This window comes from Ursus arctos, unplaced genomic scaffold (genome assembly GCF_023065955.2).
Source record: "Ursus arctos isolate Adak ecotype North America unplaced genomic scaffold, UrsArc2.0 scaffold_7, whole genome shotgun sequence".
Taxonomy (NCBI): domain Eukaryota; kingdom Metazoa; phylum Chordata; class Mammalia; order Carnivora; family Ursidae; genus Ursus; species Ursus arctos.
The window spans coordinates 10,991,116-11,113,011 of record NW_026623089.1 but is presented as its reverse complement, the minus strand read 5'-3'; the positions used below and the strand labels follow the sequence as shown (position 1 = coordinate 11,113,011).

General features: G+C 42.5%; 1 protein-coding gene across 4 annotated transcripts; it reads left to right on the top strand.

The window, feature by feature from the left end:
- The first annotated feature begins 221 nt into the window (after positions 1-221).
- Positions 222-42,710, top strand: SEC23IP (SEC23 interacting protein). 4 transcript variants are annotated; one of them, XM_026494270.4, is made up of 19 exons: positions 222-481; positions 4,251-4,783; positions 7,426-7,648; positions 8,874-9,067; positions 14,231-14,320; positions 15,865-15,985; positions 17,299-17,388; positions 18,461-18,602; positions 19,693-19,901; positions 20,242-20,360; positions 20,899-21,051; positions 22,074-22,169; positions 26,821-27,018; positions 31,693-31,848; positions 32,251-32,353; positions 33,829-34,014; positions 34,690-34,852; positions 35,349-35,450; positions 41,599-42,710. In XM_026494270.4, the coding sequence occupies exons 1-18, from the start codon at positions 319-321 to the stop codon at positions 35,428-35,430; spliced, it is 3,021 nt and encodes a 1,006-aa protein (XP_026350055.1). In that variant the 5' UTR covers positions 222-318; the 3' UTR covers positions 35,431-35,450; positions 41,599-42,710. The 4 variants fall into 4 exon arrangements, with proteins under 4 accessions (XP_026350055.1, XP_026350058.1, XP_026350057.1 ...); XM_026494273.4 differs by having other exon boundaries at positions 226-481; positions 34,693-34,852; XM_026494272.4 differs by having other exon boundaries at positions 226-481; positions 41,603-42,710.
- The last annotated feature ends 79,186 nt before the right edge of the window (positions 42,711-121,896 follow it).

Here is a 121,896-nt window from a genome sequence, read left to right as displayed (position 1 = left end):
GCAATCGGTGACCCCTCAGCGTGAGCTAGTGTCTAGATTCAGAACCGGCCGCGCGGCCACTCCCACGCTCCAGCCGCAGCCTCGGCCCCGGCACCACCCGGGAGTGTCACGTGCTAGGACTCGGGCTTGAAGCCAGCGCCGCCATGTTGGTTTCTGGCGGCGCTTTCCAGGGGAAAGGGAAAGCGGCTGACCAGCCTCCCAGAGTTCCGGGCCTTGTGCGCAAGTGCGGAAGTGTGTTGGCCCCGAGTGTGACCGGTTTCCGGCCGGTGGTGCTGCACCGGCTGCCAGGAGACGTGTAACGGACGGTGGGCCTCAGCCATGGCCGAGAGGAAACCTAACGGTGGCGGCGGTGCCGCCAACACCTCCTCATCGGGCACCAACTTACTCTTTTCCTCCTCGGCCACGGAATTCAGCTTCAACGTGCCCTTCATCCCAGTCACCCAAGCCGCCGCTGCCTCGGCCTCCTTGCTCTTGCCCGGAGGTAGTGGGGGGGGGGGGGTCCGGAGGGACGAGTGTGTGTGGGGAGGCGGGAAGGGGGCGTGAGGCGACGAGGGTCGGATGGGAGGTTTTCCTTCTGTGTCGATCCGACTCTCTGGGTAGCTTGCCAGGGCCATCAGTGGCCAGGTTTGAGTGGCTCGGGGGCTTTGAGATATCGGAAGCAGGGGCCAGATCAGGAGACTTGCTCTTCGTCCAAGGAGCCCTCTGCTCCGAGGGCTGGGCGCTCCACACTGACGCTGACATTACCCAGATTTTTGTTGAACACCTATTAGTGTGCTAGGGAATGCAAAAAATGTAGTGCTTCTCAACTAGGATATCTCCTAGGAGAGACAGATTTCCTTCCTGGGGTAGACATGAAGTATTTGGAAAGTAGAGGTACAGAATGCAGTACTCCTCTTTCAAGACAGTGCTTCACTTTGTCTAAGAAGCTTTTTCTTGTTCTCCTTGCCCCCCACTCCTATGCTCACCCTAGCTCTTTCATTTCTTTATTACTATTTAGGGGTATTGCTTTTTAATGATTGCGTGGCATAACCCAGAGCATGGCATTTAGGGGCACAGACTGTGTTCCAGCCCCGGCTCTGCCAGTAACTTGCTGTATGACCTCAGTCATGTTACTTTACCTCTTTGTGCTTCACTTCCCATATTTGTACAGCCTCATAAGGCTGTAAGGAGAAGCGAATTGATTTTTGTAAGGCACTGAGTGTAGTTTCTGGCACCTAGTATTATAGAAATGTTTGTGAAGTCAACATATCTGCCTCTTTGTTTGGACTGTGGGCTTCTTGACGTCTGTGGCTATTGTTAGAGTGTGTGCTAGAGGAGTGGCTCAGGTGGTACTACTAGAAGGGCCTCACATCTCCTATACTGTACTGAGGAGTTTGTAGTTCATCCTATAGCGTATGAGAGAGCTTTGAAGCATTTTAAATTAACAAGGCAGTGAAATTAGAGGCATGTTTCAGAAAGACTGGAGTTTTCTGAAATTGCATCAGAGGAAAGCTGACCGTAGCAAGAGCGGTCAATCTGGTGGCCACTGGGAGTCAGGTACGAGTGGATGGCACTCTAGCCCTACCCAGCCACATTGGGTATGAAAAGCAGGGATGAGAGGTGAGAGATTTTTTTCGTTTATAAATTGTTGTGACTTAGGGACTCACTGGAGGCCATACTGTCAGCTCTGTCAGCACACTTCTCTTCATTCAGTTTTAGCCCAAAGACCTAGCTCCCTAACTGGCGTATAATGGATACTGTGTACATGTTTTTTTTTTCTTTTTTTTTTCTTTTAAAGCTTTTATTTATTTATTTGACAGAGAGAGAGACAGCCAGCGAGAGAGGGAACACAAGCAGGGTGAGTGGGAGAGGAAGAAGCAGGCTCATAGCAGAGGAGCCTGATGTGGGCCTCGATCTCATAACGCCGGGATCATGCCCTGAGCCGAAGGCAGACGCTTAACCGCTGTGCCACGCAGGTGCCCCTCTTGAATGAGTATCTGAATGATTAAATGAAGGGATTGAGAAATGACGGGGGCGGGGGGAAGTCTAAGAGATGATGCTTTGATTTGAGTGTCTGGATGGATGTTGACAAACATCTGCCGAGCTAGTGTAGTGTAGTAAAAGGAGCACGTGAAGGGAGACTGTTAAGGTGATAAATGCATTTTCAGGCTTACTGAATTTGAGGTGTATGTGGCTGAGTCTGCCAAAAGCGTTGAGGAAGCAGTTGGGTAATAGGTTCTGGAACACATGAGAACAGTCTCGGTTTGAGACAGAGTTGGGAGTGTCACAAGTGTACGAGTGCTCATTAAAGTTGTGGGTGTCTTTACCAAATGTGTCCATGTGTAATTAGAAAGTGCCCCTGAGGTGAGCTGGCTTCACGTTGACATGAGCATTCATTTACAATTGATGCTAATCAGAAAAAAGTTTCTTGGATCAGGTTGATCCCAAGTTGTCTTAAAGGACGAAGGATACCACACAGGTTTTCCGCATTCTATGTTTCTAGTTGTTGAGAGATGAACTGAGAAATACAAGACAGGTGAGGTCCAGGCCGCTGAAAAGAGAGAGTGGGAATGGGAAATATATCCGAAAAGGAGAATAGAACCAGCAGACAAGGGGCTTTGTGCAGGAGGTGATATTTTATTTTTAGTTACAAAGAAACAACTGAGAGGAGTATTTTGAATAGTGGAGTATCTTAAACTGATGTGTGAGAAATATAATGGGAGCAACCTAGAAGCTCAAGCCAGACTCTGTGAGCGCAGGGGCCTCCTTCAGCAGAGGTCGAGAAGGATCCTGGAGCTTGAAGGCCACTCGGGCAAGGATCACAGCGTGCTGTCTGCTGGGTGTGGGTTCTCTGTTGGGCTCCAAGCCTCCAGCAGAAGGAGATAAGAGGGAACGAGACTGGAGAAGGAAAAGATTAGGGAGAGGAAAGTTTCTACAAGCTAAGGGTTTATAAAATCTTAGTAAGGAAGAGTAGGCTGAACTTCTGAAGCTGTGTAGAGGGAACATGCTTTTTTCTTTCTTTCTTTCGTTCTTTTTTTTTTTTTTTTTATTAAGATTTAATTTATTTAGTTGTCAGAGAGAGAGAGAGCACACACAAGCAGGGGGAGCAGCAGGCAGAAGCAGAGGGAGAAGCAGACTCCCTGCTGAGCAGGGAGCCCAATGCAGGACTTGATTCCAGGACCCTGGGATCATGACCTGAGCTGAAGGCAGACGCTTAACCAACTGAGCCACCCAGGCGTCCCAGGGAACATGCTTTTATTGTACAGTTGGTCTCAGAAGAGAAAATAATACCTGGGGTTGATAATACCTGCAGTGAAGATCATTTTGGCAAGGGGAAGTGAAGAGAACTTCCTTTGGTTAGAAAATGATTTTTCTCATGATTTGACATTCTCTAATGACTAGTTATCTGGATGTGATACTATGTGATTTTAGGGATGGCAATTAATGGTTGACCTACTTTGCCTTGGGAATACAAATACCACATGTTCATTTGTACAATGAATGCTTTGTAGGTAAGAGCCCTGACACACCCCTTCTTGTCAACAGAGTCATATCTGTACTTAAGTTTCTTATTACTGTAGAAATAAAATTATGTGTAATTTGGTAGTGGAATAATATTTGAATTATTTTTTACCAGGAAAAAATTCAAAATGAGATATAAAAATAGTAGGTACAAATTTTGTTTCTATTTTTGAAAACATCCTTATACAAATAGGTGTAATTATATATGTAAATATATATACTTTTTTTTTTTTTTTAAGATTTTATTTGTTTATCTGACAGAGACACAGCCAGTGAGAGAGGGAACACAAGCAGGGGGAGTGGGAGAGGAAGAAGCAGGCTCCGTGGAGCAGGGAGCCCGATGCGGGGCTCGATCCCAGAACCCTGGGATCACGCCCTGGGCGGAAGGCAGAGGCTTAACAACTGAGCCACTCAGGGGTCCCAGGTGTAATCTATATATATTTACAAAATAAATACTTAGCTATTTATATTAAAAAAATTAAAAGGTTGTGTACCAAAATGTTAACAGTGATTGTCTCTGGGAGGTGGGCTTATGAATGAATTCCAATTTTCCCCTCCTTTTGTTGTTTCTTATTCATATTTTCTGGTTTTTCATTTCAAAGAAAAAAGAAAAAGGTTTTCATCATTTTTTCTGTAATGCAGAAACAACAACAAAACAAGAGGTACAATCGATAGATCTGCCGCATAGGATCCTGTCTGCAGAGCAGTAGACCATCCTTTAAACCGTTTGCTCTCCTTTTCCTTTTCAGAGGATTCCACAGATGTTGGTGAGGAGGACAGCTTCCTCGGTCAGACTTCTGCTCACACATCTACCCCTCAGACATTTAGTTACTTCTCTCAGGTATCAAGCAGTAGTGATCCTTTTGGAAATATTGGACAGTCACCGTTAACAACTGTGGCAACATCAGCTGGACACTCAGCGTTCTCCAAGTCCCCGGCTGCTTTCCCTTTTACAACCGGATCCCAAGATGTGTTGAATGCATGTCCACCGCCCATTTCGAAGGCTCAGTATGGTGCTCCACCTTCTTCACAGATGGGAATGAATACTTACCTGCCTTCTCAGCCGAGTAGTCTCCCTCCTTCCAATTTCGGGAGCCCACCACCGGGAACACTGCAACAAGGACACAATCCATATCGTCATACCCCTGTGAGCAGCAGGGCCAATCCTTATATCGCACCGCCGCAGCTGCAGCAGTGCCAAACACCAGGCCATCCCGCCCATCCTCCACCCCCTGGACCCCCTGTTCAGATGTACCAGATGCCTGGAGGATCTTTGCCACCGGTATGAGACATGTTTTTATATCCACCTATTCATTCTGATTTTCTCTCTCTCTCATCTTAGGCTATGTTTTTAAAAACATTGCACTTTTTATAATCATTGTGATGATAAATTATTTTCAAAGGCCATTCTTTGTAAGCTACATGCTTTGAAGTAAACATTCTTTCAAAGGTAGCTCACCAAATGGTTCATCTATTAGTTTATATTATCAGTTTATGGAAGTAGTACTTGAGTTTAACGAGTTAACTATATGTCAATGTTTCCATATTTTAGTGTAAGATATCAATAATAAATGTCACCTGGGGATATGTGAGAGTTGAGGCAATTATTAACAGACTGCCAGCTTCTCATTTTTTAATTATCCTATTCAATCAAAACATTCAATTACAGGGACTAAAATTGATTACTCCAATAATTTATTGACATTATGAAGTTTGGGTCTAGACAGTCAAACCCTGTTTCAGGAGGGTGATGGAACAACATTTTATGAAATTCCCTTCTGCTCTTTTCCCAGCCAGTTGTTCAGCTGACTTCCATGGGGAAATCAGCTGAATCAAAAAAAAGGGAAATTATTAAAAGGAAGAATTAAGAACCCCAGCCAGTGTGGTAGGGATAGTGGTATTATAGTCAGAGTATAACCTCACTTCTTTCTTAGGGATAGAGAATGGGCTCTGTTTTATTGTTTAATTTAAATCCTGTCAACTACAAACTCTCGATAACGTTAGATTTCAGCATACTTGACGGCAACCAGAATCACAGTGTGCAGTACAGTTAACATACTAGTTTGCCAATTAAATTTTTGGAAAGTTTCTAATTAAGAATTTTAAAAGTGGTAATTTCAGACTTAAAATTGCAGGGGTGCCTGGGTGGCTTAGTTAGTTAAGCGTCCAACTCTTGATCTCAGCTAAGGTCTTGATCTCAGCGTCGTGAGTTCGAGCCTGCCACTGGGCTCTCTGCTGGGCGTGGAGCCCGCTTAAAAAAAAAAAAAAAAGAAAGTTGCAAAAACAACACTCCAGTACCCTTAACCCATATTTATCCATCATTAACATCTTACCCTTCGTGTTCTGTCACTTGCACACGTGTGCATCCTCTCTCCTGTTCTCACCATGTATGTGTGCAGTTGTTTTGGGAAACACTTGGTCAGTTGAATACATGATCACTCTTCACTCCTAAATATTTTCCTGCATATTTCCTTTTTTTTTTTTTTCTTAGATTTTATTTATTTACTTGAGAGAGAGAGTGAGCAAGAGAGAGAGCACAAGCCAGGTGGTGTGGGCAGGGAGAGGCAGAGGGAGAAGCAGACTCCCTGCTGAGCAGGGAGACTGATGTGGGGCTCGATCCCAGGACTCTGGATCATGACCTGAGCCGAAGGCAGACGCTTAACCAACTGAACCACCTAGGCGTTCCCTTGTGCATATTTCCTAAGAATAAGAAAGTTCTTTCACATAACCACAGTACAGTTAACACTGTGGTAACTTTAACGTTGATACATTCCAAAACTATTTTCGATTAAAAAATTTTAAAATAGGGGCGCCTAGGTGGCACAGCGGTTAAGCGGCTGCCTTCGGCTCAGGGCGTGATCCCGGCGTTGCGGGATCGAGCCCCACATCAGGCTCCTCCACTAGGAGCCTGCTTCTTCCTCTCCCACTCCCCCTGCTTGTGTTCCCTCTCTCGCTGGCTGTCTCTATCTCTGTCGAATAAATAAATAAAATATTAAAAAAAATTTTTAAAATAATTGTATTCTGATTTTAAAAGTATTTCCATTACAGAAAATATGAAAAATGCAGAATAGTCAAACGATTAAAAATTGCCCCTTGGTAACCGCTGTTTTCATTTTGTTATATGTCTTTGTTATATTTTTTTCTAGACAAACATATTTCTGCGAACATTTTTTAGATGTTAAGATTTTTTCTAAAACATTTTTAATGGCTCTAGAGAATTCCAGCATTTAAGTAACATAATTTATTTAATCAGGTCTCTGTTGGACATTTAGATTGTGTCCATTGACTGCCTATTATAAATGACCTTTTGTATACATCTTTGTAGGTAAATTTTTACTTGTTTCTTAATTACATCTTTAGGATGAGTTCTTAGAAATGGAATGGCCAGGTCAAGGAATGTGCAAGTTATAAAGATTAACTAAATCATAGAAGACATACTGCTAGATTGATTTCTGTGGAGGTGCTAGTTTATTTTGCCATGAGTTTACAGAAGCCCAGTTTACTTTTATTTTATTTATTTATTTATTTTTTTAAGATTTTATTTATTTATTTGACAGAGAGAGAAACAGCCAGTGAGAGAGGGAACACAAGCAGGGGGAGTGGGAGAGGAAGAAGCAGGCCCATAGCGGAAGAGCCTGATGTGGGGCTCGATCCCAGAACGCCGGGACCACGCCCTGAGCCGAAGGCAGACGATTAACCACTGTGCCACCCAGGCGCCCCCCAGTTTACTTTTAAAACTAATGTTGGATTTTGTGAGATTTTTAAAAAAATTTTCGTTGCTTTAAGGCCTAGTTATTAGACTAACCAGTTGTCTAGAAATACATGTAGGACGATCATTACTAATGTCACTTTGGATCTGAGGCATACATGGAATTGTTTTTTCGGACAAGCATCATAGTCCTCTAACTTTTTTGTGTCCTCCAGATGCCTCCTTCAGTGCCATCAGGGTCGACCCCTCCAACGCAACAGCAGGCCCTCGCTAGACCTGCAGGTCCCTCTGTGCAAGCGCCACCTCCTTTTCTGCTTCAAAACCAATACGAACCTGTTCAGCCCCACTGGTTTTACTGCAAGGAGGTAGAATACAAACAACTATGGATGCCTTTCAGTATGTTTGACTCTTTGAATCTTGAAGAAATCTATAATTCAGGTAAGTACTGATCATGCATCATTTGTATCTGATTTTAGGAAGAGAAGAAATAAAGAGTATTTATCCATGGCTTATTACTTTTTGTGAATGTCAGCTTTCTTAGTCTTTGTAGACCCCACCAGACTCTGTACCTTAAAACAGTGATATTAACTTGAGTCCTGAGTTATTTGAGCAAAGTTTTTAAAGAAATGTTTTAATAATTTTCTTCTTTGCTTAAAGGTGTTTTAAGTTAGAGAAATAGAGTAGTTCATATAATGTGGGTGTCAATTTTTCTATTTCCCTTATTCATTTGTAGCTAATGGGCATTTATAAAACATCTTCTTTGGAACTCTTGTTCCCGAAGATGCTCTGAAAAGTGTTCTGTGGTCAGGTGAGTTTTGGAAGTGATTTAATCCCATTCACCTTTTGAGATAGTGCACTGTAGTGTCTTAAGGCTCTGAGAATTGGAGTATGGAAATATGTGTTTGTGTTTATGATTTTTTTTTTTTAAGACTTTATTTACTGAGAGAGAAAGAAAGAGCAAGCAAGAGAGAGAGAGCACAAGCAGGGGAGAGGGCAGAGGGAGAAGCAGATTCCCTGTTGAGCAGGGAGCCTGATTCGGGACTTGATCCCAGGATTCTGGGATCATGACCTGAGCCGAAGGCAGATACTTCACCGATGGAGCCACCCAGGTGTCCCTATCCTGATGATATTTCATCATGGGACTTAAAAATCACTTGTTAATACTCCCTAGAAATATACTTTATGGAGCATTGCTGCTTTTATTAAAAAAAGAAAACCCAGCAGTTATTTGAATTATTTTATGATTTTTTTAAAAAATGGTCATTCTTTTTTTAAGATTTTATTTATTAGAGAAGAGAGTGCTAGTGCATGCACACGAGCAGGGGGGAGGGGCAGAGGGAGAGGGCGGAACCAAGGAGCCCAGTGCGGGACTCAATCCTGGGACCCTGGGGTCCTGACCTGAGTCGAAGGCAGACGTTTAACCGACTGAGCCACCCAGGAGCCCCTTAAATGATCATGTTTTAAAACTTTGCTCTGGCTATTTTTTCTTCACTTAAGAAGAGTCCTGATTTTGAGCAGGACAAATTAATCTTAAAATTCTATTTTTAAACAAAAATGAACTTAGTTCTTTGTCTTTTAGGATCAGCCAGTCACCATATTCGTTATTTATTACTTTTAAACATGCCTTGTTACTGTCGGGTAAAATGTGGATTTTGTGCTCCAGTCCAGCCAGACCCTGAGAGCGTGGTTCTAGGCACGGATGGAGGGCGCTATGACGTGTATCTCTATGACCGAGTGAGGAAGGCTGTGTACTGGGAGGAGGAGCCTGCTGAAGTGAGACGCTGTACTTGGTTTTACAAAGGGGACACAGACAGCAGGTTTATTCCCTATACAGAGGAGTTCAGTGAAAAACTAGAGGTACGTGGACTTTATTCCTTTACTCGTTTCTTTAAAAAAACATGTGCCCTGTATATATCGGAGCCTCCTATAACACCACTCACAATGGAGCCAACTTTATTTTTTTTTAAGAATTATTTGCTTACTTTAGAGAGGGAGGGAGGGAGAGAGTGCGTGCACGAATGTGTGAGCGTGGGCGAGGGGCAGAGGGAAAGAATCTCAAGCAGACTCCCCGCTGAGCACAGAGCCTGACTTGGGGCTTGATCCCAAAACCCAGCGATCATGACCTGAACCAAAGTCATGAATCAGTCGCTTAACCAGCTGAGCCACCCAGGTGCCCTGAGAGGCAACTTTATTTATACGTGCGTGTTTATTTATAAGAGCCTGTTTTGATCCTGTTCACAAAGAGGATTGCTTTTTAAGTGGTGCCGTTGTTCATGGATGCTAATCATGACCTCTGTGTCTGAAGGTAGACTGTTTTTTAGGGACATATTACAAACCTAAAAAGGTTCTTGTAGCAAACTTTCAAATCAACTTAGTCTGCTGGGATCTGTTGTTAACAGCACGTGCCAAGCATATGGATGCTTTTCAAATTACTGTTCAGTAAAAGGCTTGAGATTAATCTCTGATTTTTGAAAATAAATAGAAAGCAGAATAGGAATACATGTCTCAAGACTTATTAGCCATTTTAAAAAATAAAAATGCTGGGTAATGTTTTATATAATTCTGTTAATTTCTTATGATTAGTCTACTTCGTGGTTGAATTAAATGTTTGAAATAAGTTAAATGATTCGATTTGCATACATGGAAACGAGATACAGAACACCGTAGTTACTATTGTTTAATGTTGTAGTTATTAAAACTTGGATAACCAGTGCTAACAGAAAACATTAAAACATGATTATGTTACTGGTGAAAGGGGCCTCTAAAATGTTAACCTTCCCTAGTTCATATTTTGAATAGCTTTAGGTAGGGACTAGACCTTATGTTTTGTTTAGGAGCTGATAGTCAAGTTTAATAGCTAACTATTAATTATTAAATTTTGTGTTTGAAGAATATAATATTTAATAGAGATAAGAGAAAAATTAAATCACAATCATGTCATCCTTTCAGATTGAACCCCTACATTTAAAAATATTTTCTTAGACAATTATCTATCCATATACATACTTTTTCTAACATTTATAATAGTTATAGACTTTTTGTGGCATATTTTGCTTTTTAAAAATATTTATAAATGCATTAAAAAAATTTTTTTTATTTGTTTATCTGACAGTGCATACAAGCAGGGGGAGGGACAGAGGGAGAGGGAGAAGCAGGCTCTCCGCTGAGTAGGGAGCCCAACATGGGCTGGATTCCAGGATCCTGGGATCACGACTTGAGCCAAAGGCAGACACTCAACCAACTGAGCCCCTGAGGCGCCCCATATGAACGCATTTTTTTAAAAAGATTTATTTGAGAGAGAACATGAGCAGGGGAGTGGGGCAGAGGGAGAAGCAGACTCCCTGCTGATCTGGGAGCCTGATGTGGGGCAGATCCCAGGACCCCAAGATCATGACCTGAGCTGAAGGCAGATGCTTTACTTAATGAGCCACCCAGGTGCCCCTATAAATGCATTTCTGAGGTATTATCAATTGTACCTGTTCTGGAAATAACTAATCTCTACAGTAGTGACTATGAAATACAATTTTATAACCAAATCGACCCCAAAAGGTAAGCCTTGGCCTAAAGTAAGACAGGTGTTTGTTGGGGAAAGTGAATTGGAAAAGAGGCTTGTTGAGAGCACAGGCTTCAAATTTTTTAAATTTCAACTCATGGTATGAGATGCATTTGACATTGGAATTTAGTATACACATTTATACACACACACATACACACACATTTATCAGAAATAGTAGTGTGTGTTAACTGACTCTGAGGAATAAAAGCCCCTGATTTACAGCATTTGCTGATTTCCTTTTTGAGCTATCTACAGGATGTTAACTGACACAGTTGAGAAGAGTTGTCATGCGTACTCAGGAGCTGGTGTGAGCCTGCTCTCACACACCCCTAAAAACAAAGGCCCATGGAACAGTACTTAACATTTACCAGGTGCCACTCTGATATTTTCTATTTCATTTGAAACATTGATTTTATAATTTATTACTAGTCATCACCCACAGTTTGAAAAACACTGATTTAGAACAGAGTCAGAACCCGGTTAAGAAGAGCAAAGACTGAAAAGAAGGCATAAAATTAATTTTGTTCTTGGAAGTATCACATACCAGGAGGCACAGTCTCCTTAAACATAATTTTAGTTATTTGAATGAGGGAAAAAAGGGTGTAAAGGAATGCTGATATCCGTAGCTTAATTTTAGACCAAAATTATTAAGCAAATGTGTACTATAATTTTTGGTATCTTTGCTAGGACCCTACTGAAGGTATAACATCCTGAGTTTAGTCCTATTATTTTGAAGCTAAGGCACCTAGTCTAAGTAAAGTCTAAGCAGTATCTAAAAATATTCTCTTTATCTCAACTGTATTTGATTGTAAGTGGATGACACAAGCTTTGAGGGTGGGATAGCTGTCCACTTACTGACCATCTCAACAGCACACAACTCTTCTTCATCTGGGGAGATCTTAGCTCTTCTTCAGCGTCTTTCATGATGCTCAGACCAGATCAGGGAAGATGCAGAGGAGGTTAGGAAGTGAGAAAGCCAATGAGAAGAAGAAAAGCAGACATATTTCTCAATATTGTGTAGGTGATTCTGTACTTGTACTTCTGTACTGAGACAAAACAACAGAAGAGTCGGAAACAGAAAACACCTTCTCTTTGATGATGACATGATTATGTGCATAGAAAGTCAGGAGAACTTTTAGAAATACCATTAGGGGTACCTGGGTGGCTCAGTTGTTAAGCATGTACCTTCAGCTCGGGTCATGATCCCAGGGTCCTGGGATTGAGCCCCGCATTGGGCTCCCTGCTTGGCGGAAAGCCTGCTTCTCCCTCTCTCACTCCCCCTGCTTGTGTTCCCTCTCTCACTTTCTCTCTCTCAAATAAATAAATACAATCTTGAAAAAATTAAAAAAAATACCATTAGCACTGTAGGTCTGGTTATAAAATCAACATATATGAATTAATGGTATTCCCATATGACAGCAATAACTAACTAGAGGAGGGTGCCTGGCTGGCCCAGTTGGTAGAGTGTGTGTGACTCTTGATCTCAGGGTCGTGAGTTCGAGCCCCACGTTGGGCATGGAGCCTTTTTTTTTATAAAAGAAAGAAATAACTAGCACCCATAATAAAAAAGAGATGATGCTATTTATAACACTACCAAAGCTATAGGCTAAGTAGAAAAAAGTCTGACAGATACTTTTACGAGCTTGTGGAGGAAAACTGATGATCTCAAGAAATGGAGCTAAATATGTTCACAGATACACAGTTAAGATGTCAGTTCTTCCCAAATTATTTTATTAATTTTATGTAATCCCAGTGAAAATTACATCAGGGTTTTTAAGGTAAAATTTGCAAACTGCTCCTGCATTTTATATGGAGGGTGAAAGTGTCAAGAACAGCCAAGACCCTTTAGAAGAATGGCATGTGGAAACTTGGTCTACCAGACAACATTTATTCTAAAATTATGGATTGAAAGGGAATATGAAAAAATGCAAATAATTCTTAAGATGGTGAAACTTTTCTTTCTTTAAACATTTTTATTTGTAATCTTGCTTTTAAAAATCATAAATAGGGGCGCCTGGGTGGCACAGCGGTTAAGCGTCTGCCTTCGGCTCAGGGCGTGGTCCCGTCGTTCTGGGATCGAGCCCCACATCAGGCTCCTCCGCTATGAGCCTACTTCTTCCTCTCCCACTCCCCCTGCTTGCGTTCCCTCTCTCGCTGGCTGTCTCTATCTCTGTCGAATAAATAAATAAAATCTTTAAAAAAAAATCATAAATAAATATAAAAATTACAAAAAGCCAAGTGAGGAAGAGTCAAAGGGATAGAGGCTGATGGAGAGGAATCATTAATCAGTGACTGTCCAGGAGACAGAAAGAAACTTGTCTTTTTTGACACGATTGTCAAATAATCATTGTTACTAATTTTTAAAAAAACTTTGGACAGTGGGCGTGGCAGAGTTTCCACAATACCTAATCTTGTGTCTCTCTCCAAGAGGCCCTTAGACTTTTTTTTTTTTTTAATTTTTGCCTTGTTGAAAGCAGAATACTATATCTGGAGGAAGAGTAAGAAAACAGTTCAACTGTCATGTCTTTTTTTTGTTGTTGTTAAGATTTTATTTATTTATTTGACAGAGAGCACAATCGGGGAGCAGCAGGTAGAGGGAGAAGCAGGCTCCCCACTGAGCAGGGAGTCCAATGAGAGGCTTGATCCCAGGGCCCTGGGATCATGACCTGAGCTGAAGGCAGATGCTTAACCAAGGGAGCCACCCAGGCGCCCCTCCACAGTCAGTCTTCGGAGTCAGAAAGTTGAGGGTGGGAGTGAACTGCGGTTCTCCCATTGCTACTTGACAGTGTGTAATCTCATGCAGCTGTGAATTTAAACTGTCTACTAGGGGTTGAATTGTGTCCTCCTTTCCAGCCTCCAAAAGATATGTTGAAGTCCTAACCTCTAGTGCCTCCGAATGTGATCTTACCTGGAAATAGGATGCTTGCAGATATAATTAAGATGAGATCATTCTGGAGAAGGGTGGGTCCCTAATCCAATATGATTTGATGTCATACCATGTAAAAATAGAGAATGGGAAGGTTGCATCTGTAAGCCAGAGGACACTAAAGATTGCTGGTAAACCACCAGAAGCTAAGAAGAGGCAAGGAAGGAGTTCCCTGTAGGTTTCCGAGGGACATGGCCTGTTGACGCTTGACTTCAGACTTCTAGCCTCCACAACTGTGAGACAGTACATTTCCATTTGAAGCCATTCGGTTTGTGATACTTTGTTACCACAGGCCTAGGAAACGAATAGGCTGTGTAAACCTTTGTTTTCTCCTCTCTATAATGGGGATAATCTTATTTAGTAGTGATTGAGAGTAATTAATTAAATAAGTTATATAAAGTGACAAGTGTAATTAATTAGTACATGAGAGCCGCTATTACATTATTTTTATTATCATTGTAGTTATACTTTTGTTCCACACTTTTTCTCAATGTGGTATAAATTTATCTTACCGGATTATATTTTTCCACTGTTTTAGGCTGAATATAAAAAAGCAGTAAGCACGAATCAGTGGCACCGTAGATTAGAGTTCCCGAGTGGAGAGACAATCGTTATGCACAATCCAAAGGTAATGTTATTGCTTAAGATACTAAAATGTTAGGTTCGTTTTAATAATTATTTTGCCGAATGTGGTTGATAAATGTTCATTTTAATTAACTTCTGCAGGGGTGTATTTATAAGAAGTTCATTGTTTTTAAAAGTTTACTGTAGTTTGTTCACATTGATCACGGAAACAAAAATAAAATTTTTAATTTTTCTCATGAAGTTTCTGCTTATGGTAGCATGTTAGCTGAAGCTTAGTATGCTCCATCAAAGTTGTTTGATAAACGTTTGCACTCGATCAGAGGTGGGCAGGCTTTTTCTGTAAAGGGCGGGAGAGTAAATATTTAATTCTTCGTAGGCTGTGTGATCTCTGTTGCGGCTGTCAGCTCTGCCTGTGTAGCCTGAAAGCAGCTGCAGATATTACATGAACCAGCGGGTGTGTCTGTTGCAGTAAAACTTTATTTATAAAGGTGGTAGCTCGGATTGGGTATGCAGGCCATGGTTTGTCCACCGTGACCCTTGATGGTGGTTTGTGTCAACTTTTAAAAATATGTCCTCCATTTTCTTACTTGTATTGTCTCCATGAACTTGTTTTTTTTTTTTTTGTTTGTTTTTTTTTTAAGATATTGATTAGGGGGTTCTTTCATTTACCATACTTCATCCCTCTGGGTTCCGGGTTCCTCATCTGCAATAAGTACCTCCCAGGCTCATATTTTAGATAAAAAGAAAGTAATTTATCCAAAAACACCCAGCATAGTGCTTGGCATACAGGAATTTTTCAGAACATGGGCCATTGATTTATTTCGGAGAAGTATACAAGAAAACAAAAATAATTTTAATCCCACCACTTCTGTAGTCCTTATTTGAGATAAAATAAAAACATTTATATACCTACAAAATTTAAACGGTATATAAAGGTGTCAAATCAAAAAAGCCTCTTACCTCTGCATTTCCCATTTCTCCTCCTGATGGTAACTACTCTTAACATTTGCTTTTCATTTGTTTTTGATGCAGACACAAACATTTTGCATACCATCTTGCATGCCTCCTTTTTTTTTTTTTTAAGAAAAATTTCTGTGTGACATGGGACTAAATTTAGTTGATTTAACAGAATATATGTTTTCCTAAAAAGTGGTGGGTAAATCAATTTTTGGCATTGAAATTGAACTTGTAAATTAATTGGGAATCTTGCTATTTAAAGAATTTTGCCTTAAATATTTTTGTAGATGAAGATTCCTCCGTTCTAGGTAATTTTTCTTAATTTCTTATATGTAAACCTGGGTTTTTATGTTACATTTTTAAAATCAAGGTGTACTACTTCCGACTTAGTTGTAGTATTTTCCAGTATAAGCATTGGAAATAAGGGTATAGATCTGCCTAGTTTTAATGGTTAATGTGAACACTAGCAGGACTGTTAAAAATTGTTTTGGGAGAACAATACTAGTACTCGATTTGTAAACTGTTGTTACTATGAAGTAGTTTATTATGTATTGAAATAAATTATTTAGCCTGTAGTGGAAATGAACTTGGTCCTGAGGTCTGTCATAATCCTTCCGTCCTCTCTTGAAGGTTATTGTTCAGTTCCAGCCTTCGTCAGTGCCAGATGAATGGGGAACCACACAAGATGGACAGACAAGGCCCAGGGTTGTAAAGCGTGGAATTGATGATAACCTTGATGAGATTCCTGATGGTGTGTATAGTTTGTTTAGGGCCAAGGTCATTTTTAGACTCCTCTATTTTAGCACCATTTTTTAGAATGCTGAGAAAAAAGAAGCCATTATTAGGACTACCTGTCGTAACATGCAGAAATCAGCCAGGTTGGCACATATCTTTATTTTATTACTTTTATATCTGTTTATTTTAAAATTTAGAATTCTGTTGAAGATATACAAGCCATATGATGTAGATTGTAAAAGATGTATTGTTGTGAAGAAGTACTTTGCTGGTTGAAACTAGGCTTTTGGCAATATTTTTGAGCTTTTGTGATCATGTCTCGTCCAGTTTGTGTTGCTCTGTACGGAAGTTGGCAAACTTTTTCTGTTAAGGGCCAAATAGTAAATGTTTCAGGCCATACGGACTTTGCTGCATCTATTCAGTTCTGTCATTGTAGTGTGAAAGCATCTGTAGATGGTTTCAAATGAGCACAGCTGTGTTCCAGTAAAGCTATAAAAACCAGGCAGTGAGCAGGATTTGGCCTATTTGACCAACCCCTGCTTCAGTGTAAGTGCTTTGATTTCTCCTGTTATACCGTTTAAAATACAGATTTTATTTTGATGATTACATATTTCATTTTTTTTCTTTGTCTTATGAAATTACACATATAAATAAGTGTTCTCATATTATGAATGTGAACAAAATAACCAGAGGCAAATAACTTGTAGTTGTTTCTGTATGCCAGAGTAAAATAATAGATTTAACTTGGTTTTCCTGTGTATAACTTGAAGATGTTGTAGTATGTAGAATATATATTATATAGGAAAAGGGAAGGATTTGGGGAAAATATTTTATTCATTAATTTATTTTATTACACCCGATGTGGAGCTTGAACTCATGACCCCAAGATCAAGAGTCGCATACTCTTCCGACTGAGCCTGCCAGGTGCCCCATTGGGGGAAATATTTTAAGGTTTAATGTTGGCATATTACTTTTCCATGTGGGTCTTAGTCTTCTGGGGAATTCTGAAGAAACCATAAAGGTTATGGAGCGTCAGTAGGTACAAAACTGCTGGTTATCATATGCTCATAGTCTCTGAGATCACAGGTGGCATGCTTCCTCCACCTCTTGGTCTAGTTCACTATTATTTGCCAAGATGGACCTTGAGCTTTGTTCTTCTCATTTCATAGAGAGTATTGAAGCTTATTAACTTGGAAGGGTCTTAAATTTCTTTGCCCAGTTTGTGATGACAAAAGGGATATTTAGAATATTGCTATTTAAATCCGAAAACCCAAACAATTTTCCAGCTTGTATGTATGCACATAGGCATGTATATTATTTCTTCTGTAGGGGAAATGCCTCGGGTTGATCATTTGGTGTTCATGGTACATGGCATTGGACCTGTGTGTGACTTGCGCTTTAGAAGTATTATTGAATGTGGTAAGTATTAGTCATTTTATTTCATGGAATGAATTGATAAGTAATAGAAGAACTTTTAAATGTTCATTTTTTTTTAAAGATTTTATTTATTTATTTGAGAGAGAGAGAGTGAGAGAGTGCACAAACAGGGAGGAGTAGAGGGAGTGGGAGAAGACTCCCCGCTGAGCAGGGAGCCTGATGCGGGGCTTAATCCCGTGACTCCGGGATCATGACCTGAGTCGGAGGCAGATGCTTAACTGAGCCACCCAGGAGCCCTTTAAATGTTCATTTTTAAGAGTTTCCGGCTGTTTACTACTGGCTGAGAAACTGTAAGAGGAGATTTAAATGGTCACTGGGAAATAATTTGTACTTGATTTGCTCTTACGATGTGGGTAACTCATAAAATCCTAGACTAAAGGATTAGAAGGGATCTTGAAAATAATTTAGCCTTTCTGACAGACAGCCTCTGCCTAGGCACTTCCGGCAACTGTAGGTATACCTGTGCACTGAACTGATTTAAAGTGAATTATTGAAAGAAGTTTTTAATGGAACAATGAATGTGCCTGTTTTACTTAAATTTTTGAAGTTTTATTTTTATATCTGTGTCATAATAGTTCATATTTATTGAATACTTGATTTGTACCAGGCATTTTGCATGGATCCTATTACTCACCTCTCACGATAAACCTTGGGGGGGGGGAACAGGTGCTGTCACTGTTCTCCCCACTACTAGGTGAGGCACTGAAGTCCATGGGCGTAAGTTAACCTCTCCTGTAGCATGGTCTGTGGGTTCTCAAGCAGGAATCCTGTGGCAGACAGTTCAATTCCAGAGTCTGTACCCACACTGCCATGCTGCCTTCCAGGAATGGTAGTTCAATGTTTATCAGTCATTTATACATTCCTCTAAAACATTGAAAAAAAAGAGCTTCCTAAAGGTTGGGTTTTTCCTTTTTGGACTGATTTCATCATTTTTTTTTCCTTAAAAAGTTTGTTATATAAAAAATCTAGCATATTTGAGGGAATTACTAACTACCCATCAAGCCCGGAAATTAAATCAATTTAATTTGTCTTCCCTGATTTTTTTTTTTTAAAGTGGATGATTTTAGGGTGGTTTCTCTGAAATTGCTGCAGACACATTTCAAGAAATCTTTAGACGATCGGAAAGTAAGCAGAGTGGAATTCCTTCCTGTTCCCTGGCATAGTTCCTTGGGTGGGGATGCCACGGGTGTTGACAGGTTTGTGGACTTTGATAACTCATCGTTCAGATTGGTCAAACGCTGATTCAAAATTTAAACCGTAATATGAAATAGTTTATTGTAACTTCAACAAATGTGTTCAACAAATCTATTCCTTTATGTAAATGATGTAGTTGCTCTGACGTAGGATTTAAACACTGACTGTTAATGATTATACGCTACTTTTCTGTGTGCGCACGCATATGTCTGTGTAAATATTTAAGGGAATCAGAACTGTAAGCCAGTTTTAGAATACTGTTGTCATCTACCGTAGTTCAGACGGGGGCTGTCCTGTACATTGCAGGATGTTTGGGAGCATCCTGGCCTCCACCCATTGGACAACACCCCACACCCCCAATAGCCAGAAAGATCTCCCGTCCTTTTTAAAGGCCAGCAACATCTCTAGGCACCGTGACAGCTAAAAGTGCCTCAGTCGGTTTTGAATGCTCCCAATTGAGAAACACAGGTTTAGATAATATTTATCCTAGGACACAGGGCTAATAACGTATCTGGATTTTAGTGAAGATCATAAATATTTCCGGGTACATGGTTTAATAAAACTAATTCTACAAACAGCATTCTGTGTTATTCCGTGTATTATTCCATGGTAGGTCCTGTTGTGATGAGAGTGTAATCTCTCTCTGTGGGTGTTCGTGCGCTCTACTATATCCACCCTCAAATCAAGAAAGATTTTCAGTGCATCAAACTCCTTTCTCTTTCCTTGCTATATTCCTTGTTTTCCTTTCCACCACAGTTTTTGTCAGGTATCCTGATTTCCAATTAATTGGAAGAAAAATGGAAAAGCAGCCTTTCATCTTTAAAGATAAAATTAAAATTTTTACATAGGCCCTATTTTATGTGATAACTCTGGGGAATCCCCAAAGTCATAGTACAGGTGTAGGCACACATCAACTTTTTTGATTTATCTTGATTCATTTTTAATAACTTGTCTACAGAATCAACTCATAATTAGTCTGTGGGATTCTTATACTCATTGTATATTTAGAAATCACTATCTAAACTTTAAAAAAGCCTGTAGATGTAAAGTGGCTAGTGACTGAACATCCTTTTTTTTTTCTTTCTAAAACAGGAATATTAAGAAAATCACTTTACCAAGTATTGGTCGGTTTCGTCATTTTACCAATGAAACCTTGCTAGATATTTTATTTTACAATAGCCCCACCTACTGTCAGACAATTGTGGAAAAAGTAGGAATGGAGATAAACCGTCTGCATGCACTTTTTATGAGTCGGAATCCAGACTTCAAAGGAGGAGTCTCTGTTGCTGGTCACAGTTTAGGTAAAACTGTCAAATATCCACATTTTAAACATAATTTTTATTGAATTATCACTGCTTCTAGTGAGGGTAACATTGTTAGTACAAGGTTTAGAATTATTTTAAGTTTTATAAAGGGTAGACATGAATGCGTTGAGTTTAGGTTCTGCCTTTGCTTTTCAATTACCTAGGAATGCTTTATATTTTAATTTATGCTGCTGTTTGGTAAAATAAGAATATTGATCAGATCTTGATGACATTTAACTTTTGTATGACTTCTGCCTACGGACTTTGGGGAAAAAAGTAGGAAAATTTACTTATAAAAGTATTAGTCATTATAAAGCAACATGTAATTTTTTTTTAGGGTCTTTAATATTGTTTGACATCCTGTCTAATCAAAAAGATTTGAATTTGTCAAAGTCTCCTGGGCCTTTTGCTGTTGCTAATGGAGTTGTGAAGCAGCCACATTTTCAGGAAAAGCAGGTATGGCCTGGTTAACATATTTAGATTAGAGATGAAGCCAAATAGTTTTCTGAAGTCTGAACTGTTTCCTGAATTTTTTTTTTTTAAATTTATTTAAGTAATCTCTATACCCAGTGTAGGGCTTGAACTTGCAACCCTGTGATCAAGAGTCCTATGCCCTTCTGACTGAGTCTGTCAGGTGCCCCTGAAATGTTTTTATAAATCATAGTGTCCTGAGGTTTATAATAAGTGTGATAGAATCATTTAGCTTCTTTGAGTTTCTCACTTGTCTTCCTTATGGATTATAAATTTAAAATGGAGAAAGTTTATGATTTAAAAAAATGTTAAGTAAATTATTGCAGAAAACGGGAGCAAGAGTGATTTATTCAATTGATGTACTTTTTTAGAATATTCAAACTTTGGATGATAAACTACCTGAAATTATGATTTCTGTATGGAGCAAAATTGTTTAAGATTTGCTGTTGATCAGGAGACATTTTATGGGAGTTTTTCTGAGGTTTGCAATGTTCCCCTGCCTTTTTTTTTTCTTTTCCTTAAGGTGCCTGAAGAGCCAAAGTTGACTTTGGAGGAGTCTTGTGACCTTGATGTTGAAAATGAAGAAGTCCTAAGTTTGCAAGAAACTCTGGAAGCACTTAGCCTCTCTGAATATGTTAGCACTTTTGAAAAGGAGAAGATTGATATGGAATCTCTGGTACTGAGGATAGTTTGATTCTTTTTTTTTTTGGTGGGCAGCAAAGCAAAGTTTATTGAGTGATAGTAAAGTGATAGTATAAAGCTCCCAAAGAGGAAGGGGACCTGAGAGGGTTGCCCTGATTCATTTTTTTTTTTAAAGATTTTATTTATTTATTCGACAGAGATAGAGACAGCCAGAGAGAGAGGGAACACAAGCAGGGGGAGTGGGAGAGAAGCAGGCTTATAGCAGAGGAGCCTGATGTGGGGCTCGATCCCATAACGCCGGGATCACACCCTGAGCCGAAGGCAGGCGCTTAACCGCTGTGCCACCCAGGCGTCCCTGGTAATACCTTTTAAAATACAAAAAATATTAAAAAAAAAATACAAAAAATCTTTTGCCCCAGCAATTTTCCAGGAATAATGCCAAATACAGAAATATTCACATAAGATACCTATAAGGATGCTCGCCGCAGCGCTGTTTATGATAGCAAAACCTGTAAACACCTTCCGCGTGCGCTGGTCGGGCGCTAGTGAAATAGTTTATGGTGCTGCACGTAATGAGTTGTAGTTGTTGCATGAATGAGGCGGTGTCAGAGATAATGGCAGGCAACGATTTCTAAGATGCGTTATGTGAAAAGAGCACAGTTCAGTCCCATTTGCATAGCAGTCTACACACACAAGGAAAACCACGTAGGTGCTGTGTATACAGAAGGTGTATAGAGCCTCAGAGAACTGGGTGGTTGGGACAGGAGTGGAGGGGAGAGACTTCATTGTCTGCTTGGCTGTGTAGCTTTTGAATTTTGTACAACATGCATGTGTTTGCTGCCAAACATGACTAGGATGGCTTAGATGTGGAGGGCTTAGATTTTATAGCCTAAATTAATCCAGGATTTAAAAGCAAATTGACTTTTAAAAAATTGGATCTTAGATTGCTTTCGATGGTATGGGTTTGTTTTTTTTTTTTATCATTTCCTGATTTCAGTTTCACTTCATCGATCATTAGACCGATTAACTAATGTGCTTGTTTATTTTCTTTTAAAGCTTATGTGTACTGTTGATGACCTGAAGGAAATGGGCATACCCCTCGGACCCAGAAAGAAGATCGCTAACTTTGTGAAACAGAAAGCAGTTAAACTGGTAAAGGTCATTTGTGCTCTAAAAACAGAAACCAAAGCTCATCTTTGACTAGCTTGTTTATATTTTGGAAGTTTTTGTTAATAGCAGTATGGTTAGGCCAGCTAGTGTGCTCCCTAGGCACGCTGGGCACAGGGGCGGAGCTGATGGGCATGCAGACTTGGGAGTCAGCCAGAAGTGGAGTTCAGTCCCAGGTAGGGTAGCTGACCAGCCTGGTTTTTCTGGGACAGAGAATTCCCAGGATGAAGGACTTTCAGTTTTAAAATTGGTATTTGGGGATTTCCTGGGGCAAAAACTTGGGTAAGCCCTGGACAGGCGGATGAATTGGTCATCCCAGTTCAACTGCTTATTAAGTCCTTATTCATGAGCAATTTGCTTAACTTTTTAGATCCTTAATTTCTCTAATTTCTAAAATGTGAACGAGGGTTGGATTAATGCATGTAAGCTTAGCCCCCAATAAATGTTAGCTCATTTTCTCCCTTTTTAGTCCTCACCATCTAGAGAGATAAGAATAGACTCACTAAAATCTCATTAAATAACCCAAAAACAAAAATTCTGAACAATACAAAACAAGCAATAACTAAAAAGCGTGTAGAAAGAAATAGAGCAATTGGGAAAAACTCACTTGGTTCATTTTATTTTCATTTATTTATTTATTTATTTGAAGATTTTATTTATTTGGGGGAGGGAGAGAGCGAGCGAGCGAGCATGAGCAGGAGAGGGGAGGAGCTGAGGGAGAGGGAGAAGCAGACTTCTGCTGAGCAGGGAGCCTGATGAGGGGCTCAGTCCCAGCACTCTGAGATCATGATCGGAGTTGAAGGCAGATTCTTAACCGGCTGAGCCACCCAGGTGCCCCTAATTTTCATTTATTAATCAAATTAATTTTTCAGAGATTTTCTAAGTACTTAAAAAATTAATACTTAGGGTGACTATTTTTTTTGTTTACATGGTCTATGTTGATCCATCTTTTGAACTTCTGTGCTTCTTTTATTTGTGTTACATATTTACAGCTTAGGATATGTCACTTCATATGTAATAGGACCATAAAGTCAGGACTGATTTGTTCTGATTAGCTTAAGCAAATTGAATTATTTAAGATTTTATTAATATCTTTTGGCTCAGGCACCTTGTTAATATTTGGGATTTGGAGATGAATTGAGGGTATGTGGTGCAGTTAGGGGCAGAGATTTGACCACAAGTGACTCATTGGTCCTGTAACAGAGTGCTGCCCATGTTGTCAGAGCCAGGGGAGGGGTGGCAGTTCTGGCCTGGGGAAAACGGTCTGGGGAGGGTCAGAGAAGACTCCCCCAAGTGTTGATGTTTGAGCCTGAAGGAGAAGTAGGATCAGGGGAAATGGCCTTCCAGGAGTGGGCTTGTGTTTACCTGTGGCTGAAATAGCAGGTGAGCTGGGAATAGGGTAGGACAAGGGGTCCTGGAGGCTGGAATGGCAGGTGTAGGAGCTTGGATTTTCTCTTATAAGGGAGTGGTTCTCAAGAATGTTTTTATGGGCATGAGAGTCATGGTGCTTTTAAACAAACATTGTGAAATGCTGACCTGCTTATTAATTCTATCACAAATTATAATTTAGTACCAAATCATATGTTTAGTCTAAATTTTAATTTTAACTTTAGAAATTTTAAAATTTAAAATTATGAGCAATGAACTACGTTATGTAAAATTTCAGCCGTGAGCAAATGTGTCTGTAATAAATGAATTTTTGAACATATTGATTCCTTCCTGGTTTTTCCATTAACATTTGCTTTCTTTTGCTATTGGCTAGGGCCTACTGGCTGATAAGGAGTGCTAAAGGAAAAAAAAGGTGCTAAGCTTAAAATGGAGACAATTCTATTATCAACTTGATTAAAAATTTTTTTTGGGGGTGCCTGGGTGTGGTCAAGCATCTGACTCTTGATCTTAGTTTAGGTCTTAATCTCAGGGTTGTGAATTCAAGCCCTGTATTGGGCTCCACGCTGGGCATGGAGCCTAGTTAAAAAAAAAAAAAAGTTTTTGAAAATCCTATAATTGGAAGATTGTACTTTTTGACCCCCTTTACCCATTTGTTATACCCTCCAACCCCCATCTCTGGCAGCCACCAATCTGTTCTCCATTTTATGTTTGTTGATTTTTAGATTCCGCATTTAAGTGAGATCATATAGCATTTGTGTTTCTCTGTCTGACTTATTTCACATAGCACGATGTCCGCAAGGTCCATCCATGTTGCACTTGGCAAGAGTTCTTTCTTTTTTTATTGATAAATAATATTTCTTTTTTTTTAAAAAAGATTTTATTTTTATTTTATTCGACAGAGATTGAGACAGCCAGCGAGAGAGGGAACACAAGCAGGGGGAGTGGGAGAGGAAGAAGCAGGCTCTCAGCAGAGGAGCCCGATGTGGGGCTCGATCCCATAACGCCGGGATCACACCCTGAGCCGAAGGCAGACGCTTAACCGCTGTGCCACCCAGGCGCCCCGATAAATAATATTTCTGTACACACCACGCACAAACATATTCATCCACACACACACAACAAAACTTTGTTCATTCATCCATCAGTGGACATTTAGGTTATTTCCGTATATTGGCTATTGTGTAAACAATGCTTATGAAATTGGGGGTACAGTTGTCTTTTCAAGACAGTGATTTTATTTCATTTGGTTATACCCCTAGAAGTGTGAAATGTTGGATCATATGGTATATCTAACTTTTGATTTTGGGGGGGACCTTCATACTGTTTTCTGTAGTGGCTACACCCGTGTACATTGCCATGAACAGTGCACAAGGGTTCCCTCTTCTCCACATTATTTCCAACACTAGTTACCTCTTTTGTTTTTTTTTAAAGATTTTATTTGTTTATTTGACAGAGATAGAGATAGCCAGTGAGAGAGGGAACACAAGCAGGGGGAGTGGGGGAGGAAGAAGCAGGCTCATAGCGGAGGAGCCTGATGTGGGGCTCGATTCCATAACACCGGAATCACGCCCTGAGCTGAAGGCAGACGCTTAACCGCTGTGCCACCCAGGCGCCCCAACACTAGTTACCTCTTGCCTTTATTGATGATAGCTATTCTAACAGGTGTTGGGTGATAGATACCTTATTGTGGGCTGGATTTGCATTTCCCTGATGATTAATGATGTAGAACATATTTTCATATACCTGTTTGGGATGTGTATGTGTGTCTTCTTTGGGAAAGTGTCTATTCAAATCCTTTGCCCATTTTTTAATTGAATTGATTAAAAATTTTTGTGTGTGAATTGGACCATAGTTTCATTTTAGTGCAGTAAACCTCTTGCTTCAGTTTCCGAGGGGACGTTGTTTGAGAACCCCTGCTCTAAGGCAATGGGGCACTGAGAGGCTGTTGGCAACCTCAGAGCACTCATTGTAGTTATCCAGTGACTCAGTGAGATATGATGGGGGTATAATAGGAAGTGGAAAAGAAGGCTGGCAGACAGTTTTATTTCTTCTGTATTATTGCCTGCTGAATTAAACAATTAGACTTGTTTCCCTGATTTCCTAGTGTTTGAAAGTCATTAATAGACAAGCCCGATTTGGCCAGCTTTTTTGTTCAGGCGCCACGGGTGACTTTTAAACAGAGACGGATGCAGTCACATGCAGCATGGGGAGTGAGGGCCGCTGAAGGGGGGGCTTCTGGTGACCGGGGAAGTCCACCCATGGCAGCTGTTCACATTCCCCTGGTATGTGGGTGCTGTGTCAGGCTGTGGTCACTGAGTGGATTTGATCTCGTTACTATAGGGATACACTGGTTCCATAGATGCTCCCAGAGCTTTGGTTTACTTCCTTATTTATGGAAATACGTGGATCTTAAGTGTTCAGCGTAGTAAGTTTTGAAAGTTTTTGCACCTGTGTAATCACCATCTAAAGCAAGAGTTAGAACATTTCTGTCACCAGGTAGTTCTCTCATGCTTTTTCTCGTCCGCTCCTCCCGCTGTACGACTACTACTCTGGTTTCCGTCACTGTTGAGTTTTGCCTGTTCTGCAAGTTCGTATAAATGGGATCAGCGTCATGTACTCTTTTGTACCTGGCTTCTCTTACTCAAAATAGTGTTTTTGAGATTCATCCAATTATTGCATCATTTGCAGTTCATGCCTTTCTATTTCTGAGTCGTTACTCTGTTGTGTGACTCTAACCACAGTGTGCTTGTCTGTTCTTCCCAAAATGGTTTTGAGGAAAACCTGTCAGTGGCTCCATGCACTGGGTGTAAATATGTTGAATGAGGAAATCTCTCCCCAAATCCACATCTTTATAGGAAGTATGTATTTCACAATTATATGGTACTTTAATCTGTCTGAGTTCATAATGGAAAATAGTTGGCATTTTGTATTAAAATTTTAAGTTATTATAGAAAAGTAGCATGCATAGTGTAATGATAGCCAGTATTTAGATTTAACTGTAGCTGTTTTGCTGTTTTTTCTTATTCTGTTAATCATTTGTTTTTTCTTAAGAATTTTAAAGTAAATTGTAGAAATCATGGCATTTCTTCCCTAAATATTTAGCGAGTGTCTCTAAGGACATTTCTCTGATCACCACACTGCCTAAGAAATTACTGATCATTCCTTAGCATTGAGATAGCATGTTCCATAGTTGACAGCTGATTAACTTTTCCTCAGGGTTGTGTTACGAAATGTTGGTGTTTCACAGGAACAGAAAAAAGCAGCATCAGAAAAGAAGGCAGTGATGGCCGCTTCGACAAAGGGACAAGAGGAAAGTGCTCAGAAAGCTAAAGAAATGACTTCTCTCCCCTCGGAATCTAACGGGTCCAAGAGGAAACTTCCAGTTGGTGCTTATGTGTCCTCTGTGCATGTTGATTATGAATCTTTTGAAGTTGGCACTGGACAGGTAAGTTTATGTGTTGATTAGGGCTGCATAGTTTATACTGGAATCACATATCTTTATTATTGGAGTTGGCTTTAAATTCTTCAAATAGTCAACATTTGTGGGGGTGTGGAGAAAACATTTTCCCTCAGTGAGATTGTATGCTTCTCTCAATAAAAAAAATACTTATTTTGAAATTTATTTTTATTTCTTCCACCACTCATTCTTTTATAACATGAGTCTCTCAAAACTACTAGCAACAGAGTGGCAATAGTTAGAAAATCGTGTGAACACAGTTGTCCCTCGTTACCTGCTGTTTAGCTCTCTGTGGTTTCAGTTACCCATGGTTGGCTGTGGTCTGGAAGCAGATGATCCTCCTTCTGACGTATGGTCAGAAGGTCAGTAGTAGCCTAACGTTACGTCCCAGACAAAGCCTCCATCATTCACCCTGCTTCATCTCATCACGTAGGCCTTCTGTCTCACATCATCACAAGAAGGCGGCTGAATACAATACAAGAAGACATTTCAGGAGAGACAGACTACATTCACATAACCTTTATTATAGTATATCGTTGTAATTGTTCTATTTTATTGTTGTTGTTGTTAATCTCTTACCCTGCCTAATTTATAAATTGAACTTTATTGTAGGTAGGTACGTATCGGCAAAGACAGAGTATGTAGAATACAGTCTTATCTAAAGTTTCAGATGTCCATGGGGGGTTATTCGCTTTGATAAGGGGGGACTACTATATACTTAAATTTCTGTGAGAGAAACTTGCTGTGTTCACTTAACTTACATGTTTTAGTATTCACAATTCTTCCCTTGCAGAAAAGTTTCTATAAAAATTGACCAAGGAGTCGACAGTGCCCCATTTAATAATATACTTTAATATACTTATATCTCAGTGGCTTAGAAGTATTAAAATCTTTTTAGACCTTGTTACTTTCAGTGTATTTATAGTTGTGTCTGTAAGGTTCCATTACCCTAAGTGAATTCAGGACTGATTTAAAGAAGGCAGAAAATGGAACAGGGTACTCATAATAGCCTGTTCACGCTTTTAAAGCCAGTTCTTCTTATTTTTATTTTTTTAAATTTATTTTTATTTTTTTATTTTTTAAAAAGATTTTATTAATTCATTTGAAAGAGAGAGAGAAAGAGCACAAACAGGGGGAGAGGGAGAGGGAGAAGCAGACTCCCCGCTGCACTGGGAGCCCCATGTGGGGCTTGATTCCAGTCCCTGGAGATCACACCCAAGCCGAAGGCAGACGCTTAACCGTCTGAACCACCCATGTGCCCCTTAAACCCAATTCATTGATAAAGATTGCATTTTAAAATGTCTTTCTTTTAAAATATAAGCAAACTTGAACATGCATTTTTTTAAAAAGATTTATTTATTTGACAGGGAGAGAGAGAGCACGTGTGCACGGGCGCTCAAGCAGGGGGAGTGGCAGGAAGAGGGAGATGGAGAAGCAGGCTCCCCGTGGAGCAGGGAGCCTGAAGTGGGGCTTGATCCCAGGACCCTGGGATCATGACCTGAGCTGAAGGCAGATGCTTAACCGACTGAGCCACCCAGGCGCCCCAACTTGAACATACTTTAGCAAATAAAGGGCAGATATTTCCTCACTTAACTGTGAAGGATCAGAGTACAGAAGGAGATTTGTGGAACCAGGAGCTCCATATGACCAGGACACTCTCACTGTGTGCCCCTCTCCGGGAGCTGGCCTTCTATGAACCTGGAATCATGGGTGTCATTGTCTGTAGGCTCATCTCCTTATAGCTTTATGACCACGGAGGAAAAGGAATCTCCCCTGGTAGGTCCAGTTAGGAAAATATACTTGACCTGGTTTGAGTTACAGGTCCATTTTGGCCAATTCGTATTGCCTGAGGCATGGGGCACAGGTTGTTTAACCCAGCCCAAGTCACATGCCACCTCCATGGTGGGTGGGCCAGTGTGGGCAAGTAGGGTCTGTTACCCAAAGGATTGTGGGGTAGTGTAAACAATAGCCTGTGTGCATCATTCATTGCCAGAAATCCAAGAAGATCTGCTTAAGCAAGAGAGAAGAAAAAATATCATACTCTCTTTCGCCAGAACTAACCGTTGTGAACTGTTTGAACAAGGCCTTCTAGGCTTTTATTTAAGCATGTATTTATATATATGTTTTAACAAAAATGGGGAAATACTACATATAATGTTTTAACATTATACTGCTGTTTTCAAACAGTATATTATGAATATGTTCTCGTGTCAGTAAATATTTCTCTCATTTGTAATGACTGCTTTGCTTTACTGTTTGGACAGATAGTGATTTATTTTGTCATTTACTTTTTATTGGATGTATTAGTTTGCTCGGGCTGCCATGACAAAGTATCACACACTGGGTGGCTTTAAACAACAGAAATTTATTGTCTCAGTTCTAGAAGCTGGAAGTTCAGGAGTGAGGTGTCAGCAGGGCCATGCTCCCTTTGAAACCTATAGTGGAGAACCCTTCTTGGCCTCTTCCAGCTTCTGGCGGTTTGCCAGCTGCTCCTTGGCTCATAGGGGGAGCTCTCCAGACCTCTGTTTTCACATGCTCCTCCCTGTGTCTGCATCATCTTCCCTCTGTGTGTCTGTCTCTGTGGCCAGATTTCCCCTTTTTATAAGAACACCAATCATGTTGGATTAGGGCCCACCTAAATATCTTATTTTAACTTGATGACTGCTGTAAAGAACCTAGTTCTGAATAAGGTCTGAGGTACTGGTACGTGTGTCTCTTTTTGTGGGGGACACAGTATGTAACCCATAACATTGGACGTGTAGGCAGTTTGTAGTTTTTCACTCTTTTAAGCAATCCAGTGATGAACACTTTTAAACCAATTTTCTGTGCACATTCTTTGTTATTTCCTTCAGTTAAATAAGTAGAAGTGGGATAGGTGGGCCCAGAAATGTACACAAGAAAACTCTGGTAGTTACTTCCACTTGCCCCTGAAAAAGCTGTGCGGGTTTCTACTCTTGTAGGCAATTATTAAAACTGACCCCTCTCCTCTTTCCTCGCTAACACTGGTGCTATCATTCTCCTTTACAGATAGGTAGTGTTCTCACTTTTATCACTTTCTTCTGAAGAAATGACTTTTTCATGAAAAACAGAAGATTTTTACTTTCTTCTTAGTATTTCTTTTATCTCTCTGATAATCTTGTAGGGAAAATGGCGTCTCACCGTCTTTCTGAATGTTAGAGATGTTAGATATTTTCTCGTATGTCTTCTAGGCATTTTTCTTTTGTGAAGTGTTGATTTTACCTACTTTTCTTCTGAGTTTCATTTCCTTTTCAGATATTTAAGAAGTTCTGTATGTTAAGGATATTAGCTCTTTGTCATCTATGTTGTAGATACCTTTCCAGTTGGTAATTTTTCTCTTAACTTTGTATTTTCTTCTTCTTCTTTTTTTAAATTTTATCTGGAGCTGGGGGAAATGCATAATCTTGAGAGCATGTCCGGTGTGGCCCTCATCAGTAGCAGAAACCATTGAATTTGCAAGCATAAGGGCAAGCCAAGGGATGTACAGTCTAGACTTTGTTAGAAAGGGCAGCCTAGTGTAGTGGAAGGCTCATTGGATTTGGAATTTGAAGGCTCGTTTTGCCACTCATTGGCTGAGTGCTCTTCGGTGAGTGATGTCATCTATCTGAGCTTCATGTCTTCATCTAGGAAGTGGACGTGATAATCCCACTGTACTTCCCTTTCTGGGGGCCTCTGTTGTGCACTTGGGTTATGCCGTTCATTTTTCTTCGCTCTCAGGGTACTGGAGTGACAAAGACCTATATCCTGCCACTGAGCCATGAATGTAGGTGCTTTCTCCTAGTCTAGGCAGTTGTCAGTGAGCTGAGGGGCTACTTGCAAGCTGCCAAAACAGAGGCTGTCTTGGGACAAATCATTTTTCTACTGGAAAGAAACTTACTTGAACAAAGATGGTAGTTGTAAGAGAAGTAACAGTTGTTGAATGCTTAAGATATGCCAGCCAGGCTCTGTGCTAAGCACTATGTGTGGATTAGGTTTTTTATTTTCAACCCCATTATGAGTTTGGCATTGTTATGGTCCCCATTTTATAGATGAGGAAACAGGCTGAGGCAAGAGAGGTTAAGAAACTTGCCCAAGGTTACACAGGAAGGCGTGGAGCCAGAATTCAAACCCAGGCAGTTTGAATCTGGAGTCTGCAGTTTTAATGGTATTTATAATTAAAATAAATATAATGCTTACTATATACTGTGTGTATTATGCTGTACAACAAGTAAAAGTATAGCCAGGGGATGTAATAGTCTTTGAAGATTTTAAAGAGAATTTTTTTTTTTTTTAAGATTTTATTCATTTATTTAACAGAGAAAGAACAAGCACAGGCAGGGGAAGCAGCAGGCAGAGGGGGAGGGAGAAGCAGGCTCTCCGGTGAGCCGGGAGCTGGATACGGGGCTCGATCCCAGGACCCTGGGATCATGACCTGAGCCAAAGGCAAATGCTTAATGACTGAGCCACCCAGGCGCCCCTGAAGAGAAATTTTTTTGTGCCTTTAAAATAGCTGACAATGATTATAAGCATTATAGGCCACACCTAGAGTGGCATCATCTGCATTGAGATGCTTTTTATTAAGTGCAGTTCCAGCTTGAACATTTGAATTTTTTATCATATGACATTGGAATGATGATCTTACATTGTTTTTTGATTTTTTTCTAGGTTTCTGTTGTTTACAACTCATTAGACTTTGAACCAGAGATTTTCTTTGCCTTGGGATCTCCAGTTGGTATGTTTCTCACTATTCGAGGAGTGGATAGGATAGATGAGAACTACAGGCTTCCTACGTGTAAAGGATTCTTCAATATTTATCATCCAGTGAGTGACTTGAACTACTTTTTATTTTGAAGATGAAACACCTACATAGAAACACCGATCAGATCATCCTAATAGATTCTCAGATTCTTATTTCTTGGGAACTAACTCTGATTTTGATGTACAACTCAACTCTTTGTCCTAATAGAGAATAGTCTGATACTATACTGTCTAATAAACTTTTCTCCCAGAAAGCCTTTGTTCAAGGAAATAATTCTGTTGCTTTGCTTGCAAAGTAATTTTATTCACACATTTGGAAGTTATCTTATAATTACCAGTAGGTGAATAACTTGTGAAAAAAATCAAAATCTCTGGTTTTCTAGTTATCCGTTTTATTGCCCAATTAGGATACATAACTCAAGATAAGAGAGCTTTTCTTAAATTTCCAGTTCCTTTTTTTTACAGCTTGATCCAGTGGCATATAGATTAGAGCCTATGATTGTTCCAGATTTGGACTTGAAAGCGGTTCTCATCCCACATCACAAAGGCAGAAAAAGACTTCATTTAGGTAAAAAGCAAATACTGTGAAAACTTGTTTCCTTCCTCTCATTTTGTAATCTGTCAGTCCTAATGAATTATGTCCTTCCTGTCATTTGTAATTACGAAAATTTTAACACTAGGTCCTTTCTGACAAGATTAATGTTATTTAAGTGCCTGCTCTGTTTAGAACCTGTTTATTAAATGTTCAGAAGAGCTATAAAGAAAGTTTTGAATGACTTGCTTCTCCTTGATGACTTTCTTCTTGATACAGAGTTCTGATGGTTGAGATGCTTAGGAATGGGGCAAGTTGGTACTAAAGTGATAGATTTTGATAGAACTTGCTCATAATGTTTAGAGTTGGGAAGCAGAGTAACACTTGAACTAAGGACCAACAAGAAATAAACTTGATGCTAAGTCAAGTGAGCTGTTACTTCCTTGCTAACTAGATAAACTTCTCCAATTAAAAACATTCATTAAACATAATGGATCAGTAATAATTCCAAGTGGGGTTTACGTTTTTCTTATGCTTGTTAATGGTGTATATCATCCATCCATTGGCTTAAAGGTTTGGGTGGAAAGGATTGGAGTGCAGTGGAGAAAAGGGGGAAGGTGATCATGCCCTTTTATTGAAAGTTGGATTTTCTTTTCTTTTCTTTTCTTTTCTTTTCTTTTCTTTTCTTTTCTTTTCTTTTCCTTTCCTTTCCTTTCCTTTCCTTTCTTCCTTTTCTTTTTTCTTTTCTTTTTTTTTTGCTTACATCATGCTTTTAAAAAATATTTAACTCTTTTGGAGTTAAAATGGGAAATTTGATACTCAAATACCTTAAAATCAAATCGAATTTATTAGGCAAAAATAGAAAAGGTGAAGGGGCAGGGGTTTCTTTATTTTTAAATTAGAAGTTTTTATTGTGGTTGTATTAGAATGTCAAGTTGTTGAAAACATTTTACCATTACAGATTAGAAAAGTAGTCATTTTTTAAATCTTGTGGGCCATATATTTTAACTTACAGAAAAAAGCACATGACTATGCCTACATTTTCATGGTATTTGAACTCCTTCTCACCTTTTTTTTTTCTTTTGTGGAGAGAGGAAATTTATGCATTTTGGCTGGATTAGCTTTAGTTGTTAAAAAATGACAGAATTAAACTGTACAAAACTTTTTAAAAGATTTTAATTTATTTATTTGCCGGACAGAGAGCACCAGTAGGGGGAGTGGCAGGCAGAGGGAGAAGCAAGCTCCTTGCTGAGTAAGGAGCTTGATGCAGGACTTGATCCCAGAACCCTGGGATCGTGACCTGAGCCAAAGGCAGACGGTTAGCCGACTAAGCCACCCAGGCGTCCCTCTAGAAAACATTTTAATATGTTGAGAGTTCTTGGTTGAGAAACTCTGTGTGTTTGGCGTTTCAGAGAGAACTTATTCTGTCTGTTAACTTTTGTTTTAATTTTTATGGTACAGAATTTTATCCAGTGACTAATTGACTTGATGTGTCATCTTAATCTCTTCAGAGTTGAAAGACAGTCTCTCTCGTATGGGATCTGATTTGAAGCAGGGTTTTATTAGCTCCCTGAAAAGTGCTTGGCAGACATTAAATGAGTTTGCCCGCGCTCATACCTCTTCAACTCAGCTGCAAGAAGAACTGGAAAAAGTGGCCAATCAAATCAAAGAAGAAGAAGAAAAACAAGTAGTTGAAGGTAAATTTGTCATTTGAGGCATTTTCTAGTACAAATGTTATTTGTTAACATAATACTTATGAATTATTTAATGATGCTTTTCTGTTCTGGTCTTTTTTGTTAAAGTGTAGAGTTTTTTTTATAAAGGAAAATCTGTTATGATGAACTGTACTTCAAAGTGCATGTCATTCTTTTTCTGGGTTTTTGCCTGATAATTGCTGGACTTTTTATCCTGCAATCTGAAGTTTTTGTTGAGATTTCTAAGGCCAGAGTGGAATATCAGAGTTGAGAGCTAAGCTTGTATTCAGGCATTTTAAAGACCCACTATAAGAAATTATCTTCCTTGTGCTGTTGTTTAACTGTGTCGTTATATTGTAGACTTTATCTGCATTGTCAGGTCATTGTGCCATGATGTTTTTGACTCTCAGATTCTAATTCTGTTTCCTTTCTTTCTACAATGCTCTCTCACCCCTTTTCTTCAAAACTTCTGTCAGCTCGTTGGCTCTTTCTCCTCTCTCTCGGGTAACCAGCCCCTCCTCCTTCCCCTGGCTCTTTGGAGGAATGGGAAGTGAGCCTGGTAGTTTCCCAGGTTGCTACGTGTGTCAAGCGATATTCTCTTGAGCCCAGAAAGTCAGCTAAAGTCAAAGGATAATGATTAAGTGATTGACTTTGATATTGAAATGGTTTAAATTCTAGCAGAAAAGATTGTTGAAAGTCCAGATTTTTCCAAGGATGAGGACTACTTAGGAAGGGTTGGAATGCTAAACGGAGGCCGCCGAATTGACTACGTTCTTCAAGAAAAGCCAATAGAGAGTTTTAATGAATATCTTTTCGCTCTTCAGAGTCATTTATGCTATTGGTAAGTGGTTTCTTCTTTGATAACATTCATGCGGCTTTTAGCTGCTAGCACATACAGCAGTTTTAGGGAGACTGTTTAACTGATTTCTCACTTATGATGGAGTATTAATTACAAAGGCCATATATTCAAAATCAGTATTTTCCCCCTTTATTATCCACAAGATGGCAGTGTGTCCTCTCTCTTTGACCAAAGGCCTTTGGTACTTGCACACTGATTTTGTAGGGCTACCTTTCACAGAATGGGAGTGGTTGGGACTTTGAAAAGCCATCCTTTCAGATGTCCCCTGTCACCGTGGAGGATTACAGCACAGCTCTTTTGTAGCTGATCGGTATCCATCCAGTGTTTAAGGACAGCTTTAAGACTGCACTACTTTATTGTCGTTTGCTTTTCTTAGGTAGGGTTGAGTACAACAAAAGCTGCATTTTCCACCTTTATGGATAGAGGTTAATTTCTACTAATGGTCTTTTAAGTAAAAATGTTCTTTTCTTTGTGCCAGGGAATCTGAAGATACTGCCCTGTTGTTACTTAAAGAAATTTATCGAACAATGAACATTAGTCCAGAACAACCCCAGCACTGATTGGACTTCAGTCTCACTGTGTGAGTTTATCTTTATTGTGTGCATACAATCTGAATGTTTCATTCTGAAATCCTTTTTTTTTTTTTTTTTTTTTTAAGTAATCTCATTGTCCAACGTGGGGCTGGAACTCATGACCCTGAGATCAAGAGTCGTGTGCTCCACCAACCGAGCCAGCTGGGTGCCCCTCAGAAGTCTTTTTTATGGAGTTGATGTTGACTCTAATTTTCTCCCTTTTATGTTTCTTTCTAGTGTTTCTTTTTTCTTTTTAAAAAAAATTTAGAGTAGAGACATTAAAGAGGGGAAGTGGTTTGCAAGCTACATTTCTGACGTGTTACAGTTTTCTTCCTAATTCTGCGTAAAATTTGAGTTCTTTTATTTTCGGTTTCTTTCTAAAAGGTATTTCCAGGAACATCAGTTAGGAATTTCTTTGGTTGTAGATAACAGAATCTAACTCACTGTACCTTAAATGAATAGAGGTTTATTTTTCTTGTGTAACGGGAAGGATTCATCTGTCGAGTGATGTCACTGGACATTCACATTGTTGGCACTTTTTTACCTGCATGTCGGTTCTTAATCCATAATTACAAGATGGCTCCCGTGGTTGCAGGCACTGTGTGTACATTTAAGACATGAATAACGGGGAAAGGACAATGGCAGTTATATCTAATCCTTTTATTTTTTATTTTATTTTATTTTATTTTATTTTAAAGATTTTATTTATTTATTTGTTAGAGAGAGTGAGTGCGTGCACACGCACAAGCAGGGAGAGTGGCAGGCAGAGGGAGAAGCAGGCTCCCCACTGAGCTGGGAGCCCGATGTAGGGCTCTGTCCCAGGACCCTGGGATCATGACCTGTGCAGAAAACAGACACTTAACTGACTGAACCACCCAGGTGCCCTGTTCCTGGCACTTTTTAATTTTAATTTTAATTTTAATTTAAATAATAAATGTTAAGTTCAGCCTCCACCTTCTTATTTTGGAGAGATAACCACTTTCAGTTGGGTTTCCTTGGATTGCCCTGTGCACATCCAGTCAAATGTACGTGCATGTAAAAACAAAGGGATCTCATTGAACGTATTGTTTTGCAACTTGATGCTTTCAATCAGCTTTATAACTTGCACAGATTTCCGTATTAGCTTGTGTCTTTTTCATTCTCTTTCATGGCTGCATAGTAATCTCTTGTGTGGCTGTATTCCATCTTGCTTAGCCAATCTTCTGTTAATGCACACTTAGATCATTTCCTAATGTATATTAGGGAGTCTTACTCAATAGAGTAGGTAAAAGGTCTGAAAAGCCATTTTATAAACAGACTCTTGATACAGTTGTATCAGTTCTCACCATTTCTGTTATTACAGTACTAAAATAAACTAAAGGTAATGTCAAAAGCTACCCCAGTTCAGATTTTCAATTACGAAATAGTCTCTCATTTGTACCAAATAAATATTTGGTACTTACTATGTGCCAGGCACATAGTAAGTTTTCATGCCGTGGATAAGTGGAAAATAAGGTAGCATTCTCACCTTTAAAGAATTTACCTTCTACTGGGAGGAGATCAATAGTAAACCTGTGCTCTAATCCATAAGTAAATTTCAGATATTGATAGGTCTTGTGGAGATAAAATAGGAAAATGTTGTGAGTGATGGGTTGCTTCTGGGGAAAGCCTTGCTGAGATGATGACATTGGAGTTGAAATTTGAAAGATGAGAAGGAGGTGAACATCTGAGGATATGGGGAGAATGATCCAAGCAGAAGGAAGGGCAGCTGCAAAGGTCATGAGATGGGAACAGACATGTCACCTTTGAGGGACAGAAAGCAGACCACTAGGGCTGGAGGTAATAAGGGGGGAGCACAGGAGGAGAGGAGTCAGAGGTGGGCGGGCCTGATTGAGGAAGCTGGGAAGGCCTTTGCGTTCTACTCTAAGTATAAATGGAAACATGGAGGGTTTTAATGGGAAGATTGATGTGACTTGGCTTAGACTTCAGAAGGAATGCTCTCTGGGTGCTGGGTGGAGGGAAGACTGCTGGGCAAGGAGGGAGGAAGGGAGAACAGTTAAGAGGCTGGTGGTGATGTTGACCAGGGCTCTAGTGGTAGGGGTGGGGAGAGATGATTGAGTGCACTTGTGTTTTGGAGGGAGGGAAGTCCAGGACTTCCAGATAAGTTCATCATGAGGAAGGAAGGAAAGAAGTTGAGGGTGACTTTTACGATTTTGATGTGAGCTGCTGGGTGTATTATGGTACCTTTTCCTGAGAAGGCTTGTGAACAGAGCATAGTTTTTTTGTGAGGTGTGGGGATGGGAATCCATAGTTTTGTTGTATTAAGTCAGTAGTTGATGGTCTGAAGCTCAGAGCTCAAGGTAATGACCTTAAAATCAGTCATCAGCATATACGTGGCCATTTGAAGCTAGAAATGGGATGAGATTACCTTGGAGTGTGTAGGTGGAGAAGAGAAGAGGTCTGGTGGACAAGGAGGAGTGAAAGAAGTGAAAGAAGATTTGGGGGCTTGTGATCTCAGGGAAGCTGAGAGAAGATTGCTTCGAGAGAGAGTAGCCAGCAGTGTCCAGTGCTGCTGAGAGAGAGGTCGAGGAAGAGGAGAACCAAGACTTGGCCATTGGCTTGAGGCGAACGTAGGACATCATTGGTGACCTCGAGCAAAGGTGTTTTCGTGTCATGGCAGAGGTAAAGTGGGTGGAGGAGAGGTAAGGGTCAGAGAGGAAAGAGTTTTCTCTGAAAGATAATAGAAATAAGATGGCAGGGACATTTTATGATATTAAGGTGTGTTTGCTACTGAGAATGATCCAGTATTGGGGGGTGAAATTGATAAGGCAAGAGTAAAAGGGGGTAATCATGGAGGGAAATACTTGAAAAGGAAGTGTGGGAAGGGGCCAAGGCCAAGTGAAGCATTTACCCTTAGGAAAGGAGCAGGGATGCATCTTTCCCGGTAGCAGATGAAGGAGGGGAGTGTGGGCACTGATACAGACAGGATCTTCTTTCCTCTGGAGGAGGATGGACAATAAATAAATGATTGCAGCGTGCCAGATGGTAAAAATAGAGCAGCAGGGTAAGGGAGAGAGGGAGCGCACTTGGGATGGGACAAGTTGCTATTCTGTATAAGATGGTGAGGGACACTCACTGGTAACGTGTCATTGAAGCAAGTAAGCTAGGTGGGTATCTGGGGAAAGAAGATCATTTCAGACGGAGAGAAGTAGATTTATCGGAACATAAGAGCTGTAGCATTCTTTGTAACGATTGTGTAGTATCCCATTGACTGCTACACTATAGTTTTTGTAGCCAATTCGTTGTTGATGGGCATTTAGGTTATTCTGATCTTTTACTACTATGAACAATGCTCTGGTGATACGTGATATTTAGTAGCTGCAGTGTATTCCATTTTATAGTTCTGTTATTAAAGTACTTCAGTCATCTACCATCGTTGGGTGTTTAGATGTATTTCCAACTTTATTATAAATCTGACATATAGTTGCATGTACCTTTTGCACATATCTGTTTGGGATACATTCCTGTATACGGCATTGTTGTATCTAAGAGTGTTGCACATTTGCCAAGGATTTTGATCTACACCTGTTGTTAAATTGTGTTTCAGGGGCGCCTGGGTGGCTCAGTCGTTAAGCGTCTGCCTTCGGCTCAGGGCGTGATCCCAGGGTCCTGGGCTCGAGCCCCGCATCAGGCTCCCTGCTCTGCTGGGAGCCTGCTTCTTCCTCTCCCACTCCCCCTGCTTGTGTTCCCTCTCTCATTGGCTGTCTCTCTGTCAAATAAATAAATAAATAAATAAATAAATAAATAATCTTTTAAAAAAAAATTGCGTTTCAGAAAGATTGCCCAATTTTCATGTCTATTTAAGTGCTGATTTTCCTGTATCCTTGCCAACACTGGGTATTACCATTTTAGGAACTTTTGCTGATTTGATAGCCATGGATTGTTATCATTGTTTTAGTTTATATTTCCATCACTGGTGAAATGGAGCATTTTTGGTATATTTCAGTGGCCATTTGCCTTTCTTGTCAGTTGCCTAGTCTTGGCCTTTGAGCAAAAGGTGTGGAGGTGTGGTGTGTAGGGTATTTTTGTTTCTGATTTATAGTTATGACATTTTAAGGATATAAACCCTTTGTCACTGCAGAGTTGTTTTCCAGTTTGACATTTGCCTTTTATTTTTGCTTTATTTTGGGGGGTTTGGGTGGATAGAGAGCATGTTTTAAAAATAGGTAGCCTAGTCTTTTGAGATTATCATTTCAATAATTATGGTTAATTTTTTTGTTCTTAAACGGTTTTGTTTTTCACTTAACTTTATAGTTTAGAAGAATATAGTTTAGAAGAATACAGGGGGATTTAACTTTTTTTCTTAGTTTTTTTTGCCTGTGGCATATATTGAAAGGTACCCTTTTGTCATTGATGTTTCTGTGATATGCTCTGGTTTGACATTTTTATTATATGCCCAGTATTTGTTTTCTTTCTTTTCTTTTTGATGAGAAAATTGATTTTTTTTTTATTTTTATTTTTTAAAGATTTTATTTATTTATTCGACAGAGACAGAGACAGCCATCGAGAGAGGGAACACAAGCAGGGGGAGTGGGAGAAGAAGAAGCAGGCTTCTAGCGGAGGAGCCTGGTGTGGGGCTCGATCCCAGAACGCCGGGATCACGCCCTGAGCCGAAGGCAGACGCTTAACCGCTGTGCCACCCAGGCGCCCCGAGAAAATTGATTTTTAAAAAAAATTTAATTCCAGTGTAGTTAACATACAGTGTTAAGTTCATTTCAGGTGTACAATGTAGTGATTCAACACTTCTAAACATAACTCAGTGCTCATCACGAGAAGTGTACCCAGTGTTTATTTTCTGGGCTTTTGGACATCTCTCCTATTGACTTATTTATCAGACTACCATATTTCACTGATTTCAAGTCCTATAAATTCCACATTTTATCTTTAAATTTGGACCACATCATCTAATCAGCTGTTGCCTAGATGGCGGTTGAGTTCTTCTCGAGGTGGTTTGCATTTTTTTCTGCCATTTACTGCGGTGGGGCGAGGGGGTGCATTACCAGCCCTGAGTCCTCTTAAACTAATTTCTCTGCTTGAGATATTTTGGGCTATGCCACTGGTGTGAATTCAGACCACAAAATCTGTGGGCTGGCAGGACTGGAGGACCAGTTCAAATACCAAGGAATATTTTTTCTTCTCTTCCCATTGTCAAAGAAGACGTGTGCAGACTTCTTTGTTGTCCCTTTTAGAGGAAGGGTTATTTTTTTTCTACCTTTCATTGAAGCTGTAGCCATCCAGTGTCCCCAGTTTTTGAGGTGGACTCTGTCCTTTTAGACTCTGTATCCTGAGCACCTTTCCTTTTCTTTTCATGGATACATAAAATAATGGTGCATCTTACATTGATGGTGTCTTACACTTCGTGAAATGTATTTTAGTGATTGTAACTTGATAGATTTTACCGTCTGGCAGTGCAGGGTCTTAGTACGCCATAAGTCTTGGCTCTTGTTCCAAATGAATTTTGAAATGAGTTAAGTTCCCCTCACAGTCTCTCTCCACAAAACAAAGCAAAACAAAACCCAAACAATGTAGTTCCAAGATTTTAATATCACCTAATATGAAAAGCTAAGAACCTTTCATTTCACACATAATTTGTTCACTGTTCATTGTTTTCTTTCTTCTTATACTTGGTTGTAAAATTTGGGCAGGAACTTAAGGTCCTGATACTGTTTTAATACTATAAAATAATTAATTTAGAATATCGACAGTTGTGTACATGGTTCATGTAAGTATAGAGCACTTCTGTTGAGTAATTCTTTATGTTTATCTCCTTTAGTCCTTTTTAGAATTGTTCTTTAAAAAGCCTCACATGAATTTGACAGAAATTTTTTCTTTTACTTTCTGTACTCGTTTTGTTCCGAAGCTCTACCACGCTAGCTGATCTCACTGGACACTCTCGGCCGTACTTTTGTCCCTTCAGAAGCCCTGAAGCCTTGTGCTCACAGGCCGTGTTCTTCGGAGGCAGTTAATTAACAGTGCAGGTGTAGTAAAGCTGAGCACCTGACAGAATATTCTTTTACTTCAGAAAGGAACAACAGTGCGTTAGTATATTATTACTGTAAGTTTGCAAAGTTCACCAAGGATTCTTTTTTTCTTTTAAAGACTTTCTTGTCTTTCCAGAAAGTTGGAGTAGAAATGACATTGCTGAGAAAACTCTCAGAGGACATTCCCAGTTTGCTCCTGTGATGGATGACAGAAAAGTGGTTCATCAACATTTGCTCAGAAAGAATTCTCACAAGTAGGAAGTCATTTGAAAGAAAACATACAGAACAAAAAGACAATGAAGAAAATCAGTACCACGTTTGGACAGTATGGATAAGAAAATGTAATTTTAAAAATGATGCAATTAAAATTCCTCAGATCAGGTTAGTTGTACAGCTGTCAAAGTAATGCGTGATATCAATGAAGAAATATTTGTGGCATGCAGACGGTTATTTCTGTTTCTTAAAAACCTATCGTCAATGGGCTATTAAACTTGCTTTTTTTTTTAATTAATGTAGTATGTTCTTTTATTCAAGTATGGACTTCTTGAGAAACTGTAGTCCTATGATTTTCCAAAAATTTATGTTCTACTTTAAGTGTGAGTTGTAGTTCCGAGCTGCTTTACTGCAAGGTCATTTGTGTCTAAGAGGAAATAGCCAAGATCGCTTATATTCCGAGTTGAATCTGAGGTTTTATGAAGCCTTTCAAGCACTCGCTGAGCACATGGTTGTGGAAGTGAGATGCTCCTGCAGCACAGAGGTCCTGGGAAGTGCTCTCACAGGACATGCATGTCCGCTAGCGGGGGTGTTGGGGGGGCAAAGGGGAGGTTTTCCATTTTGTCATCTGAGGTAGCTTTGCAGTTGCCTCGTTGCTAAACTTTCAATTAATGTGAGAACCAAAGTAGAGTTTCTTTCTTTTTTTTTTTTTTGCTTTGTATTAATTTCACTTATACCAAAGTGTTTCAAAGTATGAAATGTATTGCTTCTAGACTATAAATCTACTTCCTGAAAAGACTGTTCTGTAATATTTCACTTTGTTTTATTATAACTTCAAATTATCTTAAATATTTTCCTAATACTATGTGGGAATGCTGATTTTTCTTCTTTTGTTATGCGGTAGAAACATTTTACACTTTATTACATAGTTCTCATGGAACATAGAATATTTTGGAAGCAACATATGATACACATTTTTTTGTGTATATATTCTAATTAGTGTGAATAAACTAGTAACTGCATTTTTAAAAAGCAGCAAGCGTTTCTCGTCTTCCTTAAAAATATTCCTGTGAGTTCATCGTTCATTTACTTTTCATTGTGAGTGCCTGCCGTATGTAGTTAATTCATAGCATTTGCTCCTAATAATTGAATTAGGACAGAACCATTTTAGAGCTGCACGTGATCTCAGGCAACATATATTCATTCCAGCTGCCTCATTCTGCAGCCAAGGACACGACGCTGCATGCCTTTCTCTGACTGCAGATCGAGTGGCAGATTGGGGCTGGAATGCAGTTTCACTGACTACCTTTTGGCCTTCACGTCTGGACACCTAGTACTACTGCTTTTCACTTAATTTCCACTTCCCCAAACTGATGAAATAAAGAAAAATGAGGGTTATTTATATATATTTAATAAAATCCAGTCTAATTTGACTTTTCACCTTAAAACTGGTTTCAGCAGCATCATTCAGACTATGTCTTCTGAGTATTGTGGGCAGAGAAGAAATACTTGAGCCAATGTCCAAAGAAGAAATGTGTACCAGCTGAGTTTCAGGAATCTTGAAATTTTATTTTAACACTTGAAACATGAATTAGTTTTTTGGTGACTCTGCCTGTGGACATTTATGTATATTACTCTTCAATTTCTTTCTTTTTTTTTTAAAGATTTTATTTATTTATTTAAAGAGCACATGTGCATGGGAGTGGGCGGTCAGAGGAAGATGGAGAGAATCTCAAGCAGGCTCCATGCTTGATCCCACGACCCCGAGATCATGACCTGAGCTGAAATCAAGAGTCGGATGCTTAACTGACTGAGCCACCCAGGCGCCCTACTCTTCCATTTCTTTAAACAAAACAAAAAAAGCAAAACTGTTAGTAGGTCCCATGAGGGCAGAATCTGCACTTATTAGCATATTGTTCACTGTCGATACCACCATGCCTAGCAGTCTTGTCACATAGTAAGGCACTTTCCAAATATTTTCTGAGTAAGAGAACTTTAAGACTCAAAAACATGATCTTAACACTTGGAAGAGACCGTGGAGGACCGTCCAGATCAGTGGTTTGTAAACTATTTTTTAAAAATACTTTATTTTGTTAGAGCAAGAGAGCGAGCATGAGCATGGGGAGAGAGGAAGAGGGAGAGGCAGGCTCCCCCCTCCTGAGCAGGGAGCTCAACGTGGGGCTCTATCCCAACACCCTGAGATCATGACCTGAGCCAAAGGCAGACACTTAACGCCTGAGCCACCCAGGTGCCCTGGTTTATAAACTTTTAAAAAGAGGCAGAAGCCTTTTTCAGGTGAGAACTTTGACCAAATTCCGAACATAATCTAGTTGTGAGCATCTGAGTCAAGCTTGACCTCCCCCTTTCCCCAGGAAGAGCTTATCCCCTCCTGGAACCTCCTACTCTAGCCCCTAATCCGGGTTAATGCCCTCACTTTCCCCAGGTGAGGAAGGTCAAGTCTCTCCTTCTTCTGAAAGGGTTTCATATGCAAAGTGTGGGACAAAAAAGCATCAGTGTCTGAAGGTGGAGGTCGGAGTCCTCAGAACACTGATGATGGTAACCTGGCTGGTTACCTTGACGTGTACCAAGGAGAAAATACTTTCCAGCTCTGACAGACCTGTGTGTTTCTTGAGTACCAAGTTTTCTCAAAACCAGAGTGTAATTATAACAAACTACACAGGTTATAGTGACTTGAGGTAAGTATGTTATTGGAAGATGTGATCCACACAGAGCCTTGGCAATGAGGCAGAGGGTAGATAACCACCATCCTGGCAGGAAGATCGTATGTGTGAGATAGTCACTCACGACATACGGTCTGACTATAAACGGTGCTGGCGATCAGGACTGTCCCAGAAAACCCAGGATGATTGGCCTTGGTATTTATCTTGCCACTGTTGTAGGTTTCTATGACGTGAGGCATCCCACCACCTTAGGGTTTACCAAGCAATACTCTGGTGGTGAGTTGGCTTCCCGTGTAGATTTTGGCGTCTGGGAAGAGGGTGAACTGAACCGCAGACCCTAAGTGTTCGGTTTTCTTCTAAGTTACAGTTCTTGTCTCTTGGTAGGTTGGTTCTCTGGCTTCGTAGGAGTCAGTTCTGCAGGTGGGTCCTCTCAGAGGAGTTGATAGAATTTAGCTCCATGTGGAGCTGAGGTGCCGACACGGTGTGCCTGCTGTTGTCCGTCTCCCTGCGGAGCATCTCGCCGAGATGTCTGTTCTCCTTCCAGCAAGTGATCAGCCCTGTCCTGGCATTTCACCTCCAAATTGATAGCATCATAAGGAGCTCTGGTATCCACCTGCTTGTCTTTGTGTCCAGGCTCTTAGCTGTGGCTCCTCGTGCAAGACTTTTCCTCCTAACGCCTCGGCAGGCAAACTGGGTTTTGGTTTTGGTTTTGGTCTGTTTCCTCTGCCATGAAATTCCTTGACCTGAGTTGTGAGACCAAACGGAAATATGAATAATGTGTGCGTGACAGCGCCAGGCCCGTGGCAGCACCCAGAATGTCGCTTGTGCTTACCGATGTTACTGTTGTGTCACCAGGAGCACTGAGGTCAGGGAAGACCCAGGCCTTCATGGCCGGCTCGCTGCCACTTTCTGTCCCTGGGCCAGGTTTCTGGAAGCTGAGAGCTGCTAGCGGCTCCTCAGGGGTGTGAAGCGTGGCAGCCTGGAGGAGGGGGCGGGCACTAGAAAGGAGGGTGGGGGGCAGGGCGGGGACGCTAATGCTGATCAGCAGGTCCGCAGGATCTTAGCGCCTGCGTGTAACCTCTGCGTGCCCTGGTTCTCGAAGCTTGTTTTGGGGTAAGGATCAAGAAAACGTGTTTTTCCCTCTTAACTTCTGCTTTAAAACACCAACCCTTTTAGATTTTCCCCAAACCCATCGGCCCCACGGAACACTCGGAAAATGACTTCATGTTAACACCAGTGGGAGCTCATGAGATAAGATACTTCCTTCTTTTCGTCTCAGGTCAAGGGGAGCGAATTTGGAGAGTATATGTGCTTAATATTCTAGGAAATTATCATAAAATATGTTCAGCATGTATGACACCGTGTGAAGACACAGAAAACACGCCAGGGATTATCAAGGACCCAGCCGTGAGCTGGTGGATTGGTTAGGGGGTGAGCTGCAGTTTGGTCATGCACAGGGGGAAACGGTATACTTGGGATGACCCACTGTGTTTTTCTGTCATTTCTTATGTCAAAAAGTGACTTATAAGAGACTGTATTATGGAAATTTTCTTTTTTTCAAGGTTTTATTTATTTGAGAGAGCGCGCGAGAGAACGAGAGCGAGCACGCGAGGGTGCGTGAGCATGCGCATGAGCGGGGGGGGGGAGGGGCAGAGGCAGGGGGAGAAGCAGGCTCCCAGCTAAGCAGGGAGCCCTGGGACGTGGGACTAGATCCCAGGACCCTGACATCATGACCTGAACTGAAGGCAGACGCTTAACCGACTGAGCCATCAGGCACCCTGGAGATTTTCACATACTCAGAACTATGGAGAATGGTGTAATGAATCCTCGTGTCCGCTTCCCCTGGCCTCGGTGGTGCTGTCGGGGACGGACTCCCGAGGAGATGGCCCAAGGGACAGGTAGGTGGTGGTAGCCAGGTGACAAGGGGAGGGGAGTGCATTCAGGACAGGTGGGACGCTGTCAGGTGGGCAAGGGCATCGCAGGCAGGCTCAGCGCCATTGGAAGAAATTAGGTGGTTGTGCGTGAAATGCGAAAAAGTATGAGTGTGTTGAGTATGATTTTCATTACAGTGGTTTTAAAGACAACTTTTAATAGCATTCACTCCCGTTGAAGGGAGCACAGTTTGGAATACTGGCGAGTGCTCGCTCCTAGCTAAACATTCCTTTCCCCACCACCTCTCAGATCGTGCTGCTTCTCTGAAACCCACTTGCTTCCCTTTCCAGGGTGGATTTATTGGTGAGGAGTTACAAAGCTGTTTTTGCAGGGCGCTTCTACCTGCTGGAGAAGCTTCAGGTGAACGAGGCTGCTGTTGATCTCTGGACGTTCCTGTCTGGGCTAGAGCTGGGGTGGGCACTTGGGGGGTGTGGGCGCCCTGTGGTTCAGGCGCTGTGCACGCTCTAGCTCTTTCCTGTAGTCTTTACAGGAGCCTGTGGGAGGTGGGTGTTATCCACCCCATTTTACAGATGAGAGGACTGAAGCGAGCTGTCTTACCAGGACCACACAGTTAGTGGCAGGGCTGAAAAAAGTGCACCTGAACCTCAAAAATAAAAATAAGGGAAGTCCTTTCAAATCCTTGCGATTGACTGCCTGCCTCTGGAAACGCCCAGGCAGTCACAAAACTTATCTCATTGCATCAGCCAAAACATCTTGAAACGATACCTATGGAAGAAAAGGATACGTTTTAAGAGCTGTGGATTATAATTTGCTTTGTTTTCGCCTAAAGTGCTGTTTTCTTTGAGGAAGGGCTAAAAACCTCTTGTTAATGAAGATTCCAAATCTTGGTCTAAATAGGACCTAGATGTTTGCACAGCTCCCCTTTGAACTGAGAAGGGCGGCATAAATGCAGGATGGTCTATTTGACCTCCGCGTGTAGAAAGTGGCTTAGTCTGTGTGCCCACCCTGAGCTTAGTGACCACGGCCCCGTTGACCCTCCTTGGGCTGGCTCTCCATTCTCGCTTCCATTACCAGTTTTCCTTCCCCCCAGGGCAGCCTCGACACTGCCCTGGCTCAGCATCCATCCCGAAACCTTGGCTGTCCCTGAACACCCATCCCACCGAGGGGCTTTCCTTCTTTCCAGATCTCACGTCCTCCTTGTCGTCTTCCCCAGCCTCTCTCTGGCTTTGCCTTCTGTTCCCTCCATGCACCAAGCCAGCTCTTCATTCTCCCCAGTTGCTTTTCCTTTGTGGGCTGTGCCGCCCTGAGCTGCACCTCCCGCCTCCGTGTGGAACCAGGGCCCCGTCCCACCTGCTCCCACCTGCCTGGCCCCATGTGGGCGCTGCCTCCCCGGGCCTGTGTACCTCAGTTTGGTCTTAGGTGTTACTCAAAAAGCACAGTTCAGAGGGGGACATGATTAACAGGATTCCATCCTATGTCCTAAACAATGTTCAAGGGAGGTGAACCGAAATGCAGACCCTTCTCCGTTCCTCTTTGCTGGCACCTGCAGCCCCTGCCACACTGCCCGCAACCTTGGACCCCGCCCCAGACAGAATAGCAATGTTAGAATTATGGTTTCTCGCCCGAACCTCCGTAATCTAAGAGAAGGGAGGTAAAACAGGTTTACCTTCTGCTCTCCAGCATCCATGTGTGACTGATCACCTGGCGAGGGGAGGTCAGTGAGCCACTCGGAGGCACAGGTGCCGCCTCTAATCTCGCAGTTACCTCGTGAGGTGTCCCTGATAGGCGGGGGTCTTCACCTTCACTCCACGGGGCTGGATTTAATGTGTTGTGTTCCTCTGAAGACAAAAGAAAGCTTTCCCTGTGAAAAGATACAAAAATTTCCCCCAACGTATCATCTGGGGTCAAAACCAGTTTCTTTAAGTGGTACCCATGATCCCTTTTGCTAGGTGGACTTTTCTGGATGCCATCTGGAAATTCCTTCATTTGCCTGTTTTGAAGTGTTCCTTTTCTGTCATTCTCTTTAAGCTTTCTTTAGGTTGTGTTTTGGTCACATGCGTGAGTGGGAGGGCCTCTGTTACTTCGTTCGGCGTTGGGGCAGGCAGCTCTGCAGTCTTGCATCTGAAACACGGCTGGAGTGGACAGTTGCTTTTTTACCCCTTGAGGCTATGCCTGCCTTATTTATTTTTAGCTCAAACACCTTTCTCTGAACTTCCTTCAGAATTCATTTTCTGTTGCCATTTTTTATTTTCCAGCAAGTTTCAGAATCAAAGCTTAGATGGCCCTACATTGTTTTCCCTTTTCCCACATCAGCTTTGTCAACACCTGCATCTCGCACGGCTGTGGGCTCTCGACAACTGCGTATCATCATCTTCCTCTGTCACCACTTTCTGTTGCCGGGACCCTCTGGAGTTTCATTCTCTATAAAATGGCAATGTTTTGTTACTTGAAAATGATAGTTCATCTCAACTGCTGTCAAATATAATGAGTTCTGAATTGGTGATTTTACGTCTCAATAAGGCTCCTCCAGAAAAAAAAAAAAACATGAAGATTCAGGTTTCTGATCCTTGGGCATCTCTAGTCAAACACGTGCTGCGACTTATGCAGAGAATGAAATCCAGTCCGCTGGTTGGAATTCAGAGCCACATCTGCTTTCTTTGGTGCTGAGAGAACATCAACAGTCTTCTCCTTGGCATATCTTAAAGTTTTGGAAAGGTTTCCTTCTTCTTTTCTTTGAAGATTCATCCATAAATTTTAGAAAGAGAGAATGCATACAAGTGGGGGGAAGGGCAAAGGGGGAAAGAGAGAGAGAGAGAGACTCCCTGCCGAGTGTGGACCCCAACATGGGGCTCAATCTCATGACCCTGAGATCATGACCTGAGCCAAAATCAAGAGTTGGACACTCAACCAACTGAGCCCCTCAGGCACCCCGGGAAAGCTTTCTTGAATAGCAAGAATGATCATGTGCAGAAAACTGGAATTATATTCCTATGGCCAAGCCTCAAAGGGAAATGAATATTTAAAGTCATTTTTATTTTGTAGGTGTTCTTTCATTTTGCATAGTGTGAACCCCAACCAGCTTAAAAGAAAGTGGTCACTTTTTATTTTTCTGTCTCGAGTTAAGTCTCCCACCCCTTTCAGCTATAGAGGAAATTGCTTCACAAATTTTCTTAGGGTGGACTTAGCAACTTAAATGTGAAAAGGACATGAACAGATAATTCACTAAAAAAGACTAGTATACTTGAAAGAAAACGTTCATCCTTGTTGCTTATCTCAAAAATACAAATTAGAAAGTAAAAAGAAGGACCCTTTTTTTTTTAAACTCCTCATAATGGCAAATAAAAAAAAAAAAAAGATGGGCATGTAACTTCTTACATTGCTGATAGGAATATCAATTTGTACTTCCTGGCTTTCCAGAAAACAATTTGGTATACTGTATATCAAGAGCCTTAAAATGGTCGTAACCCCATAATTTCATTTTCAGAAACAGTCTTAAAATGGACAAAGATTTATATACACTGGATTTTCATCATGGGAATATTTTAGCTTGAATAACTGGAAAACAAATAAGATGGTCAGTTTGGGAAGAAGTTGGAGAAGAAGGAGGAAGACTTGAAATTTCACACATTTCTAGTCTTGCCCATAAGGAGTCTTACTGGGCAGTAAAAACCTGTGGACAGGTCAGTACAAATCTATTTATTTAAATTCAATTTAATTAACATATAGTATATTATTAGTTTGAGGGTAGAACTTAGTGGTTCATCACTTACAACACCCAGTGCTCATCACAACAAGTGCCCTCCTTAATGCCCCATCCTTCTACCCCCCCCTTCCAACAACCCTCAATTTGTTTCCAATGATTAAGAGTGTCTTATGGTTTGTCTCCCTCTCTGGTAGTGAAATAATATGGTACTTGTCTTTCTTTGACTTATTTCGCTTAGCATAATACCTTCTAGTTCTATCCATGTCATTGCAAATGGCAAGATTTCGTTCTTTTTGATGGCTGAGTAATATTCCTCTGTGTGTGTGTGTGTGTGTGTGTGTGTGTGTGTGTGTGTGTGTATGCCACATCTTCTTTATCCATTCATGTGTCAATGGACATTTGGGCTCTTTCCATAGTTTGGCTATTGTGGACATTGCTGCTATAAACATTGGGGTGCATGTGCCCCTTCTAATCACTATGTTTGTATCCTTTGGATAAATACCTAGTAGTGCAATTTGTTGGGTTGTAGGGTAGCTCTATTTTTAACTTTTTGGGGAACCTCCATACTATTTTCCACAATGGCCACGCCAGTTTGCATTCCCACCAAGAGTACAAGAGGCTTCCCCTTTCTCCACATCCTTGCTAATGCCTGTTGTTTGCTGAGTTGTTCATTTTAGCCATTCTGGCCACTGTGAGGTGGTATCTCTTTGTGGTTTCGATTTGTATTTCCCTGATGCCGAGTGGTGTTGAGCATTTTTTCATGTGTCTGTTGGCCATTTGGATGTCTTCGTTGGAAAAATGCCTGTTCATGTCTTCTGCCCATTTCTTGACTGGATTATTTGTTTTTTGGGTGTTGAGTTTGAGAAGTTCTTTATAGATTTTGGATACTAGCCCTTTATCTGATAAGTAATTTGTAAATATCTTCTTCCATTCTGTAGGTTGCCTTTTAGTTTTGTCAACTGTTTCCTTTGCTGTGCAAAAGCTTTTTTATCTTGATGAAGTCCAAGTAGTTCGTTTTGCTTTTGTTTCCCTTGCCTTTGGAGACATGTCTAGCAAGAAGTTGCTGCGGCCGAGGTCGAAGAGGTTGCTGCCTGTGTTCTCATCTAGGATTTTGATAGATTCCTGTCTCACATTTAGGTCTTTCATCCATTTTGAGTTTAATTTTGTGTATGGTGTAAGAAAGTGGTCCAGTTTCATTCCTCTGCATGTGGCTGTCCAATTTTCCCAGCATCATTTGTTGAAGAGACTCTTTTTTTCCACTGGATATTCTTTCTTGCTTTGTCAAAGATGAGTTGACCTAGAGTTGAGGGTCCATTTCTGGGTTCTCTATTCTGTTCCATTGATCTATGTGCCAGTATCATACTGTCTTGATGATTACAGCTTTGTAATACAGCTGGAGTCTGGAATTGTGATGCCTCCAGGTTTGGTTTTCTTTTTCAACATTTCCCTGGTGATTCAGGGTCTTTTCTTGTTCCATACAAATTTTAGGATTGTTTGTTCCAGCTCTGTGAAAAATGTTGATGGTATTTTGATAGGAATTGTATTGAATTTGTAGATTGCTCTAGGTAGCATGGACATTTTAACAATATTTGTTCTTCCAATCCATGAGCATGGAATGTTCTTCCATTCCTTTGTGTCTTCCTCAATTTCTTTCATAAGTGCTCTGTAGTTTTCAGAGTACAGATCCTTTGCCTCTTTGGTTAGGTTTTTTCCTAGGTATCATATGGTTTGGTACAATTGTAAATGGGATAGATTCCTTGATTTCTCTTTCTTCTGCTTCATTGTTAGTGTATAGAAATCCAACTGACTTCTGTGCATTGATTTTATATGCTGCCACTTTGTTGAATTCCTGTGTCAGTTCTAGCAAGTTTTGGGATGGAGTCTTTTGGGTTTTCTACATAGAGTATCATGTCATCTGTGAAGAGTGAAAGTTTGACTTCTTCCTTGCTGATTGGATACCTTTCTTTTTGTTGTCTGGTTGCTGAGCTAGGCCTTCCAGTCCTATGTTGAACAACAGTGGTGAGAGTGGACATCCCGGTCATGTTCCTGACCTTAGCGGAAAAGCTCTCAGTTTTTTCCCGTTGAGAATAATATTTGCTGTGGGTTTTTTGTATATGGCTTTTATGATATTGAGGTATGTTCCCTCTATCCTTACACTGCAGAGAGTTTTTGTCAAGAAAGGATGCTGTATTTTTTTTTTTTAAAGATTTTATTTTTTTATTTGACAGAGATAGAGACAGCCAATGAGAGAGGGAACACAGACAGGGGAAGTGGGAGAGGAGGAAGCAGGCTCATAGCAGAGGAGCCCGATGTGGGGCTCAATCCCAGAACGCCAGGATCACGCCCTGAGCCAAAGGCAGACGCCTAACCGCTGTGCCACCCAGGCGCCCCAGGATGCTGTATTTTATCAAATGCTTTTCCTGCATCTATTGAGAGAATCATATGGTTCTCGTCCTTTCTTTTATTAACGTGAGGTATCACATCGATTTGTGGATGTTGAACTACCTTTGCAGCCCAGGAATAAATCCTCCTTGGTTGTGGTGAATAATCCTTTTAATGTACTGTGTTTATTTTTGTAAGTATAAAAACAACCCATGTTGGGGTACCTGGGTGGCTCAGTTGGTTAAGCGTCTGCCCTTGGCTCAGGTCATGATCCCAGCGTCCTGGAATTGAGCCTCACATCAGGCTCTCTGCTCAGTGGGAACCTGCTTCTCCTTCCTCTGCCTGCTGCTCTGCCTGCTTGTGCTCTCACATGGTCTCTCTCTCTGTCAAATAAATAGATAAAATCTTGAAAACAACAACAACAACAACAACAACCCATGTGCATTCCTATTGGTGGTAGGCTGGAGGTCACCTCTATATAAACCAGTCTGGGGGATAATGGATGTGTGTGGCTTGAACTGTGGATGGAGTTGGGGGCTCAGGATCCTCCTAACCAGTCCTGAGTAATCTGAACATTGTGGGGGGTGGAGGTGGGCTTGCTCATGGTTGTAGATAACAATAAAGCCAGCGTTAGAGCCGATCTCCAGAGTCCAAGTCCATTTGTGTCCATCTGGAACCCAAAAACTGAATGAAAGCCTGATATATCACTTCAACGTTTGTGGCATAGGAATGGCACAGGCCCATTTTATAGATAAAGAAACTGAGATTAGGAAAGTGGAGTGACTTGTCTAAGATCACACAGTGATTGAGTGGTGGAATTGTCAGAGTAGAGAAAGCAAAAATGGGAAAAATGAGATGAAAGTTCAAGATTTTACTTCTGGCTTTTCTTATGTTCCTCCCATGTTTGGACAAAATCTCTCTAAGTGTTGATCAAAAAAAAATTTTTTTTTTTTTTAGTGGATTTGGAAGGGAGAGGACTATGTTAGTCATCTAAAAAATTATCCTATCTTTCGTATTTGGGTGTAACATTCTTACCTTTTCCTGCCTCATGCAACTGTTGATAATGTGCCACTGGGGCCAGGGACAGCTGTTTCTTTACTTTAGTGGGTTTTATAAATATCTTTTTTTTTTTCTTTATTGGCTGGTGCTACCTACCTGTCCAACACCCCCACTTTGGTGCTCTGTGCAGGGTCCCATGTCTGTAGTTGAGGGAACAGGTGCACGATAGGGATGGATGTCTTATCTGACGTAAAATATAGAGCCTTAACTTTATAAGCTTCAGTCAGGCCCACAAGAATGTTAAGAACATCTTTAATAAAGTTGCAATTATTTCTTTTCTTGGCTTGCACTTTCCCCGTGGCAGATTGCTTTCACGAACTTCACTGCATTTGATCTTTGTGCAAATTAAGGGAGGAAGGCAGGACAGGGGTGATCATCTCCATCTTTACAGATGGTTCTCAGGCAATGTGACTTGTCCACAATGACTCAGGAGTGAATGATGAAACTGGGACTGGAGCTCACGTCTTCCCATCATAGACCAGCCGTCTTTCTGTGGCACCATTTCCTTCTCCTTGGAAATACATTTTTTTTCCTCCTTTCTCTATCTCTCTTTCTCTCCTTTTTTTAGAGAGGGAGAGAGAGCATGCAAGCAAGGGGGGAGGGGAAGGGTAAGGGAGAGAAAAAGAATCTCAAGCAGACTCCCTGCTGAGCACAGAGCCTAATGTGGGGCTCGATCTCATGACTCTGAGATCTCGATCTGAGCTGAAATCAAGAGCTGGATGCTTAACCAACTGAGCCACTCAGGTGCCCCTAGAAACACATTTTGTATCAGCATATTATTGGTAACTCTGCCAGGCCCTGAAATCTGTAAATATGAAGGAGCTCTTGACACCATGTTAGATTAGAAAATTTGGAAAATGCAGAGAAGCATAAATGAGAAAATAAAAATCACACCATTTTTTTTCCTTATAAAAATGAAATCACATTATAATGTTTGGAACTTGCTTTTTTCATTTATTATTTCTCGAATTTTTCTGTGTTATTAAAAAAATCTTCTATAGGGGCGCCTGGGTAGCGCAGTCGTTAAGCGTCTGCCTTCGGCTCAGGGCGTGATCCCGGCGTTCCGGAATCGAGTCCCACATCGGGCTCCTCCACTGGGAGCCTGCTTCTTCCTCTCCCACTCCCCTGCAGTGTTCCCTCTCTCGCTGGCTGTCTCTCTATCACATAAATAAATAAAATCTTTAAAAAAAAAATCTTCTATAAAATTAAATCAATTTTTGCTTAACCAATCCCCTATTAGTTGATTTTTGAATTGTTTCCAAATTTCCAAATATATATGTGTGTGTATGTATGTGTGTAGAAAGACAGACATAGCAGCTAGATCAACCTTTTGATGAACCTCCTTTCAGAGACAGCTTTGTGAACATTTAAGTGAAGTTTTAAATTCAATCGCTGAGCAGGTAAGATTTCTCTGAGGTCAGATGAAGCAGGAAGTTGCTCAGGAAATAAGACGTTCCTCACTTGACTTTATTTGTCTTTGTACACCCTCTTTGAAGGTTCAAAATCATCCTCAAGATTCTGTTCCCTGAACATGGCAGTGTTGGTATCCACCCAAACTGTACATTACTTGTAGATTTTAGACCTCAGCTACTGGGGCGCCTGGGTGGCTCAGTTGGTTAAGCGGCGGCCTTCGGCTTGCGTCCTGATCCTGGGATCCTGGGACCGAGCCCATATCAGGCTCCCTGCTCAGTGGGAGCCTGCTTCTCCCTCTCCTCCCTGCTTGTGCTCTCTCTCAAATAAATAAATAAATAAAATCTTAAAAAAAAAAAAAAACTATAAACCTCAGCTACTTAGCTGGGTAGTGAGGTGGTTTTCTATTTTCAAGCCAAAAATTAATTCTAAAAAAAAGTAAAACTGGCAGTTGTGGGAAATGTGAATTCTAGAAGGCATTCCTCTGTTAGAACCCAGTGGCCATTTAACACACCTACAGTGACTTCCAAGTCCGATTCACCTAGAAGGGATATGTTTACCAAAAGGTGGCATTTTGCATCTAAATCCACAAACTCTTTTGACCAGTGGATGTCATTTAAATGTGACTTGCCCATCTGGTCATGGAAGCCTAATGATACGGTTTCTGAGCCTTCCCCAATCTTCTGGAAAGGCTTTATATTTCAGAAAGCTTTAGTTATCCCATGTGTGTGCTGCATATGATTTGTGTTGCATTCATTCGTTTTCCTTCAGGTAAATGAAGATTTAGTACTGGTCTGATTCATGTACCCAGTGTTTACACCAGTTTAAACTCCTTTTGTAGTATCTGTGGCATTTCATGTATTTACTCTTATTTAAAAATGAAGTTTGCCCTTGAAGGTACAGCTCTAATTTCAGGAAATACAGTTCTTGGCTGTAGGTATTGTTTCCTCACAAACCTGTCCAGATTCTCTTATCTACCTTCCAGAGGCTCTTAAATCCAAATTATGCACATGAGACAGGAAGAGGGAGAGCAGAGTAGCCCATCCAGTGTTTTCTTGCCGTGTAATCTTGTCATCCAGAATACACTTGTTCCTTTGTTGGCTCCCCCTCTCCCCCCAATTTTCTTTTTTTTTTTTTTTTAAAGATTTTATTTATTTATTTGACAGAGATAGAGACAGCCAGCGAGAGAGGGAACACAAGCAGGGGCAGTGGGAGAGGAAGAAGCAGGCTCCTAGCGGAGGAGCCTGATGTGGGGCTCGATCCCATAACGCTGGGATCACGCCCTGAGCTGAAGGCAGGCACTTAACTGCTGTGCCACCCAGGCGCTCCCCCCCCCCCCAATTTTCAGTACCCAACTCATCACATTTTTCAGTACAATGCCATGAGGGGGATTTCCACTTTCAGTATTGAGGGACTAGCTTATGGCACACCAGCCACCCTACTAAAAACAACTAGAAAATATGATACATAGCAAATAATGTCTGGCAGTCACAGAGACCTACTAAAGGAGCAAGGACTGGAGGGACCGAGATTCCAGAGAGAAGGAAGTGCAGCAAAGTAAGTCTGACACTTGGTGCCACTTCTATCCTTGAGGTAGTTTCCAAAGCAGCAGGTGGTGACTGAGATACTGCTAAGGTGACCTCAGAGCTTTCGGCATCTTTATGAGACCGAGGGGACAAAATTAGCTTACAGCACACCAAGGAGGAGGATTCTGATAAAAACTGCAGGATTTCCTTTAGAAAGGGATGAACCAGAAGTAGAGCTGCCTTGACAAAGACTGAAGCTCAGATTTTTTTTGAAGATTTATTTATTTATTTTAGAGGAGGTGGGAGGGTGGGGGGCAGGGAGGGGCAGAGACAAAGAATCTCAAGCAGACTCCCTGCTGAGTGGGGAGCCTGACACTCAAGGCCCTGAGATCATGACCTGAGTCAAAGTCCAGGGTCAGGCACCCAACTGACTGAGCCACCCAGGCACCCCTGAAGCTCAGATTTAAATCCGCTTAATCCCTGATTATGTTAAGGTGATTTGCCCTTGTGTGAACTGCCGGCAAGAAGCAAAACAAGTCCTTTTGGAAGGAAGATGCTATCACCCAGAGCTTCAAATTTTCTGTGTAATTTTTCATTTACAATGTTCATTTTACATGACTGAAAACCAAAAAAAAAAAAAAGAAAAAAAGAACCCACACCTACAATAGATCCAGACACTGGCATTATTACAGACTTAAAAATGGTGGTGATTAGTATTATCAAGAAATTAGATGACAATTTGGAGTATAGAATTGGAGATACAGAATTGAATAGTGGGTTTCATAACAGATAAGATGTAGCTGAAGAGAGGAATAGTGAATTAGAAGGTAGGTTAGAAAGAAATAGACTGAAGCATACAGGAAAGGGGTAGAAAACACAGGAAAGAGTGTGAAACACGTATGGTATATCACGGAAGATCTAACACATGTATTTGGAGTCCTTGAAGGCAAGGAGGACAGAGACTAGGACAGGAACAGTATTTGAAGAGATAATGAGGGCTTTCTAAAACCAACAATGGTTTCAAGAAGCATCATAAACCCTTAGCTGGGTAAATCCAAAGAAAACCACACACTAAAACACATCATGGAAAGTGCTGAGTGGCTTTAAATCACTCCTGAAGTCACTACTTGACAAGAATGCCTTCTACTGAACAGACCTTTGCCTACATGGGCTAGCCCACTACTGTGCATTTCCACAGCTGCTTCCACACCTGTGCCTTTAGAATTCTTACCAGACACATCTCTCTTAGAGGGAACATTTCCCAAGGACCAGCGTTTGCCCTGAGTGAGGTCCCTGCACACCCAGGGCTGGTGTGCTCCGCTCACTGGTCCCAGAGGAGATATGCTCCATGCTCCGTGGCTCATCTGCCTGGGCAGGCCTTTCACTGAGCGCTTGGGAGGTACGCAGGGTCGTGGCTGAGAGCACAGGCTCTGGAAACAGATTGCTGTGCTCATTCACCTCCTTTCTCCACCAGTTAGTCATCATATAATCTTACCTTTTGGAGCTTTAGTGTCCCCAAAATGCACAATAAGGATGATAACAGTTACACTTTTAAGGGTTGTCGTGAGATCCAAATGAGCTCATGAACGTAAAGTAGCTGATGTACAGAAGACAATGGATGGGCTTATTTTAAAATCTTTCTTTTTTTTAATATTTTTTATTTTTATTTTATTTATTTATTTTTTTAAAAAGATTTTTTATTTATTTATTTGACAGAGAGAGAGAGAGACAGCCAGTGAGAGAGGGAACACAAGCAGGGGGAGTGGGAGAGGAAGAAGCAGGCTCATAGCAGAGGAGCCTGATGTGGGGCTCGATCCCATAACGCCGGGATCACGCCCTGAGCCGAAGGCAGGCGCTTAACCGCTGTGCCACCCAGGCGCCCCTATTTTTATTTTTTTTAATTTATTTATTTGACAGAGATAGAGACAGCCAGCGAGAGAGGGAACACAAGCAGGGGAGTGGGAGAGGAAGAAGCAGGCTCATAGCAGAGGAGTCTGATGTGGGGCTCGATCCCATAACGCCGGGATCACGCCCTGAGCCGAAGGCAGACGCCTAACCGCTGTGCCACCCAGGCGCCCCAGATTTTAAAATCTTCTTGACCCATGTATTTCTTTAGCCTGATCAGCGGCCATGTATTTCTTCCTTAATAATAGCTGAGGCTTCTTCGAACATTTTGTGCCTGGTTTGCCCCAGTGGGAACCGTACATGAAAGGAGAGGAGGTGGTGTACATTTTATATCAGAGAAGAGAGCTTAGAAATTCATCTCTTTAAGTATGTATAAGAGTTGGTGAACTTCCTCCTTCAAAGGAAGAAGTGAACATTAAAGTTTGAAAAGTTTCCAAAAAGCCAGAGAAATCAGACCCTGATAGGATCAAATAAACCACCAGGATTGGCTGAAGGATTTTTTTCTCCTTATAGTAAAGGTTACTGCTCTTACTACCCTGACCCATTTAAATTTGCTTCCTAGTTCTGCCTTTTAAGAAAAACTGATGCATTAAATGTACCATTCTCTCTATCAGAAAATCCTTTAATAACAATTTCCATTAATTGAAACTGTATTCCTGATTCAACTGTCTGTTAACCTGACTACTGTTACCTTCTTGGTTAATGCATTGAAAAAATATATTCATATAATATTTACGCGTGCACACACTAGATGTCTTCAATTTATTTTACTCTCAATGTATTCTTCCTTCTCCTTAGGTAAATACATATTTATACAATTTATATTGTAATTTTAGCTACATTGCAGAATATTGGAAAATGAATTTTATGTAATATCAGAGACTAAATCTACATCTACGCTGGCATCAACCTGTCTGATAATTTTGGTGCTCCCTGGATTAGCACTGAGGTGCATTCGGGAGAAATGAAAGAAATAATGGAATCTGCCTTTCAGAGAGCACCCAGTATCTATCAGGCACCAGAAGAAGCTGTCGCCATGGACAATCTCATCCTGTCCTTGCGACAACCTGGGGAAGCCTTTCTCTTGGGCCAAGTGCATCTTTTATTCTTCGTGTCTTCACTAGGCAGAAATGTGATTTTAATAGAGATATCAATTTGGGTACTGAAATTGGTGGTACTCCTTCACTTATAAGGTCTAATCTTCACTTATTAGGCAGACTTGTGTTATAAGGTAGATGTCCAGGAATGCATTCAGGTGCTGGGATAAAAGTCGTTGCGAGAGAGATTTTCTCCTCTTTCCCAGACGGACATAAGAGCCCTGCTGTTGCCTTTTGGGGACAATCTGGGCTCCTGTGGTGCAGGTCTGGGGTTCATTCACTTGCTCATTCTGCAAAGATTTGCTGCAAGCCTAGTCTGAGCCAGGCTCTATTCCAGGCACGGGAAATGCAGTCCTGAGCAAAACAGAGATCGTTTCTCTCGACAGCTCCATTCTAGTGGGAAGAGTGGTAGATAATAAGCAATAAGCATAATAAATAAGTGATATATAGATATAGGGTATTCTAGGATACGGTAAATGCAGTGGAAAAAAAAAACCAACAATGGGGGCTAGGGGAGATGAACAGTCTGGGAGGGGTGTTTGACCTTGAAAGGGTGGTCAGGCTTGGCTTCTCACACAGGCGACCACTGAGCAGAGACCAGAGGGAGGTGAGGGCATGAGCCGTGCAGGGAGCTGGGCCACAGCTGGGGTGAGGGGGGGCAGAGAGCCAATGAGTGTGAACGAAGGCTCCAAGGGTTCCGAGGTGGGGCATGCCCAGCGCGGCAGGGAGGCTGGGGAGGCTGTGGGGAGGGAGCAAAGGGAGAGAGAGGTCATGGGCAGATTGTTCCGGGCCATGCCACCATGATTAGAGTTTTGACTTTTAGCCTGAGGACATAGTTTGGTCCAGAGGCCAGAGGATTTTCAGTGAGAAATGGGTTTGGGTGGGAGAGAAGAGAGGTAAGGATGACTCTGAGTCCGGAGAGAAGGGGAAGCTGTTATCAGAAGGGGTAAGTTGGTGCATTACATAATATAAAGGAGGAAGCTCCAGGGGCTGGAAGGGGAGGGGGAGCCTTGGGAGAAGGGGCCTCTCAAGTGGCTCCAGAGAATTGCGGAGACAAGAAATATTGCTGGAGGTTCCACATATTTTTAAAAAGGCTCAAGTTAAAAAAAGTAACAAGGAATTTCCTTTCAATTATTTTGGCCTATTTAGACCGTGTTTCTCCCCCCGCCCCCCCCCGATGAGTCTAACCTAGCGTGGTACTTGTCCCTGAGGTCAGCGTTTGATTGGAAAAGCTCCTTTATAGCTGCTTCCACAAAGACTGACCTCAATCAAGGGGTTGCCAATGCTTTTTTTTTTTTTAAACTCTTAGACATTTTTTTAAAATGGTGGTAAAATACACATAAAACTCACCATCCTAACCATTTTTAAGTGTACAATTCAGTCTCATGAAGTACATTCACATTATTATACAACCATCACCATCATCCATCTCTAGAACTTTTTTTTTTTATGTAAAACTGAAACTCTGTACCCATCAAACAGTAACTCCCTGCTCCCTTCCGCCAGCTGCCCGCCACGCCATCCGCCCTTCTGTCTCTCTGAGTGTGACTCCCCTTGGTACCTCACATCAGTGGAATCACACAGTTATTTGTCTTTTTGTACTGGCTTATTTCATGTACTGTAATGCCCTCAAGGTTCATCCATATTGTAGTATTTGCCAGAATTTCCTTCCTAAAAAGGCCGAATAGCATGCCCTTGTATGCATATGCTATGTTTTCTTATCTATTCACTGGTCAGGGGACGTGGGGCTTGCTTCCACCCCTTGCATATTGTGAATAATGCTGCTTTGAACACTGGCTGCAGGTATCAGTTGGAATCCCTGCTTTTCATTCTTTCCAGTCTCTGCGCCAGTGGGTGGAGGAAAAAATTCCTGGGTGCCTTCTGGGTGGTCCTCAACCATGGGAAGAGCAGCTTGACTGGCACACCCTGGGCTTCTTAGGCTGCTGGGACAGAATAAAGGGGTCTGCCTCTGATTGTGTCCCTGTGTGCTGGGCCTGCCCTGTTCCCACCAGCCTGCCCTCTCAGCACTCAGGGCTGCAGAAGATGCTGGACAAATGTGAGATTTGCTGCTGTTGTTGCCACTTTGAGGACTTCCACAAATATACATTTTTCTGTTTTGCTGTGTAATTCCAACTGCTAAAATGACCCTGAGCCAAGTGCAAACTGCAATAAAGCATCAACATTTGGCTTCCGGGAAGATAAAAATGCAGCAGGAAGAAAAAGCAGCAGGAGAAAGAAATCACTGGGAAGCATAATGAAATGCCTAGGCTAGTTTTTACATTTCCCCTCATTGTTTAAAGTCTGTGTATTATTCCGTGCAGCGTTGTTGTAAGGGCAGAAGTTCGCGAACAACCTCAGTGGGTGTCAGTGGGAGATGGTTAGTTAAACCATAGCCCTGCGTGCGGTGGGATACTGGATAGCAGGAAAGAATGACCAACCTCTCTGTAGAGAAAGATCTACCAGATATTTTGAGGGAGATAACAAAGGTAAAATGCTGGGTAGATTGTACAGTATGCCATATTTTGTGGAAAAAGGGAGCAAATCAGAATGTGTGTGTGTGTGTGCACGCAGACGCTTTCGATCGTATTCTTATGCTCGCTTGTAAATATGTAGTGAAATCCAGGAAAGATGCATAAGAAACCAATATTGATGGTTATATATCAGGGTGAGAAGGAGATTTTCACAGCATTACTTTATATATATTTTATTTCTGAGCCATATAAATATATCACCTATTGAAAATAAAGAGAGAAAGGGCTTGTGTTTTCCCACTAGCCTGACCATGAGCTCGAAATCTAAATTAAGTTGATTTATAGGCAACAAACAGTTGCACCATTTCTTGCAAGAAAAAATACATCTCTTACAGGCTCTTCAGAATTAGTCTTCTGGTTAAGGAAGCCAACAACCTCTGATCCCACCCCTGGAGAAGCCTGAGAGGAGAGGGGGCGAGGATAGTGTTCAGAACCTCACTCTGCAACGGACCCTAAACTCTTTGAAGAAAGGGGAACATTGGGTACAAGGCATGAAACCAAAGCCGGGATGGACTAGGACTGGGTTTTACTTGGGGGTTTCTCCCTCCCTCACATTGCCCTGGGTGAACCAGGTAGGTAGCTGGGAGGTGCTCCCCAGTGCAATAGCAAACCTTAGCTTGTATGGCTAGACCAGAACTGGGGTTGCTCAGAAGCTTACAATCTGGGGCAGTCCATCAACAAGCAGACAAACAGACACACTGATTGATCCGGGTGTCTACCTCCATGAGACCAGAGCTGCTATCACTGCCCACCCCAGAGGGTTCCCGGGCAGGATTTGCTTGAGCCTGGAAAGCCTAGGTAGGGACTTTTGTCTCCGTACCCCAACTCACCCGAAGAGGCGCAGGTAGGGCCTCCTCTTTCTACTGGAGAGCTAGCACCAGCCAAGGGACAGTTAGTCTTAAGGGAGTAAGGTGAACTCAGAACAATTAGGAGACATCTGAGGGGCAGGAACTCCGGGAAGGATGGCTGCCAAAGGTCAAGGACTCTGGGATGGGCTAGTGAGAGAATCCTGAGATCCAGCGACATACTCGTTTTCTAAAGTCACACTTGAAACAAAAGGACACAGGCAAATTGAAAATGAAGAGATGAAAAGAGATGCACCAGGTAAATGAAGCTCAAGTAGCAAATTTAGTATCATACAAAACAAGTGTAGGGGAAAAAATATATGTCAAAGACAAAGCAAGGTGTTACATGCTGATAAAAGGCACCAATCCAGAATTATAGTTGGAGATTTTAACACGTACTCTAGGAATAACTCGTTATAAAGTATTAAAAATGATACCAATTAAGATAGGAAAAAAACCCCAAGCCCCACAACCCTATACAGTTTCTAGGAATTAACATAATAAAAAGTCTCAAGACCTTTATGAAGAAAAATCTGAAACTCTATTAAGGGATATAAAATAAGATGTAAATAAATGAAGAGCTAGGGAGGAGGTGACAACATTATACAACTGTTGATTTTCACGTAATTATTCTATAAATGCTATCAACTCCAATGACAATTCCAGGAGTGTTTTAAGGGGGCTTAATAAACTGATTCTATAAATTCGATAAATGAATAAGGTTTGTGAATGGCTAAGACATTTTTAGGAAAAGAAGGAGCAAAGAAAGGAGACTTACAATACCAGATATTAACATGTATTATAGAATGAGGCAAAAAATCAGGCCCAATGGAACAGAAGAGCATCCAGAAATAGACCCTATATAAATGGGAACTTGATATTTTATAGAGATAGGGAAAAGATGGAGGATTTGGTAAATAATCTTGGGAAAATTGGGTTGTTATCGGGAGGAAAAACAAAATTGGATCCTCATCTCATACCATATGCTGGTGGATTAAAGACCTAAAGTTGAAGATAAAATTGCCCCACTATAGAAGAAAATGTAGATTATTCTTTGTGATCTTGAATGGGGGAGTATTTCTTAAGAGGACTCTTTTTTTTTTTTTAAAGATTTTATTTATTTATTAGACAGAGATAGAGACAGCCAGCGAGAGAGGGAACACAAGCAGTGGGAGAGGAAGAAGCAGGCTCATAGCGGAGGAGCCTGACGTGGAGCTCGATCCCAGAACGCCGGGATCACACCCTGAGCCAAAGGCAGACGCCTAACCGGTGTGCTACCCAGGCGCCCCTCTTAAGAGGACTCTTAAACTATATACAATAAAGGAAGAGATGGACTTGAATGCATTAAAAATGGACTTTTGGGGACCGCTGTTAAAAGGCCGTCATCAATGTGAATGAATAGGTGACAGCTAGTAATCTGTTTCCAGCATCTATGACTGAAAAACAAAAAGTACTTTCTCAGCTGCAGAGAAAAATATCTAAAAATCAGCCTGGAAAAAATTAGAAAACAAATTAGAAAAAAAAAAAGGAAACTAATATATGAATAGGCAAATTACAGAAGGGAAAAGTGAATGATAAGTGTATGAAGAGGTGCTCAACGTCAATCAGAAAAACACAAATTTAAGTAACAGTAAGGCCCTGACTCGATCAGATAGCATCACTCCCCTGTGTGAAGGGGAGTTTCCCCGTTTGGGAGATAAAACATACCCCTGCGTGGCCTGCATGATTCACTGTGAAGTTGAGGAGAGCATCTAGGGGATCTAATTACTTCTTCTTTTTAAATACGCGTTTCTTTTTGGAACAGTTCGATTTACAGGCTGGCGTGGTGAAGAACTGATGCCTCCAGCCAGCAGCGAGGCAAGACACTAAAGCATCCAAACAGCCACATGAGTGAGCTTGAGATCTGATTCTCCAGTCCCACCTGAGCCTCAGCCTGTAGCTGGACTGCTGCCCCATCAGAGACCCCGAGACGGATTCCCTCGGCTCAGCCACTCTTGGATCCCTGATCCACAGAACCTGTGTGAGTTAATAAATACTTGCTGTTTTAAGTTGCTAAGTTTTGGGGTGGCTTGTTAACGCAGCGTCGGATAGCTAATATAAGAGGTAAATCACGAATGGAGATTTTTAGAAGTGTTAACTCTCATTGTATTTAGATGCCATTTTGAGTTCTCGAGAATTCAAGGAAAGATGCGAGCTATTTTTTAAAATAAGCTTTTTATTTTGGAATACTTCCAGATTTACAGAAACGTTGCGAAGGCAGCAAAGTTTGCACGTACCTCACCCAGTTTCTACCGTTGTTAACACCTTCCATGACCACAGTACATTTGTCAAAACTAAGAAACTGACCTTGGTACGTTGCCATTAATCAAACTCTAGACTTTATTGGGATTTGGCAGTTTTTCTGCTAATGTCTTCTTCCTGTTCTAGGATCCCAACCAGGACGCCACATTGCATTTAATTATTATACCTCTGCAGCCTGCTGGTGTGAGCATTTCTCCATCTTTCCTTGTCCTCATTACCTTGGCAGAGATCTGAGCTATATTGAAATGACTTCTGTTTGTTGGGTTATGTTTCTCTGACTGTGACACCACCACAAAATTGAACCACAGGAACCCACCCTTTATAATATAAGGGTTGCGACATTTATCCCATTTGATGATTAGTTTTCCATTTATTTGTGCAAGTTCTTGGCTGTCTGCCTTCCCCACTAGCCTGTAAAATCCATGAAGGTAGGAACTGTGTTTGTTTTTGCAAACCTGGACTGATGCCTGGCACATAGTAGTTGCTCCATAAATACATGTTGAATGAATATATTCATTCAACAGTATAAGTATACATACATAGTTAATGATCCATAAGTATTTTTAATGAATGAGTGAGTCTCAGTATTCCTCACAAGACTTAGAATTGAGCCTTAATTTAGTAAGCCCTAAACAAACAGTAACTATGTGCCAGACACACCACCAAATAGTTTACCCACACTAGCTCAATAAATACGCACACAATTCAGTTACGTAAAGTAAGAATTACAAAGTTCTAAGAGACAATGCTTTGCCTCCTCTTGATGAGACACTCTTATTTAGTGCACAGGAATTAATATTACTTGAGTCCAGCCTAAAGCAGTTTGAGGGAGGAAGGCTATCAGAATGGGCCCAGCTGCTGCCTTCATAGAAATGGAACACTGTGTAAGGACAGGGTCTGGTGCCAGCAAGAGCAAGGAGACATTGTCAGGTTCTCAGGGGCAATGTGTGCAGAGAAAAACATCACAAGTTAACACGAGGGATGAAAACGCGAATACCTCTGCCTCTTTGAAACCTAAAGCCTAAGTTCAGAAAACTTTATACTAATATATACAAGGTCATTTTAATTCAGTGCAGAAATTTCATGCACTTGAATGGAAAGATTTCACTTTAATATTGTTATTCATGTTACTAGTGGCAGTTTAGTTAAAATGCGAAGCACGGATCATTCTTTGGGCTTTTTTATCGTGGTGAGAGGTGGAGGGGGGTGGTGGCACCGTTTGGGAAATTCCATGTTAATGGAATTTGGGAAATGAGAAGAGCCTCGTTGGTGACGTGTATGTCTGAAAACAATAATGCATTCCAGTGGCAGCTCCACTGACATAATTATTAAAGGCTTTATGTGGTGCTTCATATATAATTTAGAAATAATAATAAATTGGAGTTGGACTTTTGGCTCCTCTCCCAGATTAAATCCCTTGAATGTTTATCTTATGGAAGACACAGAAAGAATTCAATTTTATTTTATTTTATTTTTTATTTATTTATTTTTTTAATGATTTTTTATTATATTATGTTAGTCACCATACAGTACATCCCCGGTTTCCGATGTAAGGCTCGATGATTCATTAGTTGTGTATAACACCCAGTGCACCATGCAATACGTGCCCTCCTTACTACCCATCACCGGTCTATCCCATTCCCCCACCCCCCTCCCCTCTGAAGTCCTCAGTTTGTTTCTCATAGTCCATAGTCTCTCATGTTTCATTCCCCCTTCTGATTACCCCCCCTTTCTTTATCCCTTTCTTCCACTACTGATCATCCTAGTTCTTATGTTCCATAGATGAGAGAAATCATATGATAGTTGTCTTTCTCTGCTTGACTTATTTCACTTAGCATTATCTCCTCCAGTGCTGTCCATGTTGTAGCAAATGTTGAGAACTCGTTCTTTCTGATTGCTGAGTAATATTCCATTGTATATATGGACCACAACTTCTTAATCCAGTCATCTGTAGAAGGGCATCTCGGCTCCTTCCATGATTTAGCTATTGTGGACATTGCTGCTATGAACATTGGGGTGCATATGGCCCTTCTCTTCACTACGTCTGTATCTTTGGGGTAAATACCCAGTAGTGCAATGGCTGGATCATAGGGTAGCTCAATTTTTAACTTTTTAAGGGACCTCCACACTGTTTTCCAGAGTGGCTGTACCAACTTGCATTCCCACCAACAATGTAGGAGGGATCCCCTTTCTCCACATCCTCTCCAACAATTGTTGTTTCTTGCCTTGTCTATTTTTGCCATTCTAACTGGCGTAAGGTGGTATCTCAGTGTGGTTTTGATTTGAATTTCCTTGATGGCTAATGATTTTGAACATTTTTTCATGTGTCTGTTAGCCATTTGTATGTCTTCATTGGAAAAGTGTCTGTTCATATCTTCTGCCCATTTTTTTATTTGTTTATTTGTTTCTCGTGTATTGAGTTTGAGAAGTTCTTTGTAGATCTTGGATACCAGTCCTTTATCTGTAGTGTTATTTGCAAATATATTCTCCCATTCCGTGGGCTGCCTCTTAGTTTTTCTGACTGTTTCCTTGGCTGTGCAGAAACTTTTAATCTTGATGAAGTCCCATAAATTCATTTTATCTTTTGTTTCTCTTGCCTTTGGGGATGTGTCATGAAAAAGGTTGCTTTGGCCGATGTCGTAGAGGTTGTTGCCTATGTTCTCCTCTAGAATTTTGATAGATTCCTGTCTCACATTGAGGTCTTTCATCCATTTGGAGTTTATTTTTGTGTATGGTGTGAGATAGTGGTCAAGTTTCATTCTTTTGCATGTAGCTGTCCAATTTTCCCAGCACCATTTATTGAAGAGACTGTCTTTTTCCCACCGGATGTTTTTTCCTGCTTTATCAAATATTAGTTGCCCAAAGAGCCGAGGGTCCATTTCTGGGCTCTCTATTCTGTTCCATTGGTCTATGTGTCTGTTTTTGTGCCAGTACCATGCTGTCTTTGTGATCACAGCTTTGTAGTACAGCTCGAAATCCGGCATTGTGATGCCCCCAGCTTTGTTTTTCCTTTTCAACAGTTCCTTGGAGATTCGGGGCCTTTTCTGTTTCCATACAAATTTAAGGACTGTTTGTTCCAGTTCTTTGAAAAATGTCCTTGGTATTTTGATCGGGATAGCATTGAAAGTGTAGATTGCTCTGGGTAGCATGGACATTTTAACTATATTAATTCTTCCGATCCATGAGCATGGAATATCTTTCCATCTTTTTATGTCTTCCTCAATGTCTTTCAAGAGTGATTTATAGTTTCTAGAATAAAGGTCCTTTACGTCTCTGGTTAAGTTAATTCCAAGGTAACGTATGGTTTTTGGTGCTATTGTAAATGGGATGGATTCCCTAATTTCTCTTTCTTTGGTCTCGTTATTCGTGTATAGAAATGCAACTGATTTCTGAGCATTGATTTTGTATCCTGCCACGTTACTGAATTGCTCTATAACTTCTAATAATTTGGGAGTGGCTTCTTTTGGGTTTTCCATATAGAGTATCATGTCATCTGCAAAGAGAGACATTTTGACTTCTTCTTTGCCAATTTGAATACCTTTGATCCCTTTTTGTCGTCTGATTGCTGTTGCAAGGACTTCTAGTACTATGTTGAATAATAGTGGCGAGAGTGGGCATCCTTGTCGAGTTCCTGATCTTAAGGGAAAGGCTTCCAGCTTTTCTCCATTGAGAATAATATTTGCAGTAGGCTTTTCATAGATGGCTTTTATGAGATTGAGAAATGTACCTTCTATTCCTACACTCTGAAGGGTTTTAATCAGGAAAGGATGCTGTATTTTGTCAAATGCTTTTTCGGCATCGATTGAGAGGATCATATGGTTCCTGAGTCTTTTCTTGTTGATATGATGTATCACGCTGATTGATTTGCGAATATTGAACCACGCTTGCATCCCAGGTATGAATCCCACTTGATCGTGATGGATAATCCTTTTAATGTACTGTTGGATTCTATTAGCAAGTATCTTGTTGAGGATTTTGGCGTCCATATTCATTAGGGAAATCGGTCTGTAATTCTCCTTTTTGAGGGGGTCTTTGCCTGGTTTGGGGATCAAGGTAATATTGGCCTCATAGAATGAGTTTGGTAGCTTTCCTTCTGTTTCTATTTTTTGAAATAGCTTTAGGAGAATAGGTATTATTTCTTCTTTGAATGTTTGGTAGAATTCCCCAGGAAAACCGTCCGGGCCTGGAGTTTTGTTATTTGGAAGGTTGTTTATCACTGACTCAATCTCTTCATAATTAATTGGCCTGTTTAAGGAATCAATTTCTTCCGGTTTCAATCTTGGTAGTTTATAGGTTTCCAGGAAGGATTCCATCTCTTCCAGATTGCTTAGTTTATTGGCATATAGCTGTTGATAAAAATTTCTAATAATCCTTCCAATTTCAATGGTGCTCGTCGTGACCTCTCCTTTTTCATTCATAATTTTAATAATCTGGGTCCTTTCTCTTTTCTTTTGGATAAGTCTTGACAGTGGTCTGTCAATTTTATTGATTCTCTCAAAGAACCAGCTTCTAGTCCTGTTGATCTGCTCTACTGTACTTCTGGTTTCTGCTTGATTGATTTCAGCTCTAATTTTGGTCAACTGCTTCCTCGTGCGTGGATTAGGCCTGTCCCTCTGTTCCTGTTCCAGCTTCTTGAGGTGAGAATATAAAAACTGCATTTTAGATTTTTCTATTCTTTTGAGTGTGGCTTGGATGGCTATGTATTTCCCCCTTAGGACTGCCTTTGCAGTATCCCATAGGTTTTGGACTGTTGTATTTTCATTCTCATTGGTCTCCATAAATTGTTTAATTTGATTTTTGATTTCCTGGTTTATCGAGTCATTCCTGAGCAGGATGGTTCTTAGTCTCCAAGTGTTTGAGTTTCTTCCAAATTTTTCCTTGTGGTTGAGTTCCAATTTCAGAGCGTTGTGGTCTGAGAATATGCAGGGGATAATTTCAATCTTTTGGTATCGGTTGAGACCTGTTTTGTGTCCCAGAACATGGTCTATTCTTGAGAATGTTCCATGGGCATTAGAATAGAATGAGTATTCTTTGGTTCTGGGGTGTAGTGTTCTATATATATCTATGAGGTCCAACTCGTCGAGTATGGCATTCAAAGCCTTTGATTCTTTGCTTAGTTTTTGCCAGGGTGTTCTGTCTATTTCTGATAGTGGAGTGTTGAGGTCCCCTACTATTAATGTATTTTCATTTATATGTCTCTTTATTCTGGATAAGAGTTGGCTTGTGTATCTTGCTGCTCCCCTGTTGGGGGCATATATATTTATAATTGTCATATCCACTTGTTGAATACTTCCCTTAAGAATAATATAGTGCCCTTCTGCGTCTCTAACTATAGTCTGTAGTTTAAAATCCAATTTATCTGATATGAGAATTGCTACCCCAGCTTTCTTTTGAGGACCATTTGCGTGAAAGATGGTACTCCATCCCCTTATTCTCAGTCTGAATGCATCTTTGGGTTTGAAATGAGTCTCTTGTAGACAGCAAATGGATGGGTCATTTCTTTTTATCCAATCTGCAACCCTGTGGCGTTTTATCGGATGGTTCAAACCATTTACATTAAGACTGATTACTGATAGATATGATTTTAATGTTGCCATGTTGCCAGTAAAGTCTTTTTTTGTATTGGCTGTGTCTTTCTGTTCTGTATCACTCTTGGGGCCTTTTTACTTTTATAGAACCCCCCGTAATATCTCCTGTAGGGCTGGTTTCGTAGTTACAAAATTGGTTAGTGACTGGCGATTCTGAAATGTCTTTATTTCTCCATCAATTCTGAATGACAGTCTTGCTGGATAAAGGATCCTTGGCTGCATGTTTTTCTCTGAAAGAGCTTTAAATATGCTCCCCCAACCCTTTCTCTCATTCCAGGTCTGTGTAGACAGGTCTGACGTAATTCTGATGCTTTTGCCTTGGTACGTGAGAAATTTCTTTGCCCTGGCCGCTTTCAGTACTGTATCCTTGCATCTAATATTTGCGAAATGCACTATGACGTGACGTGGCGTAGGTTTGTCGTGGTTGAGCTTGGGAGGGGTCCTCTCTGCCTCTTGGACACGAATGTTTGTTTCCCTTGCTAGATTAGGGAAGTTTTCAGCTACAATTTGTTCAAATATCTCTTCTAGACCTCTGTTTTTCTCCACCCCCTCAGGGATGCCGATGATTCTAACATTGGATCATTTCATTGAGTCAGTAATCTCCCGTAACCTACATTCGTGGGCGTGGATTTTTTTAAGACCATCTTCTATTTTCATTTTTTCCCTCTATTAACCCATCCTCCAATTCACTAACCCGTTCCTCTGCTTCTGCGACCCTGGCTGTCAGAGCCTCTAGTTTTGCCTGCATTTGGCTCATAGAATTTTTAATTTCTGTCAGATTCGCTCTCATTTCTGTCCTTAGGGATTCTATATTCTCAGTAACCTTTTCGTTTATACTTTTTTCAATTCTACTCATCATTTTGACCATCGTTACTCTGAATTCCATTTCTGATAATTTGGTTACATCCATATCCATTATTTCTGTGGCAGAGGCCACAGTCTCACTGTCTTTTCTTTGCTGGGGGGGGCTTCTCCTTCTTGTCATTCTGATGAAGAGAGGTTGCGGGGTTTCCAGAGCCCAAATTATTGACTGGGTCCCAGGCCGTGCCCCTTGTTTTATAGGGATCTTAGGGATGTGGGCTTCTTCTTTAAAGATTTTATTTATTTATGTGGCAGCCAACCAGCGAGAGAGGGAACAGAAGCAGGGGAGTGGGAGAGGAAGAAGCAGGCTCCCAGCGGAGGAACCCGATGCGGGGCTCGATCCCAGAACGCCGGGATCACGCCCTAAGCCGAAGGCAGGCGCTCAATGACTGCGCCACCCCGGCGCCCGGGTTGTGGGCTTCTTGATTTTTCAGCCTGCCTTCTGGGGGAGGGGCCTGCCGCGCCGATACTCAGGCAGCCCTGTTTGGGTAGAGTCTCCGTGTCCCCTGCGAGGGGGGATGGGGATGGGCACTCCCTGAGCCGGTATTTCCAGGCTTTTGTTCTCTGGCGGCTTTCCCTGGCGGTTTGCTGTGCCTCTTCTGAGAGTCAGAGCAGCAGCGGCCAAATTTCAGCCTCTGTCACGGAACAGAAGGATTGCGGCCCGTTCTCTACTAATGTTCTGGCCACTTTAACTCTGTTTCTGTTGGTGCTGCTCAACCCTGCAGCGTCCCGGGATGTGCGCCCCACACCCGGCGTCCCAGCCCTCACTTCCAGGGCCGGCGCGTCTCTGTCCTTTGTGTTTCTAATGCCGCCAGCCGCCAGCCGCCCCGCGCGCGCTCCCGGATCTCCCGGTCTCAGTCTGGATCCAGTGAGCGCACCAGGATTCCGGGGTTCCGCGAGATGCCTGGTGGCGCGCGCACCCGGCTCACGGTCTCAGTCTGCTGTTTTGCGGGTGCCGACCGTGAGCCCCGCCCGCTCCCCCGTGCAAGTGGCTACCGCTTCCCGGCGCCCAAACATGGCGGCTCCCTCCCCCTTCCGTTTATCTTCCGATATCTGTGCACAGTTTCATGGCTCCCCTCTTCGTACCTCAATACTCAGCGCTGGAGATGTTCATTTGTAGAGATCCAGATGCGTCTTCCTGCGTCTCAGGCTGGTTCCGTGGTTGTTTAGGCTGGTCTGGTACCTATCCAGCGCGACTCGGAGGACCGGCTGAAAACGGTGTCTCCTACTCCTCCGCCATCTTAACTCCTCTCCTCCAAGAATTCAATTTTAGACCTGTATATTTATCTATCCTGTAAATGACAATTTTTTTGTTTTCTTTTGTATAGGGAAAAAGTAAAAATGTGTCTTAGAGTAAAATACAAAAAAAAGTCATTAAAGTAAAAATTCAGGATTGGGACTCTGTCATGTATTTTGTTGGTGGCAGTATAGCCCAGTAAATCAGGTCTGTTTGTTTATTTTCTTTATAATTGATTTTCCATACTTTTTAGCAAGCCACAAAGAATTCAGCTTTAAATGTGTCTGTTTTTATCTATGACCTTCTATGGGAAGAAATTACTTTTGTCCATATTTTAAATTATTTACCTTCATGAAATTTTCATGGCCTTACCTCCAGATTGCTATTCCATAAAAGGGCTCATTCATTTATTCATCCCATTGCATCGGATTCCCGAAGATTAGTACAGTGTCTGATATGTGGTGGTGTGTTCTACATTTTTGTTGGATGGAAATTGTTGTCTGCCTGCATACAACATTGCTTTGAATGTATTTCCTACGAAACGGTCACTTGAGATGGCTAATTTTCTTTCACTAGATGCTCTCCCTTTCTTCGATAGTAAAAGAACTTTTAACTTGGTTCTGCCTTTAGTTGGCAGAGGTTTGCTCTCTCCTTGACCCCTTTCCTTCCCTTTCTTACTGGCTGGAATGTAGACAAGGTGTTGACACATTGCAGACAGTTAGAGGCAACCCTCTGAGGATGACAGTCATAGATGGAAAGTGCCTGGATCCCTGAGCAGCGAGTGGAGCAGTCCTTGCAGTCTGCACCTGTCCCGTCGTCGTGTGAGTGAGAAACTAACTCCCACCTCCTTTGGGCCGCTGTTATTTGGAATAACAATCCGCAATCCATCTTTAACCGTATGGCTCCCAAGGCACCACACTCGAAATAACCATAATACAAGGCAGGATATGACAAATTCCATGAGAGTGCGCAGTAAATGCTCTGAGGGTTTGGAGGAGGGAGCATTCACATCCATTAGGAGAGCAAATTAGGTTTGCTTTAGAAACTAGGATGTCTGAATTTTGAGAGCAGCATTACCCTAGAGCCTGAGGGTCATGGATATTATATCCTAACTGCCTGGCTTACCTTGTCTGTCTGTCTGACACAGAATTGCCACCTTCAGATTTGGGAATAAGCAGACAGATATTCCAGAGGGCTTGGGGGTGAGGGAGGGGGAGTCATGTGGGCTCGGCCCCCACCAGAACAAAGAGGCTGACTGAACTTTCTCTCTGTAGATGATATACGGCCCTTGCAAATTATCAGGTGGTCGAGAGCTTTCAAGTCAGACAGACGTGGGGTTCGAATTCTCCCTCTACTGCTTGCCAGCGGTGAGACCCAGCGGAAGTAGTAGCTGAGATCTGGCTCTTTGGGTTCAAGTCCTCATTCTACCACTTAGGAACCAGGTGACCAGGACAATTTGTTTCACTGTCTGTGACCTGCTTTCCTCGTGGGGATATTACCCACTTGTTAGGATTATTGGAGCAATCAGGTGAGAACTCCTGATAATAAGAAGCCATCAACACACAAGTCATGCTTAGTATGTGCCAGAACACAAACATACTTACATGTCTATTTAATGTCTATAAAGAGAATAGTGTCTGGTATATAGTAAATGTTTAATAAATATTACCCATTATTGTTGTTTGTAAGGACCTAACTTCTTGTAACTTAATGGCCTGAGTTTTACTTACACGTAAAACAGATGTAAGCGCATCTTCTTGTCCTCATTTATAAAATGTGGACCCCTTAGGGCCATAAGGTTATATTTATAAAGCACTTGCAAAAATGCTGGTAAAAAGTAGGGTCAATAAATAATGAAGGGCTTTTTGATGTAAGTCTCTAAAAAGTTTTTTTCCCACACATTGCCTATGTACTTTTAAGGCAAATAAGGAGTTATGTGCTGTTTCGTTAAATGCAGACATGAGAAGGGAAGAAGCCACGTGCTTAAGTGAAAGAGTGAGTGTCAGGCCTTTATGCCCTGCGGTGTGAGCTGTCTTCGTAAGGATGCTGCTGTGAAGATAAAGAGAATTCTAGCTGGTGTCAGGGAGAGGGAAATAGGAGTAGCTTACCACTTATTGAGGCCTTCTATGTGCTTTACCTTGGGAGGCCTTGGGAGGTGACTGTGTCCTTTGTGACAGTCAGAAAAGTGCGATTCAGAGAAGGTAATTTACCTGCCCCGTGTCCCCTAGCTGGTCCGTGACAGATCCAGAACTTACCGTACGGACTCCCTGGCAATCCCATTCTGGCTTAAGTGCCAGCAGCAAGGCCAAGGAGCCAAGCAAGTGGTGGATGGGGAGTTTGGCATATCCTCCCTGGAGATCCCTCCCACCTGTAGGTGTTGGCAAGCCCCCTGCCCCTCCGACAGCCTCTAATCACCCCAGATGTTCCCCAAGCAGAAAACCCCAGACCCTGGAGTGGTCCCTCAGGGGCTCTTCTTGCTGGATCTTCTAGATGCTGGTCCTTTTTCAATGTTTAGGAATAAACACCCCCCTTCCCTCAGCTATAGTAGAACTCTTATGTGGTGTCTCCTGGCGTGGGGTACACCCCGTCTTGTGGTATCATGGGGGGGGTGGGCATTGAAATTGTTGGGAAGAGGGCTCTGAATGGACCCCACATTCCAGGAACTCCTTGAAAGCTTGGTTCTCCTTCTCTTGCCTTTCTGTGGTTTGGGGACAGTTGTGACATGAGGATGCTCTTCGTTCCAGACTATCCTTGCTGCCCTCTCTGTGCTGTTACTTCCTGGCCTTTGTGGCACAAGAGACAAGATAGGAGGTGTCCAGGGTTCCATGTGGGGCAGATGATGCTTGACTGTTTCTACTCTGGGGTTTCTGATCCATCTGGGTCTCTGCCACCAGCCTTTACACCTTCTCTTCTGGGAGCAGGGCCCAAAGACAGACTGCTTCAGTCCCCCTCCTTCCCCTTCTGCTCTCTGCCTCCTTCCTCTTCTAGCTCTGGGGTGAGGGAATGGGTGCAGGCTGGGGAGGGCACAGGATGGGGAGCTGCTTCTGCCAGATGGCACCTCTTTTTAGATATTTTTTGTCTTTTACTTGAACTGTGCCTTTTGAGATTAGAAACAAATAATTTGTTGACTCTGTTTTCTGGACTTGAGCTGATCACAGACCTTGGGACGTGAGATGCACTTTTCATGATCCAAAGGGACTGTTGGTAGAGGGAGCATGGGGCCAGAGTGCACGATTTCTTTTCTTGTCTTTTTTTTTCTTTTCTTCTTATTTTTTTTTTTTGGAGAGAGAGCGAGTGTGTGGGGAGGGTGGTGGTGGGGGTGGAAGGGCACAGCAAGAGGGAGAGAGATAATCTTAAGTAGGCTTCACGCCCAGGGTGGAGCCCAGTGAGGGGTTTGATCTCATGACCCTGAGATCATGACCTGAAATCAAGAGTTGGATGCTTAACTGACACATGCCACCCAGGCTTCCCAATGATTTCTGTCTCACAATGTCACTCTGCTGCATTTCTTTGCTCGGGACATGTTTGTGTGTGTGTGTGTGTGTGTGTGTGTGTGTTTGCATCCTCCCTTTCCACCAAGTTGCACAACTTTGTACAGAAACTGTATTGTGACTCCATGTTTCTGTTACCCAATTGGTAACCATTTGGACTTAGCGCATGTGAATTTTTCTGTTTAAGAGTTTCTGAGAAAATTTCCCAAGCACCTGTAGGCCATCATTCATATCAAGAACATTCAGCATAGGTTTATAGGACTTAGGACAAGTCTCAGTAAGAGATTTCATGAGTTGGGGTGGTGCATTGTTCAGCCTATTATCTAATGCAGATTTGCTGTACATCCTTTGCCCAGAATTTACTCCAGATAAAGCTGTTTGAAGCTCCAACAGCCCCAGTCTGGGGATACAGAAAAACAGGGCTTTTCTTGGGGGGGATATGATCTCTACCAGATGATCTCTATTCATCTTCATATGCTATGGTCGATGCTTTGAGTCAAAGGACATGTGCTTTGAGTGAAAGCTCTTCTCAACACAGTAGATGTGGACATTTGGACACAGTGAGGGAGCACAGTGAACTTGACCTGCTCATATTCGTTGGGACATGAGACCCACTGGAGCCCACTGCCTCTTCAGGTTTTCTTCTGAGCCAGTCTTAATGCTGAGATTCTGTTTGACATGTCACTTACTGGCCACGTCAACAGATGTTGTCATGAGGTGGACAGCTATGAGTGACAAAATGTTGTACAGGGGGGAAACGACATATGGGAAATCAGCCGGGTGGGGCAGGGAGGCCAAGGGGAGCTTTCTCTTTTAATTAAACTTTTTAGGAGTGAGAGGATGAAGGTGAGGGATGATTTAAGATACAAAATTTATCTTCATATTTACTGTTAATGTTTATTATTTTTTATGGATAATAAAAGTAGAACATTTGGAGGATATAGATAATTATAAAGAAGGAAACAATTACTCATCATTCCACTGCCCAGGGATAAGCTTTTTTAAAATTGCCTATATTCCTACCTACAGCATGTATTATATAAGAATATTTTATACTTGATATTTTATAAATATTTTATTCAAAAAGCTTTGATAATGATTTTTTTTTAAAAAAGATGTATTTTTTTAGAGAGAGGGGGAGTTGGAGAGGGAGAGAGAATCTTCAAGCAGACTCCTCGCGGAGTGCAGAGCCTGAGGCGGGGCTCCATCCCAGGACCCTGAGATCATAACCTGAGCTGAAACCGAGAGTCGACCACTTAACCTATTGAGCCGCCCAGGTGCTTTTATGATTTTGAAAGCAATGCATGCTTGCTGTAGGAGCCTGAAGCCGACCAGACTGGGTAAGCTCACAGAGTGAGCCACAGTTGCGGTCTCCATGCCTCTGTGCTCCCCAGCCACCTCCCAGAGGGTCAGTGTTCATATTTGGTGTGCATCCTTCCAGATACGTTCATCACACACGTACTCTTTGCAAGTTGCTTTTCTCACTTTGCTTTTCCTTCTTGCAGCCCTTGGCCATAGATTTCCAATATCTCCTTTCTGTTCCCTGTGCTGCTGCCCGATTGGCTCAATTGATGAGTTCACTAGCTACACGGCCGAGGCCATTGGCTCAGTAGCCACCGAATGCCCTTTTGAATCACAGTCCATGATGGCACTCCCCCCTGGATGGCCCCTGAATGTGCGTGTGATGGCTTCCAGGACACTGGACGGGAGCAAAAGTCCACTCTCTTTTCTGGGCGAGAGGACTTCTCACGGTGATGTCTATAGAGGAGCCCCAGGCAAGGTTGGTCCCCCCGGGCACGGTCATCATGCTCGGTAATTCCGACCCTGTCTCAGCGATAGTCTGTGTGGTGATTGCACTTTTTAGCAGGTGCTGCCTGCATTTGAGTTGACTTAAAGAAGTGAAAGACATGGTGTGTCTCACATCTCAGCATTTGTAGTTGCTTATTCGTACATGTCCCCAGCTTGCCCTTGAACAGTGTCCCAGGAACTCTGGAAAGATAGCTTCTGAGTAGGCTTCTAACTTGTTCGAAAAGTTTTGGTGGTGTCTGCAAGCGTGGGAGGGTTGGACAATCTGGTCTCTCCTGGCAACATGTTGTTTGCAAACATTACCCACCTCCTAAGAAGGGTGACGGCCAGTATTAGCACTGGCCTGACTACCTACAGAATGGGTGACTTCCCAGGGGCCCTCTTCATTCTGTTACCAGCTGGACTTGCCCTCTCTCCCTGGCTCCCTCTCTTCCTGACGTTGTGGGAGGGGAGCTTAGTGTTGCCAGAAGTGTATGTTTTTTAAAAAAAGATTTTATTTATTTATTTGAGAGAGAGAGCGAGAGACCAAGCATGAGCGGGGGGAGGGGTGAGGGAGAGGGAGAAGCAGACTCCTGCTGAGCAGGGAGCCCGATGTGGGGCTCGATCCCAGGACCCTGGGATCATGACCTGAGCTGAAGGCAGATGCTTAATCAATTAAGCCCCCAGAAATGTGTTTTCAAAGTATAGGTGGAAATCCACATTTTCTGTGAACTCTCCCAATTTTTTTTTTTTTAAGATTTTATTTATTTATTTGACAGAGAGAAACAGCGAGAGCAGGAACACAAGCAAGGGGAGTGTGAGAGGGAGAAGCAGGCTTCCCGCCGAGCAGGGAGCCCGATGTGGGGCTCAATCCTAGGACCCTGGTATCATGACCTGAGCCGAAGGCAGACGCTTAATGGCTGAGCCACCCAGGCACCCCGAACTCCCAATTTTTAAATGCAAGCAATGAACTCAGTTTCCCCCAACTCCATGCAGGTGGGAAAAAAACCAAACTGTGGGCTACGTTAGGCATCTCCGGCTCTGTAGGTGAGGGCAAAGTTCTGTCTATCCATCAGGTTACATTGTCTTTCCATAGGGTTTTACGATTTATCTCTGAAATCCTGAAGTCGTTATTTTGCCTACATCATGTGACTTACGGGCCAATCTGCTGAGTAGTTATGTTAAACTCCCTTGAGCTTACCCCCCAACTGTACTGACAGGCTGACTTTAAACACTTAAAGCAAAAGGTGACTGCTCTTCTGGATGTAATTTTAACAGATGCTAATGGGATTCCAATTTAAGGAATGAGTTCTGTGGTCTTGTAGAGAGAGGCTGAGTGGAAATTAAACTTAATATGAAACAGTCAGTGATCACGTTTACCTTCCTAACATAAATTTAAGCCTAAATTGATTTAAGAAAGTTATGATGTCATTTATCTCTGAAACAGAGTAAAATGGTAGCATAAATTATAAAACTAAAATGTTGTGCAGTTCCCTTTTCCATTATTAGAGTCCAAACCTTTTAAAATGTGAAATAAAGATGACAATTATAGAGAAAAATATCAGGTGCTCGCTCTGTCCTCCCCAACGACCCCGATACATAGCTTTCTCCTGCTTCTTCAGTACATTCTAAAATTGTCTACCGGGTCAACAGGAAATGTGGCCTCACGGCTTTCAGCTCTAACTAGTGATTCACCCATTTTCTGGCTCACTGCCTTTTTCTTTCGAGGGATTAACCAGCTCTCAGGACTCCAGGAACCATGAGTAAGTCTGATTCTATGAGGATGACAAAGGGACGCCTGGGTGGCTCAGTCAGTTGAACACCTGCCTTTGGCCCAGGTCATGATCCTAAGGTCCTGGGATCGAGTCCAGCATCAGGCTCTCTCCTCAGCAGGGAGTCTCCTTCTCCCTCTGCCTGCCACTCCCCCTGCTTATGCTCTCTGTCTCTCTGACAAATAAATACATAAAATCTTAACAACAACAACAAAAAAGGATGATAAGAAAAATGAGTGAATGGAATTTGGCCGTAGTTGCTGCCTTGTGTGCTTCGCGTTCTTGTTGCTGGATGACACACCATGGTTAAAGCCATTTCTTCGATGGGATTGCTTTTCATAGGAGTCTGGAGGCTCTGAGTGTCAATAACTTAGTTCCCAGACCAGTGGAGACTTTAAAACCCTGCCCTCCATTGAACAGTGGAGTTTTCCTTCCAAAGTCACCCCAAATATCTGACAATTAGGAAAAAGATGCTAGTTTGTGGGGGGCAATAGAGCTTAATAAGATCCAATTCGTCATGCTATGCCATATTACATTAAATGTGAAGACAAATGGTACATTAGAGGGTCGCAAACACCGTTCCTTGGGAACGTATTTATTTCTTCATAGTTCTTCATGACAATTGATTGGGGTTTAAAAGGCACGGGTGTTTGAGGGGGAACTTGTTCTTGCATTTGTCTTTATCAGTAAAGACATTCTTATAAATACAAGGTTCCTGGGGCACCCGGGTGGCTCAGTCAGTTAAGCATCTGTCTTCAGCTCAGGTCATGATTCCAGGGTCCTGGGATCGAGCCCCACGTCAGGCTTCTTGGTCAGTGGGGAGTCTGCTTCTCCCTCTCCCTCTGCTCCCCCCAACTTGTTTTCAATCTCTCTCTAAAATATATATATATATATATATATATATATTTTTTTTTAATACAAGGTTCCTACTGGCTTCCAGTAAAGACCTTATCATTGATAATCTTTAGACTCTCATTGTCCTGGAAGCCACAGTGTGGCAGGTGTCTCCACCTCGGTATATATGCCACTAGTACCATAAGAAACGATCTCAGAATGGATTTTGAATTTAGGTGGCTGTATATTTATTTTAAAGTTAGTTGGAAAAATATGACCGGCACACCAAACCAGTGAATTCAAAGATATGAAATGATCCTTTTGAAATAAAGTAAATGATTTCAATGGAGACATTAAGGAAATTAAGTATGAAGTAGTTTGAGCGGTAACACGAATATGGCGAAAATCGCACAGAGGTTACAGACATGACAGAAGGCTGGGCAGCTCTGAGTTAATGGAGCCTGACTGCATCTGTTGGGGTGATATTATGTTTTTAACTTTAAAATGTCAATCAGGTTAGGATTAGATGGACCTCAGAGGTCCAAATAGGATTCAACATCTTGACGAGCCTGAAGAGAATTTCAAATCAGCTGTTGATCTTAGTTTCCCTTTTTAGCATCTGCTGTATTTTAGCTTCTGTTCTTGGGGGGCGTCTTGTGTGTGACAGGTAGGCTCTGGACTCCTGACTTCCCCACTGTATGGTTGTGTGAACTCAGACAAGTTATTTCGCCACTTCGAGCCTATTTCTCTCACGTGTAAAACGGGGAAGAATAGTACCTAGCTTGGGAGTTTCTTTCTAACGTCAATAAACCAAAAAACACATCAAGCATTTAGGCTGTCACTTCATGAAGCACTGAATAAATATGAGCCATTTTTATTTTGTGTTTCTGAAGAATTGTGTAAAGATAATGGTTTATTTGTAACCTTTCACTTATGATGCCACAAAAGAGTTTACTGAAGAGAAATACGTGGCGGGGCGCCTGGTGGCTCAGTTGGTGAAGCGTCTGCCTTTGGCTCAGGACATGATCTCAGGGTCCTGGGATTGAGCCCCATGTCCGCTGTCTGCTCAGCGGGGAGTCTGCTTCTCCCTCTCCTTCTGCCCTTCCCCTCCCCCCAGCTCATGCTCTCTCTCTCTCTCTCAAATAAATAAATACAATCTAAAAAAAAAAGAGAAATACTTGGTGAGTCCCATTGTGAAGCAAATAATTACTGTGAAATGGACTGCTTTAATGCACTGTATTTTAGGACGGAATGGGTTTAAGGTGAGGTTGTTCTTAAAACATTTAAGTCCCATAAGGCTTGAAAGGGGTTTCTTTTCACTGGTCCTCGCGATGACTTCGCATGAAGAAAGTTATTTTGAAAGGTAACGTAAATTACCTCCGTATTCTCGAGGCATGTATTCCATAAGCTGTATGTGGAGTACTTTAGGATGACAGTTTGTATATCCAGAAAAAGGACTACATTTCTCCTGGGAACCCTTCGGAGGGGATTCTAGGTTAAGACTCCCGGAAATGAATTTTTGTTTTCCATTATGAATAGGATGCAATTTCGTTCTCAAAAACGTTTGTAAGATATGAAATCTTTCTCAATTCACTCTTATAGACACTTACTTGGAAGAGTTTTTGGTTGTAGCTCCTTAGGTGGGCTGTGTGTAGACTCATAGAACTTTTAGAATGGGAAGAAACCCAAGGGACTGTCAAGTCATCCTCTCCCTCCTGTTTTCTCTCTCTCCCACGGAGCCCTAGAGAAGCTCACCAACTTGTCCAAGATTGCCCAGCTCGTTGGGGTCAGGCTCAGCGAGAAAGAAAGTGTGACTAACTCAGCAGCATCACCCACTGAATTCCTTCCCCGGAAAACAAGCTTCTTGAGGGTAGAACTGTGTCTTACTCACCTTTGTGTTCCTTGCCTTCAGCCCTGTTTCTGGCACATGGTAGTCTTCACTAAGAGTTTGGTGACTCAGTAGAGATCACCTCCTCCCCACCCGAAACCATGGAAATTCTTGTGACGATTAGGTAATTCTATGATTTACACTTTGAAAGATTCTTTTTTTTAAAAACTAAATCCACACACATTTTAATTATAAACTGCTTTTTCAGATATTTCTGATGAGTCACGGCAACGTGTTTTCAACATTATGACCCATGGACTGCTTAGCCAGAACCTTCTAGAGTCCTTGTTAAAATGCAGATCCAACCTCAGAATCCTGGAGGTGTCTGAGAACCAGCATTTGGAATCCCCAGGCCATTTCAGTGTTTGCTCAAGTCTGAGGATTGCTGCTCTAGGAAATTTTAAAAACAGCTTTTTATAGAGCACCGTCTTCCAAATAATTTAGATTCCTGCATCCCAAGCACAGATTTCAGGAAGCGTTCTTTAATATTTTAAATACAAAATAGACACTTTCCAGTAGGAATGGGGGAACTGGGCAGGAGATTTCCCTTTTATGTTCCAGGCAGAGGCTGCTTTGAACCAGCTTGTCTGGAGGCAGCCTAAACACCAGCAAGTGCCTCTCCAGACAGACCAGGGCACTCGGGACTAGGAGGACTCCTAGCCTTTAAGATGGGTTTTATTTGTATAAACTGACCACTGCTTCTGGAAGTGCTGTGGGTTGTGTCCTCTTGCCTAGCTATACTTCCTCTTGTCATTGTATCTTTGGAGTCCAGGACCTCAGGAATTCACCTCCGCCCCCCACCACATTTTCTAGGTCAGACGCGGTGGCCATGGCCCAGATTTGCTTCCTGTCCTGGGCCTGGACTAGAGGGCCTCCTGTACATTCACTCTTTGATGTTTTGTGGTTCTAGTTGCCCAGACTGTCTGCTGATTGGATAGTGAGCAGCGCTCATTCACAGAGTGCTGAAGGTTTCGCCTAATCCAGCCATCTGGAGGGAGGGGGATTCCTTTCCACTGCCAAGTCTGGAGTCTATCTGTGAGCAGGCCTACATGGACCATGTCCTTCCTACCTGGGCCATGCGGGACCAAAGCCAGTGGGCTCATTCGAATTTTGAGGACCAGGCAGAGAACTGGGGTGTGTGATCTCTGGGAAGAGGGGTGACCAGAGTGGTTATGGGAGGGATGTGGGTGTCCTGGTAAAATTGATCCCATGAAGTCTGTGTACTACACGTTTCTGCTGATTAAATTTGATACAATGGCATGAAATGTACTGGATCTATGTTTTAGAGCTGTCTGGGGTGAATGTTACAAAGCTGTTTTATGCATACAGGAGAGAAAGCCTTAAAACCATGGAGAATTACTGAGAAATAGGACCTCGATGGCCCAGGTGTGCAAGAATTTTATTTTCCTGACTCCTGGTGTTGCTGGAAAACTCCCCCAGTGAGATCTGGGGGCAAATAAGTGCTAGAAAAATTATCCTGGTACTTCTTTTTATGAAGAAATAGAAAGGTTCTAGCATGCTAACAACTAAGCCCTTGATTTATAAAGGAGTTGAATTCTACTTTGCTATTGCAAAGAAGAAAGGATAAACATATCCGTTTTCATTAAGTCTCTGCATATTTTGCTCCATTCCTCCTTTCATCTCTGGCTCGTAGGTTTATGGTCCCAACAGCTGTGGTTAGGTCACGAAACTTACTTTATTTGTTTATTTACATTCAGCCCCGCTCTGCACTTCTCCCTGATTCTGGCTTGTTTGATGCATCGTAAATACTAATGAGCTCATCTGTCTTTCCTTCTGACAACAATAAAGAGGAGTCACCATCTGAGTGTTTGCTTGGTCCCTCAGTGTCTCCCCCAGACAGCCTCAATTTCCCAAGTAGAGACTGGATTAAAACAAGACACCTTTAGACAGTTCCGAAGGGCAAGTATCAGCCGCTCACTCATTAGTGTGAAATACTTAGATTATTTTCCTTCCAATACCAAGTTGAAAGTTACATTTAGGGAGAGATTTATCGATTCATGACAGTCCAGGGCTGGAGAGAGAATTGCTCGCCGTGCTGACGCCCCGGTGCTGGGAAGGCAAAGGGCAAGCTGAGGATGCTTGGGCTCTCTAGTAGCTTGGTCTAGGGGAGGAGGAGTCTCCTCAAGGAGTAGTTATATGGACGTTACACTTCCTGCTCCTTCCTGTTATTTATTAGAAAGTCATCCGGAAATAGCCTGGCGGGACTTTTGTTCTTCTTTCATTTACAGAGCTGTCTAGTGGGAGAAAAATGATGCCCAGCAGATTGGAGTTTTTGCCCAGGGAAGCTTTTGCCTCGGCCAGCTGTGCCGCTCACCTTTCACCTGGTAGCTAATTGCCTGTGGATCTCAGAAGCTGAAACTAATTAGAAATCAAGAAATTATAAGTCTCAGCAAATGGAACACTCCGAAGGACTTAGGAAACTTGTTTCCCCCCCAAAGCAAATTTTGCTCACATGCACCTCTTGCTGTAAGGAAGGAAAGTATGAGTAGGCCTCCAAGATACATTGTAAGGACAAAGTAAGTTTCAAGACTAAGCCTTCCTATGATTCATTTTATGTTACACACACACACACACACACACACACACACAGAGCTGTAGATCCTCTGTAAGTAAATATATGAATATATGTAGGTAGCTCTCTCATGAGGTTGTTATGAGGACTTAAAAAAGAGGATGGTGTAAAAGGCTTAGAACAATGTCTGGCACAGTGTATGTCCCGAGGGTTAGTTATTACCATGATGTAATAATGCATTTGGAACGATTTGTACTGAACTTGTAGCCAAACTTAGAACAGTGGGATGAGGGGATGAAAGAATTGGATTTTAGCCTTACCTTTATTTTTTTTTAAGGATTTTATTTATTTATTTGAGGGAGAGAGTGAATGAGAGAGAGCACGAGTGGGGTGAGGGGCAGAGGGAGAAGCAGACTCCCTGCTGAGCAGGGACCCTTCCCCCCAATGCAGGACTCGATCCCAGGACTCAGGGATCTTGACCTGAGCCGAAGGCAGACACTTCACTGGCTGAGCCACCCTGGTGCCCTAGCCTTACCTTTAATGTTTAAAATACTTTTGCAGGGGCGCCTGCGTGGCTCAGTCCGGGGCGCCTGGGTGGCCCAGTCGTTAAGCACCTTTGGCTCAGGGCGTGATCCCAGTGTTCTGGGATCGAGCCCCACATCGGGCTCCCTGCTCCGCTGGGAGCCTGCTTCTTCCTCTCCCACTCCCCCTACTTGTGTTCCCTCTCTCGCTGGCTGTCTCTCTCTCTGTCGAATAAATAAATAAAATCTTAAAAAAAAATACTTTTGCAATAAAGAAGTACGTTCACAAATTACCTGTATAATTAAAAATTAATTTGTATACCTGAAGCTAATATAACACTGTATGTTAACTAACTGGAATTAAAATAAAAACTTAGGAAGAAAAGTAAAAATAATTAATTTAACAGATCCTTAAAAAACAAGCGGATATATTCAGACGAAAAATTTAAGAGAGATATCGCAAGCCGTGCTGCTCTTGGATCTGGACAGAGGGGACACTGGCCTGAGCCCCATGCTTGAGAGTCCTGCGTGCACCACACACGCACACACACCACATGTGGAAGAACAAATGGGCAGCTCTGTCACTGAGGAACTCATACTCAACGTGGGCATAGTTTGATTTCACACTAATTTAAATGCTAATTTAAAACCTAAATACTGCTTTTGTCAGTAGCTGCGTTCAGGCCTGGGGAAATGCTTTGTGTCTCAGGCCCTGCATCTTTGACACAAAGGCAGCCGCCCCTCGGATGCCATGAGGGCTCATGGTTGTGTGGCTGCCGGTGCTGGAGCTGCTTGGGGTGTAAGAATGATTTGAGCAGCAGAGCACTAAGGTAAAGAAAAGACAATTTAATTAATTTATCTTTAATTAACTTACAATAGACGCTTGTGGAAAGAGTTATTGCTTCCCAGCGGGCCAAGCGTTCATTTTCCAGCTTCTCTTTGTGTTCCAATTCTTGGTTCCAGAGGAACTCATAAATTAGCACGGTGTTTGCAGCAGCAGACCCACAGCAGCTGAGCAACATTTTGCAGTATTAAAACAATGCATACCATTCTTCAATTTGTATATATGTGGGTCTAAATATAGCATGCACAAAGTGTGATGTCTGTTCTTCATACAGGCAACTAGATGGTAATCGAATGCTAAACTTATGAATAGTTTTGCTTTTATAAAATATATTTAATAAGCTAATATTAGTTTTTCAAAAAATTAAATAAGACATCAGTTTTAAGTACTTTTGATTTAAAAATTTTATAATCATTCATTCAACATTTTATCTTGCCCATACATACTCCCTTCTCCACACACACTCTGGAATGTTTTAGAAGAAAAATAACCTATTAAAGCATAAAAATCATTTAAATTTTTTTTTTTTAAAGTAGGCTCTACACCCAGCATGGTGCCCAGTGCAGGGCTTGAACTCACGACCCTGAGCTCAAGACCTGAGCTGAGATCAAGAGTCAGAGGCTTAACCAACTGAGCCACCTAGACACCCCAAGATATTTAAAATTTTTAACTTCTAAGTTTTAAGTTTTCTTTTTACTGCCATTTTATTTTTTTTTATTTTTATTTTTTTTAATAATGATTTTTTATTATATTATGTTAGTCACCATACAGTACATCCCCGGTTTTCGATGTAAGTTTACTGCCATTTTAAATGAGAATTTATTCCAATTTTATACATGTTGAAGATTATCACATTTTGATTATTTAAGCATTTAGGTCATTGCTATCACTAACATACCAATTACGTGAAAATCTTTTTTTTAAAGATTTTATTTATTTGATAGAGAGAGGGGGAGAGAGAGAACAAGCAGGGGGAACAGCAGGCAGAGGGAGAGGGAGAAGCAGGCTCCTGCTGAGCAAGGAGCCTGATGCGGGGCTCGAAGCCAGGACCCTGGGATCATGACCTGGGCCGAAGGCAGCCAATTAACTGACTGAGGCACCCAGGCACCCCAAATTATGTGAAAATCTTGATTGTAAAACTATAATTATGATTTTTCTGAAATGATGTCCAGAAACACAGAGGTTATGAAATAATCATCTATGAGTGACACGTCTCTGATTACTTATCAAACAGCACTAGCCTGCTGACCAAACAACAGGATACGTACAATCCTAAATCCAGTTGTGTTTTGACAGTTTGCCAACTTTCAGTTACCTAAAAGCCTAACTTTCTGAGTATTTTAGATTTTGTCATTATGAAGATATCCTTATCGTAGCAGGGGGTAACGTACGTTTCATTTAGCAGTTTGATAGCTTGATTTATAACTTCAAATGCTTTGGCATAAAGAATAAGAGCCTCCATGTGAACTCTCAGCCTGAAGTCCTATTTGTGTAAGGGGAGGGTCTGAGAATATTTCCGCCTTTGGCCGCCAAGGCTGCTGATTCCCTCCTATTCATTTGCTCTGTTCCTTCCTCCACCCGGATGTGTCCAGGTTGTCCCACGGGAAACCAAAGGAGTCAACTCCTTTGAGCACCTAAGAGGACGGACTCTTCTGCCTTTTCTCTTTCTCCTTTTTCCCCCTGTTTTCTTCACTTCCCTCCTTGCCATAAACTCTTGGGGGTGTTCTCCTGAAGCTTTTGGTGCAACCATAGCCTTCTCTCTTCTGTTCTGATGCTGCAAAGCCTGCCCTCTTAGATGATTGCCAGCAAATGCCAGCTAAACCGTTAGATGATAATTGAAATCTGAATCAAAAATGGGTTTAAGGGAAGGTCTTCCCAGAGGTAGCCGAAATTACAGAGGACAGTGTTTCTCACTGCGTTCTCACAGCTGATTTTAGACATTGAAGACATTGATTCAAATAAAAAATTTCCTCTCTTTTGATTTCTTTTCCGTTCCCTGATGAGCTCAGGAAAAAAGTTTCAGTTTGTTGCCGGTATGCCTTTTAATGTCTCTTCTTGGAAATTCCTGCCCTCCCCGCATTTTTATTTAAAAACTAATTTTATTGAGGTAAATTTACATCAAATAAACTGCACCAATTTTAAGTGTGGCAAATTTGATGAATGTGTACAAGTCACCACCACTGCAATCAAGATAGAAGGTTCCCATCATGCCCACCTTGCTTTCACCTCTCTACCTCCAGCCCCAGGCAACCACTGACCCATTTCTGGCACTGTGGAGCATTTCCCAGGACTTCAAATAGATGGAATCATCCAGGGTATATGTATTTTGTGTCTGGCTTCTTTCAGTTTGTGTAATATTTTTGAGAGTCAACTATGTTGTTGCGTCTATCAGTAGTTTTTATTGCAGGCTGGTATTCCTTTGTGTGGATATACCAAACTTTGTTGACCAAACTTTGTTCACCTATTGATGGATATTTGGACTTTTTTCAGTTCTTAGCTTTTATGAATAAGGGTACTTTGCACATCTGCATGCAAGTTTTGTGTGGTCATATGTTTTCATTTTTTGGCATAAATAGCTAGAAGTGGAATTGCTGGGTTTTCTAGTAGCTGGACACGAACTTTATAAGAAAATGCCCATTTTCCCCAAGTGTATCTTCTTTTTTTTTTTTAAGATTTTATTTATTTATTCGACAGGATAGAGACAGCCAGCGAGAGAGGGAACACAAGCAGGGGGAGTGGGAGAGGAAGAAGCAGGCTCATAGCGGAAGAGCCTGATGTGGGGCTCGATCCCATCACGCCGAGATCACGCCCTGAGCCGAAGGCAGACGCTTAACCGCTGTGCCACCCAGGCGCCCCCCAAGTGTATCCTTTTATACTCCCATCCTCAGTGCATGAGAGTTCAAGTTGCTCCACATGTTTGTCAACACCTGTTATTATCAAGTCTTTTTAATTTCAGCCATTCTAGTGGGTGTGTAGTGGTAACTCATTATGATTTTATTTATCTATCTATTTATATTTTTAAAAAAGATTTTATTCATTTGAGAGAAAGAGAGCAAGAGCGAGAGAGCGAGCACGAGAGAGTGAGCATGAGCAGCGGGAGGGGCAGAGGGAGAAGGAGAGAGAGAAACTCAAGCAGACTCCAAGCTGAGCATGGAGCCCAATGCGGGCTCGATCTCACAACCTGAGATCATGACCTGAGCCAAAACCAAGAGTCTTGACACTTAACCAATCGAACCACCCAGGTGTCCCATCTCACTGTGATTTTAATTTGTATTTCCCTGATGATTAATGTGCTTATTTGCCATCCATATATCTTCTTTGATGAAGTATCTATTCAAATCTTTTGCCCATTTGTCTTCTTATTGAGTTGTAAGAGTTCTTTATATATTTTGGGTAGGTGTGAGTTTTGTAAATATTTTCTTCCAGTCTGTAGCTTGCCTTTTTATTGTCTTAACAGTGGTTTTTTTGTTTTTTTGAACAGCAAAAGATTTAAATTTTGATGCAGTCCAATTTATTAAGTTTTTTTTAAAAATTTTTTTTAAAAGATTTTATTTATTTATTCGACAGGATAGAGACAGCCAGCGAGAGAGGGAACACAAGCAGGGGGAGTGGGAGAGGAAGAAGCAGGCTCATAGCGGAGGAGCCTGATGTGGGGCTCGATCCCATAAGGCCGGGATCACGCCCTGAGCCGAAGGCAGACGCTTAACCGCTGTGCCACCCAGGCGCCCCCAATTTATCAAGTTTTAAAAATAGTTCCTGCTTTTCACATCTTAAGAAATCTTTGCCTATCAGTTGGTTAAGCATCTGCCTTGGGCTCAGGTCATGATCCCAGGGTCCTGGGATCGAGTTCCACATCGGGCTCTTTTAAGTTTCATCATATTAGCCCTCATATTTAGGGCTATAATCAATTTTGAGTTATTTTATTCTCTGTTGTCTGAGGTAAAATTTGAAGTTGAAAAAATTTTTTTTTCTTTTGTGTATGGATAACCAGTTGTTCCAGGACCATTTGTTGACAAGATTGTTTTTTAACCCATTGAATTGCCTTGGCACTTTTGTTAAAACCAACTAATCATATATGTGTGCATCTAATTCTGAACAGTTTTCTGTTTCATTGATATCTTTGTTTATCCTTTTGTGAATGCCACACTCAGAAGTACCTGTGTATTTAGGGACACTTACACTGAACTTGGAGATATAAAATGGCAGGGAGGCAGTGCTTGCTGCCCATCAGCAACGGCACGTTAGGGGTTAAATTGCAATCTCTCTGCAGAACGAGTTCTTACCAAGTAAAGAAAGATGAGGTACCCCTCTCGCTGATATGAAAAGTAAAAATATTTATCGCTTGGTTTACCAGATGCCTAAAATGCAATTCTGGTGTCTTTGATTGACAGTGACCCTCCCTTGATGCATTCCAGTTTCAGTGGACAGGACAACAAAATTGTGTGTTTACTTGCCACCTGCTTCCACAGCAGCAGGTTGCACCCAGGAGCTGAGTACAAAGCTGAGTCAGGTCAGAAGGGTATCGGTGTTCATAGTCCAAATCTATTTCCCGGAGCCTATGGTCTATTTCAGAAGACAAAGACATGATTAACTGAGTTGGCCCTGTGATCCTTTGGAAAACACTGAGCAAGAGTAGAATCATAACAAAGCACAGAGGAAAGGTGAGTGGGTCATGTGCTATATACCATTTGGCAAGTTACCTGAACCTAAGTTGTCCCCTTCCCCAACATCAATATGGAAAATGGGGAGTTTACAACCATTTTATTACACTTATTAAAGTTGAGTTGCTTATACTTAGATTTGCTGGGCCACATCTCTTTTTGGCCAGCATGCTAATAGATTTCTGTTGACTCGTATCATTCTATCCTGCATTTCCTCACCAATCACTCCATTACACAAATTCTGCCCTTGCCCTCACGTGGCCTTCTGGTAGCATTGTTAACAGGTCCTGACTGTTTGGAGCCAGAGAGCTCCTGTTGTTTCTTCTCTTGTCCTAGCTCATCTGGCCTTCCCAAGGTGCACGTCTGGGAGACAATGGTTACTATTCATGAAAACAATCTTCTGATTTTTATTGATTGTTTTATTCTGAAGGCATTTCCCCTCCTTGTTTGTGAAATTCATTGAGATGGTAAGATTAGGACACAGTGAAAATCTGAAAGAATCATGGTGAAAAAACCACACAACGCCAAGTACTAAATTTATCTGAATTTATTTCCAATTAATTCACATCTTCAATGGAAGATAATATGTAACATGAGATTTTCCCCCTAAATAAGAAAACGTTGCATAGGCATGCATAGGTGTGTACTTGTATAGGGGTGTGTGTGTGTGTGTGTGTGTGTGTGTGTGTGTGTGTATGTTTATGGTCAGGGGGTTTTCCCAACACTGATGTCGACTCAAGAATAATAGTTGGGGGCAACTGGGTGGCTCAGCTGGTTAGGCATCTGACTCTTGGTTTCAGCTCATGTCGGTGATCTCATGGGTTGTAGGACTGAGCCCTGGTGGGGCTTTATGCTTAGCAGGGAGTCTGCTTGAAGAGTCTCGCCCTCTTCCCCCCCCCCCCAAATAAATAAATCCTTGGGGAAAAAAAAGAATAATAGGTTGGTTATTAGCCCTGAAATTGACCTTAAAGAGCACCTAACTTCAACCCTTTAATTTTACAGGTAGGGAAAGTGGGCCTAGTGTGATGGGGTGACTGTCCTAAGATCCCACCACCTCTATGTAGCAGTGTCCAAGAGGAGCTCAAGTTCACACGTTTCAGTGTTTTGAGGTGTCACCTTATCTAGTATAATATGTGCATAGCATAAGCTTTGTTTGAAACTGTTTCTTTTAAAAAAGCTCTTTCTCCTATTCAAATTTAACAAGCAGGGTAACTAACCATCCTGGTTTGCCTGGGATTCGCAGGGTCCTTGGGACTTGGGACTTGAGTGCGAACACTGGGGAAAATCCAGAGCAACCAGGATGAGTTGGTGCCCCTAGTCACAGGGGTTTGCAGCTCTTCACCTGGCTGGTTTTGCCATGTTTCCTGGTGACTTGTGCTTCTGGCCCTAGTTACGTGAAAGGAAACATGACTCTGTCCTGCGGCAAAGAGGAGAAAAACTGTGACTGTTCTCCGGGTGGTGAGTAGCATCCAAATCCTGCTCACTTTAACCCAATCCTGTCTGTCCTCCAGGTTCTCCCAGGCCAATCCTGACCTCCTTTCCCACCCCACCTGCCCACCGTGGTGGTCATCAGACACCTTGCTGATCTGTAGGACTGACTTCTGTACGAACCACTTCACTGTTTGCCACCAAGCACTGTTGACTATGATTTCTCATGGGAAGGTTTTATCTCATCAAAGGCCTTATTAGACCCTTGAAGTCAGATCAGGTCTGTGTGTCCCGGGCAGGTGTAGATCATGGACTGTGGTCTAGGTTAGAACCTTGGAGCTCCATGCTCTGTTAGCTAGGTGGTCTGGGAAAGTCTTGCGAGTTCTCCGTTTCTCAGTTTACTTCTGTAAATTGGGGGATAATGGTACCTACCCCACAGGGGGTTGTGGGAACTACCTTGGTTGATACCTGCAGAATGCATACAGCAAACACCTGACACGTGACACATTTGTTATTGTGAGGTCTCCACAGATTCAATTTTTTTTAAAGATTTTATTTATTTATTTGAGAGAGACAGTGAGAAAGAGCAGTTGGGGGGAGAGGGTCAGAGGGAGAAGCAGACTCCCCTCTGAGCAGGGAGCTAGGTGCGGGACTTGATCCAGGGACTCCGGGATCATGACCTGAGCCGAAGGCAGTCGCTTAACCAGCTGAGCCACCCAGGTGCCCCTGTACATTCAATGTTTGCTGACTGATTTGAATGCATATTCACATGGCTAATTCCCCAACCCTTAATGTTCACTCGCTTACAAGCTGTGCACTTTAAAAGTGAGTATGGTGGTGGAGAACACTCCTTTCTACCCAAGCTGTTAAAGGATTCTGTCTGTGTGGTTCATTAGAATTCTAACTGCAGTGGACTTGTCTTGAAATAGAATCCTTATGTACAAGGCCATCTATCTGATAGTGTCTGCTCAAAGATTACTCTTTATAAGTAACACTTTTATATCTTTGAGCTGACCATTTAATAAAAGCATGTTATCAATTAAAAATAGTTTAAAAGCACGTTAAAATGACAACTAATTTCAAGTCATTGGAATAGATCTTTATTATATTTGATGCATAATTTGAATTTTATGGCCAAGATAAAAGGTTAAATCTGATAGGTACCTGAAATTGAATATGTGCTTCACAGGAATTTAACTTTTAATTTTTTATGTACCTTGGTGTAATTAATAAAACATTTCTTACAGCAGAATTGCACAACTGAGTGAATCCATGAGCTCCCTGAGTGTCAAGGCAAATTAAGCTATTTCAGTCCTTATTCAAAGAATAAAACTATTCAAATTGTAGTGGCTTATAAATTCCTGACTTTGGATGAAGGAATCTGCATGTCTTTGAAGAAGGAATAAATATTTTCTGCAATGCAAAACCGTATTCCTTTGTCTTTACCTGTAAGAAATCCAGCCCAAGGTGATGCCAGTGTATGCTAATGTAGGGGCTGCTATACTTGCCTGCCCAGCTCCCTTTACCCCCTTCCCCTGGTAAAGGAGCCCCTCTCCCTTCTTTGGGGTACAGCCCTTTCCTTCCCTCCAACCAAGTATCGGGAGCTTCCCTTCATAGTACCTAGCCCTCCTGACCACTACCTCCCTGTATGAATTTCCTGGGGCCGCCATAACAATATACCACAAAATTGGTGGCTTACCACAATAGGAACTTACTCTCTCAGAGTTCTGGATATCAGAAGTCCAGTCAGGGTATTGTCAAGGTTGGCTCCTTCCGGAAGCTCTGCAGGAGAACCTGTCATGCCTCTCCCAGCTTCTAGTAGTTGTGGACAGTCCTTGGCGTTTCTTGGTTTGTAGGCACATCACTCCATTCTCTGCCTCTGTTGTCACATGGCGTTCTCCCTGTGTGTGTGTATATCTCTGTGTCCAAACTGCCCTCATCTTCTAAGGGCACCAGTCATTGGCTTAGGGCCCACCCTAATCCCATATGACCTCATCTTAACTTGATACGTCTGCAAAGACCTTATTTCTAAACAAGGTCACATCCACAGATACCAGGAGTTAGGACTTGAACAGGTGTTTTTGGGTACACAATTCAATCCACAGTACCTTCTTTCTTATAGTGATTGGTCCAATGATAATCATGTTATCTAACCTGGGCCTGCCTGAGTCCCTACTTGGAGTTTCTAATTGGAGCTTTTGGGGGACATTCTCACTTTTCTGCTTGAGAGAGTGACGGGCCCGCTGGCCACCATGATTCCAGGCTTGTGGAGAAGCTTGCCCGAGACACTGGAGATGTGCAGAGAAAACCAGAGAGAGGAGGAGAAGGTCCTGAAGGTGCTTAAATCCTGACATCCAGGCACACTTTCCTTTGGTTTGCTTATGTGAACCATTAACCACGTGCTCCCCTTTTTCCCTTCTTAACCTGGTTTGAGATTGTTTTTTAGTCCTTTGCAACCAAAGGACTCTAAATAATACAATTTAAAGATATTGTTTACAGATTTTATGCAAAAGGGTCCTAACATGGAAATGCCATTTCCCACAGAAGATCTCCCCAGTGCACCTGTATTTGCCTAGCAGGGAGGGGCGTGTATGCACAGCGACAGCACCCATCTTCCAGACCATGTGGAGATGCCTCGCTGGCAGCATGATTTTCCCAAGACTGCTCTGGATGGCCACAATGGCAGGTAGCCAGAATGGCAGGCACCTCACTGCATTTATTTTTCTCCCCCGCTCACAGGCTTATTCTGACCATCTATCATTTTGACTGTGAATTTACAAAGGAAAATGTTTCTTGAGTTCCCAAGAACAAAGGAGCAATGTAGAATACTGTCCTTTTCCGAAGATGACATAAGCAGTACTGTAAGAGGACGAATATCTTTTCCAGTTGCCTGATTCATTGCAAGTATTGGAAGACCACATTGCAAGATCACTGACAAACTCTCTGCCATCAAGTGACATTCAGCAGGCAGGAGGCCGGCCTCCTGGGGCACCCGCAGGACACTCTCAGCTGCAAATAACAAGACCTGACCAGAAGGAGCTTAAATAATAAGGGGTTTCTTCTCTTACACGACAAGAAATGCAGACACAGGGCTTCAGTGACATCATCGTGTCCCGTTGCTTCCTACCTTTCAGCTCTGCCATTCTCAGCTTGTGCTTAACGTTTCCCTCAGAGTTGGAAAACAGCCTTGGGAGGTCCCACTTCTGCATGAAACAACATTCAGAAAAGGAGACTAACGTTTTTCTCCCCTGCACCTGTTTTCACTACTGGTCTCCGAATTCCTTCACATGCACCCCTGACTGACTTTCCCCTAATCCCAGCACCAGGATTGAGTCACATGTTCACCTTCGTACCAATCACTGCAGAGGAAATTGGATTCCCACTGTGGCTTAGTAATCAGCAATCCTCTTGGGGCTAGGGACAGGCAGTGAAGCCAAGGACATGCCATACCTAAACAAAACTGGGGGTCAGTTAGCGGAAGGGGGAGGGCAAACATCGGGGTCCTGCATAGCACTTGGGGGCCACTGATGGAAACTCCGGAGGTCCTGATGTCTCAGCCTTACCCAGCAGGATGCTCCACAGCTCCTTGGGTTAAGTTGTGCATGAGGAACTGGTAAAATGTAAAGATTGAAGAGGTATTTCTTAGAGGGAAATTGATAGATAATTAATATACCATATTTAATCAAATTTAATATATTAATAGTTTATAGATATATTTCTATATCATAGATAATGTGATATATCAAATGTTATATTTAATATATTGATGTTTAATACACTAAAAAGAGGGCTCAACATTAATGAACTAACTATTGGACTTAGTAGAAGAAAAGGAGAATAACTCACAGGAAGAATCAGAATGACGGAAGCAATATCACAAGAACAGATACTAACAATAATAATAGAAAAACATTTTTAATAGAGAAGATCAACAAAGCCAGTTTGGGTCTTTGAAAAGACTGAAAAAAATATCAAACTTCTGGTAAGAATGATCTAGAAAAAAGAGAAACATAATATTAGAAATGAAAGCTATGAGAAATGTAGACATTAAGATATAATAAGATAAGGTAAACCACTTAAACCTATAAAAATTAAAGTTTAGGTGAAATGGGAAAATTTCTAGAAAAATAAAGCCTACCAAAATTGACTCAAGAAGAAATGTGTACTGAATAGTCTAATCTAAGGAAATGAAACCATTTGTTAAAAATCTCCCCACAAAGGATATCCAGATGGTTTTTACTGACAGGCCCTGTCAGACATTCAAGAAATAAATAATTCCAGTTTTATACAAATTATTCCAGAGTGTGGAAGAAGAGGGAACAATACTTCTTTTTTGAGAGATGGATAACTTTGATTCCACAACCTGATAGGGACTGAATGGGAAAGGAAAATCACTCATAAATATAGTTACAAAAATCCTAAAGAAAATATTAGCAAGCAAAATCCCTCCAATTAATGTAAATCATGAATGGATTGAATATGACTTTACATTATAAAATCAGTTAATAGAAATTATCATATTAACATATCAAAGAAGAAAAGTCTTAGGATCATCTCAACACATGCCACAAAAGCTGTTGATGAAATCCAATATTCATGGTAACAATGTCTCAGGGAGACAAAGACTGACCACACCTGTTTGGCTGGCCTATTGGCTGAGTAGTGATTTCTCAGGCTGTTCCCTTGATGCTCAGTGGAAAGCTGACCACAGAACTCCCTGTCCTTTGGGGCTTCTTGCCCAATTTTCACCGTAGTGTGGTTGTGTGAAAGATATGTACCTCTTTACATATAATGATCTTTTATTTTTTAAAATAGAAATAGGCACATGTATTATATATTGTTCTCCTCCTTAATTTCGTTCGACATACTGTAGGCATATTTTCTTTTCAGTATTCTAGATCTGCACTCTCTAATAGCTATATAGAATTTCATTGAATATAAACCATAATTAGTGAACTTGAAGAAAATATAAATCAGCAGGCTGAAGACTGAGTGCAACTCTTAATATGTTTAGAATCAAAACTATAGAACATAAAAAAATGGGAATTCAGTGATTTCTGCCCCTTCAGGAAAAATTTGGGCTCCTTTGGACTGTAAAATGATCACCCTGTGAACTGGGATTTGGGCAGATGTGACAAAAGCAACTTTTGAAGGTCATCTTTCTGTATATGGGTTTTTTTTTTTTTAAAGATTTTAAAATTTATTCATTTGAGAGAGAGAGAGAGTGAGCGAACCCTAGAGCACGAGCAGGGGGGAGGTTCAGAGGGAGAGGGAGAAGCAGACTCTTCCCCTGAGCAGGGTGCCCAACGTGGGGCTCCATCCCAGGACCCTGAGCTCATGACCCTGAGCCAAAGGCAGATGCTTAACCCACTGAGCCACCCACGTGCCCCAAGAAATCTTTTTCAACAAGAGATGTTGTCATGGCAGTTGCTACGAGATGGTGTTTTCCCTTATAATTTTATAGCAGCAACATTGTTATGGGCATATAAAGATGGCAAGAACCTCTTTTGTAAATGCCAGACTCCTGATGGTGTGGCGTCTGTCACCTTGGCCACCTTTGGCTCTCCACAGTTATGCACAGCTGCTGCTGGTTATGTGCAGGTCCCTCTTGGGCCACGTCTGAGCTCTTCACGGCTCCCCTGCCCTTCCCAAAACCCTTCCCAAACCACCCATCCTGGTGATAAGGCATTTAGTACCGAGGCTTGAGGGCCTGTGTGGTGGGACCATGGTAGCCCCAGGATGGAGCCCAGTACCTACCCAAGGCAGGCACTCGGAAGTCTTTGTGGAACAAATCCATGTATCTTCATGGACCACTGAGTGATGTATCACTCTCCATATAAACCTTCTACACTTTCTTGCTGTGAGGCGTGTATTAGTTTGCTAGGACTGCTATAACGAAGTAGTACAGACTGGGGAGTTTAAGCAACAGAAACTGTCTCCCAGTTCTGGAGGCCGGAAGTCCAAGATCAAGGTGTCATCAGGGTTGTTTCCTTCTGAGGACTGGGAGGGAGGACCTGCTCCAGGACTCTGACCTAACTTCTGGCGGTTCGCTGGTGACCGTTGGCATTCCATCACTTGTAGATGCGTCACCCCAGACACTCTGCCTTCATGTTCACCTGGCCTTCTCCCTGGGTGTATGTTCGTGTCCGGATGTCTCCTTTTGATAAGGACACCAGTCACATTGAATTATGGGTCCACCCTAATCCAGTATGACCTCATCTTAACTAATTACATCTTCAGTGATCCTATTTTCCAAATAGGGTCACATTCTGAAGTACTGGGGGTTAGGACCTGACTGTATGAATTGTGGGGGGATGCAACTCAACCCATAAGGGGTTATCAAGCTGTATAGTTACTTGTTCTCAAATTCTCCATTTATGTTCGAAAAAGTTGAAAGTTAGGTTGATTTCTGTAATGTAGAAACGCAAGCTGAGGAGAAACAAGGAAATGTTCTTCATGTTAACATAGCTTGTAGAATTTTGGGTTTTGTCTGACAATGACAACTGAGGCTGAGAATCTTAGTGGTCGATTAAACAAGACCGTTCCATTCAGACCTTGTGTATCCTGTGAATAAACCATATTTTCTCTTTGGAATCGGCCAATTGTTGCATAAGAATACATTTTTAGCCTTGTGCCTTTAGTTAAGTGAAATCTAGTGCTGTCTTGTGACTGGAGGGACGCAGACCACACAAGGGAGAAGAAACCTTTTTTTTCCTAGTGCTTCCTCCAGCAGGCACTGCCCTCAGCCTTGGACACGTCCAACTGTCCCCAACCCGCCGAATCATGCCTTGACAGACACGGAGCTGACGTGCACTCAGCGGCCAGCAGGTGGCGCCCGAGCGGGGTGCGAATCCCGGGGGGCGGGGTCCGAGCTGGGAGCGGTCCAGACCTCCCGAGATGCAAGGTGATTGATACCTTACTCCAATCTCTGCCCGCTGCTCCCCTCCCCTCCGGGAATACAGAAACCCGCGGAGCACAGCTACGTTCGCCTTTGAAGAGCCCGGTTCTGGGTAGGAGAGTCCTGCGCGAGGCATACCTGGGTTGTCCCGGTTTTTTTTTTTTTTTAAGTTTTTATTTAAATTCCAGTTAACACACAGTGTGATAGTAGTTTCAGGGGTACAGTATAGTGATTCAACACTTCCATACATCACCTGGTGCTCAGCACAACAGGTGCACTCCTTAATCCCCGTCACCTGTTACACCCATCCCCTCCACCCATCTCCTCTCTGGTCATCATAGTGTGTTTTCTATAGTTAGAAGTCTGTTTCTTGGTTTGCATTCTCTCTCTCTCTTTTTTTGGTGGCGGTGGGGGGGTTGTCCTTCATTTTTTATTTTTGCCACCTGCATTTCCGGCCCAGGAGCAGGTCTGATGAGATGCAAAACTCTGTCAGGTGACTGCCAACAGTGCCGCTCCAAGGGTGACAGCGCAGGGCCGCAGGGAATCGGGCAGCTGCGGTGTTGGCTCTGCCCCCCACCAGCCCTGGAAGTGCCACCTCCCCATGCACCCTGCTGAGCCTGTCCCCTTTGGGGGGCTTCCAGCTTCGCTGCCCCCACCGCCTGTGCTGCTGCTTTCTGCGCAGGTCTCCTAGTGCGGTCTGAGGCAGAGAAAGAAAAGGAGCTGATAACTACTGTTGAGTGTGGCGGAGAAGAGGCTGGCAGGAGTGAGATTGGACCCCAGGCTTAAAGGCAGGGAGGGGATTCACTGCACCCTCCCTCCTTTCCATTGGGAAACAAATACTGTGAAGACGCACACATTCTACTTGGGGAGAGAGAGGAAAAAGGGCTGGCTGTGGAGGACATCTCTGCTGCCCCCGGAAGTGACAGAGAACATGCCCCAAGGCACCTTCATCAGGGACACGGGGAGGGGTGGAGCAGGTTTTGGGGCCAGTGGACTGGCCTTAAGAAGGGGCTCCCGGTTTCTAGTCCTGTTGATCTGCTCTACTGTACTTCTGGTTTCTGCTTGATTGATTTCAGCTTTAATTTTGGTCAACTGCTTCCTTGTGCGTGGATTAGGCCTGTCCCTCTGTTGCTGTTCCGGCTTCTTGAGGTGAGAATATAAAAACTGCATTTTAGATTTTTCTATTCTTTTGAGTGAGGCTTGGATGGCTATGTATTTCCCCCTTAGGACTGCCTTTGCAGTATCCCATAGGTTTTGGACTGTTGTATTTTCATTCTCATTGGTCTCCATAAATTGTTTAATTTGATTTTTGATTTCCTGGTTTATCGAGTCATTCCTGAGCAGGATGGTTCTTAGTCTCCAAGTGTTTGAGTTTCTTCCAAATTTTTCCTTGTGGTTGAGTTCCAATTTCAGAGCGTTGTGGTCTGAGAATATGCAGGGGATAATTTCAATCTTTTGGTATCGGCTGAGACCTGTTTTGTGTCCCAGAACATGGTCTATTCTTGAAAATGTTCCATGGGCATTAGAATAGAATGAGTATTCTTTGGTTCTGGGGTGTAGTGTTCTATATATATCTAAGAGGTCCAACTCGTCGAGTATGGCATTCAAAGCCTTTGATTCTATTACTCAGCAATCAGAAAGAATGAGTTCTCAACATTTGCTACAACATGGACGGCACTGGAGGAGATAATGCTTAGTGAAATAAGTCAAGCAGAGAAAGACAACTATCATATGATTTCTCTCATCTATGGAACATAAGAACTAGAATGATCAGTAGGGGAAGAAAGGGATAAAGAAAGGGGGGGTAATCAGAAGGGGGAATGAAACATGAGAGACTATGGACTATGAGAAACAAACTGAGGGCTACAGAGGGGAGGAGGGTGGGGGAATGGGATAGACCGGTGATGGGTAGTAAGGAGGGCACATATTGCATGGTGCACTGGGTGTTATACACAACTAATGAATCATCGAGCCTTACATCGAAAACCGGGGATGTACTGTATGGTGACTAACATAATATAATAAAAAATCATTATTAAAAAAAAAAGAAAAAAAAAAAGAAGGGGCTCCCGGAGAATGGTTAACTGGGGATGGAGGAGTGGAAAGTTGAGGGACAGGATGGGGTGACAGGAAGAAAAGCCCAAAGCGGCTGCCTCACTGTCTTGCCTGGGGCTGATCTGGAAGTTTTGCCTGAGGATTGACTCGTTGCTATGGTTAACAGTTATGGAGGAATTGTTACAGGATTTCTTTTCCTTTAGTACCTGAGGTTCTTAGGCAGCCTCTTCTTCAAAGAACGAAGAGGCCAAGAGGTAGACCAGAGTGGTGGGCAGCAAAGCAAAGTTTATTGAGCTACAGTAAAGCAAAGTTTTTTGAGGGATAGTACAAAGCTCCAGGAGAGGGAGGGGACCTGAGAGGGTTGCCACTGGAGTTTCTAAGTCTAGGAGTTTTTATGGGCATGTTGGTGAGCTGTTTTAATGTGATTAACCCTCCATTTGCCGGCCACCCAATCAGGTTTTTGTCATCCACCTGTCACATGGGAAAGGGTGGAGGACCCCTTCCAGGGTGGTGTAGAATCCTTTAAAGGGTGGCTTCCTCTTAGGGCGGGGGAGGGCCATTGTCCCGCCTGCCTTTCTTCCAACTGTCCTTCACTAGAATGGGAAGAACACTGTGAGTGATTGAGCCACTTTATGGGCATATATTCCCCTCTGTTTTCTCATCCATAAAATGGGATGGCACATATCCAGAATGGCCTGGGGCTAGAAGTGTGGGGTTTGTAACTGCAACACTGCCCAGTTCCCATCAGGCTCTGCTGCTGGAACATCTCTAAATCCTAGATAATCTCTCAGCAGCCAACCAGAGAAATTGGGGCTGGGGGTTGGGCTCTCTGTGGGACCTACACACTGAGGATCAGGACCTTCATTCTCTGTGCTGAAACTTGGGTTTTTAAATGGTGCCCATATGGATCTGACTCGTGCCTACTGGGTTTGTCTGGATGAGACAGAATCTAGTTAGAGCAGATTCTAGAGGACAAAACTAGTTCCACCTGGAATCATGTGAGACAAATCAACAGAAGCTTGTCAAAAAATCGTATGTAGGACTAGAATCTTGGGGAAACTACAATATGTTAATGACTTAGTTTAACTGTGTGAATATCTGCAGACGTGTGATGTGAATTTAATTCGTAAGCTTCACAATGATTTATCTTCCTGTGTAGGTTGAACTCAGGGAAAGCTGAAGGGTTTAAGAGGTTTATTTCAACTAAAATTGGTCTGAATTCGAATTTCAAGCGGGACAGGTCAACTTCCGTCATCACTGACCAGAAGCAAACATTGTCTTGTAAAACGTATCTGATTTGGTTTTGCCTTGTGAGGTCTCTTGTGTCATGTTTGCCTCATTTTCTGGCTTCAGATTTTGTAGTGGTTTTCTGCTCTAGCTTTCATTCATTCTGGCACATGGTAGGCACAACAAAAATGGGTTGAACAAACCTTGGAATGAAACTCTAAGTATGGGAAGATGGGGGCAACTCTAGGGGCTGAATCAAAGTTAGGTTCTGCTCATTCAGTCTGTCTCACGGGAGCCTTTTCAAATAAAGAGTCCACAGCTTTTTTGGGTCACGGCTCACTCTGAGAGCCCAATGAAATTTTTGACCCTTCCTTTAGATGTTGCAGGTGAACACAACATTTTGTAAAAATTCCAGAGAGTTCACAAACTCAGGCGGTCCATCTCTGGTTAAGGATCTCAATGCAAACCTCTGTCATCCCGTTCCTTGATGTAAATGGCAGTACTTAAACAGAAGAATACTGTGCTCATGGCTTGAGGCAAGTATAGATGGACTGTCAGTAACTTACTATTTTGAGGGGTTCCCTCCCGGCTTCCTCCGCAAAGATGTGCAAAAAATTCTAGAATGAGGAGAGGAAGATAAATATAATGGTATCCAATCTTTAGGGTTTGTTTTGTTTACTGATTTTCTAGTTAGCAATTTGATGTACAAATATTTATTTTTCTTGGCTCATTTCCTTCCTTCTTCTCAAGAGAGATAACACTAGGAGGTTTGCTTGGAAGTTCCGAGTGTCTGTATTGGGGTGCATTCTGTGCCTGCATCTGCTGAAAAGGAGCCCCGGGGTACTGTCCTTTTTAGAATAGCATCGATGTTTTCTTGTCAACACTGACAAATTAGATTTCTTCCCCTGCAGTATGTAGGAATTTCTAATGAAGATGCCACACAAATGTGGCTTTCAGGTTTGCATTCAGCTCTGGCGTCCAACTTCGCATAATGGCTCATGGATTACTTTCTATGTGCCCTCAGGTCCGCGTATTTTCCAGCCACGGTCCTGTGCAAATTTTCAGCTTGAAAAGAGTAGGTGAACGGAATGGTGGTACGTTCAGATGCCGCTCCTGGATCATCGCATGCGGAAAGAATTGCAGTAGGAAACACACTCACTGTTTCTTCCCCTGATTCGGCTTTGAACGTGTTTAAGCCAGTTCCATGCTGCTCTGATCACAGTCAGCAGAGTTATGTTCATGTTTCGATACATTTTACGAGTCAAGCAGTTTTGTGATGGAACTAACGTGAGTTTGCTCCTTGGTGAGTCACAGAGACTGCACCAGGAGGGTCGTCAAGTTTCCTTTTATTTGCAGCATACAAGTAAATCATGGGGGAGGATAGCTTCTAAAGCTGTGACTCCCTGAGCAAGGGCGAATGGGTTCCTTTTATTTAGGGTTAGGATGCATATTTAGATAGGGAGGGGTATCATTGTCTGTAGAAGCTGGCATAAGGTTGCATAGGTGCCTTAAGGAAACATGCCTATGCATACATCATATGTTATGTAAATGAGGCTGGTGATCCTCCTTGGGTGGAGGGAGATTTTGGTATTATAATGAGGCAGATGTACCTGTTGGTCACTCTTCTCACTCGGTGGGTCCCTCCATGGTCCATTTGTGGAGGCGTGAGTCGGGAGTTGAGTTCAAACTGGTCTGGGTGTCTGGGCCCACGAGGACTCTTTGTAGGGGCAGTTGTTATTGCTTGAGGGGTAGTTTGGGTTTCCATCCTGGGATGTTAGGCCCATTGGGTCTTTTGCCTGAGTTAAGAGATGAGCTGGAAAGAAAAGCTGAAGGAAAAATGTGGGACAAAGGTCGGTGGTTACAAGCAGGTGAGCAGTAAAGCTCAGGTCCTAGGGTCTAGCTGGTGGCAGTTTCAAATTCTAGGGTATTACTTTCCGGGGACAGAAGGGGTGGGAGTAGTGGCCTGGGATTCAGAATGGATAGGTCACTTATTACAGTACCTTTTGTTAAAGAACAAAAATTCAATCAAGTAAATTTAAGGATCTAAATGGCAGCACCCCCTCTAACAGACGGAAGCGTGCTCTGAGGACTTGTAGAAATAGAAGGCTTTGATAGGCAGAAATGGGGCAGCACATGGAAGTTATTCATAAGAGTAGGATTGTTTCAGGCGAAGTCACCTTCCCTTAGCGGGGAGGGTAGGGGTCTTGTGCAGATAACCTCACAAGTGCTGAACAAGAAATTCCAAACTAATGGGTTTAAAATTCCACTCCTGGGAAAGGCTGAAACTACAGTTAGGTTAGGTATTAAGTCCTGGTCGGCCTTAACTATTGTTTCTTTTTAACACTTTTTTCAGGTTAGGGTTTTGTGCAGGCAAGCTCTAAGGCAAATCTCACGGAGCCTAAAACCGCATAAAGGAAACTTTCTAGTGTTCTCATTTTCCCTGATTTGGTTAAAATTCAGGTCTGTCTCGGGCGCCTGGGTGGCTCAGTTGGTTGAGTGTCCAACTCTTGCTTTTGGCTCGGGTCATGATCTGGGGCCGTGGGATTGAGCCCTGCACTGGGCTCTGGGCTCAGCAGGGGATCAGCTTGAGGATTCTCCCCCTCCCTTCCCACTCTGCCCCTGCCCCTCCCCCACTCATGAGCACGCATGCGCGCGCGCGCTCTCAAATTTTTCTAAAGATTTTATTTATTTATTTTGAGCACAAGCAGGGGAATGGCAGGCAGAGAAAGAGGGAGAAGCAGACCCCTCCCCCCACCAAGGCAGCCGCTTAACGACTGAGCCACCCAGGTGCCCCACAATTTAATAAATCTTAAAAAAAAAAAAATTAAACAAAACTCAGGTCTGTTTCTCTCTGTTGGGAGGTTGGCCTCTGAGTATGGAGGCAGGTTTATGCCTTCAGATGAGCAGGTGACTGCCATGGAGTACAGCGCTTCCGGGAACCTGAGGAGCCATCTGGTTGGGGGGACAGCATTGATCTCCCACCCCCAGAGGGTTCAACTCGAGGCAAACATAACAAACCACACCCTTAAAGTGAGAACCTTGAGGGGTGTTGTCATTTGCTTTTTTTTTTTTTTTTTTTGCTTAGGGGGTCGTGGGCCGAACATTGTGACTGGGAGTTCTTCCCACTCAACGAAACCCATAGTTCTTTGATTGAATCCATTTCTCCTCAGAAGATTATGACCTATCCAAAAGATTCTATGCTTCACTCTCGAGTGCTGTGGAGGACAGGACGCCTGCTCTCATAATTTTGTTTTTATTAGAAGCATTTATCATAGGGTCCTAACTCTTTTGTATTAACATTTCCATTGGCATTTTTTCAAAGGACATAAAATAAATGCCTTGTCTTCTTGCAATTTTTTTTTATTGAAGTGAAATTCACAGGACATAAAATTAAGCATTTTAAAGTGAAAAATCCGGTGACATTTAGTATTCACAATGTTGTGCGATCACCACCTCTATCAAGTCTTAAACATTTTCAGCACCCCACAAGGAGACCTTGCGCCCAGTAAAGAGTTGCTCTCTGTTCTCTCCTCCCCTCAGCCCCTGGCAACCAGCAGTCTGCATTCTGCCTCTAGGGATATGTGTAAATGGGACACAAGACGAACGGACATTAATGTGGCAACTCCTATGATGGTGGCGTTCTTTGTTGGAAGAGTCGCTGCACGGTACACATAGCAAGACAATAATGGCACTTCTATAGGAGATAGAGAAGAAAATTCCTGTTAATTGACAAGTCAGTGGTGAAGCCTGGAATGGCTCTGCTTTCTCACCTTTAACTCAGTTTGGTTCTCAAGATTCATTAGACAAGGAATAATATATAGTGATATTTCCAGCCCTACCTTTCTTCATAGCTACCATTTCAAAAAATCATCAGTAGTTCCGTGGAATGTAGACATTTCCTTTCATTTGTGTACTTGCTTTCCACAGAACATTTGTCTTTTTTCAATACATTTTTTTCAAGTCAACTTTCCTCAAGCAATCTGCAGCGAAATTCTACAAATAAACCACATTTCCCGTCACTTATGGAGACAGGAAGTCAAAGATGGAGGAAACTCTTAGACCTCAGGTGCAATTCCTCTAATGGCAATATTTTTCAGTGTGTGGCACATTCAAGGCCTCACCATTGAGACTTGTTTCTGGAAGAAAAATCGGAGCTGACCTATTTTCCACGATTAAATTTTGATATATTCTTTTTATCCGTTGAAAACACCTGCACTCAGCACTTTTAGAATTTTTCTTTTCCTGGCCCAATGGAGAAATATACCCTGATGAGAACCAGTCAAGCAGATTGCATGCTTGGACCTAGATGTGCTTGTTTTTTGACTATTTTATGTCATTCAATCTGAATGGAAGTTTCACTGGATATTTGTTAGAGCACTGCTGTATCCATAGGAGGCCCAGGTAGGTGGCAGAGAACATTGCCTCTGTCTACTGTGTGCAGAGGGAGCCTTCCTGGAGCCTTCCTTATTCTCATACATCTCAGTGATTTATAGTTGCATTCTAGTTTCGGAGAACGCAGACCTCATGAACCCCAAGGTGGTTTGCTTTGCTGCTGGTAATGTAGTTTGCAAACTTATTGCTTTCAAGAGATTCCTAATGTGGTCTTAGATATATGATTTTATGTCAAAGTCCAGTGGAGAAGTGAGGAATAATGCTCTCCCAATCATTCCTAGCCTTGGGTTCCAGTTTCCAGCTTTATGACATATAATAAGAGAATAACGAGAGAAACAAATATTCTTAGGGCAACAAAAAAGTTGCATGGGAACATAATGAAACACAGTCACTTGTTCTTAGCCAATTTTCTCACCACCCTTTGGGTGCTCATCACATCCATGCTCAGTCCATCATTTTCTGAGGCATGCATGGATGTGACCTGTGGGTGATTCAGAATCTGATAGCCTTGGTTGTGGGCTCTACCACTTACCATCTGCATCATACTGAGCAAGTCATTTACTTCTCTGAACATCAATCCCCCCATTATAAAACGACCATAATTCCTCAGGGTTACCATGAGGATAAAGTGAGATCATACGTGTAAAATGCTTAGCCCAATCCCAGCTACTCAAGTGCAGTTCTGTAAAAGGTGTTTATTATTGTTATTTAAATAATTGCCAACCATAGCATTTAACTTCAGTCTTTCAAGAAGAACATCCTGAGATCTGAAACATATGAGATAGGGTTTAATTAAGCATTCATGTCACCAGATAACATCCAGTCCACAATAATGAGTGGGGCCTTCCATTCCAGAGTAACATACTGTTGGTCAATGGAGCAACCCTAAATTCAAACGGAAAATCTGCTTTGCTGGAGGGGATGGTGCCAGAGACTTTGAGGCAGGATAAATGTGTTATGAAATTGATTGACATTGACTGGTGAGAAATAGGATTCCATGGGCCAAGAACAACTGTTCAAGAATTTAAAAGAAATGTGGTTGGCAATGATTAATAACCATTATATAGGTCACCAGCAAGAATTTACGTTCTTGGTAATTCATATATGTGTCCAACACACACGTATCAAATTCCCAAGGCCAGGCATGCAGAGTTCTGACACAGGGGGCCATAGCCTCTGTCATGTCCTCAAGGAGCTCATAGTCTAACTGTGCAGAACACAGTGGGAGCACAGAGGTGGAGCCTAGCAGGGCCCCAAAGGTTTCCTGGGGTAGGGGACCCCATGGTCTGAGGGCTGAAGGAATGAAGCAGGTGAATGAACCAGCTGGAGTTGGAGAGGGCACAAGCCTTTTGAGTAGTGAACAGTGGATTCTCTGCTGAAGGGAGCTCAAGCAATTTTTGTTAGTTGCAGCCCAAAGAGTATTAATTAGAAGAGACATTTAAGGAGGCAAAGTTGATTGTTAGAGGAATGTGAAGTGAAAAGAACAGTGCCCCCCTCCCCCAAAAGCAAAAAGACCAAATCTAGGAGATGGGCTGGAGGCTGACCACAGGGAACAGAGGTGAGGACCATCATGGTGAGCTGGAGAACCCTGAGCGTTTGGTGTTGCTAGTCTTTTCTAGAAAACTCAGTCTCTAGAAAATCGGAAGGTTAGGGTGGTGACAGAGGAAGTGGGCAAAGTGGTAGGGGCCACGCAGGACTTGGACTCTATCCATAGGAGACAGAAAATCACAAAGTCTTTACACACAGGAACTATGGGGTCAGATTTCTGGGTATTGTTAATTTTTTGTTTTAATTTTAGAAAATTGCTTCTCTTTGGTGTACCTGGGTAGCACGGTTAGTTAAGCACCTGACTGTTAGTTTTGGCTCAGGTTATGATCTCACGGTCCTGGGATCAAGCCCCGCGTTGGGCTACATGCTCAGCGTGGAATCTGCTTGAGGACCCTCTCCCACTCCCCCTCCCCCTGCTCATGCTCTCGCTCTTTCACTCTCAAGTAGATGAATCTTAAAAAAAAGAAGAAGAAGACAAGGACAAAGAAGAAGAGGAAAATTGCTTCTCTTGCATTAGTTTCCTCCTCTCTCTTTTGTCTTCTACATGTTCAGTAAGATAATCGGGTGGTGAAAATTAAGTGGTGTTTTCTTTCCCTTGTGCTGGAGGAGTGATTGCAGCTTTGCAAAATATCTTCCCATCTGCCGCTTCATGGGCTCCTCTCAGGAAAAGTGTTCTTAGCTGTGAGATATTTGAAACAGGCTTCTGAGCTGTAAGGGTAGGAGACGACCTCTGGGACCATGCTGTTGACTGGATTTGTGTGACCCCTGCCAAATGTGTAGGCACAGGGTCACTTGTCATTCATTTGATTCCTTGCTTTCCTGGAAGCAGGTCACTTATTATAAATCTATTGATTTCTTCTCAAGTTTCAATTTTAAAGATTGGCCCCTTCCTGCATGTTCCCAAGACATTTGTCGTTGCTGGTTTTCTTTCTCAAAGGTATTGCTCCTTTTTGTTACCTTGAAATGACTAGCTTTTGGGGAGAATTCTGCACCCATGGTCCCTCGCCTGTCACCCAGCCCCCAGCAACCTCTCCTTCCTTGCAAACACAGATCCTGCTTAATTGATTGATTAGTTAAATAACAATCCTTTGCTCTTCTCATATCATGTTCCTCTAACAGTCCTCTTTGGCTCATTAGATGTCATTTTAAATTAATACTGTTTTGGCTGCAAGTAACAAAATCCATCTGAGCTGGTTTCAGCAGGCAGAATTCTTTGGGAGACTGTTGGAGTCTGTGACAGAATCCGTAAACAGGGACATGACTGGGCCTCAGCATGGACAAGAGCCAGGAGCCCAGTCTCTAGAAACTTGCTGCCAACAGCTCCTGCAATTTATAACTCCCCATACCCACTCTGGTAAGGGTGCGCTGTGTCTCTTGGTCTTCATTCCAAATTCCTGGGATAGAGGCTTCTGGTCTGTGGTCAGGGGATGGGAGGGAGGTCATTCTGTATGATCATGGCTGTTCCCATTGTAGGCTTATGGCTATCGAAGGGGCAATTCCTCAAAAGTGGTAGTAGGCAGAAACCAATTAGGTGTTGAATTCAACCATATGAAATTACAGTTTGGCCATGTTTTTAAATAGTGGTTAGAAGCTTTTCTTTTCTTCTTCTTCTTCTTCTTTTTTTTTTGGCTGGCATTTGACAAGAAGAACTTAATGCCCTTTCTAACTCTTATAAAAGTTATTCAAATTATTATATTTATTCTTCTCTTCATTTTCTTTGCATGGGTCTCCTTCCTCTTGACTCTTCCAATCAAAACATTTTACAATCCTTTCCCTTGGTGGTTCTTCATTACTTTAAACTTAAAAGTATGTGCATTTGTATTTGTGTGTGTGTGTGTGTGTGTGCAGACTGAACTGAACCTGGTGTTTAAGTGTGTCTGCGCTTGTGTGACAGAGGGTGGGCGGAGAGCTATCAACTAGAAGGGGAGGGAGGAGAGATTTTTGCATTGGAGCTCAGAGAAAGCCTGGATTGAGGAGGAAGGCAAGGCTCATGCCTTACATATGTGCCTCCATTTCAGGTTCCAGAACTTGGTGTCAGCCCTGTAGAGAGTGTGGCTGCTGGCAAAGGCTGTAGGACCTGGTGAGGGTCTGGGGTGAGGTTGTGCTTCAATATGTGGCACAGTGAAAGGGGTATTCTTCCCTCTCCTGCATGGAACCGTGTGTCTTGGGCATGGTGAAGACACCGGGGACCTTAGGCCAACTTGACTCCTGGAGGAGAACATTGCTGAGAGCACCAGGTGATGGCACTCTTGGTATTGACAGCTCTCTTATAGTCGGTTTTGGTTACAAACAGAAGAAACCTAAATCAAATTGGCTTGAGCACCAAGGGGGACTAACTGGTGCCTGTAACTGTCCAGTCCAGGGACAGGTCTTCAGGTCCGGATGGATGAGGACTTCATGTTGGTACTTGGACCCTCCATCTCTCTGGCTATATGCCTCCTGAAGAAAGGTTTCCTCTGCTTTTAAGGAAACATGCTGCCAGTTTTCCAGATTCACATCATTCCAGGGTAACAAATTCAGTGGAAAGATACCTTTTCTTTCCCACTATTTATAGAGAAGAACTCTGAGTGACAGGGCTTGGGGCAGTGCCCATTCCTGGCCCAGTCATTGTTGCTGGGGAATGGGATTCTTTGGTGGGCCGAGTCCAGGTCAAGTGCCAGTGTTGTGGCTGTGGTGCTCTGATTGCAGCCCTCTCAGCACTGCAGGGGCTCGGGGAGGGCCCCTGAACAGACAAGACACATTTCCACTACAGCATTATCTTGACAGGCACCCTGTCAGTGGCCAGCCACGGAGGTGCCACCTCAAGTGCATTTTTCGAAAGCAGATATCAGCAAGAGGTGTGTGAAGAGGACAATGTTGAGAGGACTATACAAGAGCATATGTGAGATGCCCTCCAAGGAACCCCAGAAATGCAGAAGGGGCCACGGTTCCACACTAGTCTGTAAACTTTGAGTGATTATTGGTGTCCAGCCACAGTCTGGGAAAAGATGCTCACTTATGGCCTGGATTGTCTTAATTGATGTAATTCCAGAGAGTGGGAAAGTACATTTATTCAGGAAGTGTAGATGAGTGCCTGTCAGCGTTGAGTGCATATTTGTGGTCATAAAAATTTGAAGCAAGTCCAGTCATCCCAGCCACGCGAGTCTCTCCAGAAATGTTTCATCATGTGCTTGAGTTAAACAGGGTCGGGGCCTTGCTAGGTGAGCACAGTGGGAGGAAAGAGCAACCAAGGAGTTAAGGGTATTTGCAAGAGAATGTTTCTAGTACCTAACTGTGGAATATAGATGGGTAAGGACGTGAGGATAGGATGAGGGTTCTGGATAGTGAAAAAATGGTGGGCTCAATGACTGTATTGGGGTCTTTGCTGGAGAAAGAGTGGTAGAGAAGGTGAATGGAAAGATAAGAGGGGATGGTCAGAGAGCTGGATGTTTGACTTTGAGATTTTTAATAGGGCACCGTTACTGGTGATGGTGATTCCAATTGTGAAGCTGTGGTGTGATAAAGGAAAAAATGATCGAAACCAAGATTATGGTCGGAGTGTGGGGTGGGTCATCCAGGTGGATGTTGAAATCACTGGGAATCATTACAACAGTGGCAGGAAGGGAAAGGGAGCAAGACAGATGCCAGAAGTCATCAGCGCATGGGCAGGAGTGACCAGGAGGGTGGTAGGTGAAAAACCATAAGGAACGGTAAAGGCTGTTGATGGGGAGCTCTTTTCCCAAGAGCTTTAGCACCTCCAGGCTCTGTGGAATGTGACGTGCAGAAGGAAAAGCTGCAGCCAGGGCTGTACGTAGAACGATCATTATACCACATCATCATCTACGTTAGTGGCACCCTCTGAACTTTCTCAGATGTGGTCTTGGCTTCAGGGAAAGGGTATGATCAGAGGCCATCTGATTCCCAGAGGGAGAAGAAGGAAATGTTCTGAGAAGAGGCTGAGGGTTTTGGGAGTGTATTGGTAATGGACTTGAGTGGAAGGGTTCTGGAGGTCAGCGAGGTGAGAGATGGGGTTGTAGGGTCGATGGATGGAATAGAATGTTGAAACTCGGGGTGCCTGGGTGGCGCAGTCGTTAAGCGTCTGCCTTCGGCTCAGGGAGTGATCCCGGCATTCTGGGATTGAGCCCCACATCAGGCTCCTCCACTGGGAGCCTCCTTCTTCCTCTTCCACTCCCCCTGCTTGTGTTCCCTCTCTCGCTGGCTGTCTCTGTCAAATAAATGGATAAAATCTTTAAAGAAAAATTATTTTTTTCTTAAAAAAAAAAAAAAAAAGAACTTTGAAACTCACCTGGAGCACACTAGAAACAGAGCTGCCCGGGGAAGAAGCAGCCCTGTTGCCAACCAACAGCTGCAACTCATAGCATCCAACCTAATGGGTTTGACTTGGTGTTCAAGTTGGAGGCCGCTGTGGGTTTTCTTTGTTCCTGGCATCATGGAACATCTCTTCCAACAGATCGTCAACTGGACTTCTCTCTGGGGTTGAGTCTCAGATGTCTCAGATGTCCTGGGGGTGACCCTAGGAACCTCAGAAATAAATTTTGGTGATGCTGTCAGGTCTGTGTTTTAAGTCCGGCCGCTCAAATGCATCCCACATCCCTGGTTTTGTGTAACGTGGTAGGAAACTGCCAAAATATTAGCTTTATTTGTGTAGATTCCCTGCCTTGTTCCAGAAAAGATATTAAGCTTTCTATAATAATATACTTAGTTTAACAAGATCCAAAAAAAAAGATGAGTAAAGAAATTGGGGTCAAAAGAAAATGAGTGTATGGCAAATCTGATAAAGCCCTAAGTAAGGTTAGCATATAAAGTGCCCATGGTAGGATCCCAATGAGCTGCTTAGTCTCCAAAGCATGGGAATAAACAAGATTCATAGCATGAAAAAGCTTAAGAGCTAAACAGTGGTTCAGAGAAGTGCAGCTATTCTTGCTACCGAGAGCTGAGAAATTTCTCCTGTGGGTCTTCAATGGGAAGCCCAGTGCGATGTAGCAAATAATATCCTCAAAACCATTCATATAGAATATATAATAATATATAATAATGAGTTTCCTAGGTTGTTTCTCATAGCATCTTTCAATGTAGGTCAACAGTGTGGTGAAAAAGTATAGTTTAGTTAAAATTTTTGTATGAGAGGCAAAAATGGTTCAGTTATTCTTTCTAAGGATCTGGCTGACTCAAAAGGTTGCATTTAAAGTTAAAGAAAAGAATGGACAGCATGTTCTCCGGGCTGTCCTCCATCAATACTATTTCTTGCGGTGAGTACGGCTAAGTATAGGCTGGCAGGAAGTTTGATGTTCTGTTCTCTGACGAAGAGTGGGGTAAGGGTAGAGTGGGCACACTTTTAAGCAAACTGGGAAGTCTGAGCAGGACTTGAGCCTGAACTGAGGGCTGGCCTGCCTGCCCCATGGAGGTGGGTTGCAGTAGTATATGTGGGAAGGGCCAAAATTTTCCTCAGAAAGTGATTCTGGGTTTGTTCTAGCAACACAGACAATGGGTAATCAAAGCTCCAAGTTTCATGTCAGTCTTCCTAGGAAAACACTGAAAGTAGGTTCATTCATTGGATGCATTATTGGAATCCTTCACTGCCCTGTTAATGATCAAGACAAACTTCTTGCCTTCATGGAGCTTGCTTTCTGGTGGGCACAGGACAGAGAGTAATCATGTAAATGAATAAATAAAAAGCTACTGCAAGTTGTGCTAAGGGCTGGGAGGGAGATAGGATGACACAAGAGGGGCGATCTTTACGTTAAATGAGGTGAGGAGGGGACATTTAGGCTGTGACTTGAGCAAGACCCTGGCCTTGCAAAGGTCCAGGAAGAAACTTCAGGAAGGGGCAATGACAAGAGCAAAGCCCAAGGTAGGAAAGGCTTGGTGGGGAGGGAACCAAGGGCAGACCCGTGGAGCAGGGCCAGGAGACCATGGGAGAAGGTATGGGATGATGAGGCTGGGAGGCAGAGGGGCCAGCTGGGGGAGGCCTTGGGAGGAGGGGGCCTCAACACAGTCTTACTTGTCACTAACTTTAAGCACCGTATCTTGTTTTTAATCTTCTTTAAAAGGTCTTGGTTGCGAAGTGTATCTTTGGGGAACTCAATGACTGAATTCACTTTTCAAGCTGGTTAGCATGACAGTTGTAGATAGAAGTTAGAGGCAGCATAGTGAATTTGATGGCATGTGAACTGTGTCTTAATTAGAAGAAATTGTAAGGGCAAGGGCCACATCTTAGTGACCAATGTGGCTTATATCCAGTTGGTGCTCAATACATAATTTTGGTGATTATAAAGAAAAGGTTGGAGTCTATTAAAAAATGATAATGATGGCTTTCTAAGAGTTGATAGTTTTTCTGGTGGTCCTTCCCTAGCTCAGCCAATTGTCTGTCTCAACTTCTCCTTGTTGGTGAAGATGTCCTGTGCATCCAGGGAATGCAGTCTTTTGGTTCACTAATCGGAGTTGTTCTGAGGATTTTCGGCCTTCCACAAGATGTAGCAAGTCATTAGGGGAGAAAACGCGAAAAAAGAGAAAAAGCGTGGAAAGGGGCAGAGCCTGCTCCTGTGTTATCCGCCTCGAAAGTCCTATTTTGTGAAAGGGAAATTCTTGCCAATCCTGACTGTGGAGGTCTCGAGAAAGTAACTGACACAGCACCAAGTTGTAATAGCCCAAAGCTGGCGTTATTTTACAGCGGGTTTGTGTCCTTCCCTTTGACGTACACACAGAACTGCAGAGGACTGTTCTCAGCCGTGATAAGCGGCAGCGATGGGGATGGGGGTGAAGATGGTGATCAGATTGAGTGACTATAACCCCTTCTCTGAGCAAGCTTCCCAAGAGAGATATGTGGCAGGAGCACAAGGTTGGCCAAGACACACTCACTCTGATGGTGGGGAGTTGTCCCAAACTCCGGGCAATTCCCCTGGGGAGAGGAGGCAGACTGCTCCCAAATTGCTCCCTTCCCCTTTGCCCACACCTGCTGGGGCCAGGTCTGTGATGACCCTGACAGGAGCACGCTGTAGGGCAGGAAAGGTCATTTCCCCTCTACCCTTCTGAGTTCTTGCCTGAGACCCCCTTGTAATAAAAGACAGATGAACAGGTGAATAAAACCCCCAAATTAAATTATGCACGTAGAGGACCATATGGGAGCCCCACAAAGGGAGGAGACTCCACAGAGGCAGCCAGACAATGGAGGCTGAGCTAAGGAAAGGGATGGGGGTGTGGGGCTTCAAGGCAGGGAAGGCAACTCACAGGAAAGTGAGAGGAGGAAATGTTTGGTAAACAAAGCTTGCAGATAAATCTCCCAGGTGAGCAAGTTATCTCTGGGAGTAGCTCTGTGGTACAGGCCCCCTTTCTAATGTCCACTTTCCTCACAAAAGGGTAACTTCCATTCTGTTTTCAGAGCTTCTCCTGTCTGCAGGTTCTCCAGGTGATCAGCTCAAAATAATTCTTATGCCAAAGAGGCATAATTTGGAGTGGCATAGTCTGCTGCCCTTCAAGGCCAAAGGAAGCAGGAAGGAGAAGAGAGACTTTCTGTAAAATCTGTATAGAGTAGACTCAGGCCTTCCAATGCAGGTTTTTCTGGGTGGGATACCCGCCCCCTTCACCTCCCTAGCCTCTTCACCCCCAACCCTGATTTGCAAGAGGAAGGGAGTTATTATAATATTTTTCTCTTACAGGGACCCCTGCTCTTCTTTGTACGCAGTTGGTTTCAGGGGTCCCTACAGTTTCTCCAAAGTAGATCAAAACTACTTCTCTCTTCCCTTGTTTACGGTATTGTTGTGTCTAGCCAACACTTTCTTCCCTATAATACACAGGGGAGCTTTAGCTGGAAGCATTTCATGATCACAGATGCCCAAGAAGAGGCCTGTGTGCTAATCATGGCCTTGGTGGGCCTCTCGGGCCAGCACCTTCTCTATTGTGTTGAATCTCCTCCCCGTGGGACAGATGAAACCCCATTGTTCACCAAACAGCTGAGATGTAAAGTGATACTCTTCAATTTCAGGTATTTCCCCACACCCCCCTTCTTAACTTGCTTTATTTTTAATTCTAGAATGGAAGACAAAAGTGGTTAGTTAGTGTTGTCCCTCCCAGATGGACAAGAGGATGTTCTTTGAAAGACCTATTTTTTTTTTTTTGGAAAAAGTAATTTTAAATATTACATAAATAGTACATGTAAAATATTCTATCAATACTAAAGTTGATATAGCATAAATCATCTTCCTTTCGCCCCAGATCGCATTCCTTTCCCAGGACTAAGGAGTGTCAACAATCCTGGCTGTGCTTTCAATTCCCTCAACATTTATAGACACTCATATCCGTATGTGGATACATACACACCCATATCATTTTTTGTGTTCTAGTGTTCTACATGATTTTTTATTATTCTGTGCTTTTATTTATAAGTTTTCATTTTTGCAATAACCACAGATTCGTAGGAAGTTAGTGCTGAGAGATCCCCTATATCATTAACCCAGTTTCCCCGAAGGGCAGTAGAATATGCGCTCCCCAAATATTGACATATTGATTATTGTGAATTAAAGTTACTTGAGAAACAGCTGGAGCAAGGTCACTCTGATCCTCCTTTGTCTCCCTGAAAGCAGGAAACAAATCTCTCATGTGAAAGGTGCCTTCCCTGTACCAGGAGAGTAGAAGGCACCCTTATCACCAGAGACGGAATTTAAGGCTGAGAAGGTTGTATAAACACACTTTGTTACTTCTTCACGAATTTACTATTCCAAGCCTAATCCCTTTTGTCTTGCTGGTTCTTCACAAATTTATTGTTTCTTGGTCTAAAAACTTCTGTTTTGGTCACTTCTTTGAATCTTCTATTTTTATAGGGCTTCCGTATGTATGCAACTTTTCTCCTGTTAACCTGTCTTTATCAATTTAGTTATTAGACCAACCAAAGAACGTAGGAGGGAAGGAGGAAAATTTTTTCTGCCCCTGTACCCCCGATGTCAAAATCAGGCACTCGACATTAGTACAATGTAGCTGTCTGTGCTCAAATGCCATCTGACCACACGTGTAGATTTCTCTCATCATCACCACAGTCAAGATACAGAACTGCTCCTTTCCCACAAAGATCTCCCTTGTGCTACACTTTTGTAGTCACGCCTCCTCCCCCACCTATCCTCAACCCCTTGTTACTGTTTTTTTTTTTTTTTTTTTAAGACTTAATTTATTTTAGAGAGAGAGTGAGAAAGAGAGCACGATCAGGGGGAAGGGTAGAGGGAGAGGGAGAATCAGACTCCCCACTGAGCAGGGAGCCTGATGTGGGGCTTGATCCCAGGACCTGGGATCATGACCTGAGCCAAAGGCAGACGCTTCACCAACTGAGCCACCCAGGCGTCCCAGCTTTTCCTCTGTCTTAACAGTGAGGCCCGGAAGGCTTTCCACATTAGCGTGGAGATTGGCTTGGGAATGCCTGGCCTTTGCCTGTTGTTCTGTGTAGGTGGGTCATGACTGCTGAAGGACCTGAAGTTTCCCTTTTTTTTTTTTCTTCCCATGTTTTGGCTGTTACAGACAAATGCTGAATTAAATATCTTTGTGCATGGATCTTCGTGATTTAATGCCAGTATGTGTATAGGATCAAGTTCTGTGAATGAAATTTCTGTGCTTTGGGATACGTGCATTTTATTGCTGGATACTGTCAAACTGCACTGCCAAAAAGCTGTATCAGGGCACATGCCCATCAACGCTTCCTGAGTGGGAAGTCCTGCTTTCTGGAGTGAATTAAAGGCTGGTGGCAAGCTTTATTTCCTATTTTTATTAATTTTCTCTTTCGGAGTAGGGCTGGTTTCAGACGGTATAAATTCTTTGTGCAGTCGTCTAGGTTTCCCACAAATGCATTAGTTTCCTAGGGCTGCCATAGTCCTGCACTATGAACTGGGAGCTGAGAACAACAGAACCATACCGTATTGTAGTTCTGGAGACCAGAAGTCTGCAATCAAGAGGACGGCAGGGCCAGACCCTCTGAAGGCTCTAGAGAAGGTCTGATCCAGGCCTCTCTCCTAACTTTCGGTAGTTCCTTGGCTTGTGACAGCAGAGCTGCAGTCCTCACGTGGGTTTCTCCCTGTGCGTGTCTGTGCCCAAGTTTCTCCTTTTAGTAAGGACTTCAGTCATGTTGGAGTTGGGGCCCACCTAACGCCACTGTGACCTCATCTTAACTAATTACATCCGCAAGACCCTGTTTCCAAATAAGGTCACATTCTGAGGTCCTGGGGGCTAGGACTTCAACATACCAATATTTTAGGAGTGGGGACACAGTTGCATCCGTAGCAGCACCTGTCACAAATGAGAACACGTCCCTCTCGAACACACGCAGAATATTTTATTTTCTCCCTCTGGCCAGCAGACCCATCCCACTCCGAGTCTAACCCCATCCCACTTTTGACTCAGCCACCCAGGGACAGACCTTCTGTGCTCTCACTTTCTAGATGCTAGTGACACATAGCACATCTAGGAAAAGTTATATTAAACTGAGATGACTTCAGGAGACCTGTGTTCAGACTGGGCACCACCAGGTAAGGAATCCCCCTGAGAGGACTCTACCTGCCCAGTAGGGCCCATCTGGTCCAAGTGTGCAAATACACCGAACTCAGAAGCATGCTTTGGCTGAGGTCTTCATGACAGTGACTAAAGTATGAGCTGAGACTAACAGTCCCTGAAATAGCAATAGTTTGAAATAGCAATCTTAACAAAGAGCTATTATGTGCTCGGCATTGACCTGAGGCACAAACTCACTGAATCCTCACAGTACAGCTACAAAATAGGTTCTCTTAATGACTCCAAGAGACAAATACACTGGGGACGAATAAAAACCTTTCTCCTCTCCCCCTCTTAGGTTCCACTGGGTCCTTGTAAATTAGACTAACAAAAGACAGATTGACAAAGAAAAGAGAAATTATTAACGCATGCAGCACACACCACACAGGAGAAAGTTGAATGATGAACAACTCAAAAGGGGTGGTGAGAACTTGGACTTACACAGCATTTTAGCAAAGAACAATACATATGTAGAGAAGTAACAAGACAAAGGAAAAGCCTTTTAGGCTTCCAAGGGCAGCAAACTGTGGAAGGGAAATATATGGAGGAAACAAGTGAAAGATGAGGTTATTTGAGCAGGTATATCTTGGCACCAAATTTCTGTCTTTTCTGGCCATAAAACCTCCCTGGGAGATAGGGCGGATTTATGACAGTCCTCATTTTTCAGAAGTTTCTGCCTGTAGTCAGATAAGAGAAGCTCTGGGAAGGCTTCTTTCTGCATCTGTTGATTCTCATTTCCCTCTAGCTTGAAAGGACCCTTAGGCCAAAGTGGCATAGTTCAGGGTGGCATGTTCTGTGCTCACACAGCTTCTCTGCTTGGTCCTGATTTGGAAGCTGGTGGCCAGTGACCAAGTCCTGACAGATCTGGGCAGGCTACTGCCAGGGTGTGGCTCAGACATGGCCTGGTCCTCCTATATCTCATTAATATACTGTCTCCACAATGCTATCAAGAGTGGGTTGTGATGATATAGTAGGAGTTCTCCTTGCTCAGAGTGAAGGCAGTAACTCTTAGCCTGCGTGGTTAAAGAAATCATTTGAGTCTAATTCGGAGTCTCATTGCATGTGGTTCCATTTGTTGGCATTTGCTTTGCCTCAAGGCCCTGGTTACTATGGAGTGGTTGGAGGGCTGAGCTCGAATTGCTTGCTTTCTGTGGCACGAGTGGCTCCCTTCCAGCCCTCTCTGGAAGAGAATCTTCTCCATGGCTGTGTGATGTTGGAGCTCTCTGCCTCTCCCATCCAAGCCTGCTGGGGCTCCTGGCAGCCTCTACCTTTCCACGTAGGAAAACGTTCTCCCCGATGTTGTCCTGGAAGGGCAGCTTTCAAACCCCTTGAGAGGTTCTTCTGCTGTTCTAACGACAGTCACAGATGCCTGCACTCTGGGTTTTGTGCAGGGGTTTTGCTACCCAGTCAACCATGCTGACCATTGTTGGGCCTCTACTTGCATTTTTGTTGGAGATTTTTGTTTTTCTTCTGCTTTTGGTTCTTGCTGTGATATAAAGTGAGTTTCCCCAGTGTTGTTCTGACACACAGTGTATTGGACAAGCATAGGACCAGGTGTGGGAGTGGGAGACCTAGAAGCATAAACAGGGCTCTGGTTGTGGTCTCTTGGGATGTAAGATATGAATACCAGCTGATGGATTTGAGATCTTCACAGCCGGAGAATATTTAAACATGATTCTGCTTGATGAATGAAAGGCAAGTAGACATCGAAGAATGCTTTAATTCAGCTTACATTTACTGAAGGCTTCCTGGCTGTGGGGTAAGAGTGGTGAGTATGGAGCTGGCAAGGTAGGTCAGGACCCTCCAGGACCTTAGCGTTTGCTTCAGAAATAGACAAAACACCAGGGCTGTCTGATCTTGGGTCTGCTGTGAGGAAGGGGGCCAACATTCTGAAAGCCAGTTTGCTGAAAAACCGTCAGGGTGGGCAATTAGCCTCGGTCCATTGCCTCAAGAAAACAAAGCGTTATTGTATGAAAGTTGGCAGGTATTCCCTTAAAAGTAGCTGTTTTTGTTTTGGCACATGGTGGCTTGCAAGGGAGTTTGCTAGAGTTGGGACTGAGTTCTTGGTCAGATGCGGGGGAGGGTTCTCAGACACTAGTGACAACGTTGAATTTTATTTGAGCCCTTCGCTTCCAAAAAGTAGTGCTGATTGAGAAATCTTCTAGCCTTTTGTGTTCTGAGAAAGGGCTAACCATAGATGATTGCTCCGCTCTCAAGATAAGAACCACCTCTACCTTTCCTCGTGACTCCCATAAGAATGGAGGGTGATTCCCTTGCCTACTTGCCTCTAGAAAATGCCAGGTCTCCTTTCTTTTCTTCAAAACATTCCTCATTAACGGGCATCTTCCTTATAACCATAGCTTGAATAAAATCATCGCCTTAATTGTTCTGGGAATTCTGTCTTTCACACTAGACAGATATAAGCAGGGCCTGACAGGGAAGTCAGATGGTCAGCAAGGAGCCTCAGGCAGCACTTCCTCTGGAACATCTGTGAGCAGGTGCCCTGTGCAATTGAAGAAGTCAGACAGAAGATGGCGGGCATCAGACCAGAGAAAGACAATAACTGGTAGGACTCCTGCCTTACAGGACCAGGAAGTGTTGCCAGTTGCAGAAAAACCACGAGCTGAGCTTTCTAATGGGCAGTACCCACAGGACTGCATAAGCCAAACATCTGGCTAGAAAGTGATTATAAACAGGTTGGTTCGAAGTTAGGTGTAGATACAACATTGACATGACTCACTGAATATAACGTTCAGCTTTGTACCTGGTGCCAAGTAGAGACGGATTTAACAACTTACTAA

What these genes read in the sequence shown, in the direction of transcription:
- SEC23IP (XM_026494270.4), top strand. Translation starts at nt 319, where the DNA reads ATGGCCGAGAGGAAACCTAACGGTGGCGGCGGTGCCGCCAACACCTCC. An exon ending in TGTTGCTGGTCACAGTTTAG is followed by an intron (nt 19,902 to 20,241) that starts GTAAAACTGTCA and finishes ATTTTTTTTTAG; the next exon opens with GGTCTTTAATATTGTTTGAC. An exon ending in AGAAAAACAAGTAGTTGAAG is followed by an intron (nt 34,015 to 34,689) that starts GTAAATTTGTCA and finishes TTTAAATTCTAG; the next exon opens with CAGAAAAGATTGTTGAAAGT.